Source organism: Cherax quadricarinatus, chromosome 14 (genome assembly GCF_038502225.1).
Source record: "Cherax quadricarinatus isolate ZL_2023a chromosome 14, ASM3850222v1, whole genome shotgun sequence".
Taxonomy (NCBI): Eukaryota; Metazoa; Arthropoda; class Malacostraca; order Decapoda; family Parastacidae; genus Cherax; species Cherax quadricarinatus.
Genome location: NC_091305.1, coordinates 9,500,183 through 9,620,322, shown reverse-complemented (window position 1 = coordinate 9,620,322; position 120,140 = coordinate 9,500,183). Strand labels below are relative to the sequence as shown.

The 120,140-nt window shown below is 40.9% G+C and overlaps 2 protein-coding genes across 2 annotated transcripts; one reads left to right on the top strand and one right to left on the bottom strand.

The window, feature by feature from the left end:
• Positions 1 to 24,729: 24,729 nt before the first annotated feature.
• On the bottom strand, positions 24,730 to 53,632 carry Cisd2 (CDGSH iron sulfur domain 2). Its single transcript, XM_053785791.1, has 4 exons — positions 53,480 to 53,632; positions 44,479 to 44,561; positions 41,543 to 41,659; positions 24,730 to 25,487 (listed from the first exon to the last, which is right to left on the bottom strand). Exons 1-4 carry the CDS (start codon positions 53,502 to 53,504, stop codon positions 25,401 to 25,403), a joined length of 312 nt encoding a protein of 103 aa, XP_053641766.1. The 5' UTR covers positions 53,505 to 53,632; the 3' UTR covers positions 24,730 to 25,400.
• Positions 53,633 to 56,253: 2,621 nt separating this feature from the next.
• Positions 56,254 to 110,344, top strand: fand (Pre-mRNA-splicing factor SYF1 fand). Its single transcript, XM_053785781.1, has 16 exons — positions 56,254 to 56,374; positions 60,565 to 60,740; positions 63,653 to 63,818; positions 66,852 to 66,980; positions 69,318 to 69,494; positions 75,143 to 75,265; positions 76,290 to 76,453; positions 78,383 to 78,512; positions 81,997 to 82,217; positions 84,014 to 84,260; positions 95,389 to 95,547; positions 95,831 to 96,043; positions 100,750 to 101,001; positions 101,212 to 101,377; positions 109,005 to 109,157; positions 110,240 to 110,344. The coding sequence occupies exons 1-16, from the start codon at positions 56,345 to 56,347 to the stop codon at positions 110,296 to 110,298; spliced, it is 2,565 nt and encodes an 854-aa protein (XP_053641756.1). The 5' UTR covers positions 56,254 to 56,344; the 3' UTR covers positions 110,299 to 110,344.
• The last annotated feature ends 9,796 nt before the right edge of the window (positions 110,345 to 120,140 follow it).

Below are 120,140 nucleotides of genomic sequence, written 5' to 3'. Positions count from 1 at the left end.
CCTTACCTCTCTCTCTCTCTCTCTCTCTCTCTCTCTCTCTCTCTCTCTCTCTCTCTCTCTCTCTCTCTCTCTCTCTCTCTCTCTCTCTCTCTCTCTCTCTCTAATTTTGCCCAGCTTAAGATTTTTCATTAAACTACCAAACACTGATAATCTTAGTTGATAAAGGTCTCACGACCATTCCCTCACTAACTTCTTCCTCAGTGTCTAACATAAACTCCTCAATGCCTCATACAATCTCTCCTTCACTACATCACCCTCAATATATCATACAATCTCTCCCTCACTACATCTCCCTCAATATTTCATAGATAACCTCAGCAATGATTGTACTATCTTTCCTTACCTACCTTTCCCAAGTACTTTCTCGTTAACCCTCATAACCTCTCTCACTGCTTCTCACAAGCTATGTCTCACCGTCTTTCACACCTCTCGTATACGTTGCACTTGGGACATTATCCCCCACGTTTCTAACTGTCCCTCACACCTCTAGCAAACTACCCAGCTAGAACCTTATCCACACTCTTCTTTCTCACTACCTCTACCCCTTCTATCTCACTATATCCCTTCCCCCATCTCAGTACATCCCTCAATCTTTCCGTTTCATTACATCCTTCTTTCTCTCCCATTACCTTTCTCTTCCCCATGCCTCTCACAATGAGTGGACAGAGATGAGTTTCAACAAGGAGAAATTATAATACATTAATCCGAGAACCCGAAGCTGCTTCACTTGCCCATCCGACTACCATCCTCATCCATCATGATTATCATCATTGTTTTGTTTTTTTACGCATTCTGCCTTGTAGAAGCTCCTGCTGGTTTACGCAAGGCAATTGTGAGCATAGCCAATAGAATGATTAGTTATATTTTATTCAACGTTCGTCACGCACCCATTTGGCATGCACTCTCGACCTGTGAACTAGCAATTCAGAGTGTACTTGTTTGGGGCCTCACTGCTATAATTATTATTAGTTCAACCATCCAATCGCGTGAAAACCCACTACTGTAGCCAAGGTGACGTCTTCAGCGCACCTTGCTGAGGGAGACTTCAACTGCCACTGGTCGTGACCATTGTTGCTTTGAGTGGCTCTTATTTGTACCATTTCCAATCTGTTTAACGCTCTTAATAAATTGTGCATAGTGTATATATTAGTGAAGGAATACATGGGTAAAGAAATCTACCCCTGTTTGTTTGCTTTTTTCTTATTCTGCCCTTGCTGACTTAGGATGGGGTGCAACAGGCCATCAGACAACCACCTGTGTTCGTAATTCTTTATTTCATCGATGCCGTTATGCTGTCCGAACATGTTCCAGACTACGGGTCATTCTAGGAACGATGTTCTGGAGAAGGTTACTACCAGTGTAGTTGATGTTCGTGTCTTGTTGTGTAGAAGCTCACTTCTCGCTGACCAAGAAGTGAAGTCAAGTGTGGTATCTTAACAACATTGACCTTGTACATAACAGTAAGGCCACCCACATCCTTTTGTTGTTGAAGACACTGCTGAAATGACAGATCTGATCTGTTCAGGCAGGGTCCAGACGAGAGATGAGTGGTCTTATTCTGTTTTCTATTTTGTCAGTAAGTCACAAATGAGACAGGGGTAGGTAATGCAAGAAAGTGGGGTATACTCAAGGTGTGAGCGTACTTGCGCCTAATACAGAATCTTCCGACTTCATCTACTAAGGAGATGCGAAATACACCTAAGTGCTGGAAGCTTCCTGGCCACTTTGCAAGATTTACAACGTGGCTCTTCATAGTCAGTTTGGAGTCAAATTTCATCCCATGGATACCAACCTTGTCCCCGGGTACCAACACTCTCCCATTCATTCTTACTACTGATCCAACATTATCATCATAGTGCCTAAAGATCATTATCATTCTCTCTCTCTCTCTCTCTCTCTCTCTCTATATATATATATATATATATATATATATATATATATATATATATATATATATATATATATATATATATATATATATATATATTATATATATATATATATATATATATATATAAGATATATATACATGTATATATTTTTTTTTCAACAAGTCGGCCGTCTCCCACCGAGGCAGGGTGACCCAAAAAAGAAAGAAAATCCCCAAAAAGAAAAATGCTTTCATTATCATTCAACACTTTCACCACACTCACACATTATCACTGTTTTTGCAGAGGTGCTCAGAATACAACAGTTTAGAAGCATATACATATAAAGATACACAACATATCCCTCCAAACTGCCAATATCCCAAACCCCTCCTTTAAAGTGCAGGCATTGTACTTCCCATTTCCAGGACTCAAGTCCGACTATATGAAAATAACCGGTTTCCCTGAATCCCTTCACTAAATATTACCCTGCTCACACTCCAGCAGATCGTCAGATCCCAAGTACCATTCGTCTCCATTCATCCCTAACACGCTCACGCACGCTTGCTGGAAGTCATATATATATATATATATATATATATATATATATATATATATATATATATATATATATATATATATATATATGTGTGTGTGTGTGTGTGTGTGTGTGTGTGTGTGTGTGTGTGTGTGTATCTTTCCTTCTAATAGAAACCAAGTTGTCTGCTTATAGTTTGAGGTGTGTCTCACTACAGTTTCTTGCAATCAGTTCCTGTCTTTGCCTACTTTTAACTTAATAAAATAAATAATAATAATGATAAGAAGAAGAACGGAGAGAATGAGAATCATAAAACCAATTTAAGCCATCCAGCACAAGGAATAGTAAAGGCTCGAACCTCCATTTATTAATCGATAGACCGACTTCACTCTCACCACATTCTTTCGCCCTTGCTTGCTCCTGTGTTTATTCTCCTCCCTCTATCTATCCTCCCCAGCACCATCACTTAAATCTTCATCACCACACACACAAAAATATTAATAACACTAACGCCTGGGCGAAAGATCAAGACCACAACTTTAAGCGAGAAGACTCAATCTCAGTCACAATTTACCATCAAAACGAGCGAGTCTATTTTAATTAAATTTTTCACCTAGAGGTGCACGGAAAAATGCGCCTGGGCAAAAACTGTCTTTTTTTAATAGTGAAAACACTTACAGATAAAAAAAAGAACAGGTAGATTTATATGTAAAAAAATATTGAGAGCGAATCAAGCATTTTTAAAGGCGAAAATAATTTAATCAGACTTCAAGGTGAAAACAATACAGTTAAAAATAATTAGATTTACAGGAGAGAATAAGTTGAGATACAGGAAAAAAATTTATTTTCTGAGACGACAGCAAACATGTCGAAAGATGAAAATAATTTGACTTTAAGGCGATGATAAACTAATTTACAGGTGAATGTAAATACCAACATATACCTGTGTACTTACACCCCCGACCACTCACTTTCTTCAAGCTTTATAAAGGTAGTAGGTTGGTAGACAGCAACCACCCAGGGAAGTACTACCGTCCTGCCAGATGACTGTGAAACAAAAACCTGTAACTGTTTTGCATGATGGTAGGATTGCTGGTTTTCTTTTTCTGTCTCATAAACACGCTAGATAACAGGGATATCTTGCTACTCCTACTTACACTTTGGTCACACTTCACAGACACGCACATGCATATATTGACATCTAGGTTTTTCTCCTTATTCTAAATAGCTCTTGTTCTTTTTTATTTCTTCTATTGTCCATGGGGAAGTGGAAAAGAATCTTTCCTCCGTAAGCCATGCGTGTCGTATGAGGCGACTAAAATGCCGGGAGCAATGGGCTAGTAACCCCTTCTCCTGTATACATTTACTAAAAAAGAGAAGAAGAAAAACTTTATAAAACTGGGTTGTTTAAATGTGCGTGGATGTAGTGCGGATGACAAGAAACAGATGATTGCTGATGTTATGAATGAAAAGAAGTTGGATGTCCTGGCTCTAAGCGAAACAAAGCTGAAGGGGGTAGGAGAGTTTCAGTGGGGGGAAATAAATGGGATTAAATCTGGAGTATCAGAGAGTTAGAGCAAAGGAAGGGGTAGCAGTAATGTTAAATGATCAGTTATGGAAGGAGAAAAGAGAATATGAATGTGTAAATTCGAGAATTATGTGGATTAAAGTAAAGGTTGGATGCGAGAAGTGGGTCATAATAAGCGTGTATGCACCTGGAGAAGAGAGGAATGCAGAGGAGAGAGAGAGATTTTGGGAGATGTTAAGTGAATGTATAGGAGCCTTTGAACCAAGTGAGAGAGTAATTGTGGTAGGGGACCTGAATGCTAAAGTAGGAGAAACTTTTAGAGAGGGTGTGGTAGGTAAGTTTGGGGTGCCAGGTGTAAATGATAATGGGAGCCCTTTGATTGAACTTTGTATAGAAAGGGGTTTAGTTATAGGTAATACATATTTTAAGAAAAAGAGGATAAATAAGTATACACGATATGATGTAGGGCGAAATGACAGTAGTTTGTTGGATTATGTATTGGTAGATAAAAGACTGTTGAGTTGACTTCAGGATGTACATGTTTATCGAGGGGCCACAGATATATCAGATCACTTCCTAGTTGTAGCTACACTGAGAGTAAAAGGTAGATGGGATACAAGGAGAATAGAAGCATCAGGGAAGAGAGAGGTGAAGGTTTATAAACTAAAAGAGGAGGCAGTTAGGGTAAGATATAAACAGCTATTGGAGGATAGATGGGCTAATGAGAGCATAGGCAATGGGGTCGAAGAGGAATGGGGTAGGTTTAAAAATGTAGTGTTAGAGTGTTCAGCAGAAGTTTGTGGTTACAGGAAAGTGGGTGCAGGAGGGAAGAGGAGCGACTGGTGGAATGATGATGTAAAGAGAGTAGTAAGGGAGAAAAAGTTAGCATATGAGAAGTTTTTACAAAGTAGAAGTGATGCAAGGAGGGAAGAGTATATGGAGAAAAAGAGAGAGGTAAAGAGAGTGGTGAAGCAATGTAAAAAGAGAGCAAATGAGAGAGTGGGTGAGCTGTTATCAACAAATTTTGTTGAAAATAAGAAAAAGTTTTGGAGTGAGATTAACAAGTTAAGGAAGCCTAGAGAACAAATGGATTTGTCAGTTAAAAATAGGAGAGGAGAGTTATTAAATGGAGAGTTAGAGGTATTGGGAAGATGGAGGGAATATTTTGAGGAATTGTTAAATGTTGATGAAGATAGGGAAGCTGTGATTTCGTGTATAGGGCAAGGAGGAATAACATCTTGTAGGAGTGAGGAAGAGCCAGTTGTGAGTGTGGGGGAAGTTCGTGAGGCAGTAGGTAAAATGAAAGGGGGTAAGGCAGCCGGGATTGATGGGATAAAGATAGAAATGTTAAAAGCAGGTGGGGATATAGTTTTGGAGTGGTTGGTGCAATTATTTAATAAATGTATGGAAGAGGGTAAGGTACCTAGGGATTGGCAGAGAGCATGCATAGTTCCTTTGTATAAAGGCAAAGGGGATAAAAGAGAGTGCAAAAATTATAGGGGGATAAGTCTGTTGAGTGTACCTGGTAAAGTGTATGGTAGAGTTATAATTGAAAGAATTAAGAGTAAGACGGAGAATAGGATAGCAGATGAACAAGGAGGCTTTAGGAAAGGTAGGGGGTGTGTGGACCAGGTGTTTACAGTGAAACATATAAGTGAACAGTATTTAGATAAGGCTAAAGAGGTCTTTGTGGCATTTATGGATTCGGAAAAGGCGTATGACAGGGTGGATAGGGGGGCAATGTGGCAGATGTTGCAAGTGTATGGTGTAGGAGGTAGGTTACTGAAAGCAGTGAAGAGTTTTTACGAGGATAGTGAGGCTCAAGTTAGAGTATGTAGAAAAGAGGGAAATTTTTTCCCAGTAAAAGTAGGCCTTAGACAAGGATGTGTGATGTCACCGTGGTTGTTTAATATATTTATAGATGGGGTTGTAAGAGAAGTAAATGCGAGGGTCTTGGCAAGAGGCGTGGAGTTAAAAGATAAAGAATCACACACAGGGTGGGAGTTGTCACAGCTGCTCTTTGCTGATGACACTGTGCTCTTGGGAGATTCTGAAGAGAAGCTGCAGAGATTGGTGGATGAATTTGGTAGGGTGTGCAAAAGAAGAAAATTAAAGGTGAATACAGGAAAGAGTAAGGTTATGAGGATAACAAAAAGATTAGGTGATGAAAGATTGAATATCAGATTGGAGGGAGACAGTATGGAGGAGGTGAACGTATTCAGATATTTGGGAGTGGACGTGTCAGCGGATGGGTCTATGAAAGATGAGGTGAATCATAGAACTGATGAGGGAAAAAGAGTGAGTGGTGCACTTAGGAGTCTGTGGAGACAGAGAACTTTGTCCTTGGAGGCAAAGAGGGGAATGTATGAGAGTATAGTTTTACCAACGCTCTTATATGGGTGTGAAGCATGGGTGATGAATGTTGCAGCGAGGAGAAGGCTGGAGGCAGTGGAGATGTCATGTCTGAGGGCAATGTGTGGTGTGAATATAATGCAGAGAATTCGTAGTTTGGAAGTTAGGAGGAGGTGCGGGATTACCAAAACTGTTGTCCAGAGGGCTGAGGAAGGGTTGTTGAGGTGGTTCGGACATGTAGAGAGAATGGAGCGAAACAGAGTGACTTCAAGAGTCTGTAGTGGAAGGAAGGCAGGGTAGGGGTCGGCCTAGGAAGGGTTGGAGGGAGGGGGTAAAGGAGGTTTTGTGTGCGAGGGGCTTGGACTTCCAGCAGGCATGCGTGAGCGTGTTTGATAGGAGTGAATGGAGACAAATGGTTTTTAATACTTGACGTGCTGTTGGAGTGTGAGCAAAGTAACATTTATGAAGGGATTCAGGGAAACCGGCAGGCCGGACTTGAGTCCTGGAGATGGGAAGTACAGTGCCTGCACTCTGAAGGAGGGGTGTTAATGTTGCAGTTTAAAAACTGTAGTGTAAAGCACCCTTCTGGCAAGACAGTGATGGAGTGAATGATGGTGAAAGTATTTCTTTTTCGGGCCACCCTGCCTTGGTGGGAATCGGCCAGTGTGATAATAATAAAAATAATAATAAAATAAGTCTATCTCATACACATGCTAGATAACAGGGATATCTTGCTACTCCTACTTTGGTCACACTTCACAGACATGCACATGCATATATATATACATACATCTAGGTTTTTCTCCTTTTTCTAAATAGCTCTAGCTCTTCTTTATTTCTTCTATTGTCCATGGGGAAGTGGAAAAGAATCTTTCCTCCGAGAGCCATGCGTGTCGTATGAGGCGACTAAAATGCCGGGAGCAATGGGCTAGTAACCCCTTCTCCTGTAGACATTTACTAAAAATGAGAAGAAAAACTTCATAAAACTGGGATGCTTGAATGTGCGTGGATGTAGTGGGGATGACAAGAAACAGATGATTGCTGATGTTATGAATGAAAAGAAGTTGGATGTCCTAGCCCTAAGCAAAACAAAGCTGAAGGGGGTAGGGGAGTTTCGGTGGGGGGAAATAAATGGGATTAAATCTGAAGTATCAGAGAGTTAGAGCAACGGAAGGGGTAGCAGTAATGTTGAAGGATCAGTTATGGAAGGAGAAGAGAGAACATGAATGTGTAAATTCAAGAATTATGTGGATTTAAGTAAAGGTTGGATGCGAAAAGTGGGTCATAATAAGCGTGTATGCACCTGGAGAAGAGAGGAATGTAGAGGAAAGAGTTTTTGGGAGACGTTAAGTGAATGTATAGGAACCTTTGAACCGAGTGAGAGAGTAATTGTGGTAGGGGATCTGAATGCTAAAGTAGGAGAAACTTTTAGAGAGGGTGTAGTAGGTAAGTTTGTGGTGCCAGTGTAAATGATAATGGGAGCCCTTTGATTGAACTTTGTATAGAAAGGGGTTTAGTTATAGGTAATACATATTTTAAGAAAAAGAGGATAAATAAGTATACAATATATGATGTAGGGCGAAATGACAGTAGTTTGTTGGATTATGTATTGGTAGATAAAAGACTGTTGAGTAGACTTCAGGATGTACATGTTTATAGAGGGGCCACAGATATATCAGATCACTTTCTAGTTGTACACAGAGTAAAAGGTAGATGGAATACAAGGAGAATAGAAGCATCAGGGAAGAGAGAGGTGAAGGTTTATAAACTAAAAGAGGAGGCAGTTAGGGTAAGATATAAACAGCTATTGGAGGATAGATGGGCTAATGAGAGCATAGGCAATGGGGTCGAAGAGGTATGGGGTAGGTTTAAAAATGTAGTGTTAGTGTGTTCAGCAGAAGTTTGTGGTTACAGGAAAGTGGGTGCAGGAGGGAAGAGGAGCGATTGGTGGAATGATGATGTAAAGAGAGTATTAAGGGAGAAAAAGTTAGCATATGAGAAGTTTTTACAAAGTAGAAGTGATGCAAGGAGGGAAGAGTATATGGAGAAAGAGAGAGAGGTTAAGAGAGTGGTGAAGCAATGTAAAAAGAGAGCAAATGAGAGAGCGGGTTAGATGTTATCAACAAATTTTGTTGAAAATAAGAAAAAGTTTTGGAGTGAGTTTAACAAGTTAATGAAGCCTAGAGAACAAATGGATTTGTCAGTTAAAAATAGGAGAGGAGAGTTATTAAAGTTAGAGGTATTGGGAAGATGGAGGGAATATTTTGAGGAATTGTTAAATGTTGACGAAGATAGGGAAGCTGTGATTTCGTGTATAGGGCAAGGAGGAATAACATCTTGTAGGAGTGAGGAAGAGCCAGTTGTGAGTGTGGGGGAAGTTCGTGAGGCAGTAGGTAAAATGAAAGGGGGTAAGGCAGCCGGGATTGATGGGATAAAGATAGAAATGTTAAAAGCAGGTGGGAATATAGTTTTGGACTGGTTGGTGCAATTATTTAATAAATGTATGGAAGAGGGTAAGGTACCTAGGGATTGGCAGAGAGCATGCATAGTTCCTTTGTATAAAGGCAAAGGGGACAAAAGAGTGTGCAAAAATTATAGGGGGATAAGTCTGTTGAGTATACCTGGTAAAGTGTATGGTAGAGTTATTATCAAAAGAATTAAGAGTAAGATGGAGAATAGGATAGCAGATGAACAAGGAGGCTTTAGGATAGGTAGGGGTGTGTGGACCAGGTGTTTACAGTGAAACATAAGTGAACAGTATTTAGATAAGGCTAAAGAGGCCTTTGTGGCATTTATTGATTTGGAAAAGGCGAATGACAGGGTGGATAGGGGGGCAATGTGGCAGAAGTTGCAGGTGTATGGTGTAGGAGGTAGGTTACTGAAAGCAGTGAAGAGTTTTTATGAGGATAGTGAGGCTCAAGTTAGAGTATGTAGGAAACAGGGAAATTATTTCCCAGTAAAAGTAGGCCTTAGACAAGGATGTGTGATGTCACCGTGGTTGTTTAATATATTTTTAGATGGGGTTGTAAGATAAGTAAATGAGAGGGTCTTGGCAACAGGCATGGAGTTAAAAGATAAAGAATCACACAAAGTGGGAGTTGTCACAGTTGCTCTTTGCTGATGATACTGTGCTCCTGGGAGATTCTTAAGAGAAGTTGCAGAGATTGGTGGATGAATTTGGTAGGGTATGCAAAAGAGAATTAAATGTGAATACAGGAAAGAGTAAGGTTATGAGGATAACAAAAGGATTAGGTGATGAAAGATTAGGTATCAGATTGGAGGGAGAGAGTATAGAGGAGGTGAATGTATTCAGATATTTGGGAGTGGACGTGTCAGCGGATGGGTCTATGAAAGATGAGGTGAATCATAGAATTGATGAGGGAAAAAGAGTGAGTGGTGCACTTAGGAGTCTGTGGAGACAACTTTGTCCTTGGAGGCAAAGAGGGGAATGTATGAGAGTATAGTTTTACCAACGCTCTTATATGGGTGTGAAGCATGGGTGATGAATGTTGCAGCGAGGAGAAGGCTGGAGGCAGTGGAGATGTCATGTCTGAGGGCAATGTATGGTGTAAATATAATGCAGAGAATTCATAGTTTGGAAGTAAAGAGGAGGTGCGGAATTACCAAAACTGTTGTCCAGAGGGCTGAGGAAGGGTTGTTGAGGTGGTTCGAACATGTAGAGAGAATGGAGTGAAACAGAATGACTTCAAGAGTGTATCAGTCTGTAGTAGAAGGAAGGCAGGGTAGGGGTCGGCCTAGGAAAGGTTGGAGGGACGGGGTAAAGGAGGTTTTGTGTGCGAGGGGCTTGGACTTCCAGCAGGCATGCGTGAGCGTGTTTGATAGTGAATGGAGACAAATGATTTTTAATACTTGACGTGCTGTTGGAGTGTGAGCAAAGTAACATTTATGAAGGGATTCAGGGAAACCGGCAGGCCGGACTTGAGTCCTGGAGATGGGAAGTACAGTGCCTGCACTCTGAAGGAGGGGTGTTAATGTTGCAGTTTAAAAACTGTAGTGTAAAGCACCCTTCTGGCAAGACAGTGATGGAGTGAATGATGTTGAAAGTCTCTTTTTCGAGCCATCCTGCCTTGGTGAATGTGTTTGGTGGGTAGATGGTGTGAGCCGGGAGCCGCTCCCTCTCCTGGTAACCTTTGACCTCTCTTTATTATAATATTTTATGATCTTGTGAAAAATTTGTTTTTAAAACCTATCAGCCAAGCTGTCATGTTGATGGTGAGGGATATTGTTGTGAGGGAGGTGGGTTGTGCTGCCTTGTTGAGGTGGGTTGTGCTGCCTTGTTGTGGTGGGTTGTGCTGCCTTGTTGAGGTGGATTGTGCTGCCTTGTTGAGGTGGGTTGTGCTGCCTTGTTGTGGTGGGCTGTGCTGCCTTGTTGAGGTGGATTGTGCTGCCTTGTTGTGGTGGGTTGTGCTGCCTTGTTGTAGTGGGCTGTGCTGCCTTGTTGAGGTGGATTGTGCTGCCTTGTTGAGGTGGATTGTGCTGCCTTGTTGAGGTGGGTTGTGCTGCCTTGTTGTGGTGGGCTGTGCTGCCTTGTTGAGGTGGATTGTGCTGCCTTGTTGTGGTGGGTTGTGCTGCCTTGTTGTAGTGGGCTGTGCTGCCTTGTTGTAGTGGGTTGTGCTGCCTTGTTGTGGTGGGTTGTGCTGCCTTGTTGTAGTGGGTTGTGCTGCCTTGTTGTAGTGGGTTGTGCTGCCTTGTTGTGGTGGGTTGTGCTGCCTTGTTGAGGTGGGTTGTGCTGCCTTGTTGTAGTGGGTTGTGCTGCCTTGTTGAGGTGGGTTGTGCTGCATTGTGAAGGTGGGTTGTGCTCCCTTATGAAGGTGGGTTGTGCTATCTTGTTGAGGTGGGTTGTGCTGCATTGTTGTAGTGGGTTGTGCTGCCTTGTTGAGGTGGGTTGTGCTGCCTTGTTGAGGTGGGTTGTGCTGCCTTGTTGAGGTGGGTTGTGCTGCCTTGTTGAGGTGGGTTGTGCTGCCTTGTTGTAGTGGGTTGTGCTGCCTTGTTGAGGTGGGTTGTGCTGCCTTGTTGAGGTGGGTTGTGCTGCCTTGTTGTAGTGGGTTGTGCTGCCTTGTTGAGGTGGGTTGTGCTGCCTTGTTGAGGTGGGTTGTGCTGCCTTGTTGAGGTGGGTTGTGCTGCCTTGTTGTAGTGGGTTGTGCTGCCTTGTTGAGGTGGGTTGTGCTGCATTGTGAAGGTGGGTTGTGCTCCCTTATGAAGGTGGGTTGTGCTACCTTGTTGAGGTGGGTTGTGCTGCATTGTTGTAGTGGGTTGTGCTGCCTTGTTGAGGTGGGTTGTGCTGCCTTGTTGAGGTGGGTTGTGCTGCCTTGTTGAGGTGGGTTGTGCTGCATTGTGAAGGTGGGTTGTGCTCCCTTATGAAGGTGGGTTGTGCTACCTTGTTGAGGTGGGTTGTGCTGCATTGTTGTAGTGGGTTGTGCTGCCTTGTTGAGGTGGGTTGTGCTGCCTTGTTGAGGTGGGTTGTGCTGCATTGTTGTAGTGGGTTGTGCTGCCTTGTTGAAGTGGGTTGTGCTGCCTTGTTGAGGTGGGTTGTGCTGCCTTGTTGAGGTGGGTTGTGCTGCCTTGTTGTAGTGGGTTGTGCTGCCTTGTTGTAGTGGGTTGTGCTGCCTTGTTGTAGTGGGTTGTGCTGCCTTGTTGAGGTGGGTTGTGCTGCCTTGTTGTAGTGGGTTGTGCTGCCTTGTTGTAGTGGGTTGTGCTGCCTTGTTGAGGTGGGTTGTGCTGCCTTGTTGTAGTGGGTTGTGCTGCCTTGTTGTAGTGGGTTGTGCTGCCTTGTTGAGGTGGGTTGTGCTGCCTTGTTGTAGTTGGTTGTGCTGCCTTGTTGAGGTGGGTTGTGCTGCCTTGTTGTAGAGGGTTGTGCTGCCTTGTGGCGGGTTGTGCTGCCTTGTTGAGGTGGGTTGTGCTGCCTTGTGGTGGATTGTGCTGCCTTGTTGTGGTGGGTTGTGTAGCATTGTTGTAGTGGGTTGTGCTGCCTTGTTGTGGTGGGCTGTGCTGCCTTGTTGAGGTGGGCTGTGCTGCCTTGTTGAGGTGGGTTGTGCTGCCTTGTTGTAGTGGGTTGTGCTGCCTTGTTGTGATGGGTTGTGCTGCCTTGCTGTAGTGGGTTGTGCTGCCTTGTTGTGATGGGTTGTGCTGCCTTGTTGTGGTGGGTTGTGCTGCCTTGTTGTGGTGGGTTGTGCTGCCTTGTTGTAGTGGGTTGTGCTGCCTTGTTGTGGTGGGTTGTGCTGCCTTGTTGAGGTGGGTTGTGCTGCCTTGTTGTGGTGGGTTGTGCTGCCTTGTTGAGTTGGGTTGTGCTGCCTTGTTGTAGTGGGTTGTGCTGCCTTGTTGTGGTGGGTTGTGCTGCCTTGTTGAGATGGGTTGTGCTGCCTTGTGGTGGGCTGTGCTGCCTTGTTGTGGTGGGTTGTGCTGCCTTGTTGTAGTGGGTTGTGCTGCCTTGTTGTGGTGGGTTGTGCTTCCTTGTTGAGGTGGGTTGTGCTGCCTTGTTGAGGTGGGTTGTGCTGCCTTGTTGTGGTGGGTTGTGCTGCCTTGTTGTGGTGGGTTGTGCTGCTTTGTTGTAGTGGGTTGTGCTGCCTTGTTGTGGTGGGTTGTGCTGCCTTGTTGAATTGGGTTGTGCTGCCTTGTTGTAGTGGGTTGTGCTGCCTTGTTGTGATGGGTTGTGCTGCCTTGTTGAGGTGGGTTGTGCTGCCTTGTTGAGGTGGGTTGTGCTGCATTGTGAAGGTGGGTTGTGCTGCCTTGTTGAGGTGGGTTGTGCTGCCTTGTTGAGGTGGGTTGTGCTGCTTGTGTAGGTGGGTTGTGCTGCCTTGTTGAGGTGGGTTGTGCTGCATTGTGAAGGTGGGTTGTGCTGCCTTGTTGAGGTGCGTTGTGCTGCATTGTGAAGGTGGGTTGTGCTGCCTTGTTGAGGTGGGTTGTGCTGCCTTGTTGAGGTGGGTTGTGCTGCATTGTGTAGGTGGGTTGTGCTGCCTTGTTGAGGTGGGTTGTGCTGCATTGTGTAGGTGGGTTGTGCTGCCTTGTTGAGGTGGGTTGTGCTGCCTTGTTGAGGTGGGTTGTGCTACCTTGTGAAGGTAGGCTGTGTTAGGTTGTGAAGGTGGGTTGTGCTGCCTTGTTGAGGTGGGTTGTGCTACCTTGTGGAGGTGGGTTGTGCTGCATTGTGAAGGTGGGTTGTGCTGCCTTGTTGAGGTGGGTTGTGCTGCCTTGTTGAGGTGGGTTGTGCTGCATTGTGTAGGTGGGTTGTGCTGCCTTGTTGAGGTGGGTTGTGCTGCATTGTGAAGGTGGGTTGTGCTGCCTTGTGAAGGTAGGCTGTGTTAGGTTGTGAAGGTGGGTTGTGCTGCCTTGTTGAGGTGGGCTGTGCTACCTTGTGGAGGTGGGTTGTGCTGCATTGTGAAGGTGGGTTGTGCTGCCTTGTGAAGGTGGGTTGTGCTACCTTGTGAAGGTGGGTTGTGCTGCATTGTGAGGGTGGGTTGTGCTGCATTGTGAAGGTGGGCTATGCTGTCTAGTGAAGGTGGGTTGTGCTACCTCGTGAAGGTGGGTTATGCTCCCTTATGAAGGTGGGTTGTGCAGCCTTGCTGAGATGGGTTGTGCTACCTTGTTAAGGTGGGTTGTGCTACCTCGTGAAGGTGGGTTGTGCTGCCTTGTGAATGTGGGTTGTGCTACCTTGTTGAGGTGGATTGGGCTACCTTTTGGAGTTAGGTTGTGCTGCCTTGTAGAAGTGGGCTGTGCTACCTTGTTAGGGTAGGCTCTGCTACCTTGTTGGGGTAGGCTCTGATCCACCAGGAGGCCTGGTCACAGACCGGGCCGCGGGGGCGTTGACCCCCGGAACTCTCTCCAGGTAGGCTGTGCTACCTTGTTGAGGTGGGTTGTGCTACCTTGTTGAGGTGGCTTGTGCTACCCTGTGGATGAAGGCTGTGCTACCTTGTAGAGGTAGGATGTACCAAACCATACCACGGGTGGGGATAGAACCCGCGATCAGAGAGTCTCAGAATTCCAGACCGTCGCACTAGCCACTGGACCAGCTAGCCACAATAAGATTCGTCCAACTAGGTATATTTCTACACCATAGGAAGGTTAGCATAGGCACCACTGTGACCACAAATGCAAGTTTTTGCAGACGAATCTCCAGCTAGCGTGGCCGTGACGAACTCTAGCTCAAGTTCCCTCAAAGCCGTCAACATGACTCACGAAATCGTAATGACACGATTGCAAACAAACCATACCACTGGCGAGGATAGAACCCGCGATCAGAGTCTCAAAACTCCAGACCGTCGCGTTAGCCACTGGACCAGAGATTCATCTGTAAAAACTTGCATTTGTGGTCACAGTGGTGCCTATGCTAACCTTCCTATGGTGTAGAAATATACCTAGTTGGACGAATCTTATTGTGGCTAGCTGGTCCAGTGGCTAACGCGACGGTCTGGAGTTTTGAGACTCTCTGATCGCGGGTTCTATCCTAGCCCGTGGTACGGTTTGTTTGCAATCGTGTCATTACGATTTCGTGAGTCATGTTAGGATGTACCACCTTGTAGAGGTGGGTTGTGCTACCTTGTGGAGGTGGGCTGCTACCCTGTGAAGATGGGCAGTGCTACCTTGTTTAGGTGGGTCATGCTACCTTGTGAAGTGGGTTGTGCTACCTTGTGAATGTGATTTGTGTTACCTTGTGCGGGTAGGTTGTGCTGCCTTGTGAAGGTGCGCTGTGCTACCTTATCGAGGCAGGTTGTGCTACCTTGTAGAGGTAGGATGTGCCACATTGTGGAGGTGGGTTGTGCTACCTTGTGGAGGTGGGCTGTACTACCTTGTGGAGGTAGCTTGTGCTATCTTGTAGAGGTGGGATGTACCACCTTGTGGAGGTGGATTGTGCTATCTTGTGGAGGAAGGCTGTGCTACCTTGTAGAGGTAGGATGTACCACCTTCTGGAGGTGGGTTATGCTACCTTTTGGAGGTAGGCTGTGATACCTTATAGAGGTAGGATGTGCCACCTTGTAGAGGTGGGTTGTGCTAACTTGTGGAGGTGGGATGTTCTACCTTGTGAAGGTGGACCATACCCCCGGCCGGGATTGAACCCGCGGTCATAGAGTCTCAAAACTCCAGCCCGTCGCGTTAGCCACTAGACCAGCTAGCCACAATAAGATTCATCCAACTAGGTATATTTCTACACCATAGGAAAGTTAGCACAGGCACCTCTGTGACCACAAATGCAAGTTTTTACAGACGAATCTCCAGCTAGCGTGGCCGTGACGAACTCTAGCTCAAGTCCCTTCACTGCCGTCAACATGACTCAAGAAATCGTAATGACACGATTGCAAATAAACCATACCCCCGGCCGGGATTGAACCCGCGGTCATAGAGTCTCAAAACTCCAGCCCGTCGCGTTAGCCACTAGACCAGCTAGCCTCAATAAGAAATATACCTAGTTGGATGAATCTTATTGTGGCTAGCTGGTCTAGTGGCTAACGCGACGGGCTGGAGTTTTGAGACTCTATGACCGCGGGTTCAATCCCGGCCGGGGGTATGGTTTATTTGCAATCGTGTCATTACGATTTCTTGAGTCATGTTGACGGCAGTGAAGGGACTTGAGCTAGAGTTCGTCACGGCTACGCTAGCTGGAGATTCGTCTGTAAAAACTTGCATTTGTGGTCACAGAGGTGCCTGTGCTAACTTTCCTATGGTGTAGAAATATACCTAGTTGGATGAATCTTACTGTGGCTAGCTGGTCTAGTGGCTAACACGACGGGCTGGAGTTTTGAGACTCTATGACCGCGGGTTCAATCCCGGCCGGGGGTATGGTTTATTTGCAATCGTGTCATTACGATTTCTTGAGTCATGTTGACGGCAGTGAAGGGACTTGAGCTAGAGTTCGTCACGGCCACGCTAGCTGGAGATTCGTCTGTAAAAACTTGCATTTGTGGTCACAGAGGTGCCTGTGCTAACTTTCCTATGGTGTAGAAATATACCTAGTTGGATGAATTTTATTGTGGCTAGCTGGTCTAGTGGCTAACACGACGGGCTGGAGTTTTGAGACTCTATGACCGCGGGTTCAATCCCGGCCGGGGGTATGGTTTATTTGCAATCGTGTCATTACGATTTCTTGAGTCTTGTGAAGGTGGGTTGGGCTACCTTGTAGCGGTAGGATGCGCCACCTTGTGGAGGTGGGTTGTGCTACCTTGTCGAGGTAGGTTGTGATACCTTGTAGAGGTAGGATGTACCTTGTGGAGGTGGGCTGTGCTAGATTGTAAGAGGTAGGATGTACCACCTTGTGGAGGTGGGCTGTGCTACCTTTTGTAGGTAGGTTGTGCTACCTTGTAGAGGTAGGATGTGCCACCTTGTAGACGTGGGTTGTGCTACCTTGTGCAGGTAGGATGTACCACCTTGAAGAGATGGGTTGCCCTACCTTGTTGAGGTGAGTTTGCTACCTTGTAGAGGTAGGATGTACCACCTTGTGGAGGTGGGCTACTACCCTGTGAAGATGGGCAGTGCTACCTTGTTTAGATGCTGCCTTGTGGAGGTAGGTTGTGCTGTTTTGTGAAGGTGCGCTGAGCTACCCTGTAGAGGTGTCATATACTTCCTTGTGGAGGTGGGTTGTGCTGTCTTTAGGATTTTGAGGCATTTCCAGTAATTTAAATACTTTATTGGCTCTATGCAGTCTGTAAATCATCTATCCGTTCCAGCTGATAGCCCTCCTGCCCTGAAAGGTGATATCAACAATGAACAGTTACTCGAAGCGAGATAGTGCAGTTCATTTGAAAAGTGTCACCAATGGCACATTATTTTTATAATCAAGGGGGAGCGCTAAATCCGTATGATTATGCAGCGCCTGTTGGGGGGGGGAGGATGTGGAAAGTATTTAGGCTTAATTCGGGGAACCGGAGCACAGATCCAATTCCCTAGATCAAGAGCCCTTCACCAACATCAAGGAACCTTTCTTGAGGGGACCTTTGACCAATTTTCCCCTTGTTTTGAGTTTTCATTACCTAACCCCATCAACTTTCTGGCTTTCGTGATATTTGTCTTACTGTATTCTTTAAAAGAAAGATCAGCTGGCCTTATTACATTTAGATTTTTCACGTGTTTCTTTCATTCTGTCGGGTAATCATTTTTTGGGGCTTCTTTGTATTCAGTGTCTCTCTTGAGTTCTTTGTTCTTTCCATATCTAAGCAGTTAAAACTTGTCACCACTGAACTTCATGTTATTCTCCACTGCCCACTGTAATTATTATTATTATTATAATCAAAAAGAAGCGCTAAGCCACAAGGACTATACAGCGCTGCAGGGCAGGAAGGAAGCGAGGGCATCAGGTAGCAAAAGGGAGATGGATGAGTAATAGGTTACGGATAACAGCGGGGTAGTGGATGGTGAAAGGGTAAAGGGCAGCAAGAGACTGAACTAGAAAGGGCTGAGGGGAGTGCGAAAAGTATCATCAGAGTTTGTGGAGTAAATCAGTCGTTGTCAAGAAGTCAATGAGAGAGTCAGGATTAAAGGAGGGTCCATCAGCAAGAAGGGAAGGTAATGCCCACTGTAAGACTTTGTAAATATCTTCTTTGCAGTTTTTGTCTTCTACCGAGGTGATTTTCATGCTTATTTTAGTAGTATCATTATATGGTATAAAATTGTGACTGTTTTTATCTGTCGTCTATGAAGATAAGAAACAGTAAAGAAGACATGACCATGCTGTGAGATACATTTTATTCTGTTTACTACTACACTTTGCCTTCTGTTTGTCAGAGTACTGAAAATCCATTTGCCTTCCTTAATATATCTGTCATTCTCAATAAATGTGCATTCATTCTATAATCATTTGTCATTATAATCATGGGGAGCGCTAAACCCATAGTATTATAGTGCCTGTGGGGGGATGGAAGGCATTCAAACTCAATTCAGAGAACTGTTGCACAGATCCAATTCCTTCGATCAAAAGCCCCTCACCAGCATCACGGAACCTCCCTTGAGGTGGATCATTTGTCAAAAACTTTTGCATACCACACCTGCATTTTACACAAATAACCCACATTTAGTTAATGAAACTTACAACATTTCGGTCCAATCTGGGCTATTAAATAGTTACACAGAGAACAAAGAAAAGAAAGCCGGAATATACAGGGCCAGATTAAAAAGTCTCCGGGCCCTAGGCTATTCAGATTGGCTGGGCCCCTTTGAGTTACGGGTAAGCGAAGCGACCCCTTCCAGCTTGGGGGTCGGGGGGGGGGGGGGGTCGGTGTGAGCCTGTTTAAGGTCTAATTAAATACATTCTGGCTATTTAGATTAAATTTAATAGGGAAAGTACATCAAGACAACCAAAACCATTTACCAACAGCCATTATAACTATCTCGTTAAATCATGCATTTTAAAGAGAATAAACTCAAGACAGCATAGTATTACTAGATTAGGCTATTAAAGTAGTGACATCATATATCTATTATATTCAGCATAACCACTACAGCACTATTATTCCCTTTATAAATCACTGACCATTATTGTTATCATTGCATCATGCATAAGACTATCAAATCATATAAACTCAAGAAAGTAAAGAATTGTTTAGATTCACAGGCACTTCTTAAATAAACTTTTTTCTGGATTTCATATTGGCAAAATCATCAATTATATTCTGAAAATCAATATTTCTTGTTAGATCAGACTCAATGGTCAACAAGGCTAGGTTACACAATTTGTCTTGGCTCAATGTTGAACGGAGCTGGTTTTTCACTCTTTTCAAAACAGAAAATGAACGTTCTCCTTCACAGTTAGTAGCTGGAAGTGTTATGAGGATGAGCCCCTGAACCCCTTGGTCCGCGGGGCCCCCAAATGCGCGGGGCCCTAGGCAAATGCCTAGTTTCCCTATGCAGTAATCCGGCCCTGGGAATATATACAGGAGGTGGGTTTTCTTCCAACGCTTGCATTGTCATATTTATATATTATTATTATTATAATCAAGGGGGAAGCGCTAAACCCGGAGGATTATACAGCGCCCATTATTATTATAATCAAAAAGAAGCGCTAAGCCACAAGGGCTATACAGCGCTGCTATACAGCGCCCAGAGGGGGGATGTGGAAGGCATTCAGGCTTAATTCGGGGAACTGGAGCACAGATCCAATTCCCTAATTCAAGATTATTATAATCAAAAAGAAGCGCTAAGCCACAAGGGCTCCCTAAATCAAGAGCCCCTCACCAACATCAAGGAACCTTCCTTGAGGGGTCATATTTTTATAGTAGCTGTGACAAACATGATCTTCCTGCTCTAAGTTCATGCTGTTTTGGATTGTGAAGGTTCATTAGGAAATAGGACAAGTGTTTCCTGACGCGCATCTTAGATGTTGACCCACCATTGGAGCTTTTGGTCATCCGACTGAGGCCTTCTGCTGGCTTAATGGTCCACCCCTTTAAAAATTATGGTTGTAGTTATAACCATTTAGTGTTATGTTGCTCTATAAAGCTTGTAATTAGGTGTCCCTGAATTATATTAGAATCAAAGAGCTCTATACTGACAAGGGTCATACAGCACAGGTGTCCCTGAAGTGGTTGCCTGAGAACCCCTCAATCGATCGGATTCAAATTTTGAATTCTTGTGTATGGTAACAAGGACCAAGTTCACACTCTCCATATTTAATATTTTTCAATTTTATTTTTTTCTCACATCTTCCAGTCCTTTAATAATAATCTCTTGCAAACTGCAGGTTTTTAATATTCAGTGTATTTTGTGTCCAATAAATGGAATGGGGAATTTGCAGGTTCTGTGCACAATGTCAAAAGTTATATTTTTTAATAAAATAATTTAGTGTCATATATATTACAAATGTATCTCACTTAATATGTGAAATGTGAAAAGTTTAGCAAAAAACGGGGACATGGAAAGTGCACTATATTATTATAATCAAAAAGAAGCGCTAAGCCACAAGGGCTATACAGCAAAGTGCACTATAAAAGTTCTAACACTAATGTAGGATTAAAAAATCACATACAGGGTATGTCAATGTATTCAGTTATAATTTTATCTGGGACCTCTGGAAATGCATCCCCTAGAAATATGAAATATTTGTGAACTGTACAGTGATCTTGCAATGCCAGCATATTTGGCAAACTGTGCATACTGTATGCACTACTGAATTATGCTATTTTTTTTAAGGTTCAGAACTAAGCTTCACAGTCTATTACATTTCATTCCATTCATACTATAGTACATGGCTTAGATTAATTTTTTTTGGCTATTGCAACACAAGTTATATTATATTTAAATAGTCTCTGGAATGCATTCCATATCCTTATTATAATAAAAAATAAGCACTAAGCCATATATCCTTAAGAGAATAAAAGTTCTGCATCCAAGAATTTGTCATCCACAATGCTCTCGATGCTGAGGGCACACAGCATAGAATTAAGGCCTATGCTGTTTAAAAAACTATTACACCAGATACCTATTACACCAGATGGCATAAGCCTGTAAATGAGAACGAAGCCCTGTTTGCAGTGAAACCTTTATAATGAAGTAAGATAAACTTCATTACTGGGAATGCCTCAAAAAATGAAGTGTTGCAGTTTCATAGGTTGTATGTTCATTATGAAGCATTCTGGTACAGTAGTCATCACTATTAATGATTACACTACCATCTTTATCACTAGTGTTAATTGCACTCAAAATGAAATGCTAAACCCACAAGGGTTATACAGCAGTGTTGATTATGTCATCGTCCATAGCCAACCTTTCATGACAACAGTGAAGTCGTCCTGCACTGTACCCTTTCATAAACATAAAAGTTGGCATGTCTGTTTTCTGTTTATGTCCACATATTCGCCAGGTTTCTGGATACCTACAGAAAACATTAGCTTTCGGCTGAGGGCTTTACTCAGTGTCAGACATGTAACTCCATCTGGAGTTTATCTGGAGAGAGTTCCGGGGGTCAACGCCCCCGCGGCCCGGTCTGTGACCAGGCCTCCTTAGGTCAGTGTCCCAGGATGCGACCCACACCAGTCGACTAACACCCAGGTACCCATTTTACTGATGGGTAACATAGACAACAGGTGGAAAGAAACACGTCCAATGTTTCTACTCTGGCTGGGAATCGAACCCAGGCCCTCACCGTGTGAAGCGAGAGCGTTAACCACCAGGCCACCAGAGCCCATAGATTGGTGATGGTGAAAGGTCTGCTTATTTTTTTTTTTTAGGTGCCTATAATTACAAAGTATGTTAAGGACAGTCATGTTTGTCTTTCTGTTCAGAATTACTGCATATAACACATCTTCTGATGTCTTCAGTAATGAGGCATTCCATTACTAGATGAATCTCTTTGTGGCTTAATGCCTCACCTCATCACTGAAGATACCACATGTATAACAAGCAGAACAGAAAGCCAAACACAACCACATCTTCAACATACAGGAGGGCCCCACTTATACGGCGGGTTGTGTTCCAGGCTACCGCCGTAAAGCGGAAACCGCCGTAAAGTGGAACACCCTTTTTTTCCACTTACAAATGCATACAAACACTAGATAACAAGTTTACACTAACATATTATGTTAGCAATAGAACCAGGCATCAAAAAACAATAAAAAAGTACAATACACACACAGTGCACTCATTACTTACCTTAAAATATTTATAGTCTTAATCTAGGGTGAGACAAGTAGTATTTATTGTAAGAAATCAAGTGTGGTATGTATGGTGTCAGCCAGGCTACCATACCAGGCCACCCCACCCACACATACTATTCTATGATATTTAAGCATCCCAGAGCGATAAAATGTATATACAGTTCACTCATTACTTACCTTAAAATATTTGTAGTCTTAATGTAGGGTCAGGAGTAAGTAAATGAGATAAAACGAATAAATGAGAGAGAGAAAGAATGAGTGCATGAGAGAGGACAGACGCAGAGTTATGTAAACAAACCAGGCAAAGGTAAGTTTTGTAAACGAAGTGTACACGTCTGGTTTGTGTACAAGTTACATTGTGTACAGGTTGTCTACACTGATACGGTAGAATAAATAAAGAAGAACACTCCCATTCTCATGTAACATCATTTTGAGAAGAAATGATGCTCGGAGTGAAGGCAATGGAAGTAAGTCACTCTGACTTTTTTGGGTTATCCTAGGTTCTCTACACATATGTTATGTATTTATGTTATGTATCGTGTTTATTATATAATTTTGAAAAAAAATATCACGGATGGATTAATGAAAATGTGTATATTAACGTAATATACAACATTTAATGATACACCGAGCTCAGACAGCGTAAACAAACTGAACAGGTTGTGGACGATCACTCGGTCAGGCGAAATAGACGGTATTAATACGTGTCCAGTTTTAGTTCATTCATGTACATTTGTAAGAGTTTGTGAAACTTTTACCTTATAATATTTTTATTATTATTATAATAATTAAATCACGAAACAAATACTCTTACACTGTGTACAAGTTAGTACAGAATTATAGCTATAAAGTGAAGGCATACGAAAGGAATATTTTTCTACAGTTATCCCTAGTAACAGGTGACGGGCTAGAGAAAACGTAATTCTTCCGACACTTCTACAAACCGTTTGGTAAACATCTCGTATATATTTGTATAAATTTTTATACTGTGGGTGCATGTATCATGTTTGTGTGTTACATAATGTGTTTCTTACATAATTTTGAAAAAAATATAGATAGATTAAGGGAAATGTCTACATTAACGTAATATGCGACATTAATGCGCCCAAGAGATTATTATTACTATTATTATTACTATTATTATTATTATTATTATTATTATTATTATTGCATCAAGAGTAGAGAGACTCTTAGTGATTTTAATGTGTACCTACATGCCAGCACAGTGTGTAAAGTTTATTTAGGTACAGGTGTACACAAGTTTAATTATCAAGTACAATACATATAAAATATAAAATAACTTTAAAACACTTGAAATTTTGGAAAGTTTCCAGACATCATAAGGAGATGTGCTCAGGGAGAATGTAAACAAACTCGGTGGGCCGCTGTGACCGTATTAGAAAGACAGGTGGGGGGAGCTGTATAGCGAGTTTTGGTCATAATTTGAAATGTCCGTATTAGCGGAACGCCGTAAAGCGAAACGCCGTAAAGCGGGGCCCTCCTGTACTTCATAATTGTATCAGTGCTGCTGGGTTTACAGAATTCCATGTAGAGGATATTGTAAGGTATACATTGAGGAGACAGGGTGTGACCTTCAGGCTTACCTGCGGGAACACTAATATGCTTACGGGATACAAAATAAGCAATGCTTAAGTCATTCACCAAAATCTACACCTTCGCCAGGTCACCATCTGGAAAAGACCCGGGCTGGGACAAGACCGGTGAACCTACTACAATCTACATTTGAACATCATGGACTATGGAACAACACAAATTATAGTAAGAGGATAAAACCAGATGTAGGATTTAGAGAGCAACCATTCTACTCATCTGGCACTAATGCATGTACTAATGCAAGTGAATGTACTCACTGGAAGGTTCTAATTGCACACACGGTAAATCCTCAATATAATGAACCCTGATATAACGGACTTCTAAAATTATGGGCAAAAATGACTGGATAAATTATGCTTTCAATTCCTTTATTTTAAATTTTTACTAGCTTTCATTCCCACTGTGTTATCATACTGAACAGGGTAACAGCACAGTGCCTGTGTATTGTGTGTAAATCTGTAGTGGAGGGAGGGGATATAGGGGTCATCCTAAGAAAGGATGGAGGGAGGGGGGAAAAAGAGGTTTTTGTATGCTAGGGGCCTAGACATGCAGCAGGCATGTTTGAGTATGTTAGATAGGAGTGATTTTTGGGACCTGACGATCTGTTGGAGTGTGAGCAGGGTAATATTTTGCGAAGGGATTTAGGGAAACCAGTTAGCCGGACTCGAGTTCTGGAGGTGGGAAGTACAGTGCCTACACTTTAAAGGAGGGGTTTGGGAAACTGACTGTTTGGAGTGACATCTAAATTGACATATCTGGGCATCTTTGCAGACAGTGATTGTATGTGAATGATGGTGAAAGTGTTGAATGATGACAAAAGTGTTCCTTTCTTTTTTGGGTCACTGCCTTCATGCAAGATGGCGGATGTGTTAAAAAAAAAAATGGTTACCTCCGGTCATGTAGTTCAGATCAGGATTTACTTCCCACAAGCCAGATACTTAGCCCTATAAGATCATGTTGCTGTGTTTTCGTAAATGTGTTACGGCCAATCATGGGCAGAAAGTTGTATTAAAAGCTTCACTGTAAACAATGCCTTTCTCACCTCTACCTGGTACAGTCTTGGTCCTAAAATTATATTCTGATTTTCAGGCTTGGTCATATGTAAGAGTTTTACAGTCTTAGTCCAAAAATTACTTATGTATTGCAGAGAAAATTTTTATTATGACTAGTATTCAAAGTTCTAGGCACAATTAACAAGCAATGTTGTGAGGTACTCTACTTTTAAGGTTAAAGAAACCATTATCTTTCATACGTATTTATCACAGTGAACTGGAATATGGGTGAATATTAAAATGGTATGAAATACCAACAGGTTGTTAGGTAAGACACACATGCAACAGTTCATCAAGGGTGATGGACTGATTAGATCATCTTCACATCTCTTCTGCTTCTATGCTTCTACCAACTTTTCCATACTCCACTGAAGAAACCTACTGTGTGGGCAAAACGTTTCGAAATATACCTAACAGTTGCATATGTGTCTTACCTGGAACATGGGTAATGCATTATGTAGTACATGTTTAGATAAGATAAAAAAATTTATTTTCAATTATATGTTAGGATCAACAAGATAGTTATGACATAAAAACAAAGACATGATTTTAATGTGCTCAACATATAAACTGTAAAAAAAAAAAAAAAAAAAAAATACTTGTATTACATAATTAACAATTATTGTATAAAGTTCAGTCTCAAGCTCAAAATATACAGCAAAAAATAAATCCCATTTCCAGTAATCCCTTACCTGCCTCAGTACCAGTGTTTAATAATACATTGTACTATGTTAATATAGATACAAGAGTCTTAGGATCATACCATTAGAATTTTAATAGCTACATTCATAAAATTTACTGTACAACTGTGCTGCCTATGATAATGCTCTACTATACATTCCTCTTTTTTACCATTAGTTACTCTTTCTTCTTGATAATAAGAGGTCCAACATTGTCTGCATGAACAGTGTTGTGGGCATTGTGCGATCCATCACAATAAGGAAACTGCAAAAAGAAAGGTTGTGTCAGTAATGTGTAATTCAGAAGAGAGCCCTCCTGTAAAGTAGCATATGGATACTATAGTTAATCCTTATGAAAAACTTAATCAATTTACCAAGATTTTATTATCAAAAAAATAAAAGTTAAATACTTTATTCTTTCTGACTTTACAAGTACAATACCCCAATAATGAAGAAACATAGTAACAGAATACTGTAAATAACCAGTGAAAATATCAAAAATATTCACATAAACAAGGCAAATATGATGCTCCTTGGCCTCATTTATTCACAAATAGTGCTTTTTTATTATTATTAATTTTATTAACACACTGGCTGATTCCCACCAAGGCAGGGTGGCCCGAAAAAGAAAAACTTTCACCATCATTCACTCCATCACTGTCTTGCCAGAAGGATGCTTTACACTACAGTTTTTAAACTGCAACATTAACACCCCTCCTTCAGAGTGCAGGCACTGTACTCCCATCTCCAGGACTCAAGTCCGGCCTGCCGGTTTCCCTGAACCCCTTCATAAATGTTACTTTGCTCACACTCCAACAGCACGTCAAGTATTAAAAACCATTTGTCTCCATTCACTCCTATCAAACACGCTCACACATGCCTGCTGGAAGTCCAAGCCCCTTGCACACAAAACCTCCTTTACCCCCTCCCTCCAACCTTTCCTAGGCCGACCCCTACCCCGCCTTCCTTCCACTACAGACTGATATACTCTTGAAGTCATTCTGTTTCGCTCCATTCTCTCTACATGTCCGAACCACCTCAACAACCCTTCCTCAGCCCTCTGGACAACAGTTTTAGTAATCCTGCACCTCCTCCTAACTTCCAAACTACGAATTCTCTGCATTATATTCACACCACACATTGCCCTCAGACATGACATCTCCACTGCCTCCAGCCTTCTCCTCGCTGCAACATTCATCACCCATGCTTCACACCCATATAAGAGCGTTGGTAAAACTACTCTCATACATTCCCCTCTTTGCCTCCAAGGACAAAGTTCTTTGTCTCCACAGATTCCTAAGTGCACCGCTCACCCTTTTCCCCTCATCAATTCTATGATTCACCTCATCTTTCATAGACCCATCCGCTGACACGTCCACTCCCAAATATCTGAGTACATTCACCTCCTCCATACTCTCTCCCTCCAATCTGATATCCAATCTTTCATCACCTAATCTTTTTGTTATCCTCATAACCTTACTCTTTCCTGTATTCACTTTTAATTTTCTTCTTTTGCATACCCTACCAAATTCATCCACCAACCTCTGCAACTTCTCTTCAAAACCTCCCAAGAGCACAGTGTCATCAGCAAAGAGCAACTGTGACAACTCCCACTTTATGTGTGATTCTTTTAACTCCACGCCTCTTGCCAAGACCCTCGCATTTACTTCTCTTACAACCCCATCTATAAATATATTAAACAACCACGGTGACATCACACATCCCTGTCTAAGGCCTACTTTTACTGGGAAATAATCTCCCTCTTTCCTACATACTCTAACTTGAGCCTCACTATCCTCGTAAAAACTCTACACTGCTTTCAGTAACCTACCTCCTACACCATACACTTGCAACATCTGCCACATTTCCCCCCTATCCACCCTGTCATATGCCTTTTCCAAATCCATAAATGCCACAAAAACCTCTTTAGCCTTATCTAAATACTGTTCACTTACATGTTTCACTGTAAACACCTGGTCCACACACCCCCTACCTTTCCTAAAGCCTCCTTGTTCATCTGCTATCCTATTCTCCGTCTTACTCTTAATTCTTTCAATAATAACTACCATACACTTTACCAGGTATACTCAACAGACTTATCCCCCAATAATTTTTGCACTCTCTTTTGTCCCCTTTGCCTTTATACAAAGGAACTATGCATGCTCTCTGCCAATCCCTAGGTACCTTACCCTCTTCCATACATTTATTAAATAATTTCACCAACCACTCCAAAACTATATCCCCACCTGCTTTTAACATTTCTATCTTTATCCCATTAATCCCGGTTGCCTTACCCCCTTTCATTTTACCTACTGCCTCACGAACTTCCCCCACACTCACAACTGGCTCTTCCTCACTCCTACAAGATGTTATTCCTCCTTGCCCTATACACGAAATCACAGCTTCCCTATCTTAATCAACATTTAACAATTCCTCAAAATATTCCCTCCATCTTCCCAATACCTCTAACTCTCCATTTAATAACTCTCCTCTCCTATTTTTAACTGACAAACCCATTTGTTCTCTAGGCTTCCTTAACTTGTTAATCTCACTCCAAAACTTTTTCTTATTTTCAACAAAATTTGTTGATAACATCTCACCCACTCTCTCATTTGCTCTCTTTTTACATTGCTTCACCACTCTCTTAACCTCTCTTTTTCTCCATATACTCTTCCCTCCTTGCATCACTTCTACTTTGTAAAAGCTTCTCATATGCTAACTTTTTCTCCCTTACTACTCTCTTTACATCGTCATTCAACCAATCGCTCCTCTTCCCTCCCGCACCCACTTTCCTGTAACCACAAACTTCTGCTGAACACTAACACTACATTTTTAAACCTACCCCATACCTCTTCGACCCCATTGCCTATGCTCTCATTAAACCATCTATCCTCCAATACCTGTTTATATCTTACCCTAACTGCCTCCTCTTTTAGTTTATAAACCATCACCTCTCTCTTCCCTGATGCTTCTATTCTCCTTGTCTCCCATCTACCCTTTACTCTCAGTGTAGCTACAACTAAAAAGTGATCTGATATATCTGTGGCCCCTCTATAAACATGTACATCCTGAAGTCTACTCAACAGTCTTTTATCTACCAATACATAATCCAACAAGCTACTCTCATTTCGCCCTACATCATATCTTGTATACTTATTTATCCTCTTTTTCTTAAAACATGTATTACCTATTGACTCAAGAAATCGTAATGACACGATTGCAAACAAACCATACCCCCGGCCGGGATTGAATCCGCGGTCACAGAGTCTCAAAACTCCAGCCCGTCGCGACGGACTGGAGTTTTGAGACTATGACCGCGGGTTCAATCCCGGCTGGGGGTATGGTTTGATGTATTACCTATAACTAAACCCCTTTCTATACAAAGTTCAATCAAAGGGCTCCCATTATCATTTACACCTGGCACCCCAAACTTACCTCCCACACCCTCTAAAAGTTTCTCCTACTTTAGCATTCAGGTCCCCTACCACAATTACTCTCTCACTTGGTTCAAAGGTTCCTAAACATTCACTTAGCATCTTCCAAAATCTCTCTCTCCTCTACATTCCTCTCTTCTCCAGGTGCATACACGCTTATTATGACCCACTTTTCACATCCAACCTTTACTTTAATCCACATAATTCTTGAATTTACACATTCATATTCTCTTTTCTCCTTCCATAACTGATCCTTCAATGTTACTGCTACCCCTTCCTTGGCTCTAACTCTCTCAGATACTCCAGATTTAATCCCATTTATTTCCCCCCACCGAAACTCCCCTACCCCCTTCAGCTTTGTTTCGCTTAGGGCCAGGACATCCAACTTCTTTTCATTCATAACATCAGCAATCATCTGTTTCTTGTCATCCGCACTACATCCATGCACATTCAAGCATCCCAGTTTTATAAAGTTTTTCTTCTTCTCTTTTTTAGTAAATGTCTATAGGAGAAGGGGTTACTAGCCCATCGCTTCCGGCATTTTAATCACTTCATATGACACGCATGGCTTACGGAGGAAAGATTCTTTTCCACTTCCCCATGCTTTTGTTGGCAGAAAATAATGGGAGAAACCCGTATAACTTTTATCTAAGTGCCCTAACATTACTTTTTTTTTTTTTTTTAGCATTTAGCAGGCATTTCTCTAATATTCTTTGACAATCACTTTGAAAGGTCTGTTGCTACAATTACATAATTAAATGACAGTATTATACACAAACTTTGGCACATTTTACACATTTTATATTTTAACTCTTATTCAGAAAATGCAAAATTTAAGAGCTTATTACATTAAAATTATATTTTGGAAAAATCTAAATGAATATGTATGTATGTACTCACCTAGTTGAGGTTGCAGGGATCGAGTCTGAGCTCCTGGCCCCGCCTCTTCACTGGTGTGTGTGTGTATACTCACCTAATTGTGGTTGCAGGGGTCGAGACTCAGCTCCTGGCCCCACGTGTGTGTGCGTGTGTGTGCGTGTGTGTACGTGTGCCTGTTCGTGTGTGTGTACGTGTGTGTACGTGTGTGTATGTGTGTGTGTGTACGTGTGTGTGTACGTGTGTGTGTACGTGTGTACGTGTGTGTACGTGTGTACGTGTGTACGTGTGTGTGTACGTGTGTGTACGTGTGTGTGTACGTGTGTGTACGTGTGTGTGTACGTGTGTGTACGTGTGTGTACGTGTGTGTACGTGTGTACGTGTGTGTACACGTGTGTGTACACGTGTGTGTGTACACGTGTGTGTGTGTACGTGTGTGTGTGTACGTGTGTGTGTGTACGTGTGTGTGTGTACGTGTGTGTGTACGTGTGTGTGTGTACGTGTGTGTGTGTACGTGTGTGTGTATGTGTGTGTGTGTACGTGTGTGTGTGTATGTGTGTGTATGTGTGTGTATGTGTGTGTACATGTGTGTGTACGTGTGTGTGTATGTGTGTGTGTGTGTACGTGTGTGTGTGTACGTGTGTGTGTACATGTGTGTGTACGTGTACGCAAGTGTACGTACTCACCTAATTGTTGTTCCATGGGTCGAGACTCAGCTCCTGGCCCCGCCTCTTCACTGATTGCTACTAGGTCCTCTCTCTCTCTGCTTCCTGAGCTTTATCATACCTATTCTTAAAACTATGCATGGTTCCTGCCTCCACTACTTCACTTGTTAGGCTATTCCACTTCCTGACGACTCTATGACTGAAGAAATACTTCCTAACGTCCCTGTGACTCGTCTGAGTCTTCAGCTTCCAGTTGTGACCCCTTGTTCCTGTGTCCCCTCTCTGGAACATCCTATCTCTGTCCACCTTGTCTATTCCCCGCAGTATCTTGTATGTCATTATCATGTCTCCCCTGACCCTTCTGTCCTCCAATGTCGTCAGTCCAATTTCCCTCAACCTTTCCTCGTACGACATTCCCCTGAGCTCTGGGACTAGCCTTGTTGCAAACCTTTGTACTTTAACTTCTTGACGTGCTTGACCAGGTGTGGGTTCCAGACTGGTGCTGCATACTCCAGTATGGGCCTAACATACACAGTGTACAGTGTCTTGAACGATTCCTTATTAAGGTATCGGAACGCTATTCTCAGGTTTGCCAGGTGCCCGTATGCTGCAGCAGTTACAGTGGACCCCCAGTTAACGATATTTTTTCATTCCAGAAGTATGTTCAAGTATTGACCGAATTTGTTCCCATAAGGAATATTGTGAAGTAGATTAGTCCATTTCAGACCCCCAAACATACTCGTACAAATGCACTTACATAAATACACTTACATAATTGGTCGCATTGGGAGGTGATCGTTAAGCGGGGGTCCACTGCATTTGGTTGATGTGTGCCTCCGGTGACGTGCTCGGTGTTACGGTCACCCCGAGGTTTTTCTCCGAGTGAGGTCTGTAGACTTTGTCCACCTAGCCTATACTCTGTCTGCAGTCTTCTTTGCCCCTCCCCAATCTTCATGACTTTGCATTTGGCAGGATTGAATTCGAGAAGCCAGTTTCTGGAACACATGTCCAGCCTGTCCAGGTCTCATTGCAGTCCTGCCTAATCCTCATCCGATTTAATTCTTCTCATCAACTTCACATCATCTGCGAATAGGGATACTTCAGTCTATTCCTTCCATCATGTCGTTCGCATATATCAAAAATAGCACTGGTCCTAGAACTGACCCGTGGGACCCCGCTCGTCACAGGCACCCACTGTGATACCTCTTCACGTACCATGACTCATTGCTGCCTCCCTGTCAGGTATTCCCTGATCCATTGCAGTGCCCTCCCTGTTACATGCGCCAGATCCTAAAGCTTCTGCACTAATCTCTTGTGGAGAACTGTGTCAAAGGCCTTCCTGCAGTCTAGGAAAATGCAATCAACCCACCCCTCTCTCTCGTGTCTTACTTCTGTTGGTAGGTAAGACACATAGGCAACAGTTAGGCAACTTTATTCCGAAACGTTTCGCCTACACAGTAGGCTTCTTCAGTCGAATACAGAAAGTAGGCAGGAACAGTAGAGAAGACGATGTAATCAGTCCATCACCCTTAAAGTCGTAGAATTTGAGGTTGTCAGTCCCTCGGCCTGGAGAAGTTCAGTTCCATAGTCAGGAACTATCTGATAGTTCCTGACTATGGAACTGAACTTCTCCAGGCCGAGGGACTGACAACCTCAAATTCTACGACTTTAAGGGTGATGGACTGATTACATCGTCTTCTCTACTGTTCCTGCCTACTTTCTGTATTCGACTGAAGAAGCCTACTGTGTAGGCGAAACGTTTCGGAATAAAGTTGCCTAACTGTTGCCTATGTGTCTTACCTACCAACCTGTCGGTATTGTATACCATTTTGATGTTCTTACTTCTGTTACCTTGTCATAAAACTCCAGGAGGTTTGTGATACAAGATTTGCCTTCCATGAACCCATGCTGGTTTTCATTTATAATCTTGTTCCGTTCCAGGTGTTCGACCACTCTCCTCCTGATAATCTTCATGACTTTGCACACAATACATTTCAGAGACACAGGTCTGTAGTTTAGCACCTCGTTTCTGTTTCCTTTCTTAAATATGGGGACTACATTTGCTGTCTTCCATTTCTCAGGTAGTTGCCCAGTTTCAAGGGATGTGTTGAAGACTGTGGTTAGAGGCACGCACAGCATCTCTGCTCCTTTTCTAAGGACCCATGGGGAGATGTTGTCTGGTCCCATCGCCTTTGAGGTATCAAGGTCACTTAGCAGCTTCTTCACCTCCTCCTCGGTTGTTCGTATGTCATCCAACACTTGTTGGTATATTCCCTCTTGATGTTCCCTTCTGTGCTGTCTTCCCACAGCCCTTCCTGTCTCTACTGTAAAAACTTCCTTAAATCTCCTGTGTGTGTGTGTGTGTGGTGTGTGTGTGGTGTGTGTGTGGTGTGTGTGTGGTGTGTGTGTGTGTGTGTGTGTGTGTGTGTGTGTGTGTGTGTGTGTGTGTGTGTGTGTGTGTGTGTGTGTGTGTGTGGTGTGTGTGTGGTGTGTGTGTGGTGTGTGTGTGGTGTGTGTGTGGTGTGTGTGTGGTGTGTGTGTGGTGTGTGTGTGGTGTGTGTGTGTGTGTGTGTGTGTGGTGTGTGTGTGTGTGTGTGGTGTGTGTGGTGTGTGTGTGTGTGTGTGTGTGTGTGTGTGTGTGTGTGTGTGTGTACTCACCTAGTTGTACTCACCTAGTTGAGGTTGCGGGGGTCGAGTCCGAGCTCCTGGCCCCGCCTCTTCACTGATCGCTACTAGGTCACTCTCCCTGAGCCGTGAACTTTATCATACCTCTGCTTAAAGCTATGTATGGATCCTGCCTCCACTACATCGCTTCCCAAACTATTCCACTTACCGACTACTCTGTGGCTGAAGAAATACTTCCTAACATCCCTGTGATTCATCTGTGTCTTCAGCTTCCAACTGTGTCCCCTTGTTACTGTGTCCAATCTCTGGAACATCCTGTCTTTGTCCACCTTGTCAATTCCTCTCAGTATTTTGTATGTCGTTATCATGTCCCCCCTCTCTCTCCTGTCCTCCAGTGTCGTCAGGTTGATTTCCCTTAACCTCTCCTCGTAGGACATACCTCTTAGCTCTGGGACTAGTCTTGTTGCAAACCTTTGCACTTTCTCTAGTTTCTTCACGTGCTTGGCTAGGTGTGGGTTCCAAACTGGTGCCGCATACTCCAATATGGGCCTAACGTACACGGTGTACAGGGTCCTGAATGATTCCTTATTAAGATGTCGGAATGCTGTTCTGAGGTTTGCTAGGCGCCCATATGCTGCAGCAGTTATTTGGTTGATGTGCGCTTCAGGAGATGTGCCTGGTGTTATACTCACCCCAAGATCTTTTTCCTTCAGTGAGGTTTGCAGTCTCTGACCCCCTAGACTGTACTCCGTCTGCGGCCTTCTTTGCCCTTCCCCAATCTTCATGACTTTGCACTTGGTGGGATTGAACTCCAGGAGCCAATTGCTGGACCAGGTCTGCAGCCTGTCCAGATCCCTTTGTAGTTCTGCCTGGTCTTCGATCGAGTGAATTCTTCTCATCAACTTCACGTCATCTGCAAACAGGGACACCTCAGAGTCTATTCCTTCCGTCATGTCGTTCACAAATACCAGAAACAGCACTGGTCCTAGGACTGACCCCTGCGGGACCCCGCTGGTCACAGGTGCCCACTCTGACACCTCGCCACGTACCATGACTTGCTGCTGTCTTCCTGACAAGTATTCCCTGATCCATTGTAGTGCCTTCCCTGTTATCCCTGCTTGGTCCTCCAGTTTTTGCACCAATCTCTTGTGTGGAACTGTGTCAAACGCCTTCTTGCAGTCCAAGAAAATGCAATCCACCCACCCCTCTCTCTCTTGTCTTACTGCTGTCACCATGTCATAGAACTCCAGTAGGTTTGTGACACAGGATTTCCCATCCCTGAAACCATGTTGGCTGCTGTTGATGAGATCGTTCCTTTCTAGGTGTTCCACCACTCTTCTCCTGATAATCTTCTCCATGATTTTGCATACTATACATGTCAGTGACACTGGTCTGTAGTTTAATGCTTCATGTCTGTCTCCTTTTTTAAAGATTGGGACTACATTTGCTGTCTTCCATGCCTCAGGCAATCTCCCTGTTTCGATAGATGTATTGAATATTGTTGTCAGGGGTACACATAGCGCCTCTGCTCCCTCTCTCAATACCCATGGGGAGATGTTATCTGGCCCCATTGCCTTTGAGGTATCTAGCTCACTCAGAAGCCTCTTCACTTCTTCCTCGGTTGTGTGCACTGTGTCCAGCACTTGGTGGTGTGCCCCACCTCTCCGTCTTTCTGGAGTCCCTTCTGTCTCCTCTGTGAACACTTCTCTGAATCTCTTGTTGAGTTCTTCACATACTTCACGGTCATTTCTTGTTGTCTCTCCTCCTTCCTTCCTTAGCCTGATTACCTGGTCCTTGACTGTTGTTTTCCTCCTTATGTGGCTGTACAACAGTTTCGGGTCAGATTTGGCTTTCGCTGCTATGTCATTTTCATATTGTCTTTGGGCCTCCCTTCTTATCTGTGCATATTTGTTTCTGGTTCTACGACTGTTCTCCTTATTCTCCTGGGTCCTTTGCCTTCTATATTTCTTCCATTCCCTAGCACACTTGGTTTTTGCCTCCCTGCACCTTTGGGTAAACTATGGGCTCATCCTGGCTTTTTCATTCTTCCTGTTACCCTTGGGTACAAACCTCTCCTCAGCCTCCTTGCATTTTGTTGCTACATATTCCATCATCTCATTAACTGGCTTTCCTGCCAGTTCTCTGTCCCACTGAACCCCGTTCAGGTAGTTCCTCATTCCTGTGTAGTCCCCTTTCTTGTAGTTTGGCTTCATTCGTCCTGGCCTTCCTGCTTCTCCCTCCACTTGTAGCTCTACTGTGTATTCGAAGCTTAAAACCACATGGTCACTGGCCCCAAGGGGTCTTTCATATGTGATGTCCTCGATATCTGCACTACTCAAGGTGAATACTAAGTCCAGCCTTGCTGGTTCATCCTCTCCTCTCTCTCTTGTAGTGTCCCTTACGTGTTGGCACATGAAGTTTTCCAGTACCACCTCCATCATCTTAGCCCTCCAAGTATCTTGGCCCCCATGTGGGTCCAAGTTTGTGTGTGTGTGTGTGTGTGTGTGTGTGTGTGTGTGTGTGTGTGAGAGAGAGAGAGAGAGAGAGAGAGAGAGAGAGAGAGAGAGAGAGAGAGAGAGAGAGAGAGTGAGAGAGAGTGAGAGAGAGTGAGAGAGAGTGAGAGAGAGTGAGAGAGAGTGAGAGAGAGTGAGAGAGAGTGAGAGAGAGTGAGAGAGAGTGAGAGAGAGTGAGAGAGAGTGAGAGAGAGTGAGAGAGAGTGAGAGAGAGTGAGAGAGAGTGAGAGAGAGTGAGAGAGAGTGAGAGAGAGTGAGAGAGAGTGAGAGAGAGTGAGAGAGAGTGAGAGAGAGTGAGAGAGAGTGAGAGAGAGTGAGAGAGAGTGAGAGAGAGTGAGAGAGAGTGAGAGAGAGTGAGAGAGAGTGAGAGAGAGTGAGAGAGAGTGAGAGAGAGTGAGAGAGAGTGAGAGAGAGTGAGAGTGAGAGAGAGTGAGAGAGAGTGAGAGAGAGTGAGAGAGAGAGACAGTGAGAGTGACAGTGAGAGTGACAGTGAGAGTGAGTGAGTGAGTGAGTGAGTGAGTGAGTGAGTGAGTGAGTGAGAGTGAGTGAGAGTGAGTGTGAGTGAGTGTGAGTGAGTGAGAGTGAGTGAGTGAGAGTGAGTGAGAGTGAGTGAGTGAGTGAGAATGAGTGAGAATGAGTGACAGTGACAGTGAGAGTGAGAGTGAGCGAGTGTGAGTGAGTGAGTGAGAATGAGTGAGAGTGAGTGAGTGAGTGTGAGTGAGTGTGAGTGAGCGAGTGTGAGTGAGCGAGTGTGAGTGAGCGAGTGTGAGTGAGCGAGTGAGAGTGAGCGAGTGTGAGTGAGTGAGTGAGTGAGTGAGTGAGTGAGTGAGTGAGTGAGTGAGTGAGTGAGTGAGACAGAGACAGAGACAGAGACAGAGACAGAGACAGAGACAGAGACAGAGACAGAGACAGAGACAGAGACAGAGACAGAGACAGAGACAGAGACAGAGACAGAGACAGAGACAGAGACAGAGACAGAGACAGAGACAGAGACAGACACAGAGACAGACACAGAGACAGACACAGAGACAGACACAGAGACAGACACAGAGACAGACACAGAGACAGACACAGAGACAGACACAGAGACAGACACAGACACAGACACAGACACAGACACAGACACAGACACAGAAACAGACACAGAGACAGAGACAGAAACACAGACACAGACACAGACACAGACACAGACACAGACACAGACACAGACACAGACACAGACACAGACACAGAGACAGAGACAGAGACAGAGACAGAGACAGACACAGAGACAGACACAGAGACAGACACAGAGACAGACACAGAGACAGACACAGAGACAGACACAGAGACAGACACAGAGACAGACACAGAGACAGACACAGAGACAGACACAGAGACAGACACAGAGACAGACACAGAGACAGACACAGAGACAGACACAGAGACAGACACAGAGACAGACACAGAGACAGACACAGAGACAGACACAGAGACAGACACAGAGACAGACACAGAGACAGACACAGAGACAGACACAGAGACAGACACAGAGACAGACACAGAGACAGACACAGAGACAGACACAGAGACAGACCAACCATATATGGATATGCAGCATTCTTATAGTAACATGTACGAGAAAAACCAAGCTATTGCAACATAAAAATATCAAGATTAAGTGTCTAATAAAAAAGACATCATAAATGCTCATCGATAGAAAAGTGCTGGTAATAACCACACTTTGTGGACAAAAATCAACATCTGTATCAATTTTAAAGCAAAATCTAGAAGGACAGGCATGTACCTTCATCTTTTTATTAATCCTCTTTTCAGAATAACTCATTACAAGCATATGGAAAGTTAACAGACCCAAGTTATTTGTAGAATTTAACGAATTTATTATTTAATATTTATGGAACACATGCCAGATATTTGGGAGTGGATCAGTCACCAGATGGGTCAATGAAATACAAGGTGAAACACAGAATTGAAGAGGGCAAAAGAGGTCAGTGGTACACTGATGCATCCATATAAGCAGAGCTTTATCTATGGCAATAAAAAAAAGAAATGTACCAGAATATAGTAGTACAACACTTGTATGGGTGCGAGGCATGGGTTTTAAACATTTCAGTGAGGAAGGGGCTGAAGGCAATGACATCATGCTTGAGGACAATATGTGGTGGGAATGTTATGGAGAAAATTCAGAGCTTGGAGATTTGAAAGTACAGAGTTCCTAACAGTATTTATTATACAGAGGGCAAGTAGAGGAAAGGAGGGGTAGGGGTTATCCCAGGAAAGGCTGAAGAGAGGAGATAAAAGAGATCTTGAGTGCTAGGAGTTTCGATATCCAACAAGCTTGTGTGAGTGCAATAGACAGGAGTGGATGCAAATGGTTGTTACGACTTTAAGCGATATTCAAGAACGAGTATGATAGCACTCACAATGGGGGTTTAGGGAAATGGATGAGCTGGATTTGAGTCCTGGATGTGGGAAGCACAGTGCCTCTACCCTGAAGGGTTGGGGATGTTGCAGTTTGGAAGCCCCATCTGAACTCTGTCAGCCCACTTCTGGTAAGACAGTGAGTGACAACATTTTTTTTTTTTTGGGGGGGGGGGAGGGGAATGGCTGGTGCTCAAAAAAATATATCCATGTAACTGTTGTCAGGTTTTATATTTCAAGCTCATGCCACTAAGCCCAGTACTGCCATCCATCATGGCCCTAGTCCTACCTAGACCTCGCTCCACAAGATCATACTTAGCCCTCACTACTGTGCCAGGCCTATCAGCAGCAAGACCTCTCTCTCAACTCTCTCATCAGGCCAAAGGCCTGGCAAGCTTAGTGTACAGCACACTATTACCCAATAAAGCTAAGATTCACCTCCGAAAAAGTATGAGTAACCCACCAGAAATACTATTGATATATCCAGAGGGAGTATGGAAGAAGTAAACGTTTTCAGATATTCGGGAGCTGACTTGTCAGCCGATGGGTTTATGAAGGATGAGGTTAACCATAGAATTGATGAAGTAAAAAAAGGTGAATGGTGCACTGAAGTATCTGTGGAGACAAAAATGTTATCCATGGACGCAAAGAAGGGAATGTACGAAAGTATAGTGGTACCAACACACTCATATGGGTTTGAAGCTTGGGTTGCAAATGCCTCAGTGAGGAGGCAGCGGAGATGTCTTGTCTAAGGGCAATGTTTGGTGTAAATATTATGCAGAGAATTCGGAGTGTGGATATTAGAAGATGTGGAGTTACTAAAAGTACGAGTCAGAGGGCTGAAGAGGGGTTGTTGAGGTGGTTTGGTCATTTAGAGAGAATGGATCAAAGTAGAATGACTTGGAGAGCATATAAATCTGTAGGGGAAGGAAGGCGGGATAGGGGTCGTCCTCGAAAAGGTTGGAGGGAGGGGATAAAGGAGGTTTTGTGGGCGAGGGGCTTGGACTTCAAATAAACATGCATGAGCGTGTTAGATAGGAGTGAATGGAGACAAATGACTTCTGGGACCTGATGAGCAGTTGGAGTGTGAGCAGGATAACATTTTGTGAAGGGATTCAGGGAAACCAGTTACCCAGACTCGAGTCCTGGAAATGGGAAGTACAATGCCTGCACTTTAAAGGAGGGGTTTGGGATACGTATTGGTACTTTGGAGGGACTTCTAAACCGTAATCAAGAAAATCTGTATATTGTGTCCTCACCCCATTATTCCTTAAAATAAGGAAGAAAACAAAAGTTAATTATTTACTCTTAATACTGTATTTAATAGCAAATGGCAAGATGTTTTATATTAGCTATTCATAATAAAACTAAGTTTTGATTTAACTTAACACTCTTGTTCATTTACTGGTCATCTCCAACAGAAGTGCAACCCAAAAAAACGAGGCAACATATTCATTCCTTCATTAAATAGCTATCTTGCAAGAAGTGCACAGACATCACAATTCAAATGGCCCTCTCAAATGCAATATACATTCACCCATCTCTCAGAGTGAAGATACTGCAGAGTAAACCCTCCATACAATGGACTAATAGGGAAAGCAAGTGGGTAGTAATAGAGAAAAGATTACTTTGCTGTGATGGTAACAATAACAGACAAGTTGTAAATAACAAACTCTCATGTTACCAAATCTTTCGATCCCTCAGGTTTTTTTTTTTTTTTTGTTTGTTTTTTTTGTTTTTTGTATTTCCTAAGTCCACTATATAGAGGTCCATTATATAGGTTTACTGTACTTCCCTACCTCCAGGACTCGAGTTTGGCTAAAGAGTTTCTCTGAATCCCCTTAATAAATGTCATTTTCCTCACACTCCAAGAGCATATCTAGCCATGAAAATCACTCATTTTCATTCTCTCCAATTTAACATCCTCTCACAAGCTTGCTGGATGGTCAAGCCTCAAGCAGTCAAACCCATTTTTTTACCCCTTTCTCCAATCATTCCTGGGACGACCCCTAACCCTCCTTCCTTCTACCCCAGATCTGTACACCCTCTTTGTCATCCTATTATGTTCCATCTTCTCTAATGCCCATATCACCTCAACAATCTCACCTCATCCATCTAAATTACAGTGGTACCTTGACTTACGAGTTTAATTCATTCTGTGTCCGAGCTCGTAACTCTATTTTCTTGTATATCAAATCAATTTTCCTCATTGAAATGCCATTAATCCATTCCAGCCCCCAAAACACCACCCCAATTTTTTTGTTACGCGTTTTTAAATAAGAAAAATGTATTTTTAAGTAAGAAATACAGTGGAGCCTCAGTTTTCATATACCCTAGTCTATGTAAAACTACAGTTATTCTCTATAAAATGTATCTTTTGTTAATATTTTTGGGTGTCAAACAGATTAATTGGATTTACATTATTTATTATGGGAAATATTAACAAAAAATACATTTTATAGAGAATAATTATAGTTTTACATACAGACTAGGGTATACAAAAACTGAGGTTCCACTGCATTGTATCCTCCGCCTACCACCTTCACTACTCCACCCACCACCATATCTACTCCACCCACCATTATCACTACCCCACCCACCATTATCTCTACTCCACCCACCACCATCTCTACTCCACCCACCATTATCACTACCCCACCCACCATTATCACTACTCCACCCACCACCATCTCTACTCCACCACCCACCACCATCTCTACTCCACCACCCACCACCATCTCTACTCCACCACCCACCACCATCTCTACTCCACCACCCACCACCATCTCTACTCCACCACCCACCACCATCTCTACTCCACCACCCACCACCATCTCTACTCCACCACCCACCACCATCTCTACTCCACCACCCACCACCATCTCTACTCCACCACCCACCACCATCTCTACTCCACCACCCACCACCATCTCTACTCCACCACCCACCACCATCTCTACTCCACCACCCACCACCATCTCTACTCCACCACCCACCACCATCTCTACTCCACCACCCACCACCATCTCTACTCCACCACCCACCACCATCTCTACTCCACCACCCACCACCATCTCTACTCCACCCACCACCATCTCTACTCCACCCACCACCATCTCTACTCCACCCACCACCCTCACTACTCCACCCACTTTGCTTCTGGAAAAAATCTCTAGTGTTGAAATGGAGGTTACCTCTTCCCTGGATTTATACAAGAACCAAACAAGGAACAAGGTGCCTCACTACAATATGGGATTAGTGTGGGAGTATAATCCTTCCACATATGTCTTGGAAGAGCATGTGGGATGGGACGAAATACCTGACATTCTTCTGGGTACAAAGTTGGATCTGACTTTAGATACACCGCCAATTAGTGGCGGTGTATCTGAAACTTGCTGATAACTCGGATTTCCGCTTGCAACTCAAAGCAAAAAATCAACCGAACGATAGCTCATAACTCGGAAAACTCGTAAGTTGGGGCACTCTTAAGTCAAGATACCACTGTATACCTTTGGTGACCAACACCATCTAATTTTTATGACAATATATTTACAGCTTACCCTTCAAGAATTGCCTTAATGCTGATGGAGGGCTCTTGATCCAAAGAACTGAACTACAGACCTTTTTCCTTAGATGGAATCCAATCAATGCACATTCTCTTGGTGCTTTATGATCCCTAAGGGTTTAGTGCTCCCATGACTATAATAATATATGAACAGAGCTATTAATTGAATAATAAACAAGCAATAAAAACAATGTAGTTTTGTTTGTTCTGCATGTACGTACCTTTGAACTACGCCAGCACCGACAAAACACTGCCTTATTACCCAGATCTTCTATGTCAAGAGAATCCACAACTTTTGATTCTTCCTTGCGTATAGCAGGATTCACTGGCCCACCCAACTGTAACAAAGAAAATATGAATTATATAAATTAAGCAAATTTATGATCAATTCTATTAAAAAAATAGTACAGTAACAATTGCTGATAACACTTAAAAGTAGAATTACCTTTGCATTATTTCATCAAAGAATATAAGTTAAATTCATTGACAAAACTGCATATACTGTACAGTACAGTAGGGCCCCACTTATACGGCAGGTTAGGTTCCAGGCTACCGCTGGAAAGCGGACATCGCCGGAAAACAGAACGCCATTTTTTTCCACTTATAAACGTCAGATAAGTTTACACTAACATGTATTAAGCTAGCAATAGAAATAGGCATTAAAAATAATAAAAAGTAAAATACACACACAGTACACTTTTTACTTATCTTAAAATATTTGTAGTCTTAATGTAGGGCGAGAGGTGAGTAAACGAGGTAAAATGAATAAATGAGAGAGAGAGAATGAGTAAATGAAAGAGGAGAGACGTGGAGAACATAAACATACAGACGAACATGTCTGGTTTTGGTTCATACACATTCATCTACACCTAACATCTCAGATTTAGGTTAATTTATTCTATTGTGGGGTGTATTTATCATGTTTATATATTATGTAGGATGTTTATTATGAATATAAGTTTGAAAAAAAATATCAGTGATTACTGCGTATTTTTTTTGTTTTTTTCAACAAGTCGGCCATCTCCCACCGAGGCAGGGTGACCCAAAAAAGAAAGAAAATCCCCAAAAAGAAAATACTTTCATCATCATTCAACACTTTCACCTCACTCACACAATCACTTTTTGCAGAGGTGCTCAGAACACAACAGTTTAGAAGCATATACGTATAAAGATACACGATACAGTGGACCCCCGCATAACGATTACCTCCGAATGTGACCAATTATGTAAGTGTATTTATGTAAGTGCGTTTGTACGTGTATGTTTGGGGGTCTGAAATGGACTAATCTACTTCACAATATTTCTTATGGGAACAAATTCGGTCAGTACTGGCACCTGAACATACTTCTGGAGTGAAAAAATATCGTTAACCGGGGGTCCACTGTATATCCCTCCAAACTGCTAATATCCCGAAACCCCTCCTTTAGGGTGCAGGCATTGTGCTTCCCATTTCCAGGACTCAAGTCCGGCTATATAAAAATAACCGGTTTCCCTGAATCCCTTCACTAAATATTACCCTGCTCACACTCCAACAGATCGTCAGGTCCCAAATACCATTCGTCTCCATTCACTCCTATCGAACACGCTCATGCACGCCTGCTGGAAGTCCAAGTCCCTCGCCCATAAAACCTCCCTTACCCCTTCCTTCCAACCTTTTCGAGGACGACCCCTACCCAGTCTTCCTTCTCCTACCGATTTAAATGCTCTCCATGTCATTCTACTTTGATCCATTCTCTCTAAATGACCAAACCACCTCAACAACCCCTCTTCAGCTCTCTCACTAATACTTTTATTAACTCCACACTTTCTCCTAATTTCCACACTCCGAATTTTCTGCATAATATTTACACCACACATTGCCCTTAGACAGGACATCTCCACTGCCTCCAACCGTCTCCTCGCTGCTGCATTCACAACCCAAGCTTCACACCCATATAAGTGTGTTGGTACTACTATACTTTCATACATTCCCTTCTTTGCCTCCATAGATAACGTATTATTATCATTATTAATACGGCATCCTCAAGACTAATAAGACACTCTTACTGATTTTAATGTGTACCTGCATGCCAGCACAGTGTACAAGTTTATTTAGGTACAGGTACACATAGGTATAATTACACATCAGAGTACACGTATATATAAAACATGAAATACATATAGTAACTTTAAAACACTTGAAATTTTGGAAAGTTTCCAGACATAATGGAGAGATGTGGTACTCACAGAGAATGTAAAGAAACCGGATAGGGCACAGTGACCATATTAGAAAGTCAGGTGGGAGGGGGGGGCCATATAGAGAGTTTTGGTCATGATTTGAAATGTCCATATTAGCGGAACACTGTAAGGCAAAACACTGCAAAGTGGGGCCCTACTGTATATACTGAACTTGAAACAAGTTGTTCCTATATGAAGCAAGACTAAAGTTGTCAAGACATTAACACTTTTTCACTGTCATGACTCTCGAAATGGTGTCAAAAAAAAAATTCTAAAATGGTAGAAAAACTTTTTCTAAAGGTAATGACACCAAAAATGCAAAATTTGATGTAAAATTTACAGAATTATGCAGGCACAAAAATAAAAAATCTAAGATGACCACCACAGGCCTATTTTAGGCCATGTCTGGTTTAAAACTGAACAAAAACATTTCTGTTACACTAGCATGTCTTCTAGTCTATCACCTGACATCAAGTGATAGACTGGAAGATATACTAGTGAAAATCACCCTAAAAAACAAAAAAGCTAAATTCACTATTTTAGCCCAAACACAGAGCAACAGTTAGCTGTTCCCTTCAGGAATTGCACTGCACAAACTCACTCTCTCATGTCTATCCCAAAATTTACCACTCCAAGCACATCTGAAGGCACTATGATTAAGACCTGTATTATGTAGAGCTTTATAAAGCTTTTTTTTTAAATTCAGTGAAAGTGTCACAGTAAAAGCTTCCTCTGCATCCATTTCTTTTCTTCACTAATCACCTGGAAAGGATACACTTGCTTATAAGGAAACTGCTTAAGATAATAAAAGTAATGAAAGCCTAATGCAATACATTCAGGTAGAAAAAATTATTTGTATAAGAACTGTATACAAAATTAATTAGTACAACATGGCTTATGAAAAACATTTTTAAACTAACCTCAAAACTTCCAAACTCACCTTCTTATCAATTAGCGTTTTAACACCAAACCCAACAGCAACACACGCAATACCAAATGGGATAAGTGAAGCCCAATCAGAAACTGGTGGTGAATAAAAAAAACAGTATGCATAAATGTTACAGAAATAAAATTACTACTGTATAATATAATATTCTGATATGCAATACAAGGTCATTGTTTTATCTATTGTACTGAAATGTACTGTACTAAACTTTTGCCCACACACTGATGGGATGGAAGACAGAGGGGGTAGGGCAATAATGATGGGAGGAGTTAGGGCAAGGTATGAATAGAGGTGAGGTAGAAATAATGGAATATAGGATGGTAATTAAAGCAGTAATGTGTATCTGCTAATGGTTCCAGGATCCACTGCTCCTGTGGCCTGATCTCAGACCAGTGTGACTTATTTTCCTTGAGGTTCTCTGTGTTTCAATCTTATCCAAACACCTGTATTTAGTCTTTGTAATCAACAAATAATAGCATCATTTAATACTACTTTAAAATTACAAGACATCACAATATAGCCATTAATGACATTACTTTATTGACTCCATATATCAACATAAAATTGCTTCAAGGCAGTGCCCTGGGCCCTCTACTGTCTCTCATTTACATCAATGACCTTTCTAATGCCTCCCAGGAATCTGAACCAATTCTGGTTTTCAAACGGCAACTTTCTGTCGTCTCTAGTACTGTACAAATCTAGTTGTCTTCAGCAACATTATTACTGATGAATTTATAAGGATATCTAATTGAGCTATAACCAACAAACTCACTCAATACTGATAAGACCTATAAAGTGCTTGGAAACAAAGCTAAAAATATACAATAAACAAATATCCAATACATACATCAAAACACAAGATGAGACAAAACTTAAGTATACACCTTGACAAGAAATTAAAATTCAACACCATATCCAGCTTGTCCTGTCTACTACTGGTGATGTCCTTGATGGTCGTGGTTGTGGAGGTAGATACTTGGAATGATGTATTGGAAAAGATGTTGGAAAAAATGTTAGGCAATGGAGTTGGTGGGTAGGACTATGTATCTCTTCTCGGCAGTGTCTTCTCTGGGTGTGTTGAAGATGTTTAATGCCCGCCGTCTGCAGTCTCTGATGAAGTGACGAGGATAGTGGAATTTAGAAAATACTTGTTCAATTATAGTGCATTCTTCCTCAAGGAACTCATTGCTGCAGATTCTAAGTGCACGCAGGAAGAAGCCTATAATTACACCACATTTAGTTTTGGTGTCGTGGTGAGAGTAGAAGTGGAGAAGATCGTTTTGGTTGGTTGGTTTTCAATAGACTTTAAAACGAAGTTCAAGGACATCACCAGTAGTAGACAGGACAAGCTTCCATCCTCTGCAGGGGTATACATAATCCCTTGTAATGACTGCAACAAATTATACGTGGGCGAAACATCAAGAGACCTCCAAACACGTATTTCAGAACACCAATACGCAAGCAGGACTGACGATACAAGGAATGCCTGTGTACAACATTGCAATTTACACAACCATTTAATTAACTACAGAAACTCAAGACTTATCGCCACAGAAGACAACACTCAATACCGAAGAATCCTGGAATCATCACTTATCTCTATAACCAACAATTTCAAACAGAACAATGGCTTCTATAACATAGCTGAACCACTTGCCAAGAAACTTCTTCATCGCTATCCCACATAAGAACATAGAACACTGCAGAAGGTCTGCTCACAACTTGTCCAATACCCCTGCCAAGCTACCCAAGATTTTAGACTACATAACCTCACCCGGTAGATCATCAGATGCAGCGTTCTCCACCTGGTGGTTAACGCTCTCGCTTCACACGGCGAGGGCCTGGGTTCGATTCCCAGCCAGAGTAGAAACATTGGACGTGTTTCTTTCAACCTGTTGTCTATGTTCCCCATCAGTAAAATGGGTACCTGGGTGTTAGTCGACTGGTGTGGGTCGCATCCTGGGACACTGATCTAAGGAGGCCTGGTCACAGACTGGGCCGCGGGGGCGTTGACCCCCGGAACTCTCTCCAGGTAAACTCCAGGTAAACATTCTGAACCTGACTATAAATACTCACGTACCTTCCACCCCAGGTAGATCTGTTTGCGACTTGAAAAAGCCCACTGTGTGGGCGAAACGTTGTCAATAAAGGATCACATTAAACTGCATGTGTGTTTATGTTTCCATTGTGTTGGTATTTTATACCATTCATTTTCACCATATCCAGCACATAATTAAGATCTTAAAAACATTAGCATTCTTTCTACAATGTGTTACTACAGAACTTACACAAATAACCCACACATAGAAGCTTACGATGACGTTTTGGTCTGATTTGGACCATTTACAAAGTCATGCTAACACAAAAGAGTGAGGGAACAAATACATGTATATATAGGCTAGAAGACAGGGATGGGACAGAGAGAGGAAGAAAAAGTAATACACTGTAGTAATGCTGGTAGTGGAGCAGGGGGAGTAGTTTTAGTGGCACAAGAGATAGAAAGGGGAGTGAAAAATGAAGGGAGGCAATAGTAGTGGTAGTAGCAACAGAAGTAGTAATGGAGTGGTAGTAGAGAAGTGGGGTAAGTCTAAGGACAAGAAAATGGTGCACTGGTGGAGAGCTAAGGACTCCAAGGGGTAGGACCAAAAAAGGGGAAAAAAAAAAATACTGTGAAATCTCCTGTTCTCTGCCTTCCCTATATTTCCAGTTTTTCTAATCTCCGTTCCTTAGACATCAAACTTACTTTTTGCCAAGCTAACACCCTTCGCAGTAATCTAGTTCGTACCTCGCTTCCTGCTATAAACACCCCCAGTATCTATTCTGTTTCATGCTCCTCTTGTTCTCTTCAATAGTTTGGAGAAACTAGTTGCTCTCTGACAGACTTGAAGTGTTAGACTTGCTGACACCAGTAATGCTCTTTTCTGTTATGTTGGAGATCACAGTCATCCTATTGTCTACCCTACTTCTAGCCTTCACAGTTACCATCTCGTTGAAGCATCCTTTATATACAACCTTCCTAGTATGAATCTTATTCCTGGTTTTGTCTCAATAGATGCCTTCCTTTCTTATTACACTGTCAAATGCTCCAAACTTCAGAACACTAGTGACCTGACCAGATCCTTTCTTCTCCTCCTCCTCCTTTCCCTATCTATTCTTTCCGTTTTTCTTTCTTTGGTTTCTTTTCTTCTGCCTAAGTGTGTTCTCTCCCCGAGTTCCATCTGCTCCCTTCCTCATTTTTTTGGTCCTATCCCTTGTGGGCCCTTAAGCTTTCCTGCAGTGTTCCTTTTTCTTGTTAGACTTATCCCACTTCTCTACTACTACGACTACCACTCCATTACTACTATGTACTATTGCTACTACCACTACTACTGCCACCCTTTAATCCTCTTTCTATCTCTTTCCACTAAAACCACTCTCCCTATCTCCCTACTTTGTACTTCCACTATCAGCATTACCACTACCACTACACTCTTTTCTTCCTCTCTCTGTCCCAACCCTGTCCCCCTCACCTACATACTGGCTCCCTCACTCTTTTGTATTAGTGTGACTTTCTAAATGGTCTAAATTGAACCAAAACATCATTATAATAAAAGTAATTCTTTGATTTTTGTGATTATAAATTCAAAATGGAAGGCACATGTAATATAGGAGAGGCCTAGGGATATAAATGATTAAGGAAGTGAGGAACTGTTGTTTTAGTGCCAGGAACGTTTTTTTTTTTTTTTTTTTTTTTACTCAATTTTTAAATTGGTATTTTTTTAATTTTGTGTAAAACTGTCCAAATTACTAAATTCAAGGTAGTTGAAATAGTTGAATGGGCAATTTCTTGTGCTCAATTGACAGAATGGAAGGTATACAGTGAAATGGCTAAGAAGTTGGTAAAAATTGCCAATGCACAAACTGTGCCAAGAATGCTAATTCCTTAAATTTTCATGAAATTTCATACTTTTAGTGCCATTACATCCAGAAAAGGATTCTCTACCATTTCAGAAGAATTTTTTTAGAAAGTGAACACAGAAAGGGTTAAATTAATATTAATCTTAAATTAAAATTTAATGCTGAATCACAATAATATTAAATTTCAAACAATATTAAGCTTCAATTAGATTAGGTTAGGTGAAATCTGTCAGAAAAAAAGGACAAATGCCTCCTAATAAGATGGCCCACCAATGAGCTTTTGGTCATCTGACTGAGGCCTTTCACAAGCTTACCAGTTCACTCCTTCAAAACTCTTATCTTTGTATCTTCTTGGGAAATAAATATCAAGGTAACAGATGTTTTAAGCATACAACAAGGATAATTTATTATTATTATAATCATTACCAAGTGCTTAACCCACAAGGGTCATACAGCACAATAATGGTAAATAACACTTTTTTACAATGGTCTTGAGCCTGACCACATGTTAAGTTTATTTTGGCACAGGTACACATAGGGACTATTATCATAGTGTAAATTACCTAGGATAACCCCCAAAAAGCCACGCAAGTTCACCATGATGCAAAATTTAAAAGTTCTTAGGTCATGTGGCTTGGTTGGCAACACTCAATCCTCACACACTGAGTGTTCATGGTCAGAGCCCTGACAGTTGGAAATGTTGGGCATGATAAGATAAGATTTTGTTCGGATTTTTAACCCCGGAGGGTTATCCACTCAGGATAAACCAAGAAGGGTATGGTGTCCTGTAGCTCGATCACTAGCACACTCGGCTCACACACTGAGGTCTGGTATGGCTAGAAAACACTAGGGACGTGTCTCCATAAGACACCTACTGTCCCTGTCCCTGTTTGCCCATCAATTTAAAATGGGTACCTGGGTGTTATTTGACTGGTGTGGGTTGCATCCTGGGACAAAACTGACGTAATTTGCCCGAAATGCTCAGCATAACGAAGGGTTTTCTATGTAATAGTTTGTCATTGATGTCAGTTAGGCCTGTATACCATGTACATGTACTTGTAGTAAATAAAGATATTATTATCATCATCGAAATATGGATCCCAGGTTACAACCTATACAGATGTGACAGAGTGAACAGGCAAAAGGGGGGGGTTGGCCTGTACATTGCAGAGTCACTTGTTTGCACAGAACTGCTTAATGCCTCAAATGATGTAGTGGAAGTTTTAGCAGTAAAGGTCGAGAACCAAAACCTAGTCATTGTGGTAGTCTACAAGCCTCCGGATGCAACATCCCAGCAATTCCAGGAACAGCTGTTAAAAATTGACCACTGTCTGGAAAATCTTCCAGCTCCTGCACCCATCATCTTGCTCCTGGGGGACTTCAACTTAAGGCACCTAAAATGGAGGAATATAGCAAATAATATTGTTGCAGTAATAACACCAGGAGGCAGCTCTGATGAAAACTCACACTCACACGAGCTTTTAAATCTCTGCACAAAATTCAATTTAAACCAGCAAATAATAGAGCCTACTAGACTGGAGAATACACTAGACCTCATCTTCACTAACAATGATGATCTGATAAGAAATGTCACCATATCAAAAACAATATACTCAGATCACAACATAATTGAGGTTCAGACATGTATGCGTTGAGCCCCAGACCGACAAAATGAGACTAGTCACGAGAGAGCATTCACCAAATTCAACTTCAATAACAAAAACAAAGTGGGACCAAGTAAACCAAGTCCTAACCGATATAAGCTGGGAAGATATACTAAGCAACACAGACCCAAACTTATGCCTAGAACAGATTAACTCGGTGGCACTCGATGTATGCACAAGGCTTATTCCTCTAAGAAAAAGGAGGAGTAGATGTAAAATAGAAAGAGACAGGCGCTCCCTTTACAGGCGACGGAAAAGAATAACAGAGCGGCTAAAAGAGGTCAATATATCTGAAATGCGCAGGGAGACACTGGTCAGAGAAATAGCAAGCATCGAACTTAAGCTAAAAGAATCCTTTAGGAGTCAGGAATCGCGGGAAGAACTAAAAGCCATAAATGAAATCGAAAGAAACCCAAAGTATTTCTTCTCCTATGCCAAATCAAAATCGAGAACAACGTCCAGTATTGGGCCCCTACTTAAACAAGATGGGTCCTACACAGATGACAGCAAGGAAATGAGTGAGCTACTCAAGTCCCAATATCTAAATCTAAATCTAAAATCTAAAATCTAATTTGTGCACACATACAGAGGTACAAAAAAAATACAGATAAGAGCAGTATGCCAAAGCCACTTATACTATGCATAGCATTACGGGCTGGCTTAAAATTAACTTAAGATTAACTAAGCAATGATTATTATTATTATTATAATCAAAAAGAAGCGCTAAGCCACAAGGACTATACAGCGCTGCTACTAAGCAATGATGAAATCAGTGATAAAACATTAATGTAAACAGATAACTATAAAGCACAAGTGAGTATTACAAAGACAGGTCATATGGTTGCATTCAGTTAGGTAGTGATTCTGTTAGGTAGTGTATTTAAAAAATAATAAAGTTAGATTGGGTTTTAGGTTTAACATTTATGTGACTCAGTTTTTAGCAAGCCGCTAACCAGACTGAGAGTCGAAGATCAAAATGAATTTTTTATGAGAGAGCCACAAAATTTGATTAACACAAGCCTATCCGATGTTATCCTGACGCCAAATGACTTCGAACAGGCGATAAATGACATGCCCATGCACTCTGCCCCAGGGCCAGACTCATGGAACTCTGTGTTCATCAAGAACTGCAAGAAGCCCCTATCACGAGCCTTTTCCATCCTATGGAGAGGGAGCATGGACACGGGGGTCGTCCCTCAGTTACTAAAAACAACAGACATAGCCCCACTCCACAAAGGGGGCAGTAAAGCAACAGCAAAGAACTACAGACCAATAGCACTAACATCCCATATCATAAAAATCTTTGAAAGGGTCCTAAGAAGCAAGATCACCACCCATCTAGAAACTCATCAGTTACACAACCCAGGGCAACATGGGTTTAGAACAGGTCGCTCCTAAATGCACTAGAAGACAAAAAGAATGCAGATGTAATATATACAGACTTTGCAAAAGCCTTCGACAAGTGTGACCATGGCGTAATAGCGCACAAAATGCGTGCTAAAGGAATAACAGGAAAAGTCGGTCGATGGATCTATAATTTCCTCACTAACAGAACACAGAGAGTAGTCGTCAACAGAGTAAAGTCCGAGGCAGCTACGGTGAAAAGCTCTGTTCCACAAGGCACAGTACTAGCTCCCATCTTGTTCCTCATCCTCATATCCGACATAGACAAGGATGTCAGCCACAGCACCGTGTCTTCCTTTGCAGATGACACCCGAATCTGCATGACAGTGTCTTCCATTGCAGACACTGCAAGGCTCCAGGCGGACATCAACCAAATCTTTCAGTGGGCTGCAGAAAACAATATGAAGTTCAACGATGAGAAATTTCAATTACTCAGATATGGTAAACATGAGGAAATTAAATCTTCATCAGAGTACAAAACAAATTCTGGCCACAAAATAGAGCGAAACACCAACGTCAAAGACCTGGGAGTGATTATGTCGGAGGATCTCACCTTCAAGGACCATAACATTGTATCAATCGCATCTGCTAGAAAAATGACAGGATGGATAATGAGAACCTTCAAAACTAGGGAGGCCAAGCCCATGATGACACTCTTCAGGTCACTTGTTCTATCTAGGCTGGAATATTGCTGCACTCTAACAGCACCTTTCAAGGCAGGTGAAATTGCCGACCTAGAAAATGTACAGAGAACTTTCCCGGCGCGCATAACGGAGATAAAACACCTCAATTACTGGGAGCGCTTGAGGTTTCTAAACCTGTATTCCCTGGAACGCAGGAGGGAGAGATACATGATTATATACACCTGGAAAATCCTAGAGGGACTAGTACCGAACTTGCACACGAAAATCACTCACTACGAAAGCAAAAGACTTGGCAGACGATGCACCATCCCCCCAATGAAAAGCAGGGGTGTCACTAGCACGTTAAGAGACCATACAATAAGTGTCAGGGGCCCGAGACTGTTCAACTGCCTCCCAGCACACATAAGGGGGATTACCAACAGACCCCTGGCAGTCTTCAAGCTGGCACTGGACAAGCACCTAAAGTCAGTTCCTGATCAGCCGGGCTGTGGCTCGTACGTTGGTTTGCATGCAGCCAGCAGCAACAGCCTGGTTGATCAGGCGCTGATCCACCAGGAGGCCTGGTCACAGACCGGGCCGCGGGGGCGTTGACCCCCGAAACTCTCTCCAGGTAAACTCCAGGTATCGAGGACTGTCTTATTTCCATTGGGGTCCTCAATCTTGTCCCCCAGGATGTGACCCACACCACTTGACTAACACCCAGGTACCTACTTGCTTGCTAGGGAAACAGGGACAGGTGTATGGAAACATGACCAATGTTTCCACCCTTGCCAGGGATCAAACCACACACACTGAGCTGAGTGCGTTGCCTACCAGGCCATGGGACACCCACTGTAGGTACCTAGGCGTTAGTGGACTGGTGTGGGTCGCATCCTGGGGGACAAGTTTGAAGGATCACAATGGAAATAAGACAGATAGTCCTCGATGACGCACTTTCTTGGATTATCCTGGGTGGCTAAACCTCCGGGTTAAAAATCCGAACAATTCTTATACAAAATTTTATAAATAGGCACTATTATAATCAGGAGTGGTAAACTCTTAGGGGTCATACAACACATACATGGGAAGTAATGAGGTTCTATCCAAGGAAGGGGAGAAGTGTTCCACTTCCCTGGATCAAGAGCCCCTTCGTGCCATCAAGGCACCTCCCTTGAGGAGCATAACACTAAACTATATTACTATCAAAGTTACAAACTGTCGTACACACCACTGGTCTCCGTCACCAAGAATACGAGACATAACTATTTAAATTAATAAATAATGGTTTATACTATGACTTGAAATATCACCATGACTTTCAGCACAAGATTTTTACTTATCAGAGCAGTGACACAACGACCAAACATGTTCACGTAACAACACTAACCATCAGCACGACGTAGTTACCTTTAAGATTCCTGTAGAAATCCATATTGTTTCAGAGTAGAACAAAGTCTGAGACGAGGAGTAAGACGTCTGGCGCAGTGATCTTGCTGCCTCCCAGCCACCACATTCTCCACCAATCACCATCAACTTTCTCACAAACCTTGCTTGTGATTGGTTGTTGGTGATAATGTTGTGTTGATGGCCGTGGCGCTCTATTTAAATATTGTATTAATGTTGGGAAAATTATCGACAATTTGTTAGGTTAAAAGATACTAATGTGATATTTTAGTGTGGCAACGTTTCGCTCTCTAGGAGCTTTGTCAAGTCGTTACGCGTAATGGCTTGACAAGTATGGATGTTCTTTACGATGAGTAGTTTTAGATTTTTGAATATTGGTGGAGTAAGCTGTTTGGAGTGGGAATTTGTTATCATTCTGACTATAGCCTTTTGCTGGGTTATTAGTGATCTAAGGTGATTTAATGTTGCTGATCCCCATGCACAAATTCCATATGTGAAATAAGGGTATATAAGTGAGTGATACAGTGCCAGGAGAGCTGATTGTGGAACATAGTACCGTATCTTTGATAGTATGCCTACTGTCTTAGATTATTATTATAATCAAGGAGGAAGCGCTAAACCCGGAGGATTATACAGCGCCTGGGGGGGGATGTGGAAGGCATTCAGGCTTAATTCAGGGAACTGGAGCACAGATCCAATTCCCTAAATCAAGAGCCCGGTGGCCTGGTTGCTAAAGCTCCCGCTTCACACACGGAGGGCCCGGGTTCGATTCCCGGCGGGTGGAAACATTTCGACACGTTTCCTTACACCTGTTGTCCTGTTCACCTAGCAGCAAATAGGTACCTGGGTGTTAGTCGACTGGTGTGGGTCGCATCCTGGGGGACAAGATTAAGGACCCCAATGGAAATAAGTTAACAGTCCTCGATGACGCACTGACTTTCTTGGGTTATCCTGGGTGGCTAACCCTCCGGGGTTAAAAATCCGAACGAAATCTTATCTTATCTTATCTCTTATCAAGGAACCTTCCTTGAGGGGATACTGTCTTAGAGATTTTCATGGAAATTTGTGGTATATGGGTTTTGAATATAAGGCTACTGTCAAGGTGGATTCCTAGGAATTTTCCCTCTGTGAGTCTTGTGATGGGTGATCCGTTTATCGCTATGTTAAGTAGAACATTTGTGGCTCTGTTTCCAAACTGAATGAAATAGGTTTTGTCAGTATTGAGTGTAAGCTTGTTAGCCATCATCCAGGTAGATATTTTCTGCAGTTCAGCATTGACAGTGTTGGCCAGTATGACTGGGCTTGGGTGAGAGAAGACGTATGTTGTGTCATCTGCAAATAATATGGGTTTGAGTAGTTGTGATGCATTCGGTAGGTCATTGATGTAAATGAGAAAGAGGAGAGGGCCAAGGACACTTCCTTGTGGGATCCCAACTGTAATTGGTTGTGTGGAAGAGTTAGCTCCATTTGTGTACACATATTGGCTTCTGTTACTAATGTATGACTTTAGGTAATTGAGGGAGTGCCCTCTTGTACCATAGTGTGTTAATTTAATGTGATAAGATAAGATAAGATAAGATTTCGTTCGGATTTTTAACCCCGGAGGGTTAGCCACCCAGGATAACCCAAGAAAGTCAGTGCGTCATCGAGGACTGTCTAACTTATTTCCATTGGGGTCCTTAATCTTGTCCCCCAGGATGCGACCCACACCAGTCGACTAACACCCAAGTACCTATTTGCTGCTAGGTGAACAGGACAACAGGTGTAAGGAAACGTGTCGAAATGTTTCCACCCGCCGGGAATCGAACCCGGGCCCTCCGTGTGTGAAGCGGGAGCTTTAGCCACCAGGCCACCGAGCCACCCAATGTGCAGCAAATCGTGGTCGACTGTATCAAAAGATTTACGTAAATCAATAAAGATTCCCAGTGGGACTTCCTTCTTCTCGAGAGCAGTGTATATTAGTTCTAGCATGTGTACAGTAGCATCATTTGTGCTTTTATTAATCCTGATTCCAAACTGAGAAGGGTTGAGTATGTCTTGAGAGACGAAGTAAGAATAGATCTGCCTATGAATTAATTTTTCAAAGATTTTAGAGAGCAGAGGTAACTTAGATATTGGTCTATAGTTATTCAAGTCTGTTTGATCTCCTCCTTTGTGAATCGGGGTGAATTGTGGCAACGTTTCGCTCTCCAGGAGCTTTATCAAGCCGCTCCTGGAGAGCGAGACGTTGCCAAAATAAAATGTCACATTAGTTGCACTTGTGTCCTTTTACTTAACATATTGTCAGTAATTCTACCAATATTAATACAAAGTAGATAAGGTTGTGAGTTGTTTTCCTGAACGAATCTGCCTGAATTTCCTACTCTATTTCTGCAACATTGCAAGCTCTTGGTGATGTGTTGATTGCAACACGAAAAGCCTAGAACTATTATTCAACTTCGCCTGTGGTTATTTTGCATGTCTGGCCTGGTGGCTCAAGCTCCCGCTTCACACACGGAGGGCCCGGGTTCGATTCCCGGCGGGTGGAAACATTTCGACGCGTTTCCTTACATCTGTTCACCTAGCAGCAAATAGGTATTTGGTTGTTAGTCGACTGGTGTGGGTCGCATCCTGGGGGACAAGATTGAAGACCCCAATGGAAATAAGTTAAACAGTTCTCGATGACGCACTGACTTTCTTGAGTTATCCTGGGTGGTTAACCCTCAGGGGTTAAAAATCCTAAGATATCTCTTAAATGCAGCGGTCAAGATGTGGGCCGGAGGGTTCATATGGTCTGAGGGCCGTATTAACCCTTCAATCCAACAACAACAACAACACGAGCGACGTTTACTATCAAAATTTGTTAAGAAAAGAATTTGGATTTTTATTATGATAATGGATGCGCCAACCTTAATTATTGTAAGTAGAGTTATTGCCTTCCCTTGCTGGACAGGAGGCATATAGTATAGAAAAGCAGTGTGGCCAGAAACCTAGCGTATAGGGTGGAAAAGCATGACCCCCCAGTGCATACAAATGCAAATTTTTATTTCCTTGCAATATTACATTGAGATTATGTAATTGCAGTAATGAGTTGCAGTGCAAAGAGAACCACTATCATGCCTTGGCATTATGGGCAGACTAAAGTTAATGGCTTACAGGCTACTTAATACTAGAGAAATTGATCATAGTTTAAGTTGTACATCTTTTTATTTATGCTTCTGTTACCTCACATTGCTAATAATAATAATAATCTTTATTTCTACACAAACATGTACAAGGTATACAGGCCTACCTGACATTAATGACTTATTACTATATAAAAAGCCCCATAATTACTTTGAATGTTATACAGAGCATTTTGGGTAAATATGTTTAATGAGATTATTTGGTGATGCTGGTAGCGGGGAGTAAATGATACATCTTCGGAGGCTTTTTAGTTTATTTGCAAAGTCGTGGTGGGTACACAGGTTATGTGTTTTGCCCATGGCCGGGGAGGGCCATCCCACGAGGGAGAGAGGGAGTAGGACTGTTGACTGCTGCTAGGCCGCTGAGTGAGTGAGAGCGTGTGGGACCAGTGTTCCACTGACTTGGGCTGGCTAGAGAGGGCAGCGCCTTAGTGCCGTGAAATATGAACTAAGTTGGCAGAAAGCATAGGCTGTCTTAGAACACAAAATAAAAAAACATGTATATATACATATGGACATGGAAAACAACTTCCTACAGGGAGGGAAGAAAAAAACATGTGGGGTGTGCTGAACATCGTGGTCATAGGCAGTAAGCGTCGATGGACATCACTACATGCCTTCCTGCGTCTGGACAGATACTGTAACACAGGAGACATCGCTGCGGCTGAACTGTGACGTAACGGGGTACGGTCTCCTCTAGAATGGTGAAGCAGTCATTGTAGGAGTCACTGCAAGTTTCACTCAACCTGGGGCATGACATGCTGGTGCCCTCGAGTGAGCCGTCATCAAAACTCTGCAACTGGGCAGGACTTCTGGCAAGCGACTCAGGAGGACACTTCTCAACTGGTACTGTCGCTGGGCTCTCACTGCCGGTGAGCGTGCAGTAAGTCATGGAGCGAGTCGTGGCAGAGACGACTGGGCGAAACATCAGGGAGTCGTAACATCATACACCAGACTGCAGTGAGCAAGCTAGCAGTCAAAGTGACATCATCTTTGTGCAGGAGCTCACTGAAGCTTGTGACACGAGGCTGACACAGTGCCTGCAGACAGGGCTAACTGCGGCTTGACGAGTGTCATTCTTTCGGCAGTTGGAGTTACAGCAGAGGTTAGTCTAAGCGTCCCCAGACTTGTTTCTCTACATATAACTGCATTCTGAAGGTCTGGAGGTGAAGTGAAACAAATCTCGATGGGAATCGTAGCAGGTACGATTCTGCAGAACATCTATGAGCGACGAGCATAAGAGCTTTTTGTACAAAGGGGCTTATACGCTCAGGGCTGACTAATATCAGCTGTCAAACGCGCTGGTCACACCAGGTGACAGGCAACAAAGAGCTACACAGGGGTCTGGCTGCAGACCTGTGGTCGACACACAGCTGGGCTCAAGACCACACAGGACACACGGAAAACTTTACGCACACCTGCGGTACATGCGGTACAACATGGCTTAAACTAGCAAATGATGCTTTTCTGTGCACAAAATTGACACTTAGCCATACACTATGTGAAAACACTGACTGAGAGGAATTAATTAACACAACATACATCTTCTCTCAATCTTCTCAACAATACTGACATAATTACTGAAACACTCGATGTGACATCATGTGATGTCAGGCGTGACGTCGCGAGGTGATGTCAGCAGCATTGTGACGTCAGCAGACATCTCAAGGTGATGTCAGCAGACATCTCAAGGTGATGTCAGGCAGACATCATGATGTCATGAAGTCGGGCAGCAGCATCAGTAACTCACGTGGCTCGTAGATCCACGTGGTTTCGTCCACACTCCACGTGGCGTCGGGATCCACGTGGCATCGTGATCTACATAGCATGCTGATCAACATGGCTTGCTGATCCACGTGGCTTACTGATCCACGTGGCTTCGTGATCTACGTGGCTTGCTGATCCACGTGGCTTGCTGTTCCACGTGGCTTGCTGATCCACGTGGCTTGCTGATCCACGTGGCTTCGAGTCGCCTCGGGCACTCGGATACACAGCTCTGGCAATGAATTCACACGGAAAACAGCAGAAAAACACAGCAGAGGGAGTGGGCACATAGTTGTGTATGGTAGTGTGGTGGCGAGGAGCGTGGGTGAGTGTATGGCGAGGGAGGATCTGGCTACTTCCTCCTCTCAAACCCACAACACGGCGAAATACTCACACTGGATGCAGAAATCACCACAAAACTCACCTCTGGCTTGCTGAAATAGCTGTGCTGAGCTGAACAACAACCGCAGAACATACAAGAGACGCTGAACACGTGACTTGAGAAACAGCGTGGGATGCTGTGGCATGGGGTCACTTACAATTCTCTAAGAAATTCAGTAAATTTCGGCTAGATCCTGCTTGTACCTGTGTCTGGATGCTGAAACGTGCAGACACGACATCAGGATAACTCGTTGAGAGACGGATGCTTCTTGTATAGGGTGATAAAGTGAAGATGACTTCATCCTATTTCCTTCCTCTCCCCGGCAAACACAACTGCTGCGACCACCGCTTCCCACCAATGTTTAATGAGATTATTTGGTGATGCTGGTAGCAGGGAGTAAATGATACGTCTTCGGAGGCTTCTTAGTTTATTTGCAAAGTCATGGTGGGTACACAGGCTTGTGTGTTGTGCCCATGGCCGGGGAGGGCCATCCCACGAGGGGGAGAGGGAGTAGGACTGTTGACTGCTGCTAGGCCGCTGAGTGAGTGAGAGCGTGTGGGACCAGCGTCCCACTGACTTGGGCTGGCTAGAGAGGGCAACACCATAGTGCTGCGAAATATGAACTAAGCTGGCAGACAGCATAGGCTGTCTGTGCAGACAGTACAGGCTGTCTACAAATAAGGTCAATTTTGTTTCCAGGATGTGACCTGTCGATTAATACCCAGGTACCTGTTTTAGTGATAGGTGACCCCTCAAGGGTCATCTATCAGGGAGGGATCACCTAGGAGCATCTATAGACATCAGGAGCATCTGTAGAAGGAGGAGAGATATGAACTACATTAGTGTGAAGAGTATGAGTCTGGTGAAAAGTAAGTTTGATGTCTAAGGAACGGAGAGAGTTGTTGAGACATCAGACTTACTTTTCGCCAGACTAACACTCTTTGCACTAATCTAGATCATACCTCTCCTCCCTCTATAGATGCTCCTGGTGTCTACTCTATTTCTTGTTCCTCCTGTCCTCTTCAGTACTTTGGAGAAACTGGCCGTTCTCTTTCTGAACAACTCAGAGAGCACAAAAGTAGTGTTAGGCTTGCTCTTTTCTGTCATGTCATCCTATTGACTGGTCTTCTGCTAAAACTGCCTACCCTACTTCTAACTTTCAGTCACTGTCTGGTTGAATCCTCCCTCATACACAACTTTCCTTGTATGAATCTTAGTCCTTGCTTTGTCTCTGTGGATGCCTTCCTGTCCCATTACATTATTAAATGCTCCAAACTTCAGAACACCCGTGACTTAACCTGATTCTTTTTTCTCTTCTCCCACTTACCCTTTCCTCTTTCTCCTTTGGGTTTTCTTTCTTATGCCTTGGGTATTTGTGCTTTATTATTTTCCCTCCTTTGTGTTCTTGCTCCTACTCTCTGTGGGCCCCTAGCTCCCTTGCAGTGCTCCTCTTTCTTAGTATTTGACTGACTCCACTGCTACTACTACTACCTCTACCACTACCTCTCTTCCTCCTTTCCTACTACTACTCTTGTTCTGTCCCTGTCTGTGACAGGGACAGTCAGACTGAAACATTGTTGTAAGCTCCTCTCTTCTATGTGTGAGTTATTTGTGTATAAATCTTTCATGTTTGTAGGCTATAGGTCACACACTATAGTGATCCCATGGCCTTTGTTTTTACAAATTGTACTTATAAACCATACAAACCAGAACAGGTAGTGTTCTGCTAGTTATAACAAAGTTTTTGAACTTTGTACTACATTCCACATTCATTACAGGAAACGGATGATCTACAATATGAAGAGGAACTTCTACGTAACCCTTTTTCAGTTAAACACTGGCAACGATACATAGAACACAAAAAAGATGCTTCGTGTGAACAACTTAACAAGGTCTATGAAAGATCGTTACTGCAGATGCCTGGTAGTTACAAGCTGTGGCACCAGTATCTGAGGTAGGTATGTGCTTTAGACTTGATACACACACTACCAGAATTTTACCTTGTGTGTACTGTAGTAATGTTCTATCTATAATTGCTTATTTGTAGTTACAAGAGTAGAGCTATGCTTCTGTTACCTCATCTTTTTTTTTTTTTTCATAATGGCTGTTTCCCACTAAGGTAGAGTGGTCCAAAAGAGGAAACTCATTGATTGTCACTCACTTGATAAACTGTCTTGCCAGAAATGTAAACATCACGCTTCAAATAACCCTCCACACTGCAACATCCTTACCCCTCCTTCAAAATGCAGGCAATGTACTTCCCCACCTCCAGAACTTTAGTTTGACTTTGCAATACCTGCACACAAACTGCTGCAAACTGCTATCCAATTTGAACATGCATTATATGTTGAATTACCCTTCATGAATTTCTTCATGCTTGAAATTTTACAGAATTTTTAATTGTTGTTCTCAGTTAGATTAAATTAGCATATATTAAACTATATCTCCATATAGGATAATTATCTGACAATAACAAAACTAAAATTTTGTAAAATCTCAAGCATATGCTTTCCTGCAAACATTTAAAAAGCTGGAAGATGGGCCAACTCCTTAGCCTCATTCCATTTATCAACAGTTTTGTAAATGTACAGTGGTACCCTGAGTTTTGAACTTTCTTCATTCCAGAAGGCTGTTCGAGTGCCGTTACTGAATGAATTTTTCCCATAAGGAATAATGTAAAATAGATTAGTCTGTTTCAGACCCCCAAAAATACACTTACAAAAGCACTTAAAATAATACACTTACATAATTGATCGAGTTAGGAGCAGTTCGAAACTCTGGTTACCACTGTATGTGGCACTTTCTGCAATCTCTTCACACTTCTGCAATTTAAAAGTGTTTGCTCTTGTCCTTGCTGTTGCTTGTTCCAAAAGGTTTATATTCAAAGCACAGATGAACTTAGAGCATAGTTATCATGTAGCACTTCTTCCTCTTTTATTTTCCAGCAAAGACAAATTAAATTTTTTGGCATTTACAGGTCTTCCTCACTGTATGTGATAGATGTGTTCCTGGTTGATGGTGCATAGAGCTAAATCACATATAGTGAACCCATTATAATGTGTAATGTATAGGGGTTCATCCTCAGACTTTCCTAATTCCACATATATTTTTTCTCATTTAGTTTTTCATCGAATGCATAGACACTTTGTGAATGTTCATTTCATGCATGCATGAAGGCCCCACATTTTTGGGGTAAAAGATTGGCCAAGAACTGTAAATTTATTATTTACGTTGTGTTAGAACGTGAGTTGTTGGCTCACTGGGCAAGTTGTGGAGGGTTGTTGGAGAGGCATGGTGGTGGGTGGGTAACCTGCAAGCCGTGGAGGGAGGCCTCAGCCCCTGCTTATGGGAAAGATGGAGGTGGGTTGGCTGGGACCCCAGTAGGGTGGTCTGTCCTGGATGAGATGGTGGCTATGTCACTCACTGCATCCCTCACTCATTGCCTCTCTCATTCACTGCCTCTTTCACTCACTGCCTCTTTCACTCACTGCCTTCTTAACTCATTGCCTTCTTTACTCACTGTGTCCTTCATTCACTGCCTCCCTCACTGCCTTCATCACTGCCTTCCTCACTCACTGCCTCCCTCACTGCCTCCCTCCCTCACTGCCTCCCTCCCTCATGCCTCCTTCTTTCATTGCCTCTTTCCCTCACTGCTTCTTTCGCTCACTGCCTCCCTCCATCACTTTCTCCTTCACTTACTGCCTCCTTCACTCACTGCCTCCTTTACTCACTGCCTCCTTCAATCACTGCCTCCTTCACTCACTGCCTCCTTCAATCACTGCCTCCTTCACTCACTGCCTCCTTCACTCACTGCCTCCTTCACTCACTGCCTCCTTCACTCACTACCTCCTTCACTCACTGCCTCCTTCACTCACTGCCTCCTTTACTCACTGCCTCCATCACTCACTGCCTCCTTCATTCACTGCCTCCTTCACTCACTGCCCCCTTCACTCACTGCCTCCTTCACTCAGTGCCTCCTTCACTCACTGCCTCCTTCACTCACTGCCTCCTTCACTCACTGCCTCCTTCACTCACTGCCTCCTTCACTCACTGCCTCCTTCACTCACTGCCTCCTTCACTCACTGCCTCCTTCACTCACTGCCTCCTTCACTCACTGCCTCCTTCACTCACTGCCTCCTTCACTCACTGCCTCCTTCACTCACTGCCTCCTTCACTCACTGCCTCCTTCACTCACTGCCTCCTTCACTCACTGCCTCCTTCACTCACTGCCTCCTTCACTCACTGCCTCCTTCACTCACTGCCTCCTTCACTCACTGCCTCCTTCACTCACTGCCTCCTTCACTCACTGCCTCCTTCACTCACTGCCTCCTTCACTCACTGCCTTCTACCCTTACATATTTACTGCCTCCCTTGATGTTTGTAAGGGGGAAGGAAAGGACAGGCTCAAGAGGCCTGGACATGTTTAGTGGGTAAGGTTCATGACATGATGCAACAGCATCTCTCACTCACCACTGCCTTCAACACACTACATTAGTTTAAGAGTGATATTTAATGTGATATTGGTTAAATATTAAATTGTGCTGTACTTGAGTGATCGCACGTGAGTGAAAATGCACAGCAACGACTCTCTCTAGTCACATAAGAGTGAATTTTTACTGCATGTAGCGAATTCTTGGTAGAAATAGGGTCACCACTTTGAAGCGAAGTCATACAAAGTGAATCTGCGTAAATTGAGGAAATCTATTATTTCTTGACTATGAATGTATACCATATATTCTAAACAATTTCTCTAGTATCCTGGTATACAGTATGGAAACAGTTGAAAAAATTACATTTTCACCATTACAGTTATTTATTTTATTGCAAAATGTATAAGTACTGTATTTATTTTACGGCTTCTTTCAGACTAAGAATGCAGCAAGTTAAGGGCCGATGCATCACAGACCCAGAGTTTGAGAGTGTTAATAATACTTTTGAACGTGCCTTGGTATTTATGCACAAGATGCCTCGTGTATGGATAGATTACTGCCAATTTTTAATGAATCAGAAAAAGATAACAAGAACTAGGAAGGTAGGTTTCTTAAACTTTTTTTGTACACCTAATTTTACTGTTTTCATAAAGTAGCAATCTTTTTAAATTGGGTACAGTTATGATGCAATATAGTATATTGGGGTTACTGTATAGTAAGTGGTCTCCTGAGGAGAAGTATTAATTTTTTTTAGTGCATTTTCAGCAACTGTTAATAAGTTTGCTGTATTTATAATCAAACAGTATGCAATACCAATCATTATGTTGATTTGTTAAAAACATTAACTCTCTTTCCATTTTATTGAATACTTTATTTTTCACTGTGGTAACATGAAAAATGAAGGTATAAATGTTTGAAATAAAGCTAATGGAATTCTTGGCTTCATATTAAAAAGTACAAATATAATAGAAGTCCTCAGGTTATCCTTCTACTTTGTATATCCTTGATAAGGCCTAATTTAGTTTATGTTGCACAGTTCATAATACAGATTGAATAAAAATGCTCTGGGAAACATACACAGAAAGATGACAAAGTTGATCCCATGTTTCAGAAATCTTTCTTATGAAGATAGACCGAGGGCACTGAATCCGCAGTCTGTGGAAAATTGTAGAATTAGAAGGGGGATATGATTGAAGTATTCAGATGAAAATAACCTACACATAAAAGAGAGAAGCTTACGACGACGTTTCGGTCCGACTTGGATCATTTACAAAGTCACACTAACCAGAAGTGGGGCAGGATGGCTATATATAGGCAGGAAGAGGTGGTGGTGGTAGTAGTAGTAGTACAAGAATGGTATATAATACCGACAAGATGAAATTAAGATACATGCGCAACACCCGGGCATTCCACTCTTCATAATTCGTTTTCCCGTCTTGGCTACCCTTCCCATTTCATAGACTCTGCCCTCTCACGTGCTAAATGAAATTTCTTCTCTCCCAAACTCTCTACTCCTGGGAACTCTTCTATCCTCTGCCTTCCCTACATTTCCGGTCTTTCTAATCTCAACAATTCTCTCTGTCCCTTAGACATCAAGCTTACCTTCCGCCAGACTAACACTCTTCGCACTAATCTCGTTCATACCTCTCCTCCCTCTACAGATGTTCCTGGTGTCTACTCTATTTCTTGCTCCTCCTGTCCTCTTCAATACTTCGGAGAAACTGGTCGATCTCTTTCTGACAGACTTAGGGAGCACAAAAATAGTGTTAGGCTTGCCGACACTAACAATGCTCTTTTCTGTCACGTCAGAGATCATAGCCATCCTATTGACTGGTCTTCTGCTAAAACTGTCTTCCCTACTTCCAACTCGAACAGTCGCCGTCTAGTTGAATCCTCTCTAATACACAACTTTCCTTGTATGAACCTTAGTCCTGGCTTTGTCTCTGTAGATGCCTTCCTCTCCCACTACATTGTAAAATGCTCCAAACTTCAGAACACCCGTGACTTAACCTGACTCCTCATTTTTTCTTTTTCTTTTTCTTCCTCTTCCCCTTTCCTCTTTCCTTTTCTCCTCTGGGTTGTCTTTCTCTCTTCTGTCTCATGTTTCTGTTCCTTCTTCATTTATTTCACCACTTCCCCTTTCATGCACCTCTGTGCGCTTGCTCTCCCTCTGTGGGCCCGTAGCTCTCTTGCAGTGCTCCCCTTCCTTTGTATTTGACTGGCTCATCCTCCTTATTCCCCACTTCTACCACTACCACTACTACTACCTCTTCTACTACTGCTACTACTACTACTACTACTACTACTACTGATGAAATTAAGACGCATGTGCAGCGTCTGGTTGTCTTTGTTGTGAACATTTCGCCATCCATTGGCTTGCTGGATGGCGAAACGTCTACGATAGGGATGCCCGGGTGTTGCGCATGTGTCTTAATTTCATCTTGTCGGTATTATATACCATTCTTGTACTACTACTACTACTACTACTACTACTACTACTACTACTACTACCACCACCTCTTCCTGCCTATATATAGCCGTCCTGCCCCACTTCTGGTTAGTGTGACTTTGTAAATGGTCCAAGTCGGATCGAAACGTCGTCGTAAGCTTCTCTCTTTTATGTGTGGGTTATTTGTGTATCGTTCCAGTCACGGTATTGTGCCTTTTTTTGTTATTCAGATGGAAGACAGGAATAAATAAAAGGGATATAAATAACTTGCTGGATATATCTAATCAAGACATGACTCTTAACAATGGGTTTAATTTGGAAAAATTTAAATTTAGAAAGAATATAGGAAAGCACTGATTAGGTAGTAGAGTTGTGGATGAGTGGAATGAACTCCCAGGTAGCCTCATTGAAGCTAGAACCTTAGGCAGCTTTAAAAATAGGTTAGACAAGTACATGGGTGGGTGTAGGTGGTTGAGTTAGACCTGTCTAGCATGGGCCAGTAGGCCTGCTGAAGTGCTTCTTCTTTCTTATGTTCTTGTGAAATATCTAGAAATATGCAAAACCTGTTTTAGGTAGTAGGTTGGTAGACAGCAGCTGCCTAGGGAGGTACTGCTGTCCTGCCAAGTGAGTGTAAAACGAAAGCCTGTAATTGTTGTACATGATTGTAGGATTGCTGGTGTTCATTTTTTGTCTCATAAACATGCAAGGTTTCAGGTACGTCTTGCTACTTTTACTTACACTTAGGTCACACTACACATACATGTACAAGCATATATATATACACACACCCCTCTGGGTTTTCTTCTATTTTCTTACTAGTTCTTGTTCTTGTTTATTTCCTCTTATCTCTCCATGGGGAAGTGGAACAGAATTCTTCCTCTGTAAGCCATGCGTGTCATAAGGGGCGACTAATATGCCAGAAGCAAGGGACTACTAACCCCTTCTCCTGTATACATTACTAAAGTTAAAAAGAGGAACTTTGTTTTTCTTTTTGGGCCACCCTGCTTCGGTGGGATACAGCCAGTTTGCTGAAAGAAGATGCAAAACCTGTGTAGGGGATTGCATTTCTTAGTAGAGCTTTTTTGTTGTAGTATCGATGTACTTATGTATATTTCTTGTTGTGTAGATACGTTTTTGTCAGTTTTAATAAATAATACTATTGTACAACAAAATGGTTTCCTTTCAGACATTTGACCGTGCCCTTTGTGCTCTGCCAATTACTCAGCATAACCGCATATGGCCTCTGTACCTCAAGTTTGTTATGTCTTATACTATTCCAGAGACAGCTGGCAGAGTTTGGAGAAGATACCTAAAGGTACAATATATTTTCTTTGTAAAAGCTCAAGTTTACAGTAAATGTATTGTAAATTTGTATAAATGTAGCATAATTTTGTAGACAACCAAGAGTTTATGTGCTTGTAAACTTTCATAATGTATTTTACTTACCTGGAAATTTTTGCCAAATTATATATCAGGGGAAAATATCTAACATAAAAGACTTTTTTCCACACTCACACAAGATTGTAATAAGCAAAATTGTTTTTAATATGTAGTTTATTTAGACATGTGTTTTTGATGAGTTCATTTTAGAGGACTTGCCTATGCCCACCAAAGATTTTCTATATGTATTTTTAGTAATGAAAGTAAGGCAGTCATTACCAACTTCAAATGAAATGCAAAACATAAAATATGTGAAAAGAGTAAAGACTGCCTTCAGTAAACACGTACAAACAAGAAAGTATAAGGCCTGTTCAATAAATTAAACTTTGACACCAACATCAAACACAAATTAAAAAAAATAAAGTAATAAATGTGCTATTGAAACTCAACACACTGTCTTGGGCTGATTATCACACAATAAAAATTAGCACCAGGAATCATAACATGCTATAACCATAGGCAAAACATTATTGTTCAAAGTTTTAAAACTGCTGAGCATACACTGGTGCAACTGTGAGAGAACTGACAGGTTATCCTAACAATCTGAAATCTCTTGATTAATTATCTTATTGATCAGAACACACAGCTTTTGATACCTTGATATGCTGACTCTGCCCACCCTGCTCTCTGTCGGTCCCATTGTTAATGTGGAGAGACTTGATTGTTTCTTAACTGACATTGGATTCCAACATCAAAGAGATGGTGGAGGGGTTCTGCATATTCCATGAATATAATAATAGCACATTTTTAATTTACACACCATTTTTCAGAAGATATATTTATTATGGATAATGCATTCTGTGTGTGTGTGTGTGTGTGTGTGTGTTTACTCACCTAGTTGTACTCACCTAGTTGAGGTTGCGGGGGTCGAGTCCGAGCTCCTGGCCCCGCCTCTTCACTGATCGCTACTAGGTCACTCTCCCTGAGCCGTGAGCTTTATCATACCTCTGCTTAAAGCTATGTATGGATCCTGCCTCCACTACATCGCTTCCCAAACTATTCCACTTACTGACTACTCTGTGGCTGAAGAAATACTTCCTAACATCCCTGTGATTCATCTGTGTCTTCAGCTTCCAACTGTGCCCCCTTGTTACTGTGTCCAATCTCTGGAACATCCTGTCTTTGTCCACCTTGTCAATTCCTCTCAGTATTTTGTATGTCGTTATCATGTCCCCCCTATCTCTCCTGTCCTCCAGTGTCGTCAGGTTGATTTCCCTTAACCTCTCCTCGTAGGACATACCTCTTAGCTCTGGGACTAGTCTTGTTGCAAACCTTTGCACTTTCTCTAGTTTCTTCACGTGCTTGGCTAGGTGTGGGTTCCAAACTGGTGCCGCATACTCCAATATGGGCCTAACGTACACGATGTACAGGGTCCTGAACGATTCCTTATTAAGATGTCGGAATGCTGTTCTGAGGTTTGCTAGGCGCCCATATGCTGCAGCAGTTATTTGGTTGATGTGCGCTTCAGGAGATGTGCCTGGTGTTATACTCACCCCAAGATCTTTTTCCTTGAGTGAGGTTTGTAGTCTCTGGCCCCCTAGACTGTACTCCGTCTGCGGTCTTCTTTGCCCTTCCCCAATCTTCATGACTTTGCACTTGGTGGGATTGAACTCCAGGAGCCAATTGCTGGACCAGGTCTGCAGCCTGTCCAGATCCCTTTGTAGTTCTGCCTGGTCTTCGATCGAGTGAATTCTTCTCATCAACTTCACGTCATCTGCAAACAGGGACACCTCAGAGTCTATTCCTTCCGTGTGTGTGTGTGTGTATGTGTGTGTATATGTGTGTGTTCGTGTGTATGGTGGAGGTATGTGTGTATGTGTGTGTGTGTGTGTGTGTGTGTGTGTGTGTGTGTGTGAGAGAGAGAGAGAGAGAGAGAGAGAGAGAGAGAGAGAGAGTGAGAGTGAGTGAGAGAGGGGGAGGGAGGGGGAGGCATGTGTGTGTTTATTTTTGTTTGTTACAGAAACTTCTGAATAACAGAAATTTAAGAACCTAGGACAAACAATTAAGTTAAAAAAAATTCCAGTTAAACTTTTGAATTTTTGCACTTTATAAGCTTATTTAAATTAAATTTCTGAGTTTTTGTTAGGTATTAGTAAAAAAAATAAAATTTCAGAGATTATTCAAAGCTCAAAATTTATTTTCTAAATTTTGGAAAATTTAGAATAAGAGAAAAATGAGAGAGAGATTACTATTTTTTTGTATCTTTTCTTAGCTATGTCCAGAAGATACTGAAGATTACATAAGCTACCTCATATCTATTGGCCGACTGGAAGAGGCAGCCAAGAAATACGAATGGTGTGTTAACACAGACTCCTTTACTTCAAAATATGGCAAATCTAAGCATCAGTTGTGGTCTGAACTCTGTGAACTCATCTCTAAAAACCCTCAGGTAATATTATATATACACTATTAGTTGTGTGTGCATGTGTGTAATTACTTACTGATCATTTGTAAGTACAGAAACAGAGCTATGATTGTGTTTCTGTAGCTTCAGTATTTGATCAATGTCTTCTTTCAGTGCATCGGCTGCATCCCATTGAGGCAGAGTGGCCAAGAGGAAAAGCAAAAGTTGCTTCTTTTAAATTTAGTAAAACATACAGGAGAAGGGGTTACTAGCCCCTTGCTCCTGGCATTCCAGTCGCCTCCTATGACACACATGGCTTACGGAGGAAGAGTTCTGTTTCACTTCCCCATGGAGATAAGCAGAAATAAACAAGAACAAGAATTAGCAAGAAAATAGAAGAAAACCCAGAGGGGTGTGTATATATATGCTTGTACAGTCATGTGTAGCGTGACTTAAGTGTAAGCAGAAGTAGCAAGACGTACCTGAAATCTTGCATGTTTATGAGACTGAAAAAAGACACCAGCAATCCTACCATCATGTAAAACAGTTATAGGCTTTTGTTTTGCACTCACTTGGCAGGGTGGTTGCTGTCTGCCAACCTGCTACCTAGGTATTTGATCTATCATATAATTAATATTAATAGAGTTGTAGCACATAATACCCCCACTTGTGTCGTAGTCTATTGTTTTATTGTACCACTTATTATGAAGAATTATTTTTCTAGTATCATTTCAGCGGCTCTTTCTTTTTTCAATTTACCATTTTGGCCTCTTGTTCTCCTAATTGGTGTTGATAAATTGTAATATCCTAGGTAATAGGTTGGTAGACAGCAACCACTCAGGGAGGTACTACCATCCTGCCAAGTAAGTGTAAAACAAAAGCCTGTAATTCTTTTACATGATTGTAGGATTGATGGTGTCTCATAAATATGTATGATTTCAGGAACATCTTGCTACTTCTCCTTACACTTAGGTCACACTACACATGCATGTACAAGCATATACATACACACCCCCCTGGGTTTTCTTCTATTTTCTTACTAGTTCTTGTTCTTGTTTATCTCCTCTTATCTCCTAAGGAAGTGGAACAGAATTCTTCGTTTGTAAGCCATGCGTGTCATAAGAGGCGACTAAAATGTCAGGAGCAAAGGGCTAGTAACCCCTTCTTTGGGCCACCCTGCTTTGGTGGGATACAGCCAGTTTGTTGAAAGAAAAAAGAAAGAAATTGTAATATATTTTTGTTATCCAGTTATGATAATGCAAGTGGTTATCATGCTGCCCTGTTTTCCTCCTATCAGCCAGGGAGGACTTTCAAGTGTTTTTTGCATTTCATTATAACCCAGTCTTTTTTTTTTTTTTTTTTTTTTTTTTTTTTTTTTTTTTTTTTAACTATATTCTTTCTAGCTTATCCACATTTTATAGGCTTTGACCTACAAAAAGTATGTTGTGAACAACTTTTCTTAATTTCTCCATTCACTTTCCTTTGCATGTCTGGAAAGACAGTGATTGATGGTAAACATATACGTATATTCTTGTTTTTGTGTTACCCTAAATCGGTGGGAAATAATCAGTTGTGTGAATATTACGAAGTGAATAAGGAGCAAGGTGATTAGCGTGAAAGGTATTATTACTCAGGAAATGGAGGAATGGTTGTCATGATGGGTTGTCCATTTAGAATGGATGGAGAATATTAGGCTGGCCAAAAGGATGCATAAATCTTGGGTGGATGGAAGCTGTTGGACAAGCCCCTGGAAAGGTTGCAAGGTTGCAAGGCATGTATAAATGTATTGGATCAGAGTGAGCAGAGACAAGTTTTTTGTCAGTACAGTGGACCCCCGCATAACGATATTAATCCGTTCCTGAGAGCTCATTGTTATGCGAAATTATCGTTATGCAAATGAATTTTCCCCATAAGAAATAATGGAAATCAAATTAATCCGTGCAAGACACCCAAAAGTATGAAAAAAAAATTTTACCACGTGAAATATACATTTTCCTACACACAAAGAGAAGGATACATGCACAATAGTAGAGTAGTACATGTACAATATGTATTGTGCATGTACTACTCTACTAAATGAAGAATAAATGACACTTACCTTTATTGAAGATGCAGCAATGACTGATGAGACACTGTGTCCTGGGAGTGCCTTTTCCTCCTGAGTACTGTAGGTCCTGTTTGGCATTTTCTTCCAGAACAGGCCTTATCACACTGTGTATGTCACTACGATTCTTAAATCTCTCAAACCAACCTTTGCTGGCTTTAAATTCACCAATATGAGCACTAGTTCCAGGCATTTTTCCCTGTTCACCTGGGTGTTAGTCGACTGGTGTGGGTTGCATCCTGGGAGACAAGATTAAGGACCCCAATGGAAATAAGTTAGACAGTCTTCGATGACACTGACTTTTTTGGGTTATCCTGGGTGGCTAACCCTCTGGGGTTAATTATTTCTTGGTATTCTCAATAAGCCTCACCAACAACGGTGCTACAGCAGCAGCAGCTGACAGTGCTACAGCAGCAGCAGCTGACAGTGCTATAGCAGCAGCTGACAGTGCTACAGTAGCAGAAAACGGTGCTACAGCAGCAGAAGACGGTACTACAGCAACAGCAGCAGCTGACGGTGGTACAGCAGCAGCAGCAGCTGACAGTGCTACAGCAGCAGCAGCAGCTGACAGTGCTACAGCAGCAGCAGCAGCAGCTGACAGTGCAGCAGCAGCAGCTGACAGTGCTACAGCAGCAGCAGCTGACAGTGCTACAGCAGCAGCAGCTGACAGTGCTACAGCAGCAGCTGACAGTGCTACAGCAGCAGGAGACGGTGCTACAGCAGCAGCAGACGGTACTACAGCAGCAGCAGCAGCTGACAGTGGTACAGCAGCAGCAGCAGCTGACGGTGCTACAGCAGCAGCAGCAGCTGACGGTGCTACAGCAGCATCAGCAGCTGACAGTGCTACTGCAGCAGCAGCAGCAGCAGTTGACCATGGTACCACAGTATTTCAATAATATTTCTCACCCTTTTTACCACAGGGTTGGCACTAGAGGCTTTCTTGGGGCCCATGGTCACTTATTTTGCAGATAAAATCACCAAAAATGCTGTAATAATACGAAATGTTCCGATTGTATGCTTGGATGTTACCATGGAGGCTGGCTTGTAAACAATGCTACCGGCGGAACATATGAGGCTGGCTCAGGCCTCACATAGACACGTCTCGGACGAATAGCGTTGAGCGAGTTTTTTAGCGCTATGCGAGGCAAAATTTTAGTGATAAAATGTATTGCTATGCGGATTTAACTTTATGTGATGCCAACGGTATGCGGGGTCCACTGTATTTGATGTGCTCCTGGAGTGTGAGCAAGGTAAGTATCGGGAAAACTGCTAATTGGATTTCGAATCCTGGAAGTGGGAAGTATATAGTGCCTGCTCTTTTATAGGATGGGTGGGATGTTGCAGTGCTATGGATCAGTTGGATCATGATGTCCATGTACTTCGAAAAAGGTAGTCAGGGAATTAGTGATGGTGAAGGTATTTTTCTAATTTGAATCACCCTTCCTTAGTTGACAATTGCTGATTTGGTAAAAATCAAGATTATGAATTGTTGAATTGTTATATAATTGCTTCGTTAAATTGTACAGCACCTATCTTATTGATGCTGATGTTTTCACATTATTGATGAATTATAGAAAGTTTTGAGTAACTGGAATTGACACTCTTGTTATTCAGAAAAAATCCTGATTAGAAAGAAATTCCAAATTTTTATTCTTTAGAACACAGTACAGTATGCAGAAAATTCCAAGTCTAGGAGATAATCCCTAATTCATAATTCTGAAATTTGTGAATTGTGAATTAGAGACATAAGCTAAACTGGAATTTTGCCCATACAGTACATTATTCAGCAAACTCTGAAGGGGGACAAAAGATATTGTAAAAATTATAGAGGAAAAAGTTTACTGAGTATACCAGGAAAAGTGTACGGTAGGGTTATTATTGAAAGATTTAGAGGTAAGACAGAATGTAGAATTGTGGATGAGCAAGGAGGTTTTAGAGTGGGTAGGGGATATGTAGATCAAGTGTTTACATTGAAGCATATATGTGAACAGTATTTAGATAAAGGTAGGGAAGTTTTTATTGCATTTATGGATTTAGAAAAAGCATATGATAGTGGATAGGAGAGCAATGTGGCAGATGTTGCAAGCATATGGAATAGGTGGTAAGTTACTAAATGCTGTAAAGAGTTTTTATGAGGATAGTAAGACTCAGGTTAGGGTGTGTAGAAGAGAGGGGGACTACTTCCCGGTAAAAGTAGGTCTTAGACAGGGATGTGTAATGTCACCATGGTTGTTTAATATATTTATAGATGGGGTTGTAAAAGAAGTAAATGCTAGGGTGTTCGGGAGAGGGGTGGGATTAAATTATGGGAAATTAAATACAAAATGGGAAGTGACACAGTTACTTTTTGCTGATGATACTGTGCTTATGGGAGATTCAAGAAAAATTGCAAAGGTTAGTGGACAAATTTGAGAGTATGTGTAAAGGTAGAAAGATGAAAGTGAACATAGAAAAGAGTAAGGTGATGAGGGTATCAAATGATTTAGATAAAGAAAAATTGGATATCAAATTGGGGAGGAGGAGTATGGAAGAAGTGAATGTTTTCAGATATTTGGGAGTTGATGTGTCAGCGGATGGATTTGTGAAGGATGAGGTTAATCATAGAATTGATGAAGGAAAAAAGGCGAGTGGTGCATTGAGGTATATGTGGAGGCAAAAAATGTTATCTATGGAGGCAAAGAAGGGAATGTATGAAAATATAGTAGTACCAACACTCTTATATGGGTGTGAAGCTTGAGTTGTAAATGCTGCAGCGAGGAGGCAGTTGGAGGCAGTGGAGATGTCCTGTCTAAGGGCAATGTGTGGTGTAAATATAATGCAGAAAATTTGGAGTGTGGAAATTAGGAGAAGGTGTGGAGTTAATAAAAGTATTAGTCAGAGGGCTGAAGAGGGTTTGTTGAGGTGGTTTGGTCATTTAGAGAGAATGGATCAAAGTAGAATGACATGGAGAGCGTATAAATCTGTAGGGGAAGGAAGGCGGGGTAGGGGTCATCCTCGAAAAGGTTGGAGGGAGGGGGTAAAGGAGGTGTTGTGGGCGAGAGGTTTGGACTTCCAGCAGGTGTGCGTGAGCGTGTTAGATAGGAGTGAATGGAGACGAATGGTATTTGGGACCTGATGAGCTGTTGGAGTGTGAGCAGGGTAATGTTTAGTGAAGGGATTCAGGGAAACCGGTTATTTTATATAACCAGGCTTGAGTCCTGGAAATGGGAAGTACAATGCCTGCACTCTAAAGGAGGGGTTTGGGATATTGGCAGTTTGGAGGGATATATTGTGTATTTTTATATGTATATAGTTCTAAACTGTTGTATTCTGGGCACCTCTGCAAAAACAGTGATTATGTGTGAGTGAGGTGAAAGTGTTGAATGATGATGAAAGTATTTTCTTTTTGGGAATTTTCTTTCTTTTTGGGTCACCCCTGCCTCGGTGGGAGACAGCCGACTTGTTGAAAAAAAAAATTAAATTACACTAATTATTTATTTCCAGATCTTAGAAGAATTCTTAATAATAGGGTTCCAAATAAGAGAGAGAACTGTATATTATTTGACTGATTTGTGAAGCTCCCCTTACTCACAATGTTTCAATCATCCAGGAAACCAGTCTTAAAAATGCGGAGGCCATCATTCGTCATGGTCTTCAACGTTACACAGATCAAGTTGGCATGCTGTGGAACTCTCTGGCAGAATTTTACATCATCAGTGCCCTGTTTGAAAGAGTAAGTATTAAGCTTCATATTAAACAGTAAATTTTATTGAGCATTTTCACTTGGCAAAAGATGTATTAGGTAGTGGTGAGGTTGAGATAATTATGGTAAATAGTTGTTTTTGAAAAGCTTGTATTGCAAAAAAATTAGTCAATAAATAAAAAAAAAATAAAATTACCATGACTGGTAAAATTCACGAATAGCCCACACTTAAGAAAGAAAAGCTTTTGACAATATTTTAGTCAATCCTGGATCTTTGTTACCTGACACTGTTCCAGAATGGACTGAAGTTTCACCATAAGTTTCTTAAGTGTAAATAATTACTTTTGCAAAGTCCGTAGTATACACAGTGTTTTTGGTATATCTAAAACTAAAAAGTATAATGATAAAGTTGTGTTCTTAGGATAAAGCGACTAAGCGAAAATAATTCTAAGTTTGTAACTGGGTAGTGGATGTGTGGGGGGAGAGGACAGGTTGAGAGGGGTAGAAGGACTTGAGGGAATAGAAAGGGTTGAGGTGGTTGGTGGGCAAAAATGATTTATGGGGTGTTGGGTGGGTTCATTTAGTAGGTGAACTTTTCTTTTATTTCAATAACATATTAATTTTTCTTTGTTCATTTAACCCTTTAACTGTGGAATACCAGAAAAAAAATTCCTGTGTATATGGGAAAAATTTGGAAAATAACATCAATAGAGTCTGTTTTTCTAAATCAGTTAAAACTGAAATAAGCAAAATCTGATAAAACTTACATTTTTATGGTGTGTTGAGGTTGGTGAAAAAAACTATCACTAATCGGCAACAGTGGTGTAAATGCACCAGCAATGTTTACATTTTAGTATTTATTGGCTTTAATATATGATTGTTTTTGTATTTTCTAATTGCTTGTAATGTTTACTGCAACATATACTAGTTTTTATAATAGATGTGTTTCACAGTGTTTTAGTACTTCAAACATTGCATTATTTGGACTGATGATGTATAATTGATGAATTGGTTACAACTTTAAAATATGATGTTTACTTTATAACCTTTTCAGGCTCGAGATGTATATGAAGAAGGTCTAAGAAGTGTGATGACAGTGCGAGATTTTACCCAAGTGTTTGATGCTTATGCTCAGTTTGAAGAATTAATGCTCAAAAAGCGTATGGAAGAAGTGGGTGCCGAAGTTGATGAAGAAGATGAAACTGATCTAGAATTAAGGTATAATCACTTTGTTTTTTGACATTAAGGATTCAGTGACTTATTATTATTATAGTGAATGAATGCTCACAGGGTTATTTAAATTTTATTTAATCTAGATATAATAGTTCCCCTAGGTAGTAGGCTGGTAAACAGCAACCGCCCAGGGAGGTACTACCATCCTGCCAAGTGAGTGTACAACGAAAGCCTGTAATTGTTTTGCATGATGGTAGGATTGCTGGTGTCTTTTGTCTGTCTCATAAACATGCAAGATTTCAGGTACGTCTTGCTACTTCTACTTACACTTAGGTCACACTACACATACATGTACAAGCATATATATACACACACCCCTCTGGGTTTTCTTCTATTTTCTTTCTAGTTCTTGTTCTTGTTTATTTCCTCTTACCTCCATGGGGAAGTGGAACAGAATTCTTCCTCCGTAAGCCATGCGTGTTGTAAGAGGCGACTAAAATGCCGGAAGCAAGGGGCTAGTAACCCCATCTCCTGTATATATTGCTAAATGTAAAAGGAGAAACTTTCATTTTTCCTTTTGGGCCACCCCACCTTGGTGGAATACGGCCAGTGTGTTGAAAGAAAGAATAATAGTTGCTGCCATTGGTAGTGAAAATACCTTTTTGGATTAAACTTCTTACATTTTAGCATGATGTGGTGCACCCTGTTACTAATGGCAGTGTAAGTGCCTGGTGGCTACTTTGGGAACTAATTATTCTTGATGTAGGGCTATTATTTGCAGAGTATATCTTGACAACAAATTGACTGATCTTCACTAAGCCTTGTATATTTTTTCTCTGGTACCAAGCAGCACCAGTCCCAGTTTTTTTTAGCAAAACCATTTTTCTGCAGATTTAAGGTTTTTCTCAATTTGGGATACTGTATCTCAAGAACCTATAAGATGAGCTGCTGTGTATCTTCCAAGCATTTAATGTAAAATATTCATTTTAAGAAGTGACATGACTAGGTCTGAGTGGAAGCAGTTTGTTAGAAGGAAATTAATAAGTCAGATGCCACAGTCACTGCAGTGATCAATTCACTATCTTTCTTTCTTCTTTCAACGCACCAGCCGTATCCCACTGAGGTGGGGTGGCCCAAAAGGACAAACGAAAGTTTCTCCTTTTAAATTTAGTAATATATACAGGAGAAGGGGTTACTAGCCCCTTGCTCCCAGCATTTTAGTCGCCTCTTATGACACGCACGGCTTACAGAGGAAGAATTCTGTTCCATTTCCCCATGGATAGAAGAGGAAATAAATAAGAACAAGAACTATAAAGAAAATAGAAGAAAACCCAGAGGGGTGTGTGTATATATATGCTTGTACATGTATGTGTAGTGTGACCTAAGTGTAAGTAGAAGTAGCAAGATGTACCTGAAATCTTGCATGTTTATGAGACAGAAAAAAGGACACCAGCAATCCTACCATCATGTAAAACAATTACAGGCTTCTGTTTTACACTCACTTGGCAGGATGGTAGTACCTCCCTGGGTGGTTGCTGTCTACCAACCTACTACCTAGGATTCACTATCTACCTAGTCATAATTTAGCTGTAGCTAAATGTAGAAAATTAGGAGCTGTAAGCTGTGGAAAAGAAAAGTATTTTTAATTGTGGAAAAGGGAATGCTCTAAGTTGTAGTAGACAAGATGTTTTAATTGTGAAAATGAAATGCTCTTGATTTGTGGAAATGAAGGTGCTTTGAGCTGTGGAGAGTAAAGTGCTTGAGCTTGTGGAAAAAAACTTTCAGCTCTGGAATTTTTTTTATATAAATCATTACATTGTAATCATTTTAACAAATCTCAAAGTAAGATAGCTAAGTGCATGTAGATAAACTGTAGTATTTTTTACAATTTGCCAAATTGCCCAAATTATAAAGGTGGTATTCAGTACAGTTTTTTAATCTTTCCTTGTAAGCATCATAGTTTTTTCACTGCAGGTTGGCAAGATATGAAGATCTTATGCAACGGCGACCACTCCTACTCAATTCAGTTATGCTGCGGCAAAATCCACATAACGTTTTGGAGTGGCAGAAGAGGGTAACACTTTATGAAGGAAAGCCAAAAATGGTGAGTTTTTACTGTTTCCTTAGTTATTAATTTGACATTGGAGATTTGAAGTATACTACCATATGATTAACCAGTTAATAAAATGCTCAGATGTTTGACTTGCAACTCAGGCAAGGAGAGAGATATGGCCAGGTTTCTTTGCACCTGCTGCTTCTATTCATCTAGGAACAAATAAGTAGTATACCAGTAGCAAAGGCCAGGCTTTGAAACAAACTTGAGTTAGGAGTAACATCACTAAACCTATAAAGATGAACTTGTGTAAAAAAAAAAAAAAAAAAAAAAGAAAAGAGGCTTCTTGGGGTTGCAAATGAATGGCACAAGTAGTCATATTGTGCTTGATCATTCTTGTTTCTTATGGGAAATGAAGGATTGATGGTAAATATAGCACAAGTGTATTCTGTGAAGAAGAGGATTGATAAGTAATGCAAGAATATGTGTACAGTGAGATGAATGGTAAGGGATGTGAGCATAATGTACAAATATAATAAACTTTAATAGAGTTTTATTAACCTTTTTTTTCTTCTTTTTTTTTTCTTTTTTTTTCTTTTTTTTTTTTTTTAACAAGTCGGCCGTCTCCCACCGAGGCAGGGTGACCCAAAAAGAAAATACTTTCATCATCATTCAACACTTTCACCTCACTCACACATAATCACTGTTTTTGCAGAGGTGCTCAGAATACAGCAGTTTAGAAGTATATACATATATACACAACATATCCCTCCAAACTGCCAATATCCTAAACCCCTCCTTTAAAGTGCAGGCATTGTACATACTTCCCATTTCCAGGACTCAAGTCCGGCTATTGTATTGTCCGTATATCTACATTATTGATGCCAGGATTGCTTACATAGATCTACATTTTGAGCTTAGCTCCCTCAGATAAGTTGTGAGCAGTAAATTTTGGCCTATACATGTGAGAATGGATCTGTGTGGTGAGTGTACAACACATAAAAAAAAAAAATCGTGTCCCACATGATGTATGTTGGGAAAAGCAAAACTCCAGCCTTGTGTTTGGTTTAAAATACATAGCCATTTTGAGGCATTTTCTAGGATGTCTTTTAGGGATTATTGGCTGTTTCTTGGTATCATTTGATAGAATGGAAAATCTGCTACTGAAATAGAGATCATTTTAGTTAGTTTCAGGACCGGCAGTATCTTGAAATAAGACTCAAAGTGGTGGTAATATTTGATTTTTTATGATTTTCTGGAGAATGGTAAGGCCCTTTTACACCCCCTAGTCTGTTTTATGGGCTTTTACTAGATCTGATTCAAATATTTGGATGCTGTAAACCATGGCTAATCATTCTTGGTTATATTTTTTAATGAGAAATAGGGTGAATCATAAATTTTTTGTAATGATGAATTCAAAATGGAGGGCAAGTGTAATACAGTGGTATCTCGAGTTTTGAACAGCTCTCTACTTGAACAATTATGTAAGTGTATTTTTGTAAGTGGTTTTGTAAGTGTATTTTGGAGGTCTGAAATGGACTAATCTAATTTATATTATTCCTTATGGGAACAAATTCGTTCGGTAACGGCACTCGAACAGCCTTCTGGAATGAATCAAGTTTGTAACTCGAGGTACTACTGTATAGGAGAAGCTTGAAAACATGATTATTTAACAGAGGAAATGTTGCTTTATTGCCTGAATATCTACATTATTTATTTTGGACTATTTTTAAATAGGACTTTTTTTAATTTTGTGTAAAACTGGCCAAATTACTGACTTCTGTACTTCCCACCTCCAGGATTCAAGTCTGGCTAACCTGTTTTCCTGAATTTCCTTATAATTGTTACCTTACTCAAAGTCCAGTAGCACAAGAAGTGATAAAAACCACTTGCTCCCACACACTATTTAACACACTCACATATGCTTGCTGGATGTCTAAGCCCCTCACATACAAAACCTCCTTTACCCTTCTATCCTTTCCTAGGATGGCCTTTACCCTGCCTTCCCTCCACTACAGAGTTATACTCCCTCCAAGTCATCCTATTTTGTACCTTCCTCTAAATGTCCAAACCACCTCGACAACCCCTGCCCTACCCTCTGGATAAAACTTTTAGTAGCCCCATACCTCCTAATCTCCAGGCTATGAATTCTCTACATAATAGTCACACCACACATTGTGCTTAAACACGACATCTCCACTGCCTCCAGCCCCCTCCTTGCTGCAACATTCACAACCCATGCTACAAACTTATATAAGTGTTGGGACTACTATACTCATATATTTCCCCTTTTTGCCTTCATTTTCCTCTTGTCAGTTCTGTGATTCACCTTGCTTTCATAGACCCATCTGCTGGCAAGTTCACTCCCAAATATCTGAACACTTTCACTTCCTCCATTCTCCCTCCCTCCAATCTGATATCCAATTTTTCATTACCTAAATCTTTTTGTTACCTTCATCACCTTGCTCTTTCCTATACAGTATTTACTTTTAGTTTCCTTCTTTTACATACCCTCCCATATTTTTCTACCATCCTTTGCAACTTCTCTTCAGAATCTCCCAAAAGCACAGTGTCAGCAGCAAAAAACAACTGTGACAACTCACACTTTGTGTTAGTTTCTTTAATCTTCCAATCATGCACCTCTTCTCAACACCCCTGTATTCACTTCTCTTACAACTCCATCTATAAATATATTTAACAACCAAGGTAACATCAAGCATTTTTGTCTAAGGCCTACTTTTACTGGAAAATACTCTTCCTCTCCCCTACATACGCTAACCATAGCCTCATTATCCTTGTAAAAACTCTTAACTACTTTGTAGAGGATATATATATTTTTTTTTTTTTTTTGTATTATGAAAATGCCAGATTTTCAATGCACAGTTATTTAAATATTGTAATAACTCAGAACAATTACTAAGATTTACATCAGTGAAAAACCACGTTTGTGGAAGAAAAAGTTGGTGCCATGTTCACGAAAAGGACTGTATGGCAGAGAAAAAACAGCATTAATTAAAGCTTCTAATGTACAAGTGTAGCAAGGTAATGAACCATAATGGAGACAAAGGGACACCCTTTATTTCCCTGTAGTAGCTCTTAAACATTTACAGTGGAACCTTGGCACTCGAACTTAATTTGTTCCAGGAGGATGTTTGAGTGCCAGTCTGTTCGAGTACTAAAAGAATTTTCCCAACCAATTTTCTTTTTTGTTGGCTGTTATCACTAATCTTCTTAAGCCCCATGGTGACTTATTTATACAAATAATAAAAAAAACACCAAAAAATGTGATGAAACAAAATAATTTACAGCGAAGTTCTGGCAGAACGTGTGTTTGGTCGAGTGCCAAGCAAACGGTCAACTACCGAGCAATTTTTTTTTTACCAGACAAAGCGTTCGAATACCAAATTATTCGAGTACCAATGTCCCACTGTATTTTCTTTTAAAGTGTGAATGGTAATACAGTACTCTTTATTTTGTTAATCTTGTTCCATATTTTTACAAAGAAAAATTATATGTTTTTATTTCCCTTTCACAGATTGTTGCTACGTACATGGAAGCTGTAAAAACAATTGACCCGAAACAGGCTACAGGAAAGCTGTTTTCACTTTGGGTTAACTTTGCCAGGTTCTATGAGGAAAACAACCAAATTATAGATGCACGAATCATATTCCAGCGTGCTACCGAAGTTGCATATGTGAAGGTGGATGATCTAGCCAGTGTTTGGTGTGAGTGGGCAGAGATGGAAATCAGACATGAGTGAGTGCTTTTCTTTAACTGTATCTTTTTATATTCAGTAATTATTTATTAATGAGTTTTCTTCATACATAATATGACTATCACAAAAAAACATGGAATGGGTTTCAACCCATAGCAAGTGAGTTCTAAAACTCCAGGCCAGTGAGTAAGCTGCCTGGCCAGTTGGCAGTATTTTTAAGCAGTAAATGTTAGAAAATGGGAAAGTACAATCCCTGCACTTTAAAGGAGGGGTTTGGGATATTGGCAGTTTGGAGGGACATCTAAACTGTCGTATCTGAGCGCCTCTGCAGAGACAGTGATTATGTATGAGTGATGGTGAAAGTGTTGAATGATGATGAAAGTTTTTTCTTTTTTGGGGGTTTTTCTTTCTTTTTGGGCCACCCTACCTCTATGGGAAACGGCCAACATGTTAAAAACAAAAATGTATATTAGAAATGGAGGATGACTGATAAGATTGAAGATTGGTGTGTGGTCATAAAGTAGGTTAGGAGAAAATACGTAAGATACAGTATATTGTAATATTCTGACCTGAAGAGGAGGATGGATTACAGTATAACCAAAAAAATTTGTTTTGCCTTTTCGCTTGTAGATTATCATCAGGAGTGTGAACAGAGAGTTGAAATAAACAACTTGCAGTGTTCTGCACTACCCCACATTGTTTTAATCTTTTGTCCATAGCAAATGCATTCATCTGTTAAGCAGGAACATGTGACCACCTTACATTTGCTATCCTTGGATAGTGACTACCTTACATCCTCTGTCCTTGGATAATGACTACCGTACATCTCCTCTCCTTGTATAGTGACTACCATATGTCGGCTATCCTTTTATATTACTCTATCATGCCTCGTGCATATAAGAATAGAAGGAGAGTTAAACGTCTACTCCTAAGAGGCAGTGTCCAATGAAGATGGCTGAAAGGTGGAATTGTTTCGTGTGCTTTCTTGTAGTGATTCATATGCCTCAGTGGTCAGAGGTTTATATACTGTATCAATGATCCAGTAGTTCAAAGTGTTGAGGAGGAGGTCAGAGTCATTGTAGCATCCATTGGTCAAGGTAATGCTAAGATAGTTTAAGTTATTCATATTACTAGTACAGTGTATTGCAAGGATGGTAACTCAACTTGGTAAGTGGAATGAGGACAGGCAGTAGAGAAAAACACCATTAGTTAGCTATCATCCTCATCAGCAGAACTTTGGAACATTGTAATGTCATCATTACAAGTTCACATGTGGTGAGTTCACATTATTTTGGGAAGAATTCGTGAAATGTAGATGTATCTAGTTTTGGATTTTGGTTATGAATATCAAATTTTTATTTAATTAATTTTGCACATGCATTGATAATTTGTATATGATCATTGGTACATGTGTGGAGGGCTCATACCTATTGGCAAAAATCGGTCACCTTGGCAATGAGGGCCTCATACAACATTTGGTTAAGGAAGAGCAGTTGTTATTTTTAACATAATTATTCTCTAATATACCCAAATAAGATTTTTTTTTTTTTGGGGGGGGGGGTTGTCTGATGTGTAATTGTGTGTTTGTTTACATGCTTTGGTTATAATTTACTTTATAAGCATGTCTGACATTCACTGAAATTTTCTTATATGTTTGATAATTTTTTTTTTTTTTTTTTTTTTTTAAATTTCACCAAAATTAGTTTTAAACAGTACTTTTCTTTCACTTAATTATTATAATACCATTTCTCATATCTTTTGTTCCTTTTGGCATTACATTTTTCTGTCTTAAGTAATCATTGCTTCATTAAACCTGGAATTTATATCTACATTTCAGCAATGAAGAAGAGGCTTTAAAGCTTATGAAACGTGCAACAGCACCGCCGCCTCACAAAGTTGCTTATAATGATGAGTCAGAGCCTGTGCAGAGGCGGGTTTACAAGTCCCTTAAGCTGTGGTCAATGTATGCTGACTTGGAGGAGTGTCTGGGTACTTTCAAGTCTTGTAAAGCTGTATATGATAGAATCATTGACTTGAGAATTGCTACTCCACAAATTATTATAAATTATGGAATGTTCTTACAGGTATGTAATTCTTTGGATAATTTTTTACAAAAATGCATTCATTTATTATATTTACTTTTTTAGAGCTTTCTTAGAAACTTTACTCAAATTCTGCTTCTTTTATAGTACCCTATATGCAATGATTAATTTATCAAGCTCAGTAAAAATATCTTGAAATTTCATATTAAAACAAAAGTAGAACAGGAGAATACCAATTAGAGCTAGTGTTACACTCCTAAAAATTAGTTTATAACCTAAATTTGAGCTAACTTATCTGAAAAACATGGGAAAAATAGGGTTATATTCCAGTGATCTCCAGAATGCCAAAAAAAATATTAAAGCTTACTAATACACCAAAAATAATGAATTTTTATCTTGCCTTACAGCATAGTTGAGGTTGTTTGTTGACTTGGAAGTATGTATGACAAGGGTTGATGTAGCACTTTATTGCTGAGCTGGATGGCGATGGTTTTTGTGGAAGCTAAGTTGTTAGCACATTTTTCTTGATTGCTAACATATGTTCTTGATGGCATATTATTCAATCATAGCCCTGTCTCTTCAGCATTAAACAATTGCTCAGGACTGTTACAGTTCTTGGAAATCACTTGCACAAAGCCAGAAGGGAAATTTCCCGTAGCAAAACGATTAACTGACACAATTTCACCACTAAATTTTATGGTGTAGGGCGAAATGACAGTAGTTTGTTGGATTATGTATTGATAGATAAAAGACTGTTGAGTAGACTTCAGGATGTACATGTTTATAGAGGGGCCACAGATATATCAGATCACTTTCTAGTTGTAGCTACACTGAGAGTAAAAGGTAGATGGGATACAAGGAGAATAGAAGCATCAGGGAAGAGAGAGGTGAAGGTTTATAAACTAAAAGAGGAGGCAGTTAGGGGTAAGATATAAACAGCTATTGGAGGATAGATGGGCTATTGAGAGCATAGGCAATGGGGTCGAAGAGGTATGGGGTAGGTTTAAAAATGTAGTGTTAGAGTGTTCAGCAGAAGTTTGTGGTTACAGGAAAGTGGGTGCAGGAGGGAAGAGGAGCGATTGGTGGAATGATGATGTAAAGAGAGTAGTAAGGGAGAAAAAGTTAGCATATGAGAAGTTTTTACAAAGTAGAAGTGATGCAAGGAGGGAAGAGTATATGGAGAAAAAGAGAGAGGTTAAGAGAGTGGTGAAACAATGTAAAAAGAGAGCAAATGAGAGAGTGGGTGAGATGTTATCAACAAATTTTGTTGAAAATAAGAAAAAGTTTTGGAGTGAGATTAACAAGTTAAGAAAGCCTAGAGAACAAATGGATTTGTCAGTTAAAAATAGGAGAGGAGAGTTATTAAATGGAGAGTTAGAGGTATTAGAACATAAGAACATAAGAACGAAGGAACACTGCAGAAGGCCTACTGGCCCATGCGAGGCAGGTCCAAGTCCCTACCGGCTTAAGCCAATGCACCCAACCTAGTCAGGTCAGGTCACATTGAGTTAAGGGAGGAACACGGCAACCGACCTGTTAGCACAAGCTATCAGGTCTAACTCACACCCACCCACATCTACTCATGTATTTATCCAACCTATTTTTAAAGCTACACAACGTTCTGGCCTCTATAACGGTACTTGGGAGTTTGTTCCACTCATCCACAACTCTATTACCAAACCAGTACTTTCCTATATCCCTCCTGAATCTGAATTTTTCCAACTTAAAACCATTGCTGCGAGTCCTGTCTAGGCTAGATATTTTCAGCACACTATTTACATCCCCTTTATTTATTCCTGTCTTCCACTTATAAACCTCAATCATATCCCCCCTGATTCTACGTCTTTCTAGAGAGTGCAGTTTCAGGGCCCTTAGTCTATCCTCATAGGGAAGGTTTCTGATACATGGGATCATCTTTGTCATCCTCCTTTGTACATTTTCCAGAGAATTTATATCCATTCTGTAATACGGTGACCAAAACTGTGCAGCATAATCTAAATGAGGCCTAACCAAGGATGTATAGAGTTGAAGAACAACCTGAGGACTCCTATTATTTATGCTTCTTGATATGAAGCCAAGGATTCTATTAGCTTTATTGCGAACACTTATGCACTGTTGTCTTGGTTTCAGATTACTGCTAACCAGAACTCCTAAATCTTTTTCGCAATCCGTAATATTAAGATCTACATTATTTAGTTTATATGTGGCATGGTTATTGTCCTGTCCAACATTTAGAACTTTGCATTTGTCTATATTAAACTGCATCTGCCACTTCTCCGACCACTGCATCAGTCTATTCAAATCTTCCTGGAGTGCTCGAATGTCCTCGTCAGAATGAATTCGACGGCCTATTTTGGTGTCATCGGCAAACTTGCCGATGTCGCTCTTTATGCCCTCATCTATGTCGTTTATGTAGATTGTGAACAGCAGGGGGCCCAACACTGACCCCTGTGGAACACCGCTCGTGACGCTTCCCCACTCTGATTTCTCCCCATTTATGCAAACTCTCTGCTGCCTATTTGTCAACCATGCCTCTATCCAGGAAAAAATTTCTCCTCCTATTCCATGTGCTTTAATTTTCCTCAATAGTCTCTGATGTGGGACCCTGTCAAAAGCCTTACTGAAGTCCATATACACAATATCATATTCATTACCATGATCTACCTCCTCAAATACCTTAGTGAAAAAAGTTAATAAATTCGTAAGGCAGGAACGCCCCTTTGTAAAACCATGCTGAGATTCGTTGATTAATTTATGCTTTTCAAGGTGGCTACGAACTGCCTCGGCAATTATTGATTCCATAAATTTTCCCACTATGGAGGTTAGGCTTATTGGTCTATAGTTCGAAGCTAAGGACCTGTCACCTGTTTTGAAAATAGGTATCACATTTGCCATTTTCCACTTATCTGGCACCATGCCAGTTTGTAGTGATATGTTGAAAAGATTAGCCAAAGGTGTGCTAAGCTCCTCTTTACATTCCTTTAGAACCCTTGCATACAGTTCATCAGGGCCTGGGGATTTGTTAGGTTTTAATTTATCTATTTGCCTAAGGACCATGTCACTTGTGACCCTAATCGTGCACAGTTTATTATCGTCCTGTTCTACATAATTTATCATTACTGGAATATCGCTGGTATCCTCCTGTGTAAAAACTGAGAGGAAGTATGTGTTAAAAATTCTACACATTTCCTTATCACTGTCAGTGAGCTGACCCGAGGAACTTTTGAGTGGGCCTATCTTGTCCCTGATCTTACTTCTGTATACCTGAAAGAATCCTTTTGGGTTAGTCTTCGATTCTCTTGCAACTTTAACCTCATAATCTCTTTTTGCTTTTCTAATTCCCTTTTTTATTTCTCTCTTTAACTGAATATATCGATTTCTTAATTGCCCCTCTCCTCTTTTGATTTGCCTATATATGCCTCTCTTTTGACCAATCAGATATTTTAATCTATTGTTCATCCATTTAGGATCATTTTTGTTTGATCTGATTTCCCTATTTGGAACATAATTTGACTGAGCAGCTAGAACTATGCCCTGGAAAGCATCATATCGGCAACCATCACCACCTACCTGACCCCTAGTCAGGTCATTCCAGTTCAGCCCACCTAAGTAATTTTTCAGTCCTATGAAATCAGCCAAGCGAAAGTCAGGGACGGAGACTTGATTGCCATTATTAGGGGAATTCCATGATATGTTAAAACTGAGTGATTTGTGATCACTCTCCCCAAGCTCATCATTAACCTCAAGATTATTAATTAGTGTTTCCCTACTGGCAAGAACCAAGTCAAGGAGGTTATTTCCCCTAGTTGGCTCTGTCACAAACTGTTTTAAAAAACAATCCTGGATCGTATCAAGAAAGTCACCCGACTCTAAATTTCCTGTCAAATTGCTCCAGTCAATCTGTCTATAGTTGAAATCTCCCATTAGCACAACATTTTCGTATGTAGATGCCTTACGAATTTCGTCCCATAGAAGTTTACTGCACTCCCTATCAAGATTTGGGGCCCTGTAAATCACACCCAAAATTAGTTTTTCTCTGCCCTCGAGAAGCTGTAACCAAACAGATTCAGTGGCTGACGCTTCTAATTTAATATCTTGTCTAACACAACAATTTAAATTGTCTCTGACATACATCGCTACTCCACCACCTTTCCTGTTGACCCTGTCAGTGTGGAATAATTTATAGCCTTGTATGTGACATTCAGAGGGCATCGGGAAGATGGAGGGAATATTTTGAGGAATTGTTAAATGTTGATGAAGATAGGGAAGCTGTGATTTCGTGTATAGGGCAAGGAGGAATAACATCTTGTAGGAGTGAGGAAGAGCCAGTTGTGAGTGTGGGGGAAGTTCGTGAGGCAGTAGGTAAAATGAAAGGGGGTAAGGCAGCCGGGATTGATGGGATAAAGATAGAAATGTTAAAAGCAGGTGGGGATATAGTTTTGGAGTGGTTGGTGCAATTATTTAATAAATGTATGGAAGAGGGTAAGGTACCTAGGGATTGGCAGAGAGCATGCATAGTTCCTTTGTATAAAGGCAAAGGGGATAAAAGAGAGTGCAAAAATTATAGGGGGATAAGTCTGTTGAGTATACCTGGTAAAGTGTATGGTAGAGTTATAATTGAAAGAATTAAGAGTAAGACGGAGAATAGGATAGCAGATGAACAAGGAGGCTTTAGGAAAGGTAGGGGGTGTGTGGACCAGGTGTTTACAGTGAAACATATAAGTGAACAGTATTTAGATAAGGCTAAAGAGGTCTTTGTGGCATTTATGGATTTGGAAAAGGCGTATGACAGGGTGGATAGGGGGGCAATGTGGCAGATGTTGCAAGTGTATGGTGTAGGAGGTAAGTTACTGAAAGCAGTGAAGAGTTTTTACGAGGATAGTGAGGCTCAAGTTAGAGTATGTAGGAAAGAGGGAAATTTTTTCCCAGTAAAAGTAGGCCTTAGACAAGGATGTGTGATGTCACCGTGGTTGTTTAATATATTTATAGATGGGGTTGTAAGAGAAGTAAATGTGAGGGTCTTGGCAAGAGGCGTGGAGTTAAAAGATAAAGAATCACACACAAAGTGGGAGTTGTCACAGCTGCTCTTTGCTGATGACACTGTGCTCTTGGGAGATTCTGAAGAGAAGTTGCAGAGATTGGTGGATGAATTTGGTAGGGTGTGCAAAAGAAGAAAATTAAAGGTGAATACAGGAAAGAGTAAGGTTATGAGGATAACAAAAAGATTAGGTGATGAAAGATTGGATATCAGATTGGAGGGAGAGAGTATGGAGGAGGTGAATGTATTCAGATATTTGGGAGTGGACGTGTCAGCGGATGGGTCTATGAAAGATGAGGTGAATCATAGAATTGTTGAGGGAAAAAGAGTGAGTGGTGCACTTAGGAGTCTGTGGAAACAAAGAACTTTGTCCTTGGAGGCAAAGAGGGGAATGTATGAGAGTATAGTTTTACCAACGCTCTTATATGGGTGTGAAGCGTGGGTGATGAATGTTGCAGCGAGGAGAAGGCTGGAGGCAGTGGAGATGTCATGTCTGAGGGCAATGTGTGGTGTGAATATAATGCAGAGAATTCGTTGTTTGGAAGTTAGGAGGAGGTGCAGGATTACCAAAACTGTTGTCCAGAGGGCTGAGGAAGGGTTGTTGAGGTGGTTCGGACATGTAGAGAGAATGGAGCGAAACAGAATGACTTCAAGAGTGTATCAGTCTGTAGTGGAAGGAAGGCGGGGTAGGGGTCGGCCTAGGAAAGGTTGGAGGGAGGAGGTAAAGGAGGTTTTGTGTGCGAGGGGCTTGGACTTCCAGCAGGCATGCATGAGCGTGTTTGATAGGAGTGAATGGAGACAAATGGTTTTTAATACTTGACGTGCTGTTGGAGTTTGAGCAAAGTAACATTTATGAAGGGATTCAGGGAAACCGGCAGGCCGGACTTGAGTCCTGGAGATGGGAAGTACAGTGCCTGCACTCTGAAGGAGGGGTGTTAATGTTGCAGTTTAAAAGCTGTAGTGTAAAGCACCCTTCTGGCAAGACAGTGATGGAGTGAATGATGGTGAAAGTTTTTCTTTTTCGGGCCACCCTGCCTTGGTGGGAATCGGCCAGTGTGATAATAAAAAATAAAAATATTTTAAAACTTCTTAACAGTTCATTAGTAAACATATATTACTGTAAAAGCTTTCCCTACTTATTACACAGTTTTATAGTAGATATAGCTTTGTACTGTATATAGTAATCTGAGCATTAAGTTTGGTCTGGCACCTCTCCTATTTTTCTCCTCAATCCACACATTCAGTAACATTACAGTTTTACATGTATTTTTGCTTCTCTGGCACCTCAGTATCACTAGTATTTCTTATATGTGCCATGATTAATATCCTGAGACAAAATGAGATGAGATGCAAAATCATTTGAGAAACACAGTCACTACCACATGGAATGCTTCTAGAAGGCAACTGTTGGTGTGGATGGCAGTGTGGGTGGGGGGAGGTGCAATGCCTCCACAAACAGAATAATCACCTATAGACCCAATGCATTGGAAAGGAACAAAACACCACTTTAAAGACTGCAGTGCTAATTATTTTCTTGTACCATGGCTTTTTGGTTTCACTTTTTCAATACTAGATGGTTGTGTATTTTTTCAGTGCTCTAGTTGCTTATCATTTTAATATATAGGTGCCCCTTTTTATGCTGTAGATATATTCCTGGCTCATAACAATTGCAGTAAGCTCAATTAGGCCATGAACACTTAATTCAACATAGTAAGAATCTTTATTACATGTTGCAAACCATATTGATCACATAGCAAATGTATATCGCATATACAGAATTAGCGCTAGAAACAAAGTATGCATCACATAATATTGAAGTCATATAAAGCAAATCTACATATATTATAATCATTTGCAATGCACAGATTATGTTCCTGAAAATTGCATGTGATGTAAAGCATAACTAGGGTTATGCTTCAGACACCTTCAAATTTGTTAGTTAATTTTTGTGTATTTTACCATTGAACTAGGTAGAAATAAGTCTGTATAACTTACATTTTGTTAGTTGTCATTTGAAGTATTTGATGAGTGTAAGGCTTACATAGGCCTGCTGGGCCAAATTGGTTGTTGTTAAGGTTAATCAGCCAACATAATCTCAGTAAAGTACACATTAGCATCATAAAAGCTAGACTTCCTACAAAATTGTACCAAACATATAGGAACTCAATACTCTTATAGTCCATTCAGTCTTTTTTTTTTTTTTTTTTTTTCAACAAACCAGCCATATCCCACCAAGGCAGGGTGGCCCAAAAAGAAAAACAAAAGTTTCTCTTTTTAAATTTAGTAATTTATACAGGAGAAGGGGTTACTAGCCCCTTGCTCCTGGCATTTTAGTCTCCTCTTACAACACGCATAGCTTACGGAGGAAGAATTCTGTTCCACTTCCACCATGGAGATAAGAGGATATAAACAAGAACAAGAACTAGTAAGAAAATAGAAGAAAACCCAGAGGGGTGTGTATATATATGCTTGTACATGTATGTGTAGTGTGACCTAAGTGTAAGTAGAAGTAGCAAGACATACCTGAAACCTTGCATGTTCATGAGACAGAAAAATGGGCACCAGCAATCCTACCATCATGTAAAACAATTACAGGCTTTCGTTTCACACTCACTTGGCAGGACGGTAGTACATCATTGGGTGGTTGCTGTCTACCAACCTACTACCTTAAATTCAGTCTGTTGTTTGAACCTAAACAAATTGCAACAGTAAGAAAGGGTTAGTAGTTCAAGTTCGACAAAAATATCATAATAAGTTTCATTCTCCTATGTGTAGGTTATTTGTGTATTGTTCCAGTCACAATATTGTGCCTTTTTGTTCTTTTTTCTGTGTTAACTTTTCTGTAAGCCATAAAAAATGGCAATCAGTATGGTTATGATTCATTTTCATTTTTTCTATTTTAAATGGAAGATTACATATATTTAATCTTTTAACTGTGTGCAACATACTAGTATTCAGGTGATGACTGTGTGTCTGATATACTAGTATGGCACAATTTTTCATGCCTTCAGATATTCTATCTGCCAATATTTTTGGCCTCAGCTCAACTGTCTGGGTTTCATACAACTTCCACACCACTTCAAAAAAAATCTAAGACAAAGTGGGCCCATGCAGTGCATCATGCAGTAATGCTACCTAACTAGCTCATAAGTAAACATTATTATTATTATAATCAAGGGGAAGTGCTAAACCCGGAGGATTATACAGCGCCTGAGGGGGGGGGATGTGGAAGGCATTCAGGCTTAATTCGGGGAACTGGACCACAGATCCAATTTCCTAAATCAAGAGCCCCTCACCAACATCAAGGAACCTTCCTTGAGGGGTCATAAGTAAACAATGAAACCAGGATCTGTTGTTTCACCATCAGCTTCCTTATCAGCAAATAGAGTCTGGAACTGCCAGGAAGATGCTTTATTAAATCCAAATTAATTACAATTTCATGATACTACCAGTAGAATTCAGCCAATAAGCACACTATGTAGATTTAACCCTTTGAGGGTCTGTCCCGTAGATCTACGGCTTTACGTTCAGGGTCCAAACCGTAGATCTACGTCATGAGCTCAGCTCACTCTGATAAACTGTGAGTGGTACATTTGGGCCTAGATATGAGAGAATACATCTATGTGGTATGTGTGCACCACATAAAACAGATCCTGCAGCACGCTGTGTATAATGAGAGAAAAAAACTGAAATCATGATTTTTCGATTAAAACAGCAACTTTGCAGTGTTTTTTCATATGATTTTTATAGTTCTATTTGCGATTTCTTGGTCTCATTTGATAGAATGGAAGACATATTACAGAAATAGAGATGATTTTGATTGGTTTTAGCACTGGAAATGGCTTGAAACTGAGCTCAAAGTAGTAGAAATGTTAAATTTTTGCCGATATTCAAGAGTAAACAAACGACCTCACACGTCTAATACACGCCAGCTGGTGGGTCTAATATGCATTCACAAATATGGTGATGATATTTATACAATTATTACAGTATTGCATAACAGTAAATCTTCTATTTTTTGGTGTGAATAAAAATTCATTATGTGAATAAAAAATCAAAATGGAATTTATTTGTAAAGCCTCAAAACATAACTAATGAACAGGGGAAATGTTAGTTTAGTTCCAGGAATACCTACATTGTTTATTCTGGACCCTATTTTGAAATTGGAATATTTTGAACTTTGTGTTAAATTGGCCAAATTAACAATTTCCGATCACTTTAATTTGTAGTTGAAACAGTTGACTTGGCGATTTCTTGTGCTCAATCGATAGAATAGAAGTAATACTAGTGAAATAGCTAAGAATTTGGTTGACTGGACTAATGTAATTGGCCTAAAATGGGAGTCAAAGTCGGCAAAATCGCCGATTCGTAAATATCGCTGACACATCAAAATTCGCGAGAGCATAATTTCGTCAATTTTCCATCAAATTTCGTACTTTTTGTTTTATTACCTTCACAAAAAGATTCTCTACCATTTCATAAGAAAAAATAACAATTTTTTTTTTTTTAAATTCTTGGACACTGGGGCACCACTTCAGATTTGGGCCTTGGACCCTAGGATAACCCAATATGTATAGTTAAACAATATGCCGTACTCATGTTTCCATGAGTATTATACCTTGAAACAATCATAATATTGTAAAATTTCTTTGTAAATATGTGTTTTAGAGTGGTCTGGAAGACAGAGATTTTACATAAACCTTGTGTAATTTCCATAGACACAAAAATTTATATTTATGTAACTCAAGATATTCGCCAAAGCCTTTTTTTTTTTTTCCTTTTAATATGCTGATACACCAGTTCAGATGTCCCTCCAAATAGCAAATTATTAACCTAGGAATATCCAATATAGTCAGACAGTGAGACTTATTTCCAAGTTTTGAGAAGTGTTACACCTTGAAACAATTGTAATGTCATAGGTTTTTCTTGTACATAGTGTTAGAAGACTAAAGCAGTAAAAAAAATAGAAAAAGCAATTATTTCCTCTAATTTATGCTCTATATTCTATGTGGAGCAATATTGAGCTATGCATTTCCCCTTGTCTGAAGTACAAAAAAAAACTTGAAACACATTTTGATATAAGTAGTGTATATAATGTTAAACACTAAAAACAAAAATAAAAAAAATGATAAAATCATAATTTGGTATCAATAAATTGTAAAACATGAATATCTGTGGAGAGTAGTAAGAGAGAAAAAGTTAGCATATGAGGTTTTTACAAAGCAGAAGTGATGCAAGGAGGGAGGAGTACATGGAGAGCAAAAGAGAGGTTAAGGAATGTAAAAGGAGAGCAAATGAGAGAGTGGGTGAGTTGTTATCAACAAATTTTGCTGAGAATAAGAAAAAGATTTGGAGTGAGATTAATAAGTTAATTAAGAAAGCCTAAGCTCCACTATTGGTGATCAGATGCAATTGCAATGGAAGGCTGCACCACTCATGTCCTTTTACAAGCAGATTGAAATATTTTATGAAAGGTACTACCCAAATTTTGTGTGTTACCTAATTCTTTTTATATTTACAGCAGGTAATTCAGCCTGCCTTTTCCCACCAAGGCAGGGTGGCCCAAAAAGAAAAACAAAAGCTTCTCTTTTTAAAATTAGTAATCTATACAGGGAAAGGGGTTACTAGCCCCTTGCTCCCGGCATTTTAGTCGCCTCCTGCAACACACATGGCTTACAAAGGAAGAATTCTGTTCCACTTCCCCATGAAAATAAGAGGAAATAAATAAGAACAAGAACTAGAAAGAAAATAGAAAAAAACCAGAGGGGTGTGTATATATATATGCTTGTACATGTATGTATAGTGTGACCTAAGTGTAAGTAGAAGTAGCAAGATGTACCTGAAATCTTGCATGTTTATGAGACAGAAAAATGACACCGGCAATCCTACCATCACGTAAAACAATTACAGGTTTCCGTTTTACACTAAGTTGGCAGGACGGTAGTACCTCAGAAAAAAGACACCGGCAATCCTACCATCACGTAAAACAATTACAGGTTTCCGTTTTGCACTCAGTTGGCAGGACGGTAGTACCTCCCTGGGCGGCTGCTGTCTACCAACCTACTACCTATATTTTATGCATTGTATTTGATTATTTAGTGGAAAACTTATACTTCTCTCTTATTCTTTTAGGAAAACAACTACTTTGAAGAAGCATTCAAAGCATATGAAAAGGGCATCTCCTTGTTTAAATGGCCTTATGTATATGATATTTGGAACACTTACCTCACTAAGTTTCTTGAACGTTACAAGGGAACCAAGATAGAACGTGCTCGAGATCTTTTTGAACAGGTGAGGAGCAACATGTTTAATTAATTGTTAATGCTTAAAAGCTCATAATCATGATTGTCTTCAACTGTTATATCAAAGTAATTTATTTTATTCAAATTAGCATTCAAATTACTAGAAAGAAAAATAAAGGATATTCTTTGTGAAAAATTTTTTTGATTTAGTACGTAGTGGTTCCCAGTATTCTTTTAAAGCTTGCATTTCCTACATTAAAATTTAACTTGTTTTTAATGTAAATATATATATTGGTATCTTCGAGGAGTTAATTATTTTGAATGTTTTGCAGTGTCTCGAAAAATGTCCTCCAAGCTATGCTAGAAATCTGTATCTCTTATATGCCAAGATGGAGGAAGAATATGGTCTAGCAAGACATGCAATGCAGGTATACAGCCGTGCTACCAAAGCTGTACCACCTGAAGAAAAACTGGCCATATACAACATTTACCTTCAGCATGCTCAACAGATTTATGGTGTTACAAAAACAAGAGAAATTTATCAGGTGAGGAATGGCTTAAATATTGGCATTTATATCTGTAATATTTAAAGATTATCCTTTTTAGTGATAAATGCAAATCTCTTCCAAATACAGCATTGTTATACATGGTTCATTGTGCTTATTGTATGCATAATTAAAAATGTTGATAGTCAAAGTGTTGGGTTGTATGAAATAATTTAAACACTGCTTAAAATATGTAATTTAAATGCTACTTAATACTAAAATACATACATAAATACAAAAGAATTAGATGAAATAAATGCAAATTTAACCTTTCTTTACTTTGCTGAAAAGAGTCGAGTGCCTACTAGGATAGTGCTGAGAAGGGAGGAGGAGGAAATGTTATTGTTTGGAAGGAGAGTCCCCTTCACTTTTCTGTCTCTTTTCCCTATTTGGACCTAGTTGAAGCTCACAAGGTTTGACTTTTACTAAAAATCTGTCCAAAGAACTTTGCTTCTGCCATCTCCTCATGATGTTTCGGAAATGTGACATTGTCTGGTCATTCCAGACAATGCTATTATGGCTTGTTTGGGCTTTGTTGGGGTGGTACTTCTCTGCAAAGTTTTTGACATCCATCCATTTGGCAAAGATTTCCTTGATTAATGAAGTAGGGAGCGGTTAGTTTCAAAGGTATCAGCCAACCTGGCTGCCTCCAATGCAGTGGTTAAGTCACGATCCTGCAGAAAGACTCTAACCTCTGGTCCCAGAGACTCCAGCAGGTTGTCAACCAGAATAAGCTGCATGAGCCTGAAGAGAGTGCATCCATCTTAGTTTTGTGCTTCTCTTTCTCAAGTTCCTGCAGTTCCTCAGTGGTCAGCTCTTCCCTGTGCCCCTCCACTAACTCCTCCACATCACCATCACTCACATCCAGACCCATGGAACTGCCCAGAGAGACATCCTCCACTATAGACACAGCCTCAAAGCCCTCAAAGTCTCTTTCAGCCACTGCTTCTGGCCACAGATTCCTCCAAGCAGAGTTCATTGTTCTGTATGAAACTTTTGCCAGGCTTTGTCAATGAGAGTTAAGCTAGTGGGCAGTCATGACTTTGTCTTGAGAGAGAAGTAAACAAGGGTAGCGCATGGTGTCTTGACTCATTTTGACCCCTATAAGTTCTAGTACGCAAGTCATATTCCAAACAAAGGTTGTATACCAAGCAAAAATTTTCACATCCAAACAGGACGTATACCAAGTTGGGCTTATTCCAAAGCCGACATTTACTGAGGTACCACTGTAATTACATTCCTAAAAATAGTGTGTAATAAAAAAAATCATGTAAAATGAGCCAAAGAACATTTGGCAAAACTAGGATTACATTCATTAGATCCCCCAAATAAGCCAACCAAATTTTGTCTCAAAATTATTATAATCAATGATGATAATAATGTAATAGTAGGCTGATGTAGTTATGTGTTGTAGTTAATACAACATGTAAAGCTACAAAAGTTTCATAAATATTAATTCTTGCCGTAAATTTTGATTACCGGTGTATGTGGAAATTTAAAAGGAGTGGAGAGGGATGATGTAGCCCTACTGGGCTGACCTGGAAAGTTGCAGGTTGTTGGCTGAGCAAGGTTTTTGTCAGCACAATATTTTTTAACAGCAGGGCAAAAATGAGACTTACACCACTCTGTAAATGCTGCTTTGTTGCCCATACTTTCATATTTGCATGCCAGATTGCCAGGAAATCATCTTTCTTGATGTTCTCTAAAACTCTTGGGTTGTCAGTTATACATTTAGAGTGGCTTCAGCTTGAAATCCCCAGCTGCTTGTTGGACTTTTGATTCTTGAACCTCTCCCATCATCTCTTGAGATGGATATTCTTGATGACTTATATTTATAGTAAAGTGGAGTTTCATCCACATTCAATACTTGCTGAGATGCATAGCCACCTTTCTCCATATTTTTTTTTTTCAGGAGTTTAGGGTGTGGCAGACGGATTAGCATCAGCATTTGCTCCCTCACCACTAAACACTAGGTTAAAGAAATTAATATATTTCTTGAATCTTACAAACTATCCCTTATGACCATTGAAAGCAATGTATTATGCATCCTCTTGAATAAGCTTAAGGCCTTTGTTTGAGGAGTCAGCATGTTGTTCTGGGTCTGATCCTAAGTCAACATACTGAGATGCAGCTCCATATCTTGTAACAATTTATTTTGTCTGTGTTTCACTCTACCAGAAGTTACAAGAGTTGTATCACCAGCACTTTCAATAACCGGCTCACTCTTCAAAAGGATGTATACTGTACAGTAGATTTAGCTAAGCTGTTTGACTCTGTTATATGGTTTTTCTCCAGCATCCAGAGGCTAAAAAATGTCTAATTTAGGTCCTAAAAATAATGAGGATCATTTATCACCTATGTTGTCAAAGGTGAAGTGTTTAGTCAGCTGTAGAGAAAACTGAAGAAATACCAAAAGTGTAGAACAGTGTCCACACATTGGGGAGATTCTACTTGTATGCTTTCTTGTGAATTTTCATGAGGGCTTGCAAGTTGCAAGAATAACAGTGGGTCAGAAGCGAGTACCTAGTCTCAAGTGTAGGCCTTCTGCCTAGCAAGCGACTCATGCACCATATGTGTTGATTTGTTGGTTATGCCTACCTGATTGTGGTGCAGGAAATCATTGCTGATCTAGGCTGTGCTCCCCACATGCCATATCAGTTCATTTGTTGATTATGTCCACTTGGTCATATTGCAAAAAATTGATTGCTTATTGAGGTAATGCTCCCCATACACTGTGTATGTTTGTTGGTTATGCCTGTCAGGATGTTATGCAAGGAATTAAATCACTAATCTAGGTTGAAAATTTGCACCCAATAAAGTTAGTCATTAAATGGAGAAAGAGTCCTACTTTTTTGGTCTTTAATTGAAATTCTACTAAGTGAACTTTAGTCATGTATGGCAGGGAAGGTCACTATACAGTGGGAACAAAATTTTTTTTTGGCTTATGCTAGAATGTTTTCATTTAATAGTTTATCTTCTTTTTGTTTTTGAGTTTGAATATACAGTGGACCCTCGACCAGCGGCATTAATCCATTCCAGAGAGCTAGCCGTTAGTCGAATTTGCTGTTGGTCGAATTAATTTTCCCCATAAGAAATAATGGAAATCCAATTAATCTGTTCCAGACAGCCAAAAGTATTAAAAAAATCATTTTTTTCTACATGAAATATGCATTTCCCTACACAGAAAACAATTAGACATGCACAATACATACATAAATAAATACTAAAATGCCACTTACCTTTATTGAAGAGTATTGTTGAGTGATGAGACACTGTTTTTCTTGAACACTCTGGGATTTTCACAGTGATACATGGGTAAAGGCTTCACTTTGCAATCCCCACTAGCATTACAACAAAACAGGAAAGTTAGCCTGTCTTTCATAGGCTTGTGTCCTGGGAGTGCCTTTTCCTTCTGAGTAATGTAGGTCCTGTTTGGCATTTTCTTCCAGAACAGGCCTGTTTCGTCACAATTGAACACTTGTTGGGGTTGGAATTTTTCAGCTTCGCCATGCCTTATCACACTGTGTGTATGCCACTACAATTCTTAAATCTCTCAAACCAACCTTTGCTGGCCTTAAATTCACCAATATGAGCACTAGTTCCAGGCATTTTTTCCTGTTCACCTGGGTGTTAGTCGACTGGTGTTGGTTGCATCCTGGGGGACAAGATTAAAGGCCCCAAAGGAAATAAGTTAGACAGTCCTCGATGACGCACTGACATGACAGTTACTATTAAGATTCTTAATATCAGAGCATAAGTCAATATATCCATACTCATTATTTATCATTTCTTAACCCATACCTCTAACTAATCCTAGTTTAAAGTCCTAACAACCCCCTCAACTGAGTTAGCAAGAAAACCCACACCTGCCCTGGATAAGTGAACCCCATCCCTGGCATACATGTCATTTCGGCCATAGAAGCTGTCCCAGTTGTCAATGAATGGTACTGCATTATCCTTACAGTGTTTATCCAGCCAACAATTAATACCAATTGCTCTGGACAACCATTCATTACCAACACCTCTTCTTGGCAAAATGCCACATATAACAGGGTGCCCCCCCTTCTTCCTAATTATGTCTATAGCTGTCCTGAACTTTCTAACTAAATCCTCACTTCTACGCTTGCCTACATCATTGCCTCCAGCACTGAGGCAAATAATAGGATTGATCCCATTACCGTTCATGATGTTGTCAAGCCGGCTAACAATGTCCTCCATCCCAGCCCCAGGAAAGCAAACCCTCTGTCTCCTACTCCTGTCCTTCAAGCAGAATGCCCTATCCATGTATCTAACCTGGCTATCCCCAACAACAACAATATTCTTACCTTCCTTGGTGTCGTTCGTCGTGACGTTACCAGTAGTCGACTCACATTCGTCGGGTAGCACTGAGAATGTATTAGATGTTTCCACAACAGTTTCCACAGCAGTCTCTTTCTTCTTCATCGTTTCTACCTTTCCATTCGTCTTCTTGATCGTCAACTTCGTTCCCTGCTGTCCAGCCACTGACCAGTTTCCCTTCTTGACCTGAGGATTCAAAACAGGAGGACTACTACGAATCTTCTTGTTTTCCTCGGTCAGTCACCGAATCTCCATCTTCGCCATCCTCAATTCTTCCTTAACCTGTTGGTAAAGTTGCTCGATGGAGGGCATCGTGTTTTAGTAAAATTAATAAATAATGTAATGCTTTTTTAATTTTTAATGCGTAGGAGGCAATTGATGACCTACCTGATGAAGGTGCACGAGAGATGTGCTTACGTTTTGCTGAGATGGAAAGAAAGCTGGGTGAAATTGATCGTGCTCGAGAAATTTATGCCTACTGCAGTCATATATGTGACCCTCGCATTACCGCAGAATTTTGGGCCAAGTGGACAGACTTTGAAGTGGCCCATGGTAATGAAGACACCATGAAAGAACTTCTTCGCATCAAGAGGTCTATGCAAGCTAAATATAACACACAGGTTTGATTATCATTACAGTGTAATATTTTTAAGATGTGCATTGATTTTGCAAATAAATAAATTGGTAGGAAATACTGATATAGTTTAAATCACTGCATTTATAATGTGTAAGAGAATTAAGGTTTTATTTTTTTGCTATAATTCTATACAGTTTTGTAGAAAACTATTGAAAATGTGATTCATGCAACATTTATCTTTTTTTCCCTGAAGGTGAACATGATGTCTGCACAAATGTTAGCATCTGCAGACACTGTTGCAGGAACCGTTTCTGATCTTGCTCCAGGTGCTAAGGATGGAATGCGCATGTTGGAGGCTCGTGCTGTAGCTATGAACCAGATAGAAGAACAGAATCCTCAGGCAACACATGCTCCTGCAGGTACTTATTATATATGCTAGTTAGGTATTGAAGATAGCAGGATGCCTTATTTAATTTTTTCCATTTCTCCAGTTTCTTGATAATACAGTTATCTTTCGTAGATAATAGGGTGGTAGACACTAGTGACTCAGGGAGGTAATATTGTCTTGCCCAATGAGTGTGAAACAGAAACCTGTTGATTGTTTTACACTGGTAGAATTACTGGTATCTTTTTCTGTCTCATAAGCATGTAAGATAACAGTTACATCTTGCTACTACTAGTAACACCCAGTACATACTGTGCTATATGTGCAGCTGTGCATGTATTTGAGAGGGTGAGGGGCTGCCAACAAGTGTTTCTGAGAAAAAGAAAAAGTTTTGGAGTGAGATTAATAAGTTGAGAAGGCCTAGGGAACAGCTAGATTTGACAATTAAAAACAGAAGAGGAGAGTTATTGGATGAAGAGTCAGAGGTACCAGAAAGATGGTGGGAATATTTTGATGAAATGTTAAATGTTGATGAAGAGAGGAAAGCTGTGATATATAAAGACAAAGGGGACAAAAGAGAGAGTAGTATAAGAATTATAAGGGAATAAGCTTGTCAAGTATACCTGGTAAGGTGTATGGTAGAATTATTATTAAAAGAATTAAGGATAAGATGGAGAGCAGGATTGCAGCTGAACAAGGAGGCTTTAAGAAGGGTAGAGTATGTATAAACCAAGTGTTTACATTGAAGCATATAAGTGAACAGTATTTAGATAAGAATAAAGAAGTTTTTACTGCATTTCTAGATTTGGAAAAGGCATATGATAGGGTGGATAGGGAAGCAGTGTGGCAGATGTTGCAAGTGTATGAAATAGGTCATAGGTTATTGAAAGCAAAATTGCAAAGGTTGGTAGACAAATTTGGGAAGGTACGTACTAGTACGCAGGTGTGGGTGCTGTGTCCGACATACTAGTACACACCATATTTTGTACCCATAAATCTGCCACCTGCCAATATTTTTTACCTTACGGCAACTCTTTGGGGTCTTCTTCCATCTATTCATACATCTGAAAAAATCTAAGGCCAGCAGGGTCCACACAATGTATCATGATTAACTACTCAGGGAATGACTGTATGTCTGCTGTACTAGTACGCCTCACTAGCACCAGGAGCTGTCATTCCACCACCAGCTTCCCCACCAAGAAACAGGGTGCACAAGTGGCTCAGAGATGACTTAATGAGTCCAAATTTGTTACAATTTCATGATACTAACAGTGAAACTCAGACACAAAGCACACTAGGTATATAACCCAGGATAACCCAGTACAGTCAAACACTGTCAATTTTTTTATGAATATTATACTCTAAAATAATTGTTAGCATATGAGAGGTTTTTGCAAAGTAGAAGTGATGCAAGGAGGGAAGAGTATATGGAGAGAAAAAGAGAGGTTAAGAGAGTGGTGAAGCAATGTAAAAAGAGAGCAAATGAGAGCGTGGGTGAGATGTTATCAACAAATTTTGTTGAAAATAAGAAAAAGTTTTTGAGTGAGATTAATAAGTTGAGGAAGCCTGGGGAACAAATGGATTTGACAGTTAAAAATAGGAGAGGAAAGTTATTAAATGGAGAGTTAGAGGTATCAGGAAGATGGAGGGAATATTTTGAGGAATTGTTAAATAATGATGAAGATAGGGAAGCTGTGATTTCGTGTATAGGGCAAGGAGGAATAACATCTTGTAGGAGTGAGGAAGAGCCAGTTGTGACTGTGTGGGAAGTTGGTGAGGCACTGGGTAGAATGAAAGGGGGTAAGGCAGCTGGGATTGATGGGATAAAGATAGAAATATTAAAAGCAGGAGAGGATATAGTTTTGGAGTGTTTGGTGCTATTATTTAATAAATGTATGGAAGAGAGGTAAGGTACCTAGGGATTGGCAGAGAGCATGCATAGTTCCTTTGTATAAAGGCAAAGGGGATAAAAGAGAGTGCAAAAATTATAGTCTGTTGAGTAGACCTGGTAAAGTGTATGGTAGAGTTATTATTGAAAGAATTAAGATTAAGACAGAGAGTAGGATAGCAGATGAACAAGGAGGCTTTAGGAAAGGTAGGGGGTGTGTAGACCAAGTGTTTACAGTGAAGTATATAGGTGAACAGTATTTAGATAAGGGTAAAGAGGTTTTTGTGGCATTTATGGATTTGGAAAAGGCATGTGACAGGGTGGATAGGGGGGCAATGTGGCAGATGTTGCAGGTGTATGGTATAGGAGGTAGGTTACTGAAAGCAGTGAAGAGTCTTTATGAGGACAATGAGGCTCAGGTTAGAGTATGTTAGAGAGAGGGAGATTATTTCCCAGTAAAAGTAGGCCTTAAACAAGGATGTGTGATGTCACCATGGTTGTTCAATATATTTATAGATGGGGTTGTGAGAGAAGTGAATGCTAGGGTCTTGGCAAGAGGTGTGGAGTTAAAAAATAAAGAATCAAACACAAAGTGGGAGTTGTCACAGTTGCTCTTTGCTGATACGGTGCTTTTGGGAGATTCTGAAGAGAGGTTGCAGAGGTTTGTGGATGAATTTGGTAGGGTATGTAAAAGAAGAAAATTAAAAGTGAATATAGTGAAGAGTAAGGTTATGAGGATAACAAAAAGATTAGGTGGCAATAGATTAGATATCAGATTGGAGGGAGAGAGTATGGAGGAGGTGAAGTATTCAGATATTTAGGAGTGAACGTGTCAGCAGATGGGTCTATGAAGGATGAGATGAATCACAGAATTGATGAGGATAAAAGGGTGAGTGGTGCATTTAGGAGTCTGTGGAGACAAAGAACTATGTCCGTGGAAGCAAAGAGGGGAATGTATGAGAGTATAGTTGTACCAACACACTTGTATGGGTGTGAAGCATGGGTAATGAATGTTGCAACAAGGAGAAGGCGGGAGGCAGTGGAGATGTCATATCTGAGGGCAATGTGTGATGTGAATATAATGCAGAGAATTCGTAGTTTGGTAATTAGGAGAAGGTGTGGGATTACCAAAACTATTATCCAGAGGGCTGAGGATGGGTTGTTGAGGTGGTTCGGACATGTAGAGAGAATGGAACAAAACAGAATGACTTTGAGAGTGTATAAATCTGTAGTGGAGGGAAGGCAGGGTAGGGGTCGGCCTAGGAAGGGTTGGAGGGAGGGTTAAAGGAGGTTTTGTGTGCGAGGGGCTTGGACTTCCAGCAAGCGTGCATGAGCGTATTTGATAGAAGTGAATGGAGACAAATGTTTTTTGATGCTTGACATGCTGTTGGAGTGAGCAAAGTAACATTTATGAAGGAATTCAGGGAAACCGGCAGGCCGGACTTGAGTCCTGGAGATGGGAAGTACAGTGTCTACACTCTGAAGGAGGGGGTGTTAATGTTGCAATTTTATAACTGTAGTGTAAAGCACCCCTCTGGCAAGACAGTGATGGAATGAATGATGAAAGTTTTTCTTTTTCGGGCCACCCTGCCTTGGTGTGGGAATCAACCGATGTGTTAATAAAAAAAAAAATTGTATTATAAGTATTCATTATACATAGCCTTAGGAGACCACAATAGTATAAAAGTACAGTAAATAACATTTATAAAGTACTATATATGCCATATATATAACCCAGTTAAGTCTAATAATATTATTCCTAATATTATTTCCACATTTTGAGGAGTATTACACTGAAACAGTTGTAATGTTATAAGTATTCCTTATACATAGTCTTAGATGACCAAAATAGTTGAAAAGCAAAAAAAAAAAAAAAAAAGAATAAGCTAGTCATACCCAATTATTCCTAGTGAAACATTGTTTGAAATGCTAAAACATCTTGAAACATGTCTAATATTATAAAAAAAAAAACTAGTATATGTAGTGTTAAATATTAAAAACAATTAAAAAACAGAAAACAGTAATATATATTAGCATCAATAAATTATAAATGTAAACACTGTGGGTGCTTTATTGCAGCTGTTGCTGATTAGTGATCATTTTTCACCAACTTCTACACACCATAGAGGTGTAAGCTTTTATCATATTTCACTCATTTTCATCTTATTTAATTCAGAAAAAACAAGCTCTATCAATTTTTAAGAAAAAATATTTTATTTTTCAAAATTTTCCCCCACACACAGAATTTTTTTTTTTCTAGGATCTCCTACAGTTGAAGGGTTAAAAGTGAACATTGAAAAGACCAAGGTGAAGACAGTAACAAATAATTTAGGTAATGAAAGATTGGATATCAGATTGGAAGGAGTGAGTATGGAGGAAGTGAATGTGTTCAGATATAGTGGAACCTCGGCTTATGAGTGCCCCACCATACAAGTTTTTCAGGATAAGTGCAATCACTCGGTCGATTTTTTGTTTCTGGATACGAGCAGAAATTCAGGATGCGAGCTTCCCCCTCAGACAACTTTTTTTTAGACCACCAGATCTTACAAAATTAAAAGTGAATATATATATAATTGTAGTTCATTGTTGTGATGTATTATGTTGTTTTTACTGCTTAAGACTATAATTGCAACAGAAATAATAGTATTTCTTACCTTAAATTGTGGGTGCTGGTGTTAGTCGATGATTGTGAAGAGAGTGGAGAGTTATACTGTGGTCCTACTGGGCTGAGGTGGATGGTAGAGGTTCTGGTACTGAAGTTGATGGTTGTACTGGAGTGTACATAAATTCTGTAATGGATTTCTGCAGTACATTATACAACTGACAGTAAAGCATCAGCTGCTCTAGACACCATTTCAAGGTCCTCTTCAGTGAAAAAATCTAATGTTAAGTCATTCAGTCAAGTCATTCAGTCAGTCAGTCAAGTCAGTAAGTCAGTCAAGCCAATCATTTAAGTCAGTCAGTAAGTCAGTCAAGTCTGCCAGTCAGAGTAGTCAGTCAAGTCTGCCAGTCAGAGTAGTCAGTCAGTAAGTTATTCAGCCAAGTCAGTAAGTCAGTCAGTCAAGTCAGTAAGTCATTCAGTCATGTCATTCAGTTAGTCATTCAGTAAGTTAGCAACACTGGTATGCCTCCTTGGTGTCATGGTTGCTTGGCAGATACAAGATATGGTAATTAAAAGATCAAAACACAATTCACAAACACAGCTAGCTTGAAGGAGAGAAGTGGAACTGAGCACGAATTCACACGAAGCTGGGAGGGTGGTGTCAGGAGTGTGGGAGTGTTGAAGTATTTTTGTCCTGCCTTCCAGAACAGGAATTCTGCTGAAACGGATTAATGGCATTTCAGTTAATTTAAATGAGGAAAATTGACTCAGCATACAGATCGGGATATGAGCAAGGTCACGGAACGGATTAAATTTGTAAGCCGAGGTTCCACTGTATGTATTTGGAAGTGGAACTTGTCAGCAGATGGGTATATGAAAGACAAAGTGAATCACAGGATTGACAGAAGAAAAAAGGTGAATTGTGCATTGAGGAATCTGTGGAGACAAAGAACATTATTCATGAAAACAAAAAGATGCTGATGCCTTACCAGTGCTCTTATATGGGTGTGAAGCATGGATTGTGAATGTTGCAGCAGTTTTGAACTGTAGTATCGATGCCTTTGGTAAGACAGTGATGGAGTGAATAATGGTAAAAGTTTTTCTTTTTTTTTTTGGGTCACCCTACCTCAGTGGGAGATGGCCAGTTTGTTAAAAAAAAAAAAAATACACACATTCCAAGTTTCCTTCTAATTTCTTAATAGTTCTTGTTCTTGTAGTGTTTCAGTTAAATTTCATGGGGAAGTGGAATGTAATTTTTTCTACATAAGCAGTTTACCTGGAGTTTACCTGGAGAGAGTTCCGGGGTCAACGCCCCCCCGGCCCGGTCTGTGACCAGGCCTCCTGGTGGATCAGAGCCTGATCAACCAGGCTGTTGCTGCTGGCTGCACGCAGTGCATGCACGTCTAAAATAGCAATTAACCCTTTCAGGGTCCGTCCCGTAGATCTACGGCTTTACGTTCAGGGTCCAAACCGTAGATCTACGTCATGAGCTCAGCTCACTCTGATAAACTGTGAGTGGTAAATTTGGGCCTAGATATGAGAGAATACATCTATGTGGTATGTGTGCACCACATAAAACAACTCCTGCAGCACAGTGTGTATAATGAGGGAAAAAAAAAACTGAGACCCTGGTTTTCGATTAAAACAGCGACTTTGCAGTGTTTTTTCGTATGTTTTTTATAGTTGTATTTGTGATTTCTTGGTCTCATTTGATAGAATGGAAGACATATTGCAGAAATAGAGATGATTTTGATTGGTTTTAGCACTGGAAATGGCTTGAAACTGAGCTCAAAGTGGCGGAAATGTTGAATTTTTGCCGATGTTCAAGAGTAAACAAACGACCTCACACGTCTAATACACGCCAGCTGGTGGGTCTAATATACATTCACAAATGTGGTGATGATATTTATACAATTATTACAATTCTGCGTAACAGTAAATCTTCTGTTTTTTGGTGTGAATAAAAATTCATTGTGAATAAAAAATCAAAATGGAATTTATCTGTAAAGCCTCAAAACATAACTAATGAACAGAGGAAATGTTAGTTTAGTGCCAGGAATACTTACATTGTTTATTCTGGAACCTATTTTGAAATTGGAATATTTTGAACTTTGTGTTAAATTGGCCAAATTACCAATTTCCGGTCACTTTATTTTGTAGTTGAAACAGTTGACTTGGCGATTTCTTGTGCTCAATCGATAGAATAGAAGTAATACTAGTGAAATAGCTGAGAATTTGGTCGACTGGAATAATGTAATTGGCCTAAAATGGGAGTGAAAGTCGGCAAAATCGCCGATTCGTAAATATCGCTGACACATCAAAATTCACGAGAGCATAATTTCGTCAATTTTCCATCAAATCTCGTACTTTTTGTTTTATTACATTCACAAAAAGATTCTCTACCATTTCATAAGAAAAAATAAAAAAAATTTTTTTTTTAAATTCTTGGACACTGGGGCACCACTTCAGATTTTGGCCTTGGACCCTGAAAGGGTTAAAATACCAAGACATAAAACAAACAGAAGGAAATAGTAAAACTGGATTGATTGAATGGGCATGGTTGTAATAAGACTGAGAAGAAAGCATTTATTGTTAATATAGTGAATGAAAAGAAGCCGACATCTTAGCATTATTAGGTGAAGCAAAGCAAAGAATGGGAGAATTTCAGTGGGGAGAAGTAAATCAGGTTAAATCAGGTGTATCTAAGAGAATTACAGAAGAGTTAGCAATAATACTAAATAATCAACTGTGGTAGGAAAACAGCTATAACTGTTTACAGTCAGGAATTATGTAGACTAAAATAATTTGGAATATGAGGTGTAGGGGTAATAGTAAGTGTTTGTGTACTGGGGAAAGAGAGGAGAGAGAAAGATTTAGGGAGGTATCAAGCAAATGTTGAGGGAGTTTCAAACCAAGTGCAAAAATAATTCTTGTGAAAGAAACTGTGGAGTGCATAGTAGGCAAGTTTGGAGGTGCCAAGGATAAATGATAGGGGTAGGGCCACTAATTGCATAGAAAGAGGTTTGGTAATAGGTAGTATATATTTTAAGAAAATAAGGTTGAATAAGTACTTGAGATATAAAAAAATGTGCAATGACAGCAATTGATTAGACATCATACTGCATTAATGTCATAAAAATAAAGAAGTATAATAAATTTATCTTGTCACAGGTGGTTCTAAAATAATGTTTGTCAGAGGCACGACCACAAAGCGGGATGAAGAGATTGCTGATGCAGCACGTACTGCCAACCCAGATGAAATTGACTTGGATGATGATGATGATGGTGACGATGATGATAAGGAGGATGAGGATGATGATGATGGTGAGTTTTGTTTTGAGTCAAATATTTTTCTCTAGAATTTTATTCGTAATTTAGGTGACATGTTATTTAATTTCCTCAATAACTATCAGTTTTGTTGTGTGTATGTTGAATTAAAGCTTTTCAGTAATTTTTAGCTTCTGGATTATTTCACATAAATAATTAATTCTCCCATTACCATACTTCTGCTCTTATGTATTTGGCCTCACTGTAAAACCTCTTATTTAATTACAGTAGTTTTTATAGAAACAGTTTTGGAGTAAAGGAGCCCTCAAAACCACCCACATATTAAAAAACATGAGGCTTTCTCCAGTTATTGCATAAAAAAATGTACACCTACACAGCTTAATGCCAAAAAAAAATTTCATCTATTTTATACAATGAATCAGCCATTAAAGAACTATGCCATTCAAAATTGTTTTATTTTAATCATGGGAAAGTACCAAACCATTATGGGGTCATATAGCACCTGTGGAATGGAAAACATTAAATATTTTACAAATTTCACTTTCTTTTTGTATCTGTTCATGCTGTACATGTCATTATTGATTTTCATAAACGTGTTAGCAATAAATATTTTTGTGTATTTTAAGTTGTCAAATACTACATACTTTATACTTCTTTCAACAAACCGGCCATATCCCACTCTAGCAGGGTGGCCCAAATAGAAAAACGAAAGTTTCTCTTTTTAACTTTAGTAATATATACAGGAGAAGAGGTTACTAGCACTTTATACTTAGTTACATATTATATTATTCTGGAAGCTCATTTCCTCTGAGAACATGTTCCATTCACCTAATATTGTCATCCAGTCTTTCATATATGTATAGACTCACTTCTGCTTTCCAAGAAGCCAAGTGTTTTCTCCTTACTCTTGGCTACTTTTGCCTTAATTTACTTTGTATGCCAACACTTTCATGCCTCATTTTAACTTCCTTTAAATTGCACTTTTTCCATTAAATGTGATTTTGGAGGTTTGTTGTGAAATAAAAGAGCATTCAAAATTAAGAGTGGATTATTGTAGACAGTACAATTTAAATTTATCATGTACATAAAACCAGGAGCTTATCACAGTATTTTTTCAGATCTTCCTCAACAACGAGAAATACCGTCAGCAGTTTTCGGCCAGCTGAAGAAGGAGTAAACTAAGAATAAAGAATATGTATTTTTTAATAAAGAGTAAAAGGGTTTGATGATTTTTATTACACCAAATTTGTAATGTAAGTTTACTCATTGGACTCCAGTATCTTTAGCATTACAGTATACTCATGGACCATATAGTGCCACATAACAGAGGTGAAAAAGATAACAGACAAAGTGATGGAGGTGCAGATAAGAGCATGTCAGCAGAAAGAAAGGGGAAGGGTCACAGGTGATGTAGCAAATTGGAGACAAAGAGCCTGTGTTAAGAGCAAGATCATCGGAGAGGACTTTGTTATATATGAGCAGCATCATTAGCAATGGCAGTGTGAATAGAAGGAACATCAGCAACAATAGTATTTTGGCAACATCAGTGTCATTGGTGGCAGGACAAGATGAAGCCCATTTTTTGTCACGGTCAAAATGAAGTCACAGGCTATAAATAATAGCAAGTTTTGAGGAATAAGAAAATATTCCAGTTATTTAGGATGAAAGACAAGGGTTGAGGCTATTCAAGTTTCATCTGAGGAGAGGGAGGAACATTTCAATCTTTCAACCAAGAGCATATAGCCTTTAAATCATGTTTGGAACTCTGACCCTACAGGTAATAAAGATATTTCTACCTGAGCCATGATTATCTAATTTTATTTATTATTTAACTCAGAGTATATACCCAATATTTTAAATTCAGCACTGTTCAAGTAGACTAAAATTAATATACATATATACAAACAATATAATACTAATATACTGTAAGTATTTATTGTGGGCTTTCTGAGTTTTCTCATCCTGGCCATTTAGGTGCCCCCAAATTTGCTCTTCCTGTGGGCCTCCCAAATTTTCTCTTGGTGTCTATTTTGGGCCTAGGTAGTAGGTTGGCAGACAGCAACCGCCCAGGGAGGTACTGCCGTCTTGCCAAGTGAGTGTAAAACGAAAGCCTGTAATTGTTTTACATGATGGTAGGATTGCTGGTGTCCTTTTTTTCTGTCTCATAAACATGCAAGATTTCAGGTACGTCTTGCTACTTCTACCCTACACTCTGCTCTTGCTGTAGGCCTCCCCAGCTTTCTCTTGGTGTTTATATAGGGGCTGCCCTGTGGGCTTTCCAAGTTTTCTTGTCCTAGCCATTTAGGTGGTGGACACTGATCCACCTTTGTCATTACTCTTCACTCTTCTCCATCTGCACAATTCTTTTCTTCACAGCATTCCAATCCTTCACTGCATACTAACCCTTCCAGTCTGTAGATACACATTACTTCATATTTTCTGTATCCTTCTCTTTGCACATCATGGCTTACTTACAGTAGAATATCCAAGGCCTAAGGGGTAACCAGGGTGAGCTTCAGATATTGCTCTCCCTGTTTGTGTATGTTTACAAGAACCCAAATTACACTCCGTTGTTATCCATCCCGTCTCAGGCTGTTTTACTTATATTCATTGGATCCTTTTCTTGATGGAACCTTTAATGAAAGTGCACTTCTTGTATGCACCAATATACCCTACCATCAGATCTTTGTTCATACTTCGCTGCATTATACTGCAGCACACATCTTCTTGAATAAGTGGTATATGGTCTGTTCTTTGTATCTCTCTCCTTCTCTGGCATTATCTATCCCAGATGTAGCATTTTTGGTTTCTTCATTACTGCCACCACTTCTGTTATTAAGCGATTTTAATGCTTATCATTTCCTCTGGGGGGGTCTCACCGTGACACTCATGACATTCAGTTAGAGGCTCTTCTCACTTCTCTCCCCCTCCATATTTTAAATACGGGTGCTCCCACCCATTTCGACCCTCATACTCAATCTCTCTCTTGTCACTATAGCAAACCCTCTTGAAGTTGCCACTGAAATTGGTAATCATCTTGTCTGTAGTATCTCCCAGGAGCTCCATTTATGCCCCTCGTTTCTTTACTCCAAGTCTGCCAGAGAGTTAGAGCCCTTAGACTTTTCTTCTAGCAGAGTCTTATAATGTGCCGTTTACACTTCTGGAATTAGAGTCAACATTTTCCTCTTGCCGATCATCAGCAGCTGTGCCTGACGGCATTCATATTCGTATGCTCCAGCATTTACATCCATCAGCCCTTGCTGTCCTCTTATGACTATTTAGCCTTACTTGGTCGCAAGTAGATATTTCCCAGATGTGGAAATCTGACATTGTTCTACCTTTTCATAAACCAGGTACTTTGGGACATGATGCCTCCCACTATCATCCCACTGCTCTTACCAATGCAGTTTGCAAGGTGATGGAATGTCTAGTAAATAGATGTTTGATGTGGTATTTAGACACATGATAGTCTCTCCACTAGTCAATATGGCTTTTGTAAGGGCTGTTCTACTATTTATCCCTTACTCTGTTAAGGTACCTATGTTTGTAATGCCTTTGCCAATGTCGGGTCATCATACGACTAAGACTCGCATCAGGAAACACTTGTTCTGTTTCCTGACAAACCTTACTTAACCTAATAGAACCCATACACAAAATACTAGGCACAAAAATCTCTATGACATTCCCTGCGACAGGCTAAATCTTTTTTCAAAAACTCGATGTACATAAAAGGGCCCAAAATCTGGAACTCTCTGCCAGAAATCTCCTGAACCAATGACTCGCCTAGCATTTTTAAAACTACAGTTAAAAAAATGCCTTACCTCCATGACCTATCCCAGCATATACATTTGCTCAATATCATAAACATTGGTAAAATTATAATCAATATATACTTACTCTCAATATCTGCAATCCACTCAAATGTTAATTATTCCATTATGTCCACCTTGAGTTAATAATCAAAACTCTAATTTCTGTCTACCAAACTTATTAAATCCATATAGCATGAACTAATAGAATATTCAGTTCTTTGTAATCATTGTAAACTAACCTAATGATCAAAGGTGCAAAATTACTACACAGTTATTGCATTATTAATTTTAAGTTTGCCAAAATGCTCTGCATATAAAGGGGCTTTTGGCATGTACACCCAGTTATTATACTCATTTGTGCAAACATGTATCATCCTGAAATAAACTAATTATTCTCACTCTTATTCAAAGATACAATAGAAACTTAAAAATTGAAATGGCTAAGTAACTCAACTGTGTGAAAATCAGTTACAATAAAAAGATGTACAATAAGAATAGGTGAACTGAGTTATATTTACATGAGCATTAAATAATAGGTCCCCTCCAGGGAGGTTCCTTGATTCTGATGAGAGGTTCTTACTCTACGGAATTAGATCTGTGTTCCAGTTCCCTGAATTAACCTGAATACCTTCCCCCTCCCCCACAGGCACTGTACAACCCTATGGGTTTAGCACTTCCCCATGATTATAATAATTACAATAATAGGTACACGAATATTAGCTATACAAGAAATCACGCTCCTCCCTGTCTGTAGCTTCATTCATTAGGTATCTTTCTGTAACTATGTTCATTAGGCACCTTTCAACTCCTGAACTGGCTCATGCTAGGACAGCTTGGACATGTGCAGGAAAACCGTTCCATTCTTATTGCTGTATAATTCAAATTCAAAATCCAAATTTTTATTTCTTTGCAAGTTTACAATGTGATTGACATGTTGTAGATAGGCAGCTTACAGTGTGTGATTAGAATAATGATTTGCAGTGTAAACAGAGCCACTATCATGCCTAGGCATTATGGGCAGACTAAATTTAATGGGTTACAGATTACTTAATACTAGATAAATAGATCATTGTTAAACCTGGAGTTTACCTGGAGAGAGTTCCGGGGGTCAACGCCCCCACGGCCCGGTCTGTGACCAGGCCTCCTGGTGGATCAGAGCCTGATCAACCAGGCTGTTACTGCTGGCTGCACACAATCCAACATACAAGCCACAGTCCGGCTGGTCAGGTACCAACTTTAGGTGCTTGTCCAGTGCCTGCTTGAAGACTGCCAGGGGTTTGTTGGTAATCCCCCTTATGTATGCTGGGAGGCAGTTGAACAGTCTCAGGCCCCTGACACTTATTGTATTCTCTTAACGTGCTAGTGACACCCCTGCTTTTCATTGGGGGGATGTTGCATCGTCTGCCAAGTCTTTTGCTTTTGTTGTGAGTGATTTTCATGTGCAAGTTCGGTACTAGTCCCTCTAGGATTTTCCAGGTGTATATAATCATGTATCTCTCCCGCCTGCGTTACAGGGAATACAGGTTCAGGAACTTCAAGCGCTCCCAGTAATTGAGGTGTTTTATCTCCGTTATGCGCGTCGTGAAGGTTCTCTGTACATTTTCTAGGTCAGCAATTTCACCTGCCTTGAAAGGTGCTGTTAGTGTGCAGCAATATTCCAGCCTAGATAGATTTAGATTTTAGATTTTGCCACCGAAGTGGCTAGTTTATTGTGCACCTCATATCCATCCTATGGATGGTAGCACAAGAGCATATGGATACACAAAAGACCTAGGAGGCCCCAAAAGGGTTAACAGGTGTACATATGGGTTTATATCTACATATCTAGTTCACTTATCTGTTACAAGCAAATTTAGGAAATTTGCTTATTGACTGATTTTGCCACCGAAGTGGCTAGCTTATTGTGCACTCCATATCCATCCTGTGGACAGTAGCGCAAGAGCATATGGATACACAAAAGGCTCAGGAACTAGGCCCCAAGGGGTTAACATGAATACATATGGATTTATATCTACATATCTATAGTTTGGCAGTTTGGAGGGATATGTTGTGTATCTCTATACGTATATGCTTCTAAACTGTTGTATTCTGAGCACCTCTGCAAAAGCAGTGATAATGTGTGAGTGTGGTGAAAGTGTTGAATGATGATGAAAGTATTTTCTTTTTGGGGATTTTCTTTCTTTTTTTTTTTGGGTCACCCTGCCTCGGTGGGAGACGACCGACTTGTTGAAAAAAAAAAAAAAAAAAATCTATAGTTCACTTATTTGTTACAAGCAAATTTAGCAAATTTGCTTAGTATATCTGGTATCTTAATTTCATTAATAAGATATCTTGACATGTCACATAGGTTATTATATTGTCTCTGTATTCCTCAATAAGTGGACAATTAAGCACATAGTGTTCAAGACAGTGACCATATGCCTGATCACATAATTTACATTTAGTTTGATCATCATCTGTGTGTCTCCCAGACTGCCAGAAGTACTTGTAACCAAGCCTAAGCCTGGCCACTACAACATCAGTCAGTCTGTTCACATTGCACTTTGCTCCATAAACATACTTATCTACATTCATGTTATCATAGTGGGTTATAGATCTACTCAGGCTTTTAATTGCATTCCTATAACAATCATTTTGATTATTTACTTCTCTCCTAATATTAGTCCTAATGCTGGACACAGTTATACCAAAGTTATATTCTACATTCTCCTGGGTACTCTTCTTGGCTTACATATCAACTTTATCATGAAGGACAGATCCGTTGGCATGGCCGACGCGGCAGGTTGTGTAGTGGGCTAGCTGCGGGATTTTCAAGGATAGCTCCTGGTCAAAGAGGCTGACCAGGTCCCTACTTAACAGAACTCAGTGTGAATGCTTTGAGAAGATACCAGAGCAGCGAACGGACATCCCAGTGCATCGTTTCAGCGTAAATAGTTGAAGTGTTGTGCAGTTTTAAGAGGGTTTGGTGTTGTCGAGTCAGGACCAGTCAGCGCCTCCCCCCTCTCCGCTGGGGGGGAGGGGGAGGGCGTGTGTAGTAAACAGTGACCCTCTCATAACGCCTCACCTGCCCGTCTCCCCCGCCTCACCCACCCAACTCCCAGCGCCACCCCATCTGTAGAGGGTACTTCTCCCCTAACCCACGATGTCAGCGATGGCACTGCAGGGAGTGCCGGGCTCACAGGAACTTCCACTACAGGGACAGCATCGTGGAGTTCGACCGCGAGGCAGCTGCCAGGTGTGCCACAGGCAGTGTGTACTCAGTTCCTCAAGCTTCAACATCCGTGCACACGAGGGCCTGGGATCTTCAATCAACTTGGCGTCCACCAGGACGCTGACATGTCCCTAGGACAGCTCTCCATTGGGCTGCTAACGGAGTCACTGGCTTCTTGGACCTCTTGGGGAGGGTCGATGGTGCTCGTGCAAGCAGCAGATTCCTGGGCAACTTGCTGCTGTTTGCAATGGCTGTCTACCGAGGAGAGACAGGCACCTAGCAACATCTGTTGTTGGGGCATTGGATGAATTCCCTACTATGTTTGTTAACTGCTCATTACTCTGTAATTTGTCTATGATTGTAATCATGTCATAACGTGTTTATCATTCATTACCTTTGAAACTTGTCATGATTGTGACCAGCTCTACCTGGAGCTCATTACCTTTGTAAATTCTCATGATTAATGTGTTTATGATTCATTACCTTTGCAATTATTCATGAATGTGACCAGCTCAACCTGGAGCTCATTACCTTTGTAACTTGGTCATGATTATGACCAGATCTAGTTCATTACCTTTGTAACTTGCTCAGCTATCAAAACTTTGGAGTCCAGTCCCTGGACCAATTATGTACCTCTGTAATCTTTTGACTACCACCCACAGGATGGGTATGGGGTGCATAATAAACATATTAAACTAACTAACTCATGAAGGAGTAATCCAATGTGTGATGAGATCCATAGCAACTGTACATTAATTCCTTTGTCCCTCATTTTTGAGCATCTATACCTGGCTTCTCCAATGAGCATGTTATTGGAGTCATTATATGAGTCAAGAGCCTAGATAGAACATTTTTCTAGCAGATGCGATTGATACAATGTTATGGTCCTTGAAGGTGAGATTCTCCGACATGATCACTCCCAGGTCTTTGACGTTGGTTTTTCGCTCTATTTTGTGGCCGGAATTTGTTTTGTACTCTGATGAAATTTTAATTTCCTCGTGTTTACCATATCTGAGTTATTGAAATTTCTTATCGTTGAACTTCATTTTGTTTTCTGCAGCCCATTGAAAGATTTGGTTGATGTCCACCTGGAGCCTTGCACTGTCATGCAGATTCGGGTGTCATCTGCAGAGGAAGACACGGTGCTGTGGCTGACATCCTTGTCTATGTCAGATATGAGGATGAGAAACAAGATGGGAGCGAGTTCTGTGCCTTGCGGAACAGCTTTTCACTGTAGCCACCTCAGACTTGACTCTGTTGACTACTACTCTTTGTGCTCTGTTTGTGAGGAAATTATAGATCCATCTACCAACTTTTCCTGTTATTCCTTTAGCATGCATTTTGTGCGCTATTACGCCATGGTCACACTTGTCGAAGGCTTTTGCAAAGTCTGTATATATTACATCTGCATTCCTTTTGTCTTCTAGTGCATCTAAGACTTTGTCATAGTGATCCAGGAGCGACCTGCTCTAAACCCATGTTGCCCTGGGTTGTGTAACTGATGGGTTTCTAGATGGGTGGTGATCTTGCTTCTTAGGACCCTTTCAAATTATTATTATTATTATAATCAAGTGGGAAGCGCTAAACCTGGATGATTATACAGCGCCTGGGGGGGGGATGTGGAAGGCATTCAGGCTTAATTCGGGGAACTGGAGCACAGATCCAATTCCCTAAATCAAGAGCCCCTCACCAACATCAAGGAACCTTCCTTGAGGGGACCCTTTCAAAGATTTTTTGATATGGGATGTTAGTGCTATCGGTCTGTAGTTCTTTGCTATTGCTTTACTGCCCCCTTTGTGGAGTGGGGCTATGTCTGTTGTTTTTAGTTGTACATCTTATTTATAGCAAACAGTAAATTGGCTCAAATTACAATAGGCGAAAATCACAATGGGACAAGTTGAAAGTAGGACACATTATTATTATAATCAAAGGGGAGCGCTAAACCTAGAGGATTATATAGGGCATGTGAGGGAGGGGGAGGGAAGGCATTCAGGCTCAATTCAGGGAACTGGAGCACAGATCCAATTTCCTAGATCAAGAGCCCCTCATCAGAATCAAGGAACCTCCCTTGAGGGGAAAGTAGTACACAGGTTGTATATATCAACAGTAAAATGACTTAAATTACAATATGGAAATATTACAAGGGGCCATGTTGAAAGTAATTTACAATATGAGATTGTAACAATTGAGTATGTCAGAACAATTTTGTTTGTAATTCATCCCGGCCTACATGCTCTCTTGGACCCAGGTCCAGCATGAATCTCACCATTGTTCTGGGTGATTTGTAGTCTTTTTTTTTTTTTTTTTTTTTTTTTTTTTTTTTTTTTTTTTTTAAGCAGAGTACCATGAAGAACAAGAATAAACTACATGACATTGTATAAGAGGTAGACGTAGGGTCCTGCATGCCTCAGTAAGTAGACACTGTGCCTGTCTAATTAGCGATTTCTTTGATTATAATAATGTCCCTGTCTAAAGAGGAACTTCAGCCTGCCATTCTTTTTTTTTTTTTTTTTTTTTTTTTTTTTTTTTTTTTTTTTTTTTTTTTTTTTTTTTTTTTTTTTTACTTACTTAATTCTTCACCATCATTTCAGCGCTGTATAACCCTTGTGGGTTTCGCGTTTAGTTTTAGTTATAATAATAATTAAATAATTCACTATCATTTGCCATGTAAAATAAGAATGGGATTAACTTGCTCCACGTAAAATTGTCACACTATGGTATAAGAGGGCACTCCCTCAACTACCTCAAGTCGGGGATAGCAGGGAAGGAGAGAGGAAGGTCTGACCTCAGCCAGGTCAGATCAGGTCACGCGCGGACCCAGGCCACCGCCTGGGATGGTGCGATCAGTGTTCAGAGTCGATCACTCAGTGTTCAGAGTGACTCACGCCGAGAGCGAGAGAGATTGCTGCAGCAGCAGCAGACGTGGACGTTTGAGTAGCAGCGAGCCGACGGTGCGTACGTGCGTGTAGCACCGGGTGGCGAGCTTGCCGCGGCCTGAGCGCCTCTGCGATTGGTCACCGCGTTGACCAATCAACGACGCCTCTACCGCGAGCACATGAGAATATTTTAGACATCCCTACGATCCCCGTTGGGGAGGGGAACACTGCTACCCACGATGTATTACTCTAATAGAGTAAAGATTCAGCCAGCGAGTGGAATAATCAACGACTCAACTAAGCTAGCACTTGCATCTGTCGTTAGTGGCAGACTGCATGTTAAGTGCAATGTGATTCTGTCACTCAAAGAAGCCTTCATTGTCATCTGTACTGACGACACCGAAGCCGAGAAACTACTCACCACTACTGCTGTCTCCACGCTACAAGATCATGGATTCTCTGTTTTGAATTCCCCAGCACTGAGGGCCAGAAGAACTGTGTTCCTCAGGAGACTCGACAGACTCATCACTACACAAACTACTGAAGAGATCAAGTTGTCCATTGAAGCACAGAATTCCTGGGCCAAGGTGGAATTTCTTACCAAGATACCCAACGCCTCCTCCATGCTGAAGGTCACCTTCAGTGACGTCAACATGGCAGCCAGAGCCCTCGCTGAGGGCCTGGCTATACACTACTTCCATATCAACCCAGCCTTCATTGAAGCAGAAAAATACCAACAAATCCCACAGTGCTATAACTGTTACTCATACCAGCATATCACCAAAAACTGCCCTGACAAAGACAAGAAGTACTGCTCCACCTGTGGCCTTGAGGGCCACGACTTCAAGAATTGCACTACTGCTTCCCCACCGCAATGCTTGAACTGCAAGGATGACCATCATACTCTTGCTGCCAGGTGCCCTATCAGAAGGGACATACTCAAGAAACAACAGCTACAACAGAAGCCCAAACCACAAGCATCCACATATTCTGCTATTGCCAAGATTCAAGCAGACACTACCAAGATCCTACAAGCCACGCAAGTTGCTCCTACTACCTTCCTCACAGCACCTGCTGCCGATCCCACCAAGATCCTATGTTGCATCATGTATGCTCATGT

Excerpts from the sequence above, each read along its gene's own strand:
- Cisd2 (XM_053785791.1), bottom strand. The coding sequence starts at position 53,504 with ATGGATTTCTACAGGAATCTTAAAG. Across the intron at positions 41,660-44,478 it reads AAACGCTAATTGATAAGAAG|TTGGGTGGGCCAGTGAATCC; the intron begins GTGAGTTTGGAA and ends TCTTTGTTACAG. Across the intron at positions 25,488-41,542 it reads GGTGCTGGCGTAGTTCAAAG|TTTCCTTATTGTGATGGATC; the intron begins GTACGTACATGC and ends TTCTTTTTGCAG.
- fand (XM_053785781.1), top strand. The coding sequence starts at position 56,345 with ATGATAATGGATGCGCCAACCTTAATTATT. Across the intron at positions 66,981-69,317 it reads TTTGGAGAAGATACCTAAAG|CTATGTCCAGAAGATACTGA; the intron begins GTACAATATATT and ends ATCTTTTCTTAG. Across the intron at positions 101,002-101,211 it reads AAGCTAAATATAACACACAG|GTGAACATGATGTCTGCACA; the intron begins GTTTGATTATCA and ends TTTTCCCTGAAG.